At 48.8% G+C, this 143,227-nt stretch overlaps 2 protein-coding genes and 2 pseudogenes across 4 annotated transcripts; 2 read left to right on the top strand and 2 right to left on the bottom strand.

The window, feature by feature from the left end:
* The first annotated feature begins 1,302 nt into the window (after nucleotides 1–1,302).
* LOC308520739 (splicing factor 3A subunit 3-like) lies at nucleotides 1,303–2,802 on the top strand (annotated as a pseudogene). The gene has a single exon. The product of its transcript is annotated as a splicing factor 3A subunit 3-like (transcript).
* Nucleotides 2,803–36,837: 34,035 nt separating this feature from the next.
* On the bottom strand, nucleotides 36,838–90,902 carry MAPK9 (mitogen-activated protein kinase 9). The gene is made up of 12 exons (XM_081091927.1): nucleotides 90,747–90,902; nucleotides 76,519–76,685; nucleotides 64,408–64,537; nucleotides 61,767–61,825; nucleotides 59,181–59,319; nucleotides 49,766–49,931; nucleotides 48,692–48,763; nucleotides 45,197–45,379; nucleotides 43,921–44,045; nucleotides 42,557–42,620; nucleotides 41,219–41,290; nucleotides 36,838–39,884 (listed from the first exon to the last, which is right to left on the bottom strand). Exons 2-12 carry the CDS (start codon nucleotides 76,638–76,640, stop codon nucleotides 39,742–39,744), a joined length of 1,275 nt encoding a protein of 424 aa, XP_080948053.1. The 5' UTR covers nucleotides 76,641–76,685; nucleotides 90,747–90,902; the 3' UTR covers nucleotides 36,838–39,741.
* A 2,396-nt stretch (nucleotides 90,903–93,298) lies between these two features.
* LOC308519214 lies at nucleotides 93,299–96,223 on the top strand (annotated as a pseudogene). The gene is made up of 2 exons: nucleotides 93,299–93,386; nucleotides 95,078–96,223. The product of its transcript is annotated as an uncharacterized misc_RNA (transcript).
* Nucleotides 96,224–101,114: 4,891 nt separating this feature from the next.
* Nucleotides 101,115–140,370, bottom strand: GFPT2 (glutamine-fructose-6-phosphate transaminase 2). The gene is made up of 19 exons (XM_081091899.1): nucleotides 140,264–140,370; nucleotides 126,069–126,176; nucleotides 125,241–125,339; nucleotides 124,701–124,826; nucleotides 121,176–121,234; nucleotides 120,390–120,524; nucleotides 119,227–119,288; nucleotides 116,007–116,086; nucleotides 115,478–115,595; nucleotides 115,010–115,173; nucleotides 112,997–113,092; nucleotides 112,819–112,916; nucleotides 112,413–112,533; nucleotides 110,401–110,558; nucleotides 110,141–110,255; nucleotides 107,477–107,604; nucleotides 105,429–105,596; nucleotides 103,511–103,672; nucleotides 101,115–101,950 (listed from the first exon to the last, which is right to left on the bottom strand). Exons 1-19 carry the CDS (start codon nucleotides 140,268–140,270, stop codon nucleotides 101,906–101,908), a joined length of 2,049 nt encoding a protein of 682 aa, XP_080948025.1. The 5' UTR covers nucleotides 140,271–140,370; the 3' UTR covers nucleotides 101,115–101,905.
* Nucleotides 140,371–143,227: the final 2,857 nt, after the last annotated feature.

Here is a 143,227-nt window from a genome sequence, read left to right as displayed (position 1 = left end):
AATGAAGCAGGTTTGCTAATGTCAACAGGCACTGGAAAGCCGAAGGCAAGCGGATCACAGCCCTGGGCACAAAGCCAGGCGGGAGAGGACCCTCCCCCACACCTGTTCAAGGTCCCAAAGCTTCACCCTGGCCCGGGCCAGCTCCTCAGCCCCCCAGAGAGCTGCAGCGTGGTCCATGTGGTCCGTACCATGAGGCCAGGCTGTTTGTGAAGGAAGCCAGCACAACCCTTTCTCCTATCCCCAGGCCTGCAGGACAAGGAGGAACAGCCTGGCAGGAGGCAGACCTGCTATGCCCTGAGGACTGCTTTTCACAAGGTCCAACTGGGTTACTGGAGACAAGGTCTCCGATATGAAGGTGTGATTTCCCGTGAGTGCATGTCACCATTTCACTCAGGCACAGCCCATCCAGTCCCTGTCCCAGGAGGGCCTCCGCCCTTTGGGCAGACAGATGGGAAGAGAGGAGGCACCGGGCTAGGCCTCTGGGAGAGGGATCCCACTGGACACACCTCAGGGACCTGAGCCAGTCAACAGCCCCTCCCCAGAGCTCAGATCTGATGGGCGGGAATTCTAGGCCGCCCCTCCCATCAGTTAGGATACCCGGAAGCACCCCCAAGGACTCAGGGCACGGAAGCAGTTTTGGTCCAATGTGGAGCCAGGAACCCCAGCCTCCATCAGAGCACCGTGGGGGCAGTGGTCCCGGGCACAGCTAGCCTGGTGCCTCAGGGGACAGGTGTGAAGTTCCAGGTGGGGGCGGATGCCGGAAGCCGGTCCATCCTTGCTGCTTGACACAGTTGCTGCAGGGAAGAAACATCTGCACAGCATATGTTTCAAGGGACCTGGCATATATGGCAGACTGATCTTATTATCTTTGTTCCCCTTCTTGGCGCTATGTGTTTTAACCAAGGTCACCTCTCGGAGAAAGGTTGTTTTCCCAGGTAGGGATTTTTCCCTGAAGTTAGGGAGGGAATAAAACCCCTTAAGCTACATAATCTTTACTCCCTGGAATGGAGATTAGAAAAGCCCTAACCTTTGGAATAGAAATTGATAGGATTAAAATCAACTGGTATAAATACAGATGTAACAAGACAATAAAAGGCAGAATTTGGCTGGAGATCCTGGCTAGAGATCCTGGCTAGGCTGCTGATCAACTGAACGCTGTCTCCATGTCATTCCTTCTTCGCCAACTCTTTCCACACCTTTGGGAACCCCTGGACCTGCTGGGGTTTGACCCCAACAATTGGCACCCAAACAGGGACCCTTAGGTACTCAAGCAGCATCTGGAGTTTCGGCAGCAGAGAAAGGATGGAGACAATTTTGGAGCAGCAGTGGCGCTATCATGAGGAGAAGGAACGGCTCATAGACGTCATGGCCAAAGAGATGCTCACTAAGAAGTCCACGCTCTGGGACCAGATCAATTCCGACCACTGCACACAGGCCATGCAAGACAGGTATATGGAAGTCAGTGGGAACCTGAGGGATTTGTATGATGATAAGGATGGGTTATGCAAAGAGGAGCTTAATGCCATTTCAGGACCCAATGAATTTGCTGAATTCTATAATAGACTCAAGCAAATAAAAGAATTCCACCGGAAGCGCCCAAATGAGATCTGCGTGCCAATGTCAGTGGAATTTGAGGAGCTTCTGAAGGCTCGAGAGAATCCAAGTGAAGAAGCACAAAATTTGGTGGAGTTCACAGATGAAGAGGGATACGGGTGTTATCTGGATCTCCATGGCTGTTACCTCAAATACATTAACCTGAAGGCCTCTGAGAAGCTGGATTATATCACATGCCTGTCTATCTTTGACCAATTGTTTGACATTCCTAAAGAAAGGAAGAATGCAGAGGACAAGAGATACTTGGAGATGCTGCTTGAGTACCTTCAGGATTACACAGGTAGAGTGAAGTCCCTCCAAGATCAGAATGAACTTTTGGGGAAGATTCAAAATGACTTTGAGAAGAAGTGGGAGAATGGTACCTTTCCCGGATGGCCGAAAGAGACACGCAGTGCCCTGACACATGCTGGAGCCCATCTTGGCCTCTCTGCTTTCTCCTCCTGGGAGGAGTTGTCCTCCCTGGGTCTGGACAGATTGAAATCTGCACTCTTAGCTTTAGGCCTGAAGTGTGGCGGGACCCGAGAGGAGCGAGCCCAGAGGCTATTCAGCACCAAAGGGAAGTCCTTGGAGGCGCTGGACACCTTCCTGTTCGCCAAAAACCCCAAGTCAAAGGGCACCAAGTGAGACACTGAGCGGAGCAAAGACATTGCTTTCCTCGAAGCCCAGATCTACGATATGTGGAGATTCTTGGGGAACAGCGACATGTCACTCATGAAAATGCCCAACGCAAGCAGGCAAGGACAGGAGAAGAGCGAGAAGAAGAGGAAGAGCAGATCAGTGAGAGTGAAAGTGAAGATGAAGAGAACAAGATCATTTACAACCCCAAACACCTGCCCCTGGGCTGGGACGGCAAACCCATTCCCTGCTGGTTCTACAAACTCCACGGCCTGAACATCAACTACAACTGTGAGGTCTGTGGAAACTACGCCTGCCGGGGCCCCAAGGCCTTCCAGCGGCACTGTGCTGAATGGCGTCATGCTCATGGCATGAGGTGTCTGGGCATCCCGAACACAGCCCACTCGCCAAGGTGGCGCAGACTGAAGATGCTGTCTCGTGTGGGCCAAGCTGAAGCTGCAGAAGGCATCGGCACGATGGCAGCCTGACACTGAGGAAGAGTATGAAGACTCCAGTGGGAACGCTGTGAGTAAGAAGACATATGAGGATGTGAAGAGACAAGGACTGCTCTAGTGTTCAGGAGCGTGTCTCAGCTTTGGGCTTGCCCAGGCTTCCCTGAGGTCTGCTTTTTCTATGTCTCCCGACCACATGCTCCCAAAGACTCTCTGCTGCTTGGTCTTACGGTCTAGCATGCATCTTGTAGAGACAAGGCATGCGGCAGATTGTAGGGTTGAGATGTGTTTTATCTTTGTTTTATATAAAAAAACATTGTCAGAAAATCAAACCAGCCCTTGTTCTGAAAAAAAAGAGAAAAGTATGAACAATAAAATGGCAATAAATACGTATCTACCAACCATTGAATCTAAAAATCAAAATAAACAAACAAGAAATCTAATAAACAAAATAAACTGATGAATAACATAGGACCAGAGGCATGGAAACATGGAATTAGACTGATGAATCTCAGAGGGAAGAGGGGTGGGGAGCGGGAAGAGATTAATCAAAGATCATATACGCATTACCGATGGACACAGACAATAGGGTGGTGAAGGCCTCAGGTTGGGGAAGGAACTGGGTGAAGGAGGAAAATGGGGAGGGGGAAAGGGGACATCTGTAATACTCTCAACAATAAGCATTTTAAAAATAAAATAAAAATGAAAGATAGTGATAAAGCTGTCTTGATATTTATAACAAACCGCTTTTAACCAAACCTGATTTGTGTTAAGGAGGTGACTTCTGGATGCACCTAACGATAGGGACTGGTTGCCAAGTGACTAAGGGGTAGAAACTTTCAGTGCCAGCCTCCTGACCTCCAGGGAAGAGGGGTTGGAGGTTGAGCCAATCACCAATGGCTTTAATGATTTAATCAATCATGTCTATGTAACGAAGCCTTTGTAAAAACCCAGAAGGACGGAGTTCAGAGAGCCCTGGGTTGGTGGATATGTGGAGGTGCCGGGAGAGTGGCGCACCTGGGGGAGGGCATGGGAGCTCTGCACCCCTTCCCATGCCTTGTCCAATGCACCCCTTCACCTGTATCCTTTATAAGATCCTTTGCAATCAACTGGTCACGTAAGTCCATGTTTCCCTGAGTTTTGCGAACTCTAGCAAATTAACAGGATAGAGGGGAGTGTGGGAGCCTCTGATTTATAGCCAGTTGGCCAGAAGCACAGGTGACAACCTGGACTTTCTATCCGAGTCCCAAGAGGGTGGAGAACAGTCTTGTGGGAGCCCTTCACCTCATGGCCAGACAGCATACTTTGTATTAGTGTGATGTTGTTGTGATTGTTGAGTTGTATGACCCCAGATATGATCTGCCTTGCGGAATATTCCATGTGCACTTGAGAAGGATGTTGGTTCTGCTGTTGGGTGGAGTGTTGCATACATGTCCGTGAGTCCCGCTGGTCGGTGGTGGTGCTCAGTTCTCCCGTGTCCTTGCTGACTTCCGTGGATGAGTCCTGAGGGTTCATGGGAGGCGTGTCTAAGGCTCTCCCTGCAGTTGTGGATTTGGCTACTTTGCCTGTCGGTTCTGTCTGTTTTGCATCATGTATTTTGGCGCTCTGTTGGAGGTGCATCCACACTTAGGATTGTTGTGTCCTCGCCATAAATGACCTTTTATCAGGATGTAATGTCTCGCTTCCATCTTCGGTGATTTCCTGAGGTTCACTCTGACTGCTATTAATCCTGCCTCTCCAGGTTTCTTTTGATTAGTATTTTCATGCTACATCCTTGTCTGTTCTTTTTCTCCGAACCTATCTACGTCATTATAATGGAAATGAATATTTTTAGGCAACATAAACTTGGATCATTTAAAAAAATACATTCCAACAATTTCTGTCTTTTAATTGGTGAGTTTAGACTATTTCCAGTTATTGAATTAACTGATGTGTTTGGATGAAGGTTGATATTTTATTATTTTTTCAAAATAGACTTTATCTTCTAGAAGATTTCAGGTTCACAGCAACCACTTTATTTTTTATTGCCTGTTTTAAATTCTTCTGTTCCCCCTTTCTGCCTTCTTTTTAATCATTTGAACATTTGTTAGCATTCTTTTTCAATTTATCTAGTTGGTTTTTGACTATATATCTTTGTATAGTTCTTTTCAAGATTGCAGTAGGAATTACAATGTACCTAACTAACCTCAGAGTCTATTTAGATCATGTCACCCCTTCCAGTGGAATATAAAAAATCTAACCCCCACGGACAGCTTTAACCTTTCATTGATGTTGTCAGCGTCTGTGTCTTACATTTATGTTCACTGAAAAGACCGTTTGGCAATGTTATCATCTTTGGCTTCAAACACCAAAAGGGGAACAGTCTGTTATTTTATACAGACGTCGATTCTTTCTGTCTCTCTTCACTCTTGGTGAGTGTCCTTCTGGTGTCTTTCCCTTCTACCAGGGAACTTCTGTTAGCGATGCAGCAGAGCAGGTCTGTTGGCAATAAATTCTTCACCCGAGCATCGCTTACAGCATCTTGGTTCCTAAAGGATATTTTCTGCGTATATAGAACTGTGGGTCGACAGTTCTTTTCTTTCAGCACTTTAAATGTTACTCCACTTACTTCTGACTTCTATGGTTTCCACTGTAGAACCCACTGTAATTTGAATCCTTCCTTCCTTATAAGGAAAGCATAACTTTACTTGATTTTTTTTTTCTTTAGTCTTTCGTGTTCAGTACTTTGATGATGATGATGATGTGCCTGGGCATGGATTCCTTTTTGTTCTGTTCTGTTTGGGACTCGCGCTGTCTTAGGGTTCTTGAATATGTGGGTCTATGTCTTGGATTAACTTGGGAAGTTTTCAGCCACCATTTCTTCGAATACTTTTCTGCCCTGCACTCTTTCTCCTGTCCTCTGGGACCCTAGTGGCATGAATGTTAGACCTTTTGCCATTATCCCACAGATGTTTGCGGCTCAGTTCATTTTTCATTTTTCCCCATAGTTAGACGGAATACTTTCTATAGAACCATCTTCAGTGTCACTGGTCATCTTCGCTGTCCTCTCCATTCTGCCGCTGAGCCCATCCGGTCAGTTTCTAGATTTTGGTGATGGCACTTTTCGGTTCTAAGATTTCCCATTTGGTCCTTCATGCCTCTTACTTCTTTGCTGAGACTTCCTATCTGTCCATTTGCTTTAAGAACATTTACCTTCACTTGCTGGTGCATTTTTATAATAGTTGCTTTAAAGTCTGCGTCAGATCATTTGAACACCTGCTCCATGTTAGTGCTGGCATCTGTTCGTTACCTTTTCCCACAAGAGTTGACTTTCCTAGTTCTTTACATGTCAGATAATTTTGGATGGTGCTCTGGGCATTTGGGATGCTATGCTGTGGAGTTCTGGGTCTTATTTAAATCCCATGGAAAACATCTATGTTTTTGTTTTAGCAGACAGCTGACCTGAGTCGGCTTGGGCCGAATGTGCTGACGAGGCTCCTGGCGGTTGCAGTTTTCATGTTAGTTCTGTGTTTTAAAGCCACTCACTTGGCATTCAAACGCGTGTGCCAACTCCTGGACAACCCGAGGCCTGGACCGTGGTCTGCTTAGGAATTCAGTTATCATGGCCCCTGTTGCTGTTTAGGGTCAGACCCACACTCATGCAGCCTGGGAATGAGTCCTGGAGCCATAACGACGTTATTGGGTTGCTTTCCTGAGCTCCCCCTTTCTACAACCTCCAGGGCATTTCCCGGGCTCCTGGGCTCCTATTGTTGGTCTTCCAGCCAGAAACAGGGCTTTACTTACCCCGTTCTGCTGTGCGCTTCCCATGACCGTGCCGCGTCCAGGGCCACGTGGAGGACAGACAGAAAGAAGGACAGCGAGGCCGCCTGCGCGCTGTGGGCAGCTCCCCTGCCAGGGCTGTAGGCACGTGCGGGCTTGTGGGCTGGGGTGTGAAAGGGCAGAGGGAAGAGATTTTAAAATGGCTCAGTGGTTGAATGCTGACCTATGAACCAGGAGGTCACGGTTCGATTCCTGGTCAGGGCACATGCCCAGGGTTGTGGGCTTGATCCCCACTGGTGTGTGTGTGTGTGTGTGTGTGTGTGTGTGTGTGCAGGAGGCAGCTGATCAATGATTCTCTTATCATTGATGTTTCTATCTCTCTCTCCCTCTCCCTTCCTTTCTGAAATCAATAAAAATATATTTCTTAAAAAAGTGGATTTTCCTACTCTGTCTGAGCAGAAAGACCCATTCTTGCTCCTTAAGCCAGAACTTTCTCTGCGGGTGCTGATGTCCCTCCTGGGTGTCAGGCTGCCCTGGGTCAGGCCGAGCCCCTCGGAGCAGGAGGAAACGGGAGGAAACGGGCGCCCTGCTCCGTGCACTCGGCAGATGTGAAGCTGCAGTCGGTGGGCGAGGCAGTCGGTGGGCGAGGCAGTCGGTGGGCGAGGCAGAGCAGTGCACGTGTCTGTCATCCTGGAACCGGGATGCGGCACTTATGCTTTAACTTTATTCTTGTTAAAAATCAGTGTTTAGCCGAAACTGGTTTGGCTCAGTGGATAGAGCGTCGGCCTGTGGACTGAAAGGTCCCAGGTTCGATTCCGGTCAAGGGCATGTACCTGGGTTGCAGGCACATCCCCAGTAGGAGGTGTGCAGGAGGCAGCTGATCGATGTTTCTAACTCTCTATCTCTCTCCCTTCCTCTCTGTAAAAAAATCAATAAAATATATTTAAAAAAAATCAGTGTTTGTTTCATTGCATTAACTTTTATGATCGCTTTCAGATTATGAGGCATGATTTAGGTGGGAATGTAAACTGTCATTAAATATATGTTTATTTAAATGAATACATTGATTTTCCTGAAAACAGCAAGCGAGACTGCACCAGACCTGTCTGCCCGCTCGCTGAGCCCCAGCCTCGCTGCGCCCTCCCTTTCGAACCCCTTTCTCCACCCGAAGGCCCAGATGCCTTCCCCTGGGGGGGAAGACGCCTCAGAGACGCAGGCGGCCCCCAGGGCTGGGCAGAGGGTCCTCTGGGCAGCGGAGTGTTGGGGTGTAGACCGAGAGGCGAGGGCGGAGTGCGTGGGCAGACGGGAGCGGCGAGTGTGTTTTGTGGGTCTCCCTCCCCCCCAGCTTCAGCCCCTCCCGCTCCTGCACTGTAACGGTTTGGAGAGGCTGTGAGTGAGCCCCCAGCGCAGCACTGGGTCTTGGTGAGCACCATCGGCTTGTCCCACGTCAGGCCTGGCCCCTCCCAACTGGGCTCCAAGCCCAGCTCTCTGACCCGGGCCAGACCTTCCTGTGCGCGCTCCCTGCGCTCATTGCTGCCTCCCGGCTCTGTTCCTGCTGTCCTCCCCCAGGGCACGGCTCCCTCCGGCTCCGTGCCTGCTGTCCTCCCCCAGGGCACGGCTCCCTCCGGCTCCGTGCCTGCTGTCCTCCCCCAGGGCGCGGCTCCCTCCGGCTCTGTTCCTGCTGTCCTCCCCCAGGGCGCGGCTCCCTCCGGCTCTGTGCCTGCTGTCCTCCCCCAGGGCGCGGCTCCCTCCGGCTCTGTGCCTGCTGTCCTCCCACAGGGCGCGGCTCCCTCCGGCTCCGTGCCTGCTGTCCTCCCCCAGGGCGCGGCTCCCTCCGGCTCCGTGCCTGCTGTCCTCCCCCAGGGCACGGCTCCCTCCGGCTCTGTGCCTGCTGTCCTCCCCCAGGGCGCGGCTCCCTCCGGCTCTGTGCCTGCTGTCCTCCCACAGGCTTCCTCCTGCCTCGCCTCCCTGCTCCCTCTCAGCCTCCATCACAGGCCTTCCCTGCCCGCTGGGCAGTGGCACTGGCTGCCCAGCCGCTGCCCGCCCTGGACCCGGCTTTGTGTCCCTGAGGCTTAGACCTGAGTCGGTAGCTATCGTGCGTCTTGTTTACCTGCTAGTCTCCCGTGCTCCCCACGGGACCCGAGCCGCCTGGGGCACAGCTCTGTCCATCCTGCTCATGGCTGCACCGCCAGCACCCAGAACAGGGCTGTCAGCACTTGCTGGATCAGGGAGTGAGTGAGTGAGTGAGTGAGTGAATAAGTGAATGAGTGGACAGGGAGGTGAGTGGGTGCAGCAGCGGGCGGAGGAGGGTGGAGAAAGTGGTGCCTCGCTGCGGCCACAGCTGGCAGTGGTGACCAGGCTGCCCACAGGCGGCCTGCCCGGCGGCAGCTGCTGGGGAGGAGCGTGGCCTGTGTGAGGGTACGAGCCTCGTATTTACCACGGGAATGACTGTCGGACTCTGTGAGAAGCACAGTTGCTCTGAGGCAGGAGCAGGAGGACGAGGATGGAAGCACCAACTGCTCCTGGCAGCGGGGCTCTAACTGCCCGGCCCAAGCTCAGAGGCACAGCCCCGCCCCCTCCAGGCCGGGCGCTCAGCCCGCGGGCCCATCCCCATCGCCCTGGCCAGGATCCCCCTCTGTGATGCCCCAGATTCCTCCCCCGTCATATCAGTGACGGCTCCTGTGGCCCCAGCCCTCACCGCACCCCACACAGGGGCCACCTGGGCCTCCCCGCCTGGCCACCAGCCAGCTTCACCGGCACCGGCTCCCCTGTCCTCCGGGCCGTCCTCCCAGCGGGTGGCAGCTGTGGGATCTGCTCCCCGGGGCAGGGCTCCTGCTCTGGGATCCACCTCCCTCCTGCAGGTGGAGTCAGGACGCCCGCACGGTGGCCCCCACCAGCGAGGGCCTGGAGCGAAGGGCTCTCCTAAGCAGCATGAGCTACTGCAAATGGGGGCCCGTGAGTCCTGGAGAGCTGGGGACAGCCGGGGTCAGAAGGCCACAGCCCCGGTTCCAGGGCCGGGGCCACACGGGGAGACACAGGCCGTGGCCCCAGTTCCAGGCCCCCGTGACCCTCCCCCAGCCAGGAGTAGGACTCCTGACCCCCTGACCCAGCGTTCTCAACCTGTGGGTCATGACCCCTTTGGGGGTTGAACGACCCTTTCACAGGGGTCGCCTAAGACCATCGGGAAACACATATATAATTACATATTGTCTTTGTGATTCATCACTGTGCTTTAATTATGTTCAATTTGTAACAATGAAAATACATCCTGCATATCAGATATTTACATTACGATTCATAACAGTAGCAACATTACAGTTATGAAGTAGCCACGAAAATAATTTTATGGTTGGGTGTCATCACAGCATGAGGAGCTGCCTGAAAGGGCTGCAGCGTTAGGAAGGTGGAGAACCACTGGTCTAACCTCTTCAGGGAGGGAGCTCCCAACACCGCACAGGAGAGGAACCGTTCGCAGCTCTGAGCAAAGGAGCCCGGGCTTTGGGCTCTGGCTTTTGAGCACCTACAGTGCGGCCAGGGAGCCTGGAAGCAGGGGTGAGCCGCGGGGCGGGCTGCTCCCTGGAGCGCAGGGCGGGGGGGGGGGGGAAGGGGGGGGGAGGCTTGAGTTCCGACACTGCAGACGGCAGGCAGGAGGCAGTAGCCAGGACGGCCCTCGGCCTGGGGCCCAGCATCACCCCTGAGAGGACGGGCAACCCCGGAGCCGACAAGCGTCCAGCAAACTCGGAGCCTGTCCTTTGGGCCGAGGGATTTGCTTGGCAACGCTGACCGCATCGGGAGCATCTGTCAGTGCCCACCTGCACCCGCAGGCACTGCCCAGCTGCACCAGCATCGGGGCAGGCACAGCCCGTGCCCTGCAGCTGTCGCGTGTGTCACTCACACCTGCGGACAGGCACCTCTCAGGCCTCTCAAGGGCCGGGAGCAGCGGGTGAAATCCAATGCCTGTTTTCTCCCTGAGTCTGGGAGTGGTTTCAGGGTGGGCTGGGGAGCACGCCTGTGAGGCCGGGCCTGCTTTGTGGCAGGGCAGTGCGCTGCTTGCTCAGAATCTTCCCCACTGACTGGCTGTGTGACAGCCCTTCGCCTGTCTGAGCCTCAATTTCCACAGCTGTAAACTGGGCTCGTAACCGCCAGCCTGCACGTGGATCTAGTGGGGTTAGGAGCAGGGTCAGCGCTCCATCAGTGGGCCCTGCTCACCACCCGTCCTGCCCCTGCCCCTGCCCTTGCCCCTGAAGGTGGGCTGAGGGGACGAGTGGGCCACTTTCTCTGTGACAAGAGACACTCAGGCCCTGTCATGCTCAGATGGCCGGGTGGTTACCAGCCTGCTGCCCCACTGCCCCCGGGCAGGACTTGCCCCCAGCCCTCCACTGCCGCTTGTGTTGCCCTGGCCCCTCACCAAGACCAGACGCAGGACCTGGGCATGTGTGCTTGGGCTGTCCGGTCAGGGCCCGGGACCCAGGGTGGCGAGGGAAGCAGAGGACACAGGGTGCAGGGTCCCCGGCAGTCAGGGCAGTGTGGAGGCGGCACAGACGTCACTCTGGGGCTGTGTCCTTCTAGCCAGAGATGTCTGCCCAGGGTCTGGAACCCCTTAAAGGACAGAGAAAGAATTTCCTTTCTCCCTGAGTTGGGGGATTGAGTTAAAACCCGGGCAGTTTTAATGAGCGGTGATCTGTGACGGATTCACAGGTGTGGGGCCCAGACACGCGGGTGGCCCAGGAGGGGTGGCCAGGGCAGGTGGCAGGGGCGTCCCCAGCTTCCCTCCCCGGGGATGGCGGGACGCGGGCGTGGCGGTGAGCCGGCAGGGGCCTGAGTGACACCCAGCAGGGCCACTTCTCTGAGAATAGCTTCCGGAGCAGAAGCTGCCCTTACGTGCTCCTCATTCTTGCTGCCAGAGGAGGCTCTCGCAGCTGAACTTCCAACAAACTCTTCGCCGTCTTTTCTGGGAAGAGCCAGGGCTGATGAGTCACCCGTGTTACACTGAGACAAAGGAGCGCGCTGTCTTCCTCTGGCTTCTCTCAGAACAGCCAGCGCAGGAGAAAGGGCCCTTGTCAGACAGCTGGGGAGACGCGTGTTCGCGTGCGCCCGGCCCGGCGGCTCCGCCCGCAGCTCTGGGCTCAGCCTCTGGGACAGTGGGCCCTTATCCAGGCCAACACCCGGTGTGGACGCAAACATGCGACTGGGAATCTGGTTTCCTTGAGACCGGCTGAGAAGCGGTTTTGTCGTTACCTGCATTTCACAGAAGGGGAAACTGAGGCTCAGAGAGAGGGCCTGACCTGTGATAGTCCCAGTGGGGGGACAGGCCTGCTCCACCCACCCCTTTCACAGACTCAAGCTGATACTGGCAGGTTCTGACTTGAGAGGGTCTCCATGCAGAGAGCCCAGCAGTGCGTGTGGGGTACGGCCCAGGCTCCACACACCCTGCGCCCTGGAGGTCGTCCGGCGGCCCAGGGTCAACCCTCCCAAAAGCAGGGAGGAGGGGATGATGTAGGAAGCCGAGCCCTGCCTAAGAGGCCACTGGAAACTAAATCACACACTTCTAAATAACTTAGAGATGAAAGAAAAATAATTTAAAATTTTCTAAATTAAAAACGCCGAAACTGGTTTGGCTCAGTGGATAGAGCATCGGCCTGCGGACTGAAGGGTCCCAGGTTCGATTCCGGTCAAGGGAATGTACCTGGGTTGCGGGCACATCCCCAGTAGGAGATGTGCAGGAGGCAGCTGATCGGTGTTTCTCTCTCATCGATGTTTCTGACTCTGTCCCTCTCCCTTCTTCTCTGTAAAAAAATCAATAAAATATATTTTTTAAAAAATAAAAAAATAAAAAGACACAACATATCAAAATATGTGGGAGGTAGTTTAAGTGGTACTTACTGAAAATTTTATAGCAGTAAGTGCCTCATTTAGTAGAAAAAAGATAGGTGTTAAATCACTTACATCAATGACTTCTGCTTCTACCTTAAGAAACTAGAAGAAGAAGGACAAACGGAACCTAAAGTAATAATATAACAGCAAATGAGAATATTCAGAGCAGAAACCAATGAGATATACAACTCAAAAAGAGTAAAACTAAAATCTGGTTCTCTGAGAAGATAAAAAACAAACAAACCCACATAATCACCTTCTAATCAGGCTAATCAGAAAAAAGAAAGAATACACAAATTACCAACCCTATCTAATAAAGAGGGAATATGCTAATTGACTGCCATCCCCTTAAAGATGGCCCACAAGATGGCCAGCACAGGAGGGCAGTTAGGGGCAACCAGGCCAGCAGGGGAGGGCAGTTGGGGGTGACCGGGCTGGCAGGGGAGCAGTTAGGCATCAATCAGGCTGGCAGGGGAGCGGTTAGGGGGTGATCAGGCTGACAGACAGAAGCAGTTAGGGGCAATCAGGCAGCCAGGCAGGCGAGTGGTTGGGAGCCAGCAGTCCCGGATTGTGAGAGGGATGTCCGACTGCCGGTTTAGGCCCAATCCCGATCAGGCCTAAACCGGTAGTCAGACATCCCCGAAGGGGTCCCAGATTGGAGAGGGTGCAGGCTTGGCTGAGGGGACCCCCCCCCCAGTGCACAAATTTCATGCACCAGGTCTCTAGTATAAAAAATAAGAGAGGTGACATTACCACAAATTGTAAAACTATCAAGAGGATAGCATGGAAAAATTTCTTTAAAGACACAAACTATCAAATCTCATGGAAGAAGAAACAGTTAACCTATTGAATAGCCCTAAATAATAAAATAATGGGAAGAAGGACTACTATGGAATAAAAGTGACTTAAGATTTATAAAAATCAAATGCAATGTGTGGAACTTGCTTCGATCCTGATTTGAATAAGTGAGCTGCCAAAGATCCTAGTATTTTTGAAGAATTGGGGCATCTGTGATTATAAACTGGCTGTCATATTAGACAATATTAAGAAATTGTTATTAATTTCACTTGGTGTGTCAGTGTCAGTGCTTATGCTCATCAAATCCCTGAGTTTAGAGCTGCAAATCAGGGTCATTACATCACATGATGGGTGTCTTGGATTTGCTGTAAGAACCTAGCAGAGTGGAAGGAAGATAAAGGAAGATGGACAGTGGGCTGATAGGCTTGGAGTCAGGAGACGAGTTCATGGCGGTTCATGTACATCCAGTCTATTCTTCATACATTTATGGCTTTGAAAATTTCCTAAGGAAAAAAAGGGACAGTCCCACCTGGTCTGTTGCCGTCCCTGCCCCCACGCGGCCCCCGCCATCTGAACCGGGCAGAGGCTGCAGGAGGGAGGGACGGGGCTTCCTCGGTGTGCGTGGGAACGCTCTGATCACGCCATTCCATGTGTGTGCGTCTGTCGACACCTCTGCTCACGGCTGCAGCACAATAACCTGGCTTCTTCCTCCTGACACTTGTTTGCAAAACAGAAAGGCACTTTCCCTGGCAAACACTCAGAGCTGCATCGTGCAGACACTTACCGTCCGTTTCATCACACAAAGTGCTAACACAGTTCGGCTGTGTTCATGCAGAAACACCTGTCAAACTGCAGGCCCTGCCACCCCCGCCCAGAGCAGCTGTCACGCGCTCTGCCATCGCAGCCTCTTTAACCCTCCACGGCCCCGGCACAGCCACGGCGTGGGCCGTGTTTTACTCAGGGGCTCGGCAGACCAGCGGGTGTCAGGTCGCTGAGCTGGGGGAAGCCCCGGGTGCCCTCAGGACCCGAATGCCTCCGATGACTGATGGGCACCGCCCTGCATGTAGAAACACGGAACAGGGGAGTCCAACCATTTCCAGGGGAATATGTGACGAGTGGGTCACATCTCCCACCCGGGGTTCTGAAGCAGGGTTACCTTCTCCCAGGACCAGTCAGCCGCTCCCCAGCCACCTGCCCAGGGGGGTGGGGGTGGGGGGGTCTGGCTGTCTGAGTGCAAGGTGGCCGCTTCCGCCCGCAGAGCTGCCTCCCTTCTCCTGGCCCCTCTGACTGCCTCTCTTGTGCTCCGGGTCTGCTGAGGGCTGACGGGGAAACCAGAAAATGGCTGGCTAAGGAGGACCAGAGCCCTCCTGTGCGTCACATACCAGACTCCCAGCCCGCATGCAGGATGGTGGCGACAGAGTGGCTGGGTGCCTGTCCTTGAGCTGCTCACAGTGGAGGCACTGAGGACTGGCACTGAGCTGCCAGGATCCCTCGTGCCGGGGGACTGGACCTTGCGCCCCCTCCCCTCCTTCCTAACCATCCACATTTGCCTGACTCCTGTTTGACCATCCCATCCAGAGTGGCTGGGCATGGCTTTCTCCTCAGAGCTTCCCTTGACTACCTGACTCCAGCCCTCCTCAGCCCGGCGTGAGCTCAGGACGCCCTGGGCCTCCCACTAGGGCCTCTGCAGAGATGTGCCCGGGTGACCACGTGGTTTGATTAACTTAGCGGTCTCCACAGTGGGAAGTGTGTCCCCAGTGTACAGACCAATAGGAGGAGAATGGGAAGAAGCTATGGGAGCCCCTTTTAGAAGTCATCGAAAGGGACTTTGTTAGATAATATTTGCAACATAAAAAGATGACCTGTCACATGTATGTAAGTCATAATGCATGACAACAACCTAGATTGTGGGGGACCTCCACCCACCAGACAGTGCGGCGCCACCAATTCCTCCAATTCCACCTGTGCCATTGTCTCTACTCACCCCACTCCCATCATTCCCACTACCTGGAATTTTAAAAATATTTTATCTCTTAGATTCTACGCTACCTGATATGAAACTTCTAGAGGCCCAGTGCACTGATTTGTGCATCAGTGGGGTCCCTCAGCCTGGCCTGCTGAGATCAGGCCAGAACTGGCTCTCTGACATTCCCTGAGGGGTCCCAGATTGCGAGAGGGTTCAGGCCAGGCTGAGGGACCCCACCAGTGCACAATCGGGGAGGGGGAGGGGTGTGTCTGGCCCCCAGTCTCCAGCCAGACCCAAGCAGCAAGCTAACCTACCAGTTGGAGGGTCTGCCCCCTGATGGTCAGTGCGCGTCATAGCAACCAGTTGAATGGTTGGAGGGACAATTAGCATATTAGGCTTTTATATATATAGATACTACAAGGCCGTAGTAATTAAAACAGCATGGTACTGCATAAGAACAGACACATAGTTCAGTGGAGCAGAATAGAGAGCCCAGAAGTAAACCCATTCCTATAGAGTCAATTAATATTTGACAAAGGAGGCAAGAACATACAGTGAGGTAAAGACAGTCTATTCAATAAATAGTGTTGAGAATGTTGGCTAAATATATGTAAAAAAATGAAACTAGATAATTTTCATATATATAAATAAACTCAAAATGGATTGAAGACTTAAATATAAGATTTGAAACCATAAAACTCCTAATAGAAAACATATGGAGCAAAATCTCTGACATAGTTCTATGTCTTTATTAATTTTAGGGAGAGAGAGGAAGGGAGAGAGATAAATGTTGTTGTGAGAGAGAAACATCAATTGATTGCCTCCTGTACACACACTGACCAGGGATCGAGCCTGTGACTTTCTATGTGCCCTGCCTGGGAATTGAACCCACAACCTTTTGGTGTATGGGATGACGTTCCAATCAACTGAGCCACCCAGCTAGAGCTCTCTTAGCAATATTTTTCCTGATATGTCTCCTCCATAAAAGGAAATAAAATTAAAAATAAATGAGACTACATCAAACTGAAAAGTTTTTGCACAGCAAAGGAAACCATCAACAAACAAAACGACAACCTACTGAATGGGAGAAGATATTCACCAATGATACATCTGGTAAGGCGTTAATATCCAACACTTATAAAGAACTCATATAACGCAACATAAAAAATATAAACAATCCAACTAAAAAATGGGCAGAGGACCTGAATAGACATTTCTCCAAAGAGGACATACCAATGGCCAATAGACATATGAAAAGAGGCTCAACATCACCAATCATCAGAAAGATGCAAATGAAAACCACAATGAGGTATCACCTCACACCTGTCAGAAAGGCTACCATCAATCAGTCAACAAACAACAAGTGCTGGCGAGGATGTGGAGAAAAGGGAATCCTGGAGCCCTACTGGTGGGAATGCAGACTGGAGCAGCCACTATGGAAAACAGTATGGAGGTTCCTCTAAATGTTAAAAATTGAACTGCGTTATGACCCAGCAATTCTACTTCTGGGTATATATCCAAAGAAACGCAAAACACTAATTCAAAAGGATATATGCACCCCTATGTTCAATGCAGTGTTGTTTAAGTAGCCAAGGCATGGAAGCCAAGCAAGTGCACATCAACAGACAGCAGTTTCAGAGGCTGCGGCACATATATACAATGGAATATTACTTGGCCAAAAAAAAGAAGGAAATCTTAGCATTTTGACAACATGGCAGACCTAGAGGGTATTGTGCTGAGTGAAATAAGTTAGTCAGAGAAAGACAAATACCATATGATGTCACTTATATGTAGAATCTAAAGAGCAAAATAGATGAACAAACAAAATTAAAACAGACTCATACATACAGAGGACTGATGGTGGCCAGAGAGGAGGGGAGTTGGGGGATTGCGTGAAAAAGGAGAAGGGATTAGAAGTATACATTGGATGCTCTGGCCGGTGTGGCTCAATGGTAGAGTGTCAGCCCACACACTGAAGGGTCTTGGGCTCGATTCCTGGTCAAGGGCATATACCTAGGTTACAGGTTCAACTCCCAGACCCAGTGTGGGAGGGGTGTGTGTGGGAGGCAATCAATTGATGTGTCTCTCTCACATCAATGTTTTTTTCTCTCTCTCTCTCCACCTCCCTCCCTCCCTCCCACTCTTTCTAAAAAGAACCAGTGGAAAAAAATATTATTGGGTGAGGATTAACAACAACAACAAAAGAAGTACAAATTGTACAGTTGCAAAATAGTCTTGGAGATGTAAAGTATAGCATAGGGAATATAGTCAATAATATTGTAATAACTATGTCTGGTGCCAGCTGGGTATGGAAATACTGGGGGACGCTTTGTAAAGTACATGATTGTCTAATCACTATGCTGTACACCTGAAACCAATCTTCTATAATAATAAAAGGTAATATGCTAATTAGACCAGACGTCTTCTGGATGTCATTCCAGACATCCTTCCTGACGAAGCCGGGGCTGGAGGGAAGCCAGCCCGGGTCCCGGGTGCGGAGGGAAGCCGGTGCTGGCAGCCGGGGAAAGGAAGGCCTACTCTTGCATGAATTTTTGTGCCTGGGGCCTCTAATACTAAATAATATTGAACATATACTATAATTGAAAAGTATATGCATGCACTGCACAAAATAAAGTTGCAAATAAGTGAAGAGTTACATGTTCTTTTAAAAGTTAAAATGCTACATGATCATTAAAAAATATAGGTAATTATATATGTATCCTTGGAATAGATGTTTAACCAGGGAAAATACTCATGTGACATATGGTAGACTATGTTTATGAAGCAAGTGAATGAAAAATTTCATATTTATGTTAAATCAAAATTCATATTAAGTTTTAATTTTAAGTTCACTTAATGTTTATATATAAAATTTTAGTGCTAAAAATATTTTATTGCAGCCCTAACCAGTTTGGCTCAGTGGATAGAGTGTCGGCCTGTGGACTGAAGGGTCCCAGGTTCGATTCCGGTCAAGGGCATGTACCTTGGCTGCAGGCACATCCCCAGTGGGACTGTGCAGGAGGCAGCTGATCGATGTTTCTCTCTCATTGATGTTTCTAACTCTCTATCTCTCTCCCTTCCTCTCTGTAAAAAAATCAATAAAATATATTTTAAAATTTTTCTAAAAAAAGTATTTTATTGAAAAAATATGTATCTCTAAACAATACACTGTACGGTTTAGCTTGCTTTTAAGTTTTATAATCGTGGTGTCGCCTCAATGAGGCATGTGGCCCGCCAGCTGTGAGTTTGACATGCTTGCCTGTGACTTGATTTTGTTCACCTAACATGTTTCTAAGAGTCTGCTGTCAGATGGTCCATCATGTGAGTGGCCCACAACTTCTTTTCCAGCCTCCGCCAATGGAACTGGGGCTGTTCTAGTTGTTGCCACCAAGCGCAGGGTTCCAGGAGTGCGCACACACACACACACAGTTCAGCAGGGACGTCGGGCACATAACTGCTCCATCGCAGAGGATGCAACAAGTATTAGAGTAGATAAGAACAAGGAGGAAGACACAGAGATGTTTATCCAACAAAGAAAATTATCTTAAAAACTAAAAGGGGAAAAATAAATTGTATGCAAACAGGAACAGACGAAGCTAACGGTATATGAGATCGCTAACATACTTGACTAGTGCCGACTACCCACAGAAATCCTGACCCTGACCTAGTATGCTTCGGGTGGTTGTGGTTTGGATGCAGTGATTCAGAAATTACTTGGGGTGCATGCTAGGATTAAGCAAATGATTAAATATATTGATGTTTTGGGGACCCAGGTTCTCACTGTTGGAGAAAGGAGATGGATATATTAAATTTTAGTTAGAAAAGATTTCTGGCCCCGTCCACTGAGAAGGCCCGAAGGCCATGGCGCCAAGGCAACAATAAGCACATCTGAGGCCCAGATCCTGGCTGCCAATCCCACCCCCGCCTGAAAGGTGCCCAGGCCTCTTGGAGGGATGGCTGACTGTAGGCCTGGGTCAAAGCCCTGTGAGGGCTGGGACAAAGACTCATGGGAACATGTCAACAGGGCACAGAGACCAGCCGGAACGGCCATCCCAAACACCCAGCACCCCATCTTTGCAAACTCTACAAAGGCACCTCTCCCCTGCTGGGCACAGGGAGGGCGGGGAGCCCTGTAATGCAGGGAGAGCAGGGCGGGAGCCCAAACCTGGCTCCCCTGTCCATCACAGCTGACCACGGGGCCAGAAGACCCTGTCCTCCTTGCCCGCCAGGCCCTGCAGGCACAGAGGAGGCCTCTGTGTGGCCGTGGGCCCAGGGGGCGGACACACTTAGGGGCAGCCTGTGGATTCCTCCTTGAAAATCCCTGGCGGACGCCAGCAGCCTCTCCCCTGTTCTCCCTGCTCCCTCCTTTGCACCCAACTCGGGTATGTCAAAGCGAAAACATACTCAGGGGGTTCCTTTCAATTGTCAAATGTGCCACCCTCTGTCGACGCCCCCCTGCACCAGAGGAAACCCAACCCCACAGCTCCTCTGCTAGCTCTGCTGCAGCTCATCCCACCCCACCACGGCCTCGGGGTCATGCACCTGAAGGTCCCTCCGACCTGCCCAGGGGGCTCTGCCCTTCCACTGTCTCACAGCCGGGGTCACCCACTGCTCAGGGCCACTCTCTCTAATTAGGCGAAGGTGCTGCCCCCACCCGTCTCTCTCCACCCCAATTATCCTGTTTTATTGTCTCCCCAGCACTTACCCTCGCCACACCTGCTGTGAGCACTCAGGGGCCAGAGCAGAGCCTCTGGGAGCTCAGTGCCTGCAGTGGGCGAGCGCAGGGACAGCTGCAGCCTGGCCTGTCGCCGACACGGTGGCAGGCGTGTGGCTTTCGGAGCCCGTCCTGCCACGGTTGAAACCCCAGCTTTGCCCCTTCCTGGTCCTGAGACCTCCAACAAGTCCTGTCACCTCTCAGCCTCAGTTATTCCAACTGTGAGATGGGGACACGGCACCTCCCGCCGGCACTTCTTCCCAGGGCACGTCTGGCCCCTGAGCCCAGCAGCACATCTGCCGCCCCGCGCCCAGGAGGAGGAAGGGGACGGTGGGCCCCTCCAGCGCCCACACTGCCCGCCACACTGAGCAAGCCGCAGGCCGGGCGCCTCCCCACCGCCTCCCCTCCAGGCCCCCCTGCCCCCTGAGCACAGGATGAGGGGACTGGGTCACCCCCGAGCCCCGCTGACCCCCGCCCCGCGGCTCTCCATCCGGTCCCAGCTCCGCACAGCAGCGCCTCCTCCCTCAGACAGGCCCTTTCCTCCCTCACCAGCACCGGCAGGGTCAGCCCTGCTCGTCCCATTTCAGAGCCCGGGACGCTGAGGCCCAGCGGGGCCGCGGGTGAGGCTGGCTTTTCCGGCGCCGGCCAGCGCGCCTCAGGAAGGGCCGGGCTCTCCGGGCCAGCGGTTCTCAACCTTCCTCACGCCGCGACCCTTTAACACAGTTCTTCATGCTGTGGTGACCCCAATTTCATTGTTACACATGGAACATCATTAAAGCATAGTGACTCATCACAAAAACAATATGTAATCATATATGTGTTTTCCGATGGTCTTAGGCGACCCCTGTGAAAGGGTCGTTCAACCCCCAAAGGGGTCGCGACCCACAGGTTGAGAACCGCTGCTCTGGGCGGCAGCGGGGGTCCACCGCCTCCTGCCCGCAGCCCCTCCCGCCGCCGCCACCCCGGCCCGCACCTCCCCGGCCCGCAGCGCCCCCACTCACCGGCTCCCGGCGCGCCCGGACCCGGGCCCAGCACTTGGCCTGCGCGCCCGCTGGCAGCGACCCTGAGCCTCCCGGTGCCCGGCTCCCCGCCGCTCCATGGAGGGACTGCGCGCAGCGCCCCCTGGCGACCGCACGGGGAGCGCGGGGCGCGCGGATCTGGCGGGGCTTCGGCGCCCTTCCCACCGCCGTCCGCCCATTTCTCCCCGGCTCCAGGCCTCAGGGTCAAGGGGGAGCGTCCGGTGTTTAGGGCCCTGGGCTGTGGCATTCTCCCACCCCCGTGCCCTGGCCATGGCTCCTTCCTGACTTTATCCCCGATGGGCTCTCTTTCCTGGCAAACCCCTGGCACCCGAATTAATCCCCGATGGGCTCTCTTTCCTGGCAAACCCCTGGCACCCGAATTAATCCCCGATGGGCTCTCTTTCCTGGCAACCCCCTGGCACCCTGTTACCCGGTTCACCCCTTTCCTCAAGGCTGTGCCCTGGCTGCCCCTCTGGGCTCTCCTGACATGGGTACTGCACTGTGATTGCTCTGTTGTCTCTGAGTCTTGTGGGCACAAGGTGGGCATCTAGGGGGCAGGGTATACTCCACTCCATGCCCCCAGCCCAGCGCCATTGTTGGGGGGGCGGGGGGGGGGCGGGCGGCAGGCTCAGGAATTGGCCTTGACCTGGGCTCATTTACAAGACAGTTGCCCAAGACTCTGCCGAGACCTCAGACTCGGGGCTCTGGGTGGGTCCGGGAATCTGCCTCTGGCAGCCGTGGTAACATCATTACAGGTCCCCGGGTTCACCCACCTTGGACTGCAGAAAAGGCACGGGGTGTGGTTTAGGACACCCAGGTGTCTAAATGTGATGCCCGCCACCTTGATAATGTAAAGTGAAGGTAGGTGGGAGCAGCGTGGTGTGGGGACTCAAGGAGGCAGCGACAGGTGCTCACAGCTGCATCCTAGGAGGCCTATTCAGGTCGGGTGAAGGCTGGGCAGTAGCTGGACAAGAGCGGAAGCCAGGACACCCTTCGGCCACGGCACCACTGTCCCCGGGCAGGAGGACTGTTTGCAGGCAGGTGATGATAGCCGAGGGAGGAGGGACGGAGCTGAGTTACCTCTGGGGGATGAAGTCTGCAGGATTAGACCCTCCTTCACCCAGGCAACTCTGGTCCTTAGTTGTCAACGCAGCTGGACTAGTACTTAAACCTGCAACCATGGAGGGAGGTCTCCAGAGACAGGCACACGTGTCTCATTTATGACACAGGAGCATTCAGGGGCAGTTGAAAATGGGTGAAGGAATGGCATGCAGCTGGGTGAGGGCAAGAGGGAACCGAAGGGTCCTGACAGTGCGGGGGAGCATCACAGCCCAGCTGCGGGGGCTGCACAGGGCCCTCCTGGAAGGATGCGTGTGGATTTGTGCAGAGGTGGCAGCTGGCTGTTTCCAGAACAGTGGTTCTCAACCTTCCTAATGCTGCGACCCTTTAATACAGTTCCTCATGTTGTGGTGACCCCCAACCATAAAATTATTTTCATTGCTACTTCATAACTGTAATTTTGCTACTGTAAACAATATTTAATTATATATGTGTTTTCTGATGGCCTTAGGCGACCCCTGTGAAAGGGTCTTTCAACCCCAAAGGGGTCGCGACCCACAGGTTGAGAACCGCTGTTCTAGAATGACTGGCAGGCCAACCGGATGCACACTCCGAGCCTCATCCTAGCTGCCGGGCCCCACTCAGCAGGGCGCAGCCTCCACCCAGGCCTCAGCGGATGAGCCCCTGTCCTCTCCTTGCATGAAGCCAACAACAAAAAGAGGTTATTTATGGAAATAGTTGTGCTGAGTCACCTTTGCATTTTGAAATAAACGATACAATGTTGGGTTCAGTTAGCATCCATCTCCACCTGTATTTGCTCAATTTTGGAATAAAAATGATAGTAGCCTCCTAAACTGGGTTGGGTGGTTTGACAACCTTGGGTAGTATAGGGTTTGTCCATTTCTTACAAGTTTCGTGAAAACTGACCTGTAAGATGAATGTGCCCTGGGGAGTGTCTGGGGCGCCCTTCCTCTGATAGTCGCGCTCCATTCAGGTTTGCTGGAGGCCATCGAGCACACTTAGCAGCCAAGAGCTGGGGCTGGGCACCAGCCTCAGGCCTCAGGCCTTGCCTCACACACATGGCCGTGGGAACTCCTCTTCTCTTCCTGCCTCGTCTCCCCAGCGTCTCCATAAAGGTGCTGCCGACCTCAGAGGAGCTGCTGAGAGGAGTAAAGTTCATATGCAGGATGTGCTGAGTGTCACCATTCTTTCTGAGATCATTTCAGTGCTTGGTACAGACATCTATCTGCTCCTTGCAGATTGCCACATTAGAATTCTGTAAATTTTCTGTTTGCAGTTCTTTGCTTTTCCACTTTGCATGTTACATGCATACTTTTTTTTCCTTGATCAGTATATCCAGAGATTTATTTACCTTGTTAAACCTTTGGTTTTGCTAATTTTTTCTCTCATTGTTATTTTCTATTTCCTTGTCCCTGCACTTTTCTCCCCCCCGCCCCCCACTTTATGAACTTATTGAGGTGACACAGATGAACAGAATTATCCAGGTTTCAGGTGCACAATTCCACAGCACATCATCTGTGCACTGTACTGTGTTCACCATCCCCAGTCCCGTCTCCATCTATCACCATTAGCCTCCCTTACCCTCTTCTACCCACCTCCACCACTTCCCCCAGCAATCTCCAAATTTTTGCCCCTATCCATTGGTTTTCCTCCTTTTTTCTCTTTGCCCAATTCCTCCCCCCCGCCCCACCAAGCCCCCCAACCCCTGTTTTCTGACAGCTGTAAGCTTGCAGCCTATCTGTGTGTCTGTCTCTGTTTTGCCTGTTAGTTCATTTTGTTCATTAGATTCCACATATGAGTGAAACCATATGGTACTTGTCTTTCTCTGACTGGCTTATTTCATTTAACATAATGCTCTCCAGGTCCATCCATGTCGCAAAGGGTAAGAGTTCCTTCTTTTTTACTGCTGAGTAGTATTCCATGATGTAAATGTACTACAGCTTTTTTACCCACTCATCTACTGATGGGCACTTGGGCTGCTTCCAGATCTTGGCTATTGGAAATAATGCTGCAATGAACATAGGAACTAGTGTTTCATGTTTGTTATCCTCACCTGAGGACATGTATATTGATTTGAGAGATAGAAGAAGAGAAGAAGGGAGGGGGGAGGAAGGGAAGAGAGAGAGAGAGAGGAGAGAGAGAGAGAGAGAACGTGCGCCTGGACTGGGGATCGAAGCTGAAACCTTTCTGGTGTATGGGATGTTGCCTCAACCAACTGAGCCACCCAGCCAGGGCAGTGTTACCGTTTTGTGTTTTATTTTCTTTCAGGTAAGGCAGTTTCATTTTTAATTTTTTGAGGAAGCTCCATACTGCTTTCCACAGTGGCTGCACCTGTCTGCATTCCCACCAGCAGTGTGCTAGAGTTCCCTTTCTCCACATCCTCGCCAACATTTGTTGTTTGTTGATTTATTGATGACTAGAGGCTCAATGCACGAAATTCGTGCAAGGGGCTCAGCCCTCACAGCTCTGCCTGCCTCAGCGGGACCTCACAGCCCCGGCTTAGTCTGGAAGGTCGTCCAGAAGGATGTCCGGAAGGTTGTTCGGCTGTTCAGTCTAATTAGCATATTATGCTTTTATTATTATAGATAGCCATTCTGACAGGTGTGAGGTGATATCACACTGTGGATTTAATTTGCATTTCTCTGATGATTAGTGATGTTGAGCATCTTTCTATATGTCTACTAGAGGCCTGGTGCACAAATGCATGCACAGGTGGTGTCCCTCGGCCTGGCCGGGGTGTGGGTGTGTCGGGGGGGGGGGGGTGGGTGGGAAGGACTGTGAGAAGTGGGCCGGCCATGGGAGGTTGGCCGTAGGAGTGCACTGACCACCAGGGGGCAGCTACTGCATTGAATATCTGCCCCCTGGTGGTCAGTGCGCATCATAGTGACCGGTCGTTTGGTCATTTGGTCGCTTAGGCTTTTATATATATAGACTAGAGGCTTGGTGCATGAAATTTGTGCTCGGGGGGCGGTGTCCCTCAGCCCACAGGGATCGGGCCTAAACCGGCAGTTGGATATCCCTCTCACAATCTGGGACTGCTGGCTACTAACCGCTCACCTGCCTGCCTGCCTGATTGACCCTAACTGATTCTGCCTGCCAGCCTGATTGCCCCCTATCCGTTCCCCTGACGGCCTAATTGATGCCTAACTGCTCTCCCCTGCTGGCCTGGTCACACCCAACTGCCTCCCCACCCCTGCCAGCCTGGTCACCCCCAACTGCCCCCCTGCCAGCCTGGTCAGCCCACGCAGCCTGGTCGTCTCTCACTAACACCCTGCCGGCCTGGTCGCCCCAAGCAGCCAGCTGTTTGGTCGTTACTGTGACAGTGTCCCGGACAATTTGGACATTCCTCTATTATTAGTATAGATTAGCCATCAGTATGTCCTCTTTGGAGAAGTGTCTATTCAGATCCTTTGCCTGTTTTTTAATTGGATTGTTTGTTTGTTTGGTGTTGAGATTTTTTTAAAAATATTTTATTGATTTTTTTACAGAGAGGAAGGGAGAGGGATAGAGAGTTAGAAACATCGATGAGAGAGAAACATCGATCAGCTGCCTCCTGCACACCTCCTACTGGGTATGTGCCCGCAACCAAGGTACATGCCCTTGACCGGAATCGAGCCTCTGACCCCTTAGCCTGCAGGCCAACGCTCTATCCGCTGAGCCAAACTGGTTAGGGTTGGTGTTGAGATTTTTAAAGTTCTTTATAAATTTTGGATATTAACATTTATCAGATGTATTAGCGAATATGTTCTCCCATTCAGTGGATTGTCTTTTCATTATGTTGATGGTTTCCTTTGCTGTGCAAAACTTTTTAGTTTGATGTAGACCCATTTATTTATTTTTTCTTTTGTTTCCTTTGTCCGAGGAGATCAGAAAAAATATTGCTCTGAGAAATGCCCAAAATTTCACTGCCCATGTTTTCTTCCAGGGTTTTTATGGTTTCGAGTCTAACATTTAGATCTTTAACCCATTTTGAGTTTATTCTTGTGTGTGGAGTAAGAAGATGGTCTAGTTTTATTTTTCTGCATTTACCTGTCCATTTTTCCCAACACCCTCAAATGAATAGACATCTATTATATTTTTTTCTCCTTTACTTCATATTAATTGACTATGAAGGTGTGGGCTTATTTCTGGGCTCTCTATTCTGTTCCAATGATCTATAAGTCTGTTTTTATGCCAGGACCATGCTGTTTTGATTACTATGGCATTGTAGTATACTTTGATATCAGGTAGTGTGATTCCTTCAACTTTGTTCTTCCTTCTCAAAATTGCTTGTGGCTATTCAGGTTCTTTGCGGTTCCATATAAATTTTTGGAACATATGGTCTAGTTCTATGAAAAACACAGTTGGTATCTTGATAGGAAGTGCATTGAATCTGTAGATAGCCTTGGGTAGTATGGACACTTTAATGATGTCAATTCTTCCTATTCATGAACATGGTATATTCTTCCACTTATTTGTATCTTCTTCAAGTTCTTTATTCAGTGTCTGATAATGTTCTGATGTATTAGCAACATCGGAACATTATGAGTACACATCTTTTACAACATCGGTTAAATTTATTCCTAGTCATTTTATTCTTTTTGAAGCATTTGTGAATGGGATTGTTTTCTTAGTTTCCTTTTCTGATAATCCATTATTGGTGTATAAAAATGCTATCAATTTCTAGATATTTATTTTGTATCCTGCTACTTTACTGAATTCATTTATCAGTTCTAGTAGTTTTTTGTGTTGTTTTGTTTGTTTTATGTGGATTCCTTAGGGTTCTCTATATACAGTATTATGTTATCTGCAAAAAAATGACAATTTTACTTCTTCCTTTCCAATTTCGATGCCTTTTATTTTTCTTCTTGTCTGATTGATGTGGCTAGGACTTCCAGTACTGTGTTGAATAAGAATGGTGAAAGCGGACATCTCTGTCTTGTTCCCACTCTCAAGGGAAACGTTTGGAGTTTTTTCCCATTGAGTATAAGTTGGCTGTGGGTTTGTCATATATGGCCTTTATTACGTTGAGATGTTTCCTCTATTTCCACATTGCTGAGAGTTTTTCATCACAAATGTGTGCTGGATTTTATCAAATGCTTTTCTGCATCTATTGATATGATCATGTGATTTTTTTTATCTTCCATTTTGTTTTATGTGGTGTAGCACATTTATTGATTTGTGAATATTGTACCACATTGCTGGATGTGTTTGCTAATATTTTTGATCCTAAGGGATATTGGCCTATATCTTTGTGATGTTTTTATCTTATTTTGGAATTAGGACAATGCTGGCCTCATAAAATGTGCTTGGGAGTCTTCCTTTGACTTGAATTTATTGGAATAATTTGAGAAGGATAGGTGTTTGTTCTTTGAATGTTTGGTAAAATTCACCTGTGAAGTCATCTGGTCCAGGACTTTTGTTTGTTGGGAGATATTTTTTTATTGCAGCTTCAGTTTCACTAGTTGTAATCCGTCTATTCAGAATCTCTGATTCTTCTCGATTCAGTTTTGGAAGACTGTATGTTTCTAGGAATGTATCCATTTCATGCAGATTGTCCACTTTGTAAGCAAACACTTGTTCGTAATATTTTCTTGCACATCTTTGTATTTCCTTGGTGTCAGTTGTTACTTTTGTTATTTATTTCAAAGAACCAGCTCTTGGTTTCATTGATCTTTTGTGTTTTGTTTGTTTTTTTTAGACTCTATTTCATTTGTTTCTGCTCTAATCTTTATTATTTCCTTCTTTCTACTGACTTTGGGCTTTGTTCTTTTTCAAGTTCCTTGAAGTGTTAAGTTACATTGTTTATTTAATAATTTTCTTGTTTCTTGAGATAAGCCTGTAACGCTATGAATTTCTCTCTTAGTACAGCTTTTGCTGTGTAAAAATAACTTGGAAGTCATCCTTCGTCTTGAATTTTCTGGAATATTTGAGGAGGATAGGTGTTAGTTCTTCGAATGTTTGTTAAAATTTGCCTGTAAATACATTGGTCCAGGACTTTTGTTTGCTGGGATTTGCTTTATTACTTCTTCAATTTCATTTGCTCTTATTGGCCTATTCCAGTTTTCTGATTCTTCCTGATTTCATTTTGGAAGATGTTATGTTTCCAGGAATTTGTCCATTTCACTCAGATTGTACAGTGTGTTGGCATATAGTAGGTGTACCGGTTAATAATGCGGATTTTTTTTTCAATAGATGGAGTTACACATGTTGATATATATGCGATTTGATATGTATGCTGTTTTGTTGTATTGACAACAAGCTTCAAAACTTTATATATCAAATTTTCTGAAGGTGTTAACATCATCGGTATCTTTACGCTTAAAAATGTTGAATTTCGTGCCAAAAAAAGAGCACAAAGTTTTAATTCATTACTTTATTTTGAAGAAAAGTGCTGCTGAAAGTTATCATATATTTTGGGAAGCTTATGGTGAACATGCTCCATCTCAGGATACTTGTGAGCGCTGGTTTAAACGCTTTAAAATGATGATTTCGATGTGAAAGACAAAGAACATCAAGGTCCATTTGGACCACGCTTTGATCGTGAAACGACCAGAATGGGCCAGAAGACACGGCAAAGTAATTTTGCTTCATGATGACGCACCATCACACACTTCAAAACCAGTTAAAGACACGTTAAAAGATCTTGCCTGGGAAATATTAACCCACCCGCCATATTCACCAGACCTTACTCCTTCGGATTACCACTTGTTCCGATTGATGGCACACGCACTTTCTGAGCAGCATTTCAAACCATGCGAAAAAGTGGAAAATTGGATCTCTGAATGGTTTGCCTCAAAACAAGAAAAGTTCTATTGGGACGGTCTCCACAAATTACCTGAAAGATGGGGAAAATGTGTTGCTAGTGATGGACATCACTTTGAATAAAGCACTTTTGATGTTTCTCTTGAAATTATCGTGTTTTCTTTGATTACAAAATCTGCATTACTTTTTTAAATATTTTTTAAAAATACATTTCTTTATTGATTTCAGAGAGGAAGGGAGAAGGAGAGAGAGATAGAAACATCAATGATGAGAATCACCGATCGGCTGCCTCCTGCACACCCCCTACTGGGGATTGAGCCTGCAACCCAGGCATGTGCCCTTGGCCGGAATCGAACCTGGGACCCTTCAGTCCACAGGCTGATGCTCTATCCACTGAGCCAAGCCAGGTAGGGCCAAAATCCGCATTATTAACCAGTACACCTAGATGCTCACAGTATTTTCTGACAATCCTTTGTATTTCTGTGGTGTCGGTTGTTACTTTGCCTCTTTCATTTCTGATTTTATTTATTTGGGTCCTCTCTTTTTTTTCTTCATGAGTCTGGCTAAAGGTTCATCAATCTTTTTTATCTTTTTAAAAAATATGTTTTTAGAGAAGGGAAGGGAGAGATAGAAACATCAATTGGCTGCCTCCTACATGTCCCTCACCTGGGATCGAGCCACAACTTGGGCATATGGTCTGACCAGGAATTGAACTGGTTCATGGGTTGATGCTCAACCACTGAGCCACTCTGGCCTGGCACTGTTTATCTTTTTGAAGAACCAGCTGTTGGTTTCAATGATCTTTTTGATTGTTGTTTTTTTCGTCTCTATGTAATTTTCTTCTGCTCTGCTCTTTATTATTTCCTTCTACTTCCTCTGGCCTTTTCTTCTTATTCTCATTCTAATTCTTTTAGTTATAGGGTTAGGTGGTTTACCTGAGCTATTTCTTGTTTCTTGAAGTAGGCCTGTAAAGCTATGAACTTCCTTCTCAGGACTGCTTTGGCTGTGTCCTATAGATTTTGGGTGATTGTGTGTTCATTTTAATTTGTTTCCAGGAATTTTTTTTATTTCTTCCTTGATTTCATTAGTAACCCATTCATTGTTTAATAACAGACTATTTAGTTTCCATGTGTTTGGATGTTTTTGAGCGTTTCTATTGTAGTTGATTTTTAGCTTCATGCATTGTGATCTGAGAGGATGCTTGATATGATTTCAATCTTCTTGAACTAGTAGAGACTTGTTTTGTGTCCTAATATATGGTCTATCTTTGAGAATGTTCCATGTGCACTTGAGAAGAATATATACTCTACAGCGTTGGGATGAAATCCTATATAATAAAAGCCTAATATGCAAATAGACCAAACAGCAAAACGACCGGTGGAACAACCAGTCACTATGACATGCACTGACCACCAGGGGGCAAACACTCAATGCAGGAGCTGCCCCCAGGCTACAGGCCCCAGGCCAGCCAAGGCGGGTACCAGCAGGGGCCCTCCAATTGCCCACTGGTCACCTCACAGATCTGCCCTGATCGCCAGCCAGACCTAGGGACTGTACTCATGCATGAATTTTGTGCATCGGTCCTTAGTGATCTATAAATATCAATTAAATCCATCTGATCTAGTGTGTCATTTAAGGTTGCTATTTCCTTATTTATTTTTTTATTTATTTTTGTCTAGAAGATCTATCCAGTGATGTCAGTGGGGTGTTAAAGTCCCCTACTATAACTGTATTGCCGCCTACCTTTCCCTTACAGTCCTCTGGGACTATTTAGGTGCTTCTGTATTAGATGCATATATGTTTATCAGGGTTATATCCTCTTGTTGGATCAATCCTTTCAGTCGTATGTAGTGACCTTCTCTGTTTCTTTTATGGTCTTTGTTTGAAACTCTGTCTTGTCAGATATACGTATTGCTACCCCTCCTTTTCGTTTCCATTTGCTTAGAAACATTTTTCCCATCCCATTTTCAACCTGTGTGAGTCTTTTTTTCTGAGTTGGGTCTCTTGTAGACAGCATATACATGGGTCATATTTTCTTATCCATTCAGCAACCTTATGTCTTTTGATTGGAGCTTTTAATCCATTTACATTTAAGGTTATTATTGATATGTACTTATTTATTGTCATTTTTTTCTTTATGCCTATATTTTTTTCCCCTCTCTATTTCTTCTTCTTACCACAGTCCTTTTAGCATTTCTTGCAATGCTAGTTTGATGGTAATTTTTTTGGGGGGGAGAGGGGGTCTGGGAAGCTCTTTATTTCACCTTCAATTTTGAATGATAGCCTTGTTGGATAGACTAGTCTTGTTTGAAGCTTCTTGCTTTTCATTACTTTGAATACTTCATGCCATTCCCTTCTGGCCTGTAGTGTTTCTGTTGAAAAATCAGCTGACAGACTTATAGGAGCTCTCCTTGTAGGTAACTCACTGTCTTCCTTGCTGCCCTTAGTAACCTCTCTTTGTTTTTACATCTTAATATAATGTGTCTTTGTGTGGATCTCTGTGTTTCTCTGGACTGGAACTCTGTGCTTCCTTAACTTGTGTGACTTTGTCCTTCATCCATTTAGGGAAGTTTTCTGTGATTATTTCTTCAAACATGGTCTCTATCTTTCTCACTTTCTTCTCCCTCTGGTACCCATATGATGCAGATGTTTTGTTTCATGTTGGCCCAACGTTTCCTTAAACTCTCCGCATGCTTTTTGGGGGGGGGGGGGAAATATATATATATATATATATCCCATTGCAGGAAGATTCCTGCAAGAATAGGGCTTCCTTGGGCCTACTCCTGCAACAATAGGGCTTCTTGAGACCGGAGCGAAGCAGAGAAGGGTAGGCTTCGCTCCCTTCTCTGCTGCCTCACTCCCTCCCTTCTCCACTTCGCCCTCAGCTTCCTCCCTTCTCTGCTGCTTCGGCTCCCTCCCGTGTCCTCTGCCTCAGCTCCGCTCCCGTCTCTGCTACCTCCGATCCATTCCCTTCTTCACCACTTGGCTCCCTTCTGCAGTTCTTGGCTTCCTTCTACACTGTCTTCAGTCTTCGCTGGGCACCTGTGTATGCAAATTAACCGCCATCTTTGTTGGATTAATTTGCATACTCTTCTGATTGACTGGTGGGCGTAGCAAAGGTACGGTCAATTAGCATCTTTGTCTTTTATTAGTGTAGAATATATATATAGTTTATTTCAGAGAGGAAGAGGGAGAGACAGAAATAAACGATGAGAATCATCAATCGGCTGCCTCCTGCACACACCCTATTGGGGACTGAGCCCACAACCCGGGCATGTTCCCTGACTGGAAATGGAACCATGACCTCTCTGCCTTGTCTTCTAAATCACTGATTTGATCCTCTGCTTCATCAAGCCTGCTTTTAATTTCCTCCAGGTATTCTTCATTTCTGATATAGTATTCTTCATTTATGACCGGTTCTTATTTATGGTTTCTATTCCTTTTTATCCTCTACTAGAGGCCCGATGCACAAAATTCGTGCATGGGTAAGGTCCCTAGGCCTGGCAGGCAATCAGGGCTGATCTGTGGAGTGACCAGCAGTGTGAATGCGGGGTCCCTGCTGGCACCCGCCTTGGCCGACCTGGTGCCACCTGCTCACCAGCCAGCCCCACCCCCTGCCACTGTCAGTCACTTCCCTCTACAGGGCAATGGATGGGGAGATCAGGGGGCCCCTGCTGGCACCTGCCTTGGCTGACCTGGGGCCTGCAGGCTGGGGGAAGCTCCTGCATTGAGTGTCTGCCCCCTGGTGGTCAGTGTGAGTCATAGCGACTGGCCGTTGCACTGGTTTTTCTGCTGCTTGGTCAATTTGCATAGTAGGCTTTTATTGTATAGGATAGTTCCCACTAAGTTCCTTATAGTTCCCATTAAGTTCCTTATTGTTTTCACTAAGTTCCTTGAGCATCCTTTTAACCGTTACTCTGAACTCTGTTAAATTGCTTACCTCTATCTCCTTTAGGTCTTTTCCTGGAATCCTCCTTTTCTTTCCTTTGGGGGTTGTTTTTTCTCTCTCCATTGAAGTTGTCTCTTTGTGTTGTATATGTGTTACAGATATGCCTGCTGATCCCAGTCTCTGTGGGGAGGCCTTTTGTAGGAAGTGTCCCGTGGGCCCCAGTGGAGCAGTCTTCTTGAACTCCTGAGCTGGATGCTCTAGGAGTAATCCTTTTGTAGATGTTTGGACTCTCCTGTTGTAATTTGGTCTTGACTATTATCCTGTTCATGTGTGGGATCTCCTCTCAGGCTGGCTAACTGTGAGGCTCAGCCCGAACCATGTTGTGTGAGCTGTTGTACAGGTGCAAGTGAAGTTCATCTTGGCAGATTTTGATGCCTGATAGGGTTTCCCTTTGCATCCTACTATTATGTTGTCTGAGGCTGTTTTGTATGCTTATTTTGGGTCTCCTAGGAGGTACTTTTGTGCCAGCCAATGCCAGAAGCTGTCCAAGTTTGGCTCTCGACATCCTGCTTTAAGCGATCCACAGCTGTGGCCGCTTTTACTGGGCTTGTCTGCCCATGGGAAGGGCCAAGCTGAGCTCCTAGGTCAGTGGTTCTCAACCTTGGCTGCACATTAGAATCACCTGGGAATCTTTTGAAAATCCTGATTTCTGGGCCTCATCCTCCAGAAATTCCGTTTCTTTGTTATGGGGTGGGGCCACAACATTAGTAACAAAGAAACAGAATTTCCAGAGGATGAGGCCCAGAAATCAGGATTTTAAAAAGATTCCCAGGTGATTCTAATGTGCAGCCAAAGTTGAGAACCACTGTCCTAGGTTGGCTTTTTAGCAGCACAGGGCCCTAAGTCAGGTAGAGGGTGTGTACCTGTACTATTTCCCTGTCCTCAGCCAGGTGGAGACCCTTATAGGCAGGCTGTTTGGGTCTGCTGGAAGTCAGGAGCTTATATCAGCTCTCCTGTGTGAGGGAAGTGCCAGCCAGGCTCCCAGGCATGTGGAAGGAAGATCTCTAACTCACAGCCAGCCAATGACTGGCTGCTCCCTGAGGCTGCTGCCTCTTCAGCTGGGTTAGTGGTACCAGGTGGGGCCAGCTGGATTCCAGAGTGTGGGATGAGTGGGATTCCTTAGGGTGGGATGAACGCCATCCCGGCGGTGGAGCATTTGCCATTCCCTAGGCTTCACCTGTTGGGAGGGGCTTATGTCTCAGGAGAAATGGCCACTGGGATAGTGGGAGGATGACTCAGCACAGGTATCCTGGCAGCCATCCTCCCAGCACTCTCCCCAACTCCCTCCAACCCCGTCTCTCCTCAGGCAATTCCAGTCCACATGGCCCTTCCCCTGCAGAAACCGGGGTGAGTGACTGGGAACGAAAATTCTGTGCACCTGCCCTCAAAAATAGTGGCTTTGCCTCTGGGAAGCTGTTTTCTGGCTGCTAGAATCTCCAACACAGGTCGCTATGTGGGCAGCTGTTGCCGACTCTGGCTGCCAGGTTGGGGTGCCCTGCCTGGGGGTCCCAGAGGCCCCTCTCATCCCTAGGGAACCCTCCTCACCCTTGGCCTGTCGCTCCTGAGAGCTCGGCCAGCACCTCTCACAACATGCCCTTCCTACCAGTCTTGAGGTGGGTTCTGCCCTTCCTTGTTTAAACATCTCTTCAGCCAGTCCCCAGCTGGCATTTGGGAGTGAATATTCCCCAATTTAGTTCTAATTCTAGTGAATATTCCCCAATTTAGTTCTGATTCTGGGGGGTGGGGGGGTGGGGATCCACTACCATCTTCCTCCTGGCCTACATTGTACCATGCCTTTTTTACCCACTTGGCTATTGATGGGCAACCCTAATGTCTTTTGACTTAAGTATTTAACCCATTTACATTTAAAGTAATTATTGATAGGTAGGTAGTTATTACCATTTTATGATTCATATTTTTATCTCTCTTCTTCCTCCTCCTCCCCCCTCCCCCTTCCTATCCTTCTTCTTCCTCTTCTTTTTCACTAAGTTCCTTTAACATTTCCTGTAATGCTGTTTTGGTGGTAATGGAGTCCTTTAACTTTTTCTTGTCTGGGCACTAGACAAGTTTTTTTAGATTACATAGAAGTGGAGAGACTCTAGAGCAGTGGCTCTCAACCTTCTGGCCCTTTAAATACAGTTCCTCACGTTGTGACCCAACCATAAAATTATTTTCGTTGCTACTTCCTAACTGTAATGTTGCTACTGTGATGAATCGTCATGTAAATATCTGATATGCAGGATGGTCCTAGGCGACCCCTGTGAAAGGGTCGTTCAACCGCCAAAGGGGTTGCGACCCACAGGTTGAGAACCGCTGATCTAGGGCTTTTTCATGAGAGGGCTGGAAGAACTTTGAGTTTAATCTAGAGACCAGAAGATTGGAGCTTATCTTCCCAACTAACGTCTTAAAGGCTGTCTCACAAGATGGGTCCAATTCACTCTATTTCATACAAAGGAACTGTCTAGGACCCATGCGTGGAAGTTGTGGGAGCCAGATTTCAGTTCAATTTAAGAAAGAAATTTCTAACAGTCAAAACTACAAAAAAATCAGTAGGAAGGGCATTCCTGACTAAAATAATCTAAGCAGAGGCTAGGTGAGCCCTCCAGATCGATTCCTGCTCTGAGTGGAGGTGTGAACCAGAGGACGTCTCTACCTTTTCTCTCTCTATGTGACATCTAAGTATGTAAAAAAATTATTTCAAAGCACACTTATAACAATTCTAAGAAAGTACAGTGAAGTTGTAGGAGGAGGAAAGAAAATATTATTGGAGAATCAACTATTAAATTATGGACTTAAGAGTTTATTTCATAACTTGTACATAACGACTTTTATGTTTCCATGAATCTCTATCACAAGCCTCCAGCTCTACCTTTCATCATGCACTGTGTGCATTTCACTGCAGCGAAGCCCCTATGTTCTTTTTGGCACTTAATAAGAATACTGACTGGTGCTGGGGATCAGAGTGAGGGTGTCCCTATATACACCCAAAATCTGTGTGCAAAGTGTCAGAGGGAGGAAGAGCAGAAGAGCCCCCAACGCTCCTGCAGGCGCTGCTTCCCATTAAGAACGCAAAGCATCCAGCAGCTGCTTCTAGAAAGGAGCTCTTGCCACGGCATCCACCAGGATTCTCAGAAAACTTGGCAAAATCTGTGTGAGGAGAGAGTCCAAGTTCTCATCAACGTCTCAAAGGCGTTTAGGACTAAGAGTGAGATCTATCTATATTCAGGGCAAACCTGCACCCCCTCCTCAGGGGCTGCAGCCTTCTCACTGTTGACGGGAGAGGGGTTGGGAGTTAGAAAGCTGATTCTGAATGGTCTCCAACTCTAAAGCACCATGGCAGAGAAACCGTGGTTGCAAACGCCCTTGCTCACAGGATCCTGGGCCCCAAAGCCTTGATCTTTCAAACTATGAAGGAGTGTGTGGCCCTGGGCCTTGAGGATACAGTGAATGACAAGTTCCCAATGGCTTGACAGGTGCATCCCTCTTAATCATGGCCATGTGAAGACTCAAGGGGACCTGACTGGCCACTCTGTCACTGTTATTACTAATTTAGTTACCAACTTTCCTGATTAAAAAGGAAACATATAAAAACACTGCCTTAGTCAAAGATAACCTCATGCTCAAAGTCACACAAGGAGGCACAGAATGAAACTTCATGACGATATCATTATTTTGAAATATTACCCCTTCCCCTACCCAAATCCCACCCCCCACCACCACCATGTACCATTTGTCAATTAATAAAAAGCATTCCAGTACTGTCTACACTGAAAATGGGAAGGTGGTAAGATAGAGAAATGGAACCCAGACCAATATCAAGAGAAATGTCTTCCTTCTCCAGAAGCCGTTAAAAATAAGACTGACACTCATCTATCTGAAATGGCTCTAGTCCTTTTAAGCAGAGAAAAGAAAGTGAGCCTGTGAGGGCCCTTCTACTCCTGTTGTCTTAAGTTGTGAACATCTAAAGTGACTCAAAACCCAAGTGCTCATCTCGTGCACAAACCACAAGCACATGGGTGCCCTAGGGACACGATGTGATACAAGGGCAGACCAATCGGTGGGGTCTCCTGGCCACACCTTGTGAGCAATTACACCACGGCTCTGAATAATTTTGTACTACATTGTTTTGAAAACAGATCCAGGAATTTGCAGAATATTTTCAGTAAGTGATCTAACAGAAATGTTTTCTCTTTCAATTTAAAAACATTTGCTAGTATTGATTGAAATGACGACACTTCAACATCCACCTGTGTTTACGTTAAATCTGTAATCAGTGATGCTGATGTAGAAATATACAGTCAATTGTCACTTCAAAACACACAAAAATTGGACATGCTATACACTTCTCTTTTAAAATGTATCTGTATTATTTTCACCAATCAAAACACACATAATATATTTTATTACAAAACATTAGGCAATATTACTTTTGAGATATGCGATCTGAGAGGTCACACCTGTATTTACCGCCAGCATGAAACATCAGAGGCGTTACATTAGCGATCAAGCAGAAGACCTCGTAATCACCACCACAACTGACACAGCATCAAATCCGGACAAAACCAGCATCCCATTCCACCTTTCGACGAGGGGCTCTGGCTGCCGGCAAGGCCCTGCTGAAGGCTTCCTGTCAGCACCGCGGCTCTGAGTTTGCATCCCAGCGGTAAGAACAGGGCCACACTAGCATCCCCAGACCACAGCCGGTCAGCCCCGAGCAGCATGTGCTTCTAGAATGTTCTCCTACTTGGGCAGACTCTGCTCTCCGGAACCTGCACTTGAAATCAAGACCTGACAAAGGGGAGGCAGTCATTTCGGTTGTGAGTGAAAACAAACAAAACGAACCTAGATCAAATTCCAGGCTAATAACAAATTACCTGGTTTATAAAAATATGTGTCCAAAATAGTTACTTCCAGGGTTGTGTACAATACAAATTACAAAAATAAAATAGAGAAGATGAAAAATTGAGCACATTTTCAGTTCTTATCAGCATTCATCCACAGCGACCAGTGTGAAACCCTGCGCACTGCACCAGGACCTGGCACACCCCCTCGGGAGGCCCTGCAGGGGGAGGTATTCCTGTGGAGCTCTGCTGTCTACAGCCTGTGGCCTGTCCTACGTGCACTCCCTGCCACCTGGTGGAAGGTGGGCTTGGCACGACGTGGGCTCCATCGTGAACACAAGCGGAGGAGCGAGCAGGGGCCCATCTGTGGGGTGCCCGGCTAGGCGGGACTGCCCTGCACCCTCAGCACCTGGTGCTGCATTTACACAAGGCCAGGGCAGAGAATACATTTTTAAAACTTTTCTCTTTCTTTGTTTTTATTTTAAAAGATAGACTCAGTAAAGCTTTTAAAAGAATGTAGATTAGAGAAAAGGCCATTTTAAGATGCTTTTACATGTATAGTGGTAATGGTCTTCACTATACCATCAGCCTCCAAACACAAAAATCATCATCCCAAGCCCCACAAAAGGTGTTTTTGCCTCAGTCCAAGTTAGTATTTCCATCTTGTACTCAAGTGTGTCTAAATCTCACAATGTAAAACTGATTTTAGTATTAAATTTGCTCATCAAAGGTTCTACTTTCCAGTAATAATACCAATCAATAAGATACAACTGGTGCAGAGAAAATAAAATATTGTAGCTAATGTTTATAATAAACTGTCTTATCAAAGTTCCTCCTCAGAACAATTCTAGAGAATGTTGACCCAACAGCTTCCAAAATAATTAAACGTGAGACAGGAATCCGTACAGAATAAGCTCTAGGAAAAGCATTATGCTCACAGGTAGCCAAAATGTGACCATCGGTAGCTCCTTTCCGCAGTGACACTGCAGTACCCAGCATCTCAGTGAATTCTGAATGATTTCCACATGCAAAAGTCTGAAAGCATCCATTTCAGGTGAGCAGTTTAAATCAGGAAAGATGCAATAGTGAACCACGACTCTTTCCGGGTCTCCTCCACGCCCTCTGAAGAGCTTTCCCAGAACACGCACCAGGTCCCTGAGGAGAAGGTGCCAACACCACGTGGGAAGTCACCGGCAGGCGCGGGTCAGCCGGCTGCTCACACAGACCACGGAGACGCCTGTGCTTCTCTTAGGAAAGCCAGCCCGGAGCCTGCTGCGTGGGAAAGGGAACCCGCCCTGCGCAGTCACGTTCACCTTGAACGATGACGGAAGCAGGGACCCATTCGCTGTGGGCAGAGCGAGCCCTCAGGAAGTGCCTGTGACGGCCTTTAGTGGTCATTTGCAAAACCCTACTCTAAAGGCAATAATGGATTCAAGGAGCTATGTGCCGTCATATTACTGAGATGGATTGTTAGGGGGCTAATAAAGATGGTGAATTTTTAGGTAGCATTTTAAACTAATAGTAAGTTCATAAGACCAAGAAAAAAAAGAGTTAGGGTCGACAAGATTTTAAAAGTATATATGTCTAAGCAGCACAAAACACAACTTGGAACTTTGTCATGCAGTGAAGCTGAATGTGCAGCCACCAGACTAATGTGCATGTAAGTGTCGTGGTTTTAGCAGAGATAATTCTCAGCCCCAAACATGACAAATTTTTAAAAAGTTCTATTTTTTATTTATTAAATAGATGTAATTATATTCCTTCTGAAATACAAAAGATAGAATAAATCATACCATAAAAGAAGGTGAGATATGATAATATGATGGTGGCCAATTAATAAACATAAATCTATTTTTTCTGGACAGACACCAAAGTACTTAAGATTAAGAGGTAATTCTAGAAACAGCACTACCTGGAAGACTATTTGGCATTTAAATATTGATTTCCAAAGTTCTAGATGGCAAGTTGGAGCAAGCACTGTGGTCACATGCATATAAGTCCCATCAGTCTTTGAGGATGAGAAATTGTCACTACCATTACCGTACAAGTAAAGAAACAAATTCATTCATTCTAATTGCTCACCTGAAATGACCTTGAACAAAATCTCTACAAGTGTGGCTTGCACTCTGTTCTTCAGACATAACCTGCTTCACTATAATCTAGGCAGGCAATGCTATCAGGACTGAGCGGGGGCAAGGCATCATGTTTCTTACATGCAGAACATGGACTTTTTCTATTTGGTTCCATCAACTCCTGGGCATTTCAGGCCCATGGAAGCGAGAGTTCCTCACTGACAAGCTTGCTATTTCGAACTCATCATCGACAACCTTCAAGGGGTCCCGTGGAGGCATCGAGGCTGCTGTCTGTGTCTGAGGCCAGCGTCTGCTCGGTGGACATGGATGAAATGTCATTGATAGATGACGACTGAGAAGGAGTGGCGTTGCTACTTACTGCTGCATCTGTGCTGAGAAAACCAAGCATAATGCAACCTGAGGCACGACGCTGCTGCGCACCCGGCAGGGAGCCGCAGGGCGCCCCTCGCTTGTCCTCTGGTGTCCCGGCCGAACTATTAGTATAAATGAGAAGTTAGCTGACTGTACATTTTGAGCTTTTCCTAGAGTCCTCTTTAGGCCCAGAATCCCAAATATTCCTGTCTTTCTCTGAAACATTCTCCTTTTCTTCCTAGTGGCTAGGCATCATATATGTATAATCATGTTAACTACTTAAAAATGCCTGCTGGGTTAAAAAGGATATTAAAGAAAATTGCTGAATGTATCCAAAAATTATCAGTATCTCAAAAGGCTTAAGCCCAAATAGGATTCAAATGCCACCAGACATTTCAGTTATAATCGCAAACACTCGATCCAAGGACAAAAGCACCAGCTTTGAAGAATTCTTTTGCAATAAAAATACCTACTAAAATAAGGGCTGTATACAAACAAACCAGCAAGAAAGGGGGGGAAATGTGGTGTCCTCCTGTTCATTTTATTTTTGTTTTAGAAATCTCCAAAATTGACATATTAAGGCAAATGAAATTATCCTACTTGCTACTATCCATATTTTGGTCTGGTCTGAGCAAAAATAAAACATTCAGGCCCTCAGAGGTTAGTGTCTGCAGTCTTAAATGTGGGCTTAATTAAAAAGCACCTAATCTCATGCTGAAGTTACACGACCTCTAGATGACTGACCCATTTGTCTTGCTGAATATAAAATTCCATAATAAGAAGCAGTGCACACAGGCCATAGAAGCTGGGTGAGAAAATCTCTATAATGAAGAATTTCCGTGAGAAAAACAGGTAGCCTCCCACAGGCTCAGGAACAGACATGCTATGTCTCTAGTGATCACACAGTTGCCTCGCTGTTAGGCTTCTCCCATTAGGCAGGTCGAGGAGAAAACGGTGTAGCTGTATGAATAATTTTCTCAAAAGAAAACCAAACTCATCTTAATTAGATTCACATTCGTTTTCGTTTTAACTGGGTGTGGGCCAGGACAAAGTGGGTCATGCACATCGAAAAGGCTTTACATTCCGTTTCCTCATCTGGAAATGGAGCTGACAGCAGCTGCTGCAAGGCTGGGACAAGAATGTTTACAATGAGGCTCGTTCACTGCTTGGCACCTCAGTACCTCAGTGGAACGTCAGCAGCCACCCCCAGGACAAACCCAGACGGGAGACTAAGCACAGGTGGATTTTCAAATCCAGTGCTGGTCACGCTGGCACTTAACACACCACTGCCAGCTGAGAACGCTGACCAGGGAAAGAAGAAAGCGATCACTATTAAAGCGATGACTAACCTGAAGGCTGATCTTTGACAACACCGTTCTTACTTCTTTCTTCCCAGTCCATGACTTCTTTGTAAATTAGCTCTGCAAACAGAAGTGCAAGTGAAAAGGCTTCCTCAGTTTCTTGGCATCTCTAACCCTTCTTCCAAGTCAACGGGAACTACTCCAAGGGCACTGGGATGTGTTATTTTTAATTGTGATACACAGTTAATTCAGAAACACAGTCGACCTAGACCAAACTATCCATGTTTTGATAGATCACATCTTTTCAACCCAACTGTTAAGGCCACCAAAAATGTAGGTGGTTCTGGGTCCATGAGGGGATTTTAAAAAGGGGGGCAGGTAGACAGAGAGAGAGAGAGAAACAGAGAGAAAGAGAAAGTTAACAAAGTGGCTCTCACAGAACATTTTAAACTATTGGATGCTCTCACACGTGTTGGTATGTTTCTCTGTCATTACTGTGGTTCTCCAAACACGACCAGCATCCACATGTGAGCTAGAAGCACCTCCAGACTGCCCAGAAATTAATCCAAATACCTAACTTTTTTCTTGGCTTCAACTCGGTTTTCCTTGGTAAGAAAAACAATTAACTATTACACAATTTATTAGGGGGGGTTCTAAAATTTTAGGATTCTTGAAAGAAAATAAGCCTGCCTTTTGCCACAAAGCGTGGCTGTGTATAAGGCCCTGCTGTGCGTGTGTACGCAGATCACTGGCACTCCGGGCACCTGGGAAGGGGCCCAGGTCACCTATTTTGACTTGTGCTGACCATGGTTCTCAATTACTAGTGACTCTAACTTTTAATGAAAAATCATTAGTTCAGTCTCTTTATTGCTGGTTTAGTTTGTTGTGAGTTGTCTGGTTAATCTCATAGTGGAATAAAAATTTTTTGCATATTTGTGATCTGTTATTTTGGCCAAATCCTATTTTAAACCACATATACAACCACATGATTTATGAATACAGCATACATTAAAATGACCCCGCTGAAGTCCCCAAGGTCTGCTTTACGGGTTTGTAAATTGGGGCTACCCAACATTTTGCAACGTGTCATCAAGGTGTGATATAATTAGTACACTTAGTTGACAAACCAGGATTTGATAATGTAAGGTCATGTGAAAAAGCTCTTATTTTTCTCTTTTAAAGCCAATAATATACAATTCATACATGTCCCTTTTGAATTCTGTTACCTTCGAGTTCTTTTTCTCCTGGGAAGGGGGAGAGGGAGGGTAATGGCCTGCAGGGTTTCTTGTTCCTGCCCCCAAAGGCTATTAATGACAAGTGAGAAACTGCCCCTTCAAGGACTTCAAGAAATGTTGTAAGTATGGATCAAAATCAGCTCCCCGTTACCTTTCCATTCTTCAATCGCATGTTCTCTTTCTTCCAACTGGGCATCGTAAATTTGAGGTGGTGGCTAAAAATTAAGTTACACGTAAAGTCAATTAATTTACAAAATAATGAGGCATTAAGAAAAGGGTAGAATCACTTGGAGGACTTCTAATATATTTATGATATGGATGTAATTTTTTTCAAACATGGCTTATGAAAGATTTCTTCAAAAGTGTGATATTATATCAGTTTTAGAATCAAAATAATTAAGAAAAGATTAACCAATAAAATAGAGATCTTATTGTCATCTTTATAATCACATGACCTCAAAACACTTTAAAGCTATCTGCTCAAATCTATATATAAAAAAGCCTAATATGCAAGTATCCCCTTGGGAGTTCGATCACTTGCTATGACATGTGATGACCACCAGGGGGCAGCGCAGAACGAAGGAAGGCCCCAGCCAGCAGCCAGCAGCGTGGGAAGGAAGGCCCTGGCTGGCAGCTGGAAGGCCCTGATTGGCCCTGATCACTGGCGAGGCCTAGGGACCCTACCTGTGCACAAATTTTGTGCACTGGGCCTCCAGTGTAATTACAAAATGAGTCATCACAGGCTGCTTCCTAGAGACCCTCCCTGGACAAGGCACTGTGCTAGGATACAGAAGGGGGAGAATGCAGTCCAGATTGACAGTTCTTCTCGTCAGAACTCCCAAACCCATCCACCTCCACTCATCAGTGCACCGATCCAAAAACTTGCTTAAAAATCACATGCTTATATATCAGATTCTTTTCATATAAAACAATATTTAAAATGGAGGTTTTAAAAATAATAAAAAAATAAAAATAAAATGGTGGTTAAATCCAGAGGCCAAGATGTAAAAATGAGTTCCACTGCTGGCACACAATCAGCATCCACTATGCGCTTCTTTCACTCACAGCTGAGGATCGCCCCAGTGTGCTGTGGAAACATGCACATGAGCACCAGCTCAGAGTGGAGCGCCCCTAGCAGGTGTCCCTGGGAAGGATCAACAAACGTGATTTTCAGCAAGTTTCTTAGCCTGACTGGGTGCCTAAACAAGATGATGTAACCAAAGTCCAACACACACCAGGTACACATGGAGCTTAAAAGTGGCGATATGGTGACCACCCGCCAGCATCCGCATCCAAGATGAGTCTATGGCCGCAGCATAAGCACGTTCACTTCCTAAGTACTGAGCTAGAGCCCCAGGAACAAGTGCTCCAAACGGGGCTGTGACCCATCACATGGCCTCTTTGTGATCCTCTTAATGTAGGACTTGCTCCCCTTATGTAGACATTCTAGACCAGACAGAAGACCCTAGGAAATGTAAGTCCCTGAACATACGTCTTTTCACAAGAGCTGCTTACCGCTTCTGCTTCAGCAGGGTCATACCACACAGTAATGTAAGGGTGACGCAAAGCCTCGTCCACAGAGATTCGCTTGTCAGGGTCTATCACTAACATTTTTGATAACAGATCTCTGGCTTGACTTGCTAGAGTAAAAACAAATATTAGATTAGTAACTAATGCTGTTTATCTGAAAACTGCACTATGAAGAATAACTGTGACAGCACAAATAGAACAAAAATGGGTCTGGCTGGTGTGGCTCAGTTGGTTGAGTGTTATCCCATGCACCTGGGGGAGGGCGGGGTGCGGGAGGCAGCCGATCGATGCTCATCAATGTTCCTACCTCTCTGTTCTTCTCCCTCTAAAATCAATAAAAAGATTTTTTGAAATATATGAACTTTGAAAATTGTTTGATAGGTTCAAGATCAAGAGCTTTTTTCTTTAAGACTATCAGCCTCTTTCACTAGAAATCGGGCTTTGGGACGTGGTTTCAGTCTACAGGTCTGGAAGAGGAAGACAGAGTCCCAGGGAGCACCTCTGCCAGGGAGGGTGCAGAGCTGAGCGGGGGCACTGCCGTCTGTGCAGACACGAAGCACGGGTTAGCATTTATTTCTGATGTCGTTCCAAAGTGCAACTAGAAACAGACCTTATAAGCCACACAATAATCTCACACTGGCACAGGATGGGCACTTCCCAGGTGCCTCTGCTTTGCCTACCTGTATACAATGTTGTCAACATACACTTTAAAAAAATCTAGAGATTAGTAGAAGCTAAAAAAAACCAACACCTCAGTAACTTAGTTAAATGCAAGGCTCACTGAGGTTTTGACAATTAAAGTTGACATATACAGGCAAAGGAGAGATGGGGCTTTTCTGATTGAGAGAAACAAATCTCTTTTCCCTTAAATCACATTTTAGTGATGGACACAGGAAAAGGGAGGAGGAGCTTCTTTTGAACTGAACTATCATTTGGTTTCTGACTTTTCAACGGGGCTAGATCCTTATACAAGCATCCTGTGAACCTGGAAACGTTTAAAACGTCAGCTGCTGGAACTAACGCAGGAGTCTTTCTGACTGGTGGGAATAGTTTTATTTGGCCAATTTAGTTAAGTCATTTTATTGAGGACAAAACTTCTAGGTCTTGAAGCTTTCTCTCTACAATGCCTTCATTGTGGAGAAATGGCTTTACTTGAAGGTTTCAACTATTTTGTTTCCCAATGTTCACAGGTTTTAGAACACAAACATGAAAAATGAACGCTTCACCCAGATTATGAAAACAAGGAAAGAGGCTAGCTTACTTTTAATTTTGTCTCGTTCCGATTCTGATGGGAATATCCAGTCTGGAAAGAGTTCTTCAAATTTGATTCCAGGATACTTTGGTCTGTTTTCTACATAATTCCTCACAGTTGGCTGAAGTTTCTTCATGAAATCTGCAGACGGTGTTCCTAGCTGCTCAATAACTTTATTCCACTGATCAATATCTAAGGAATCTCTTGAGGAAAATACAACTGAAATGCCTTATATTTCTATTACATGAAGTGGTATCATTCAAAGAAAAACAAATTATATTTATACCTGTCAACAAGTAATTAACTAGGCCACTCTACAGGGCCAGCAGAAGCATTTTGAAATAATATTCAAATAAGGTTTGAGTTTCCAAGTTTAGGTCATTAAAAAACAAACAAACAAAAAACTCTTATACTCTTTATAAACTATGATCACAGTTTATTAAATCAATACAATGAGTTCTATGTGCCTTCCCATTCTAGATCAAAATAAAGGTATCTTATAACTGAAGAATCCCTATGACAGAAATGCTTATCTATGAAATTAGACAGTAATGACAAGGCAAACGGAAAGCAGTTTTCACACCAATGCTATGTTAGATCTAAAGCTCCCTAAGCTGGAAGACCTATGGGGCTTCTCCGTTCACAGCTGAGGAACCAGAGCCCTGTGAGGCAGGGCCCACATCTGGCATTTGCCAACATTTTCACTTGAAAAAAAAAAGGTGTCAATACTTGTTTCTCTAATTCCCAGTCTCTTGCTCTCTCTTAAACATCCTCTTGTCAGGCTTTCCCCATCACTCCATGAAATCTAGCCCACCCAGGCTGCCAGTGACCGGCCCTCACCCCAGTGGCCATTCTCACCCCTGACCTTTTTAACAGCGTCACCCAGCTTCCCCTCAGCAACTCCCCCCGGCTTCTAGAGCCTCTCCCTCCAGGAGGGGCTGTCACCTTCACAGGCTTCTCTTTTCTCTGCCACCCGAGGGGCTGGGTCCTCCTCCTCCTCCGTCCTCTCTCAGCACTCACTACCAGTACCCTGCCTTCACACAGCAGGGCAGTCTGACCATCCATCTTCGTTTCTCCATCCCAAACCCCTTCCCAAGCTCAGCTCTTGCTATCTCCAGTGTCTGACATACGTCTCAGAACCCTAACAAGGCTCGCTGAAGGGCTGACCTTCAAAACAAATACAGCGTTTCAGCCGCCTCCCCCTACCATCCTGGTGGTTTCCTTGTGATAGCCCTTGACCTTGCAGGTCTACCCTCAGCTCAGCAGTTGGGCCATCCTTTTCCACTTTAGGTCAGCGGAGAGCCTAGGAAAGGGTAGGTGCTCAATAAATAGCTACTGGGGTTATGTCTATAGACTAGAGGGATAGGCGACAGGAGGACAGTCCCAAAAGCCTGGCTGACATCCGGGGTGTGTGAAGGCACCCCCGAGCTCTCATTATACCACAGAGGAACCAAGGCTCAGAAGGGCTCTCACTCCTCAAGGATGCAGACCCCATGTGGGAGTCAGAACTGGGCCGAAGGTGGCCTGGCTAAAGCTTCCTCTCTTAGGGACCATGCTGGGACAGGAGCTCCTTTTCTACCCACGCCACAAACCTAAAGCGGATCTATAAGAACTGCAGACTGCTTTCCAGAATCCAATGTTTGAAAAACTGGCAAAACTACCTTTGAAAAATGATGTTAATCTCAGTGTGTGTTCTGAAAATGACATTAGGGAATCTTATATATACAATTATTAATTACAGACACTGTAAGATGTTAATATGTAAAGTAGGAATTTGAAATTACTTAATAATGCACCAAAAAGTACCCACATTTTTCATTTTTGTATTTTCTGAAGAAAACATTTCTTAATACAAAAAGGAAAGGCATAAAATGAAGAACTGAGACAAACTGAATGTTAGATACTTTTAAATAATTTACCTTTAGAATGTCAATTTTTCCCTTTTTAATTGACTTTATTTGTAAAATAAAGGCCCCCTTCCTTACAGTTTGAAACAAGTGAATCTAAGGTAGATTATGGGAAACTACTGGAAAATTTACTAGAACAAAATAAAATGCTGCATTTAACCTCACATAACATCTGTGATGTGGTAAATAAAATGACAGGAATAAAACCTTTTCATTCCAAGTTTGTGTTGTGAATAATTTATAATACAAAAAAACTGCCCTCATAAAATTATAAAAAACTAAAATTAACAAAATACAAACACTGACTACACAGTTTGATTTCCTTTAAAAAACACAACACATCAATTTGCCAATGAACAGAGACACTTAAAGCTTTCATAACAAAAATCAAAATCAAAGACTAATGAAAATATTAAGTGGTTAGAACACAAATGAAAAAGGGCATATGTGAAGAACCATGTTGGCGTAAAAAACATTAGAGATGGAAGAATATGAGGAATATGAGGAAAGAAAGCTATATTATCTATTTACTTTGTGCTATGTCATTAATATGATTTCCTGACCACAAGATAAGTTAATCTTTGGCATTTTATATTTTTTTTTAGACTTCCCAGTGTCTCACAAAATACCTTTAAGCAGGTTTTTAAAAAATTTCTACAAAATGTCAGCAGAGAAACAAGAAAATTTACCATATGTTGTTCCTCACCAACTTTCACTTTAATCTTTTTCACTTAGGTGTTATGTAGTGTGCTTCCGTTCTTTGGTGGAAAGTATTTTAATGCATACTAATAGCTAACAAAATAGCATATTAATTAAATTATGCAGGAATACTTACTGGCCTACTAAATTTAGACAGCAACTTGCCTAGTTAAATTAGTTGAGTGAACTAAATAAATAACATTTTCATTTATATCAGAATATATTCATCAAATAATAAATAAATTTCTAATAAGCTATTTTTTATAAAATTAAGAGCTAATATAATTAGTTTAACTTAACAAGCCTCAATAAAATCATTAGAGGTAGTCAAGTAAAAAAGAAAAGGTAAAACTGAACCGTTGGTTTGTGACACTAATTTAACAAACATAATAAAGCCCCTTACACCCGGTCTGGAACTATGGCGTTTTCCTTTTGAGCTCCGGCTGCTTGTAGTGCTTAAGGAAGCATGGCCGGGAAGGTCCCGGGAAGGATACGGTCAGTGCCTTGGAATATCACACAACCTTTCACCAGCTCGCCCATGATGCAACCCACTGACCAGATATCAACTGAAAATAAAATGAAATGATAAAATTATAAAGTGCCATGAACAAAACAAAGGTGAGGAAAAGGAATTCTAACAGTGTACTAAACACACAAATATGGAAGAACGAATTGCTAAGGGTGAGTTGAGCTTCACACAATGTGAATAGTTGCGGCCTCCAGTGTAGCCATCAGTGCACAGCAACCTGGGGCTTAAGTGGCAAAGATTCCAATACTTTACAGCTTAAAAAAGAAACAAAACCCCAGAAACAGAACTGCCTGTCCCCACACCAAGCTGTTTTAGGCCCCCCGCCCCCGCCCCCCCTGTGGCCACTGCAGGTCTCCCTGTGAAGGATACAGTCTCTTCCTGGGAACAGGACTTTATGGAGAACCATTTCTGCCATGATGCACCCGACAGACCAGATGTCCACTACCAAACACCAGGTGATTAAAACCAGCAGGAGACCCACACATCCTCCTCCAACTCCTCCCATAGAGACCAACGCAGCTGGTAACATGCGAACCCCACGCCTCCTGAGGGTCCTTTTCTAAACTGTCCCATCAGCAGGGCCCACAGAGGCAGGCTGGCTCTTCTGAGCTGCAGGGGAGGCCCTGCCAGGTGCCCTGACTTCCAGCGGCTCACCCTCTTCTGCGGGGCCAGCAGAACTCACGCCTCTGCCAGCCAGGCAGGGGGCTACCTAGTGCCCTTGCCGGAGAGGAGGCGGGGGGAGAAGGTAAGCGGGAATCTAGTTTTCTCTCCCTTCCGCAGGAAACAACAGAGCCCAGAGCGGTGTCCCGCTGGGAGCACAGGTTACGGAGCAGCTAAACAGATCTGAGGCAAAGCCCATTTCAGATGGCTGGGGCAAACTTTCAGACTTTTTTAAAACAAGTTAATGTGATTTCATTCTTTTTGGCAAATTTGTCAAAAGCTAAGTCTGAAAGAGCTCTGTTATTGTTATTGCTGGAATAAGTTTTGATGTTAAAAAAACACCAATATCAACTTTTCTATGCAAAAAAGAACATATATTATTCCATTTGTAGCACGTTCAAAAATAAGTAAAACCAATCAATGGTGCTGGAAATGAGGGTGGTAGCTTCCCTTGGGGACTAAGACCTGAAGGGCCCTGGGGAGGCCTGGGGTGGTGCTGTTATGTGGGTGTGCTCCCATTAAGTGCACACTTGAGATTTATACTCCTTTCTGTAAGTATGTTATACTTTGATAAACATTCAAAAATATTAACTTCAAAAGTGAATAATTTTAACTAATGGAAATATAAAAGTAATGATTTTTTATTTGTGGACTAGGATAATCTGTGTGTAGCACAGTCCCCACGTTAAAGTTTATATAACTCACAGGAAAGAGACAACACTGGTGATGACAAATGGCACTATTTTTAAACATCTCAGGCTCCCCGGTACCATCGGCACTCACCGTTCTCCTTATAGCCCATACCCAGGATGACTTCCGGCGCCCGGTAATACCGTGTCACCACGTAGGGAGTCATCATGAAGTTGGTGCACGCTGTGCGGGCGAGGCCGAAGTCCAGGATCTTAAGCGTGCAGTCTGACTTTACTACGATGTTGCTAGGTTTCAAATCCTAGGACAGAAATGGTTTGAATGAATAAAATGCACCAAAGCATGCTACTAGTAAATAAACCGCATGCTGGCAGAGCGGAGAGGTCAGTGACTGCTGACGTGCATGAGAGTGCTGGCGGGACAAGGAGAGTTAGAATGGAACCCTGGCATTTTGGAACAATTCTGGAAAATCCTATTCTCAAACTGAAACTAATACAAATAAGCCTAAAGAAGTCAGCTGGTTGCCCTCACCCCCATGTGGAAATGCTCATGGCCTTTACTGCAAACCTTCCGAGGGAGGGAGCTGGCCGGGCTGAGGGTCAAGGGGCTGGTGCCTGGTGTGAAGGATGGGGCTGCCACTCGTGTAGGGTCCATGCTGCCCAGGGCCCGGCCTCCACACCCTGCACCGTACTGTGCAGGCCATGGCGGGCCACCGGCTCACCAGGAGGGCAGTGAGATGGGAACCTCCTCCAGGTTCAAGACCTTGATCAGCCCATTCTGTGGAAAGTGAAGCTTAAATGGGCAACAGCAGCAGGCCCAGCAACCAGTGCCAAAATCCCACTCAAGGGAAGCACCTCGTCACGGACAAACAAGGACTTGCTGGTGGGTGGCTGCTGGGACATCCACGCCGGCACCAAGCAGGACTGCAGCACCGAGGGCACTGCGCTTCCTGCTGCCTGCAGCCCAGCGCCTCCTCCTGCAGCGTCCGCAGCAGGCGGCTGTGCGTTCCAGAACCTCTTCAGGGCTAAATACAGGCCTCATCCCAGCGCTTGCAGCACAAGAACCCCTACAGGGATCTCACAGCAAAAGAGTCCCACGGAGAAGGCCTCCTGGAAGACTTGCGCACGCGCCCCCGTCCCCGCCTTCCCCCCGCCCCCACCCCCACCACCCTCCCCCCCCCCCCCCCCCCCCCCCCCCCCCCCCCCCCCCCCGAGCACTGGCAGCCGCAGTCCGGCCTCAGCGGTCACCAGGCCCTGGGAGAGAGGTGTTGTGGGAACCTTGGCTGTGACCGCTTCTTGTGTTGTGCGCTTTGGCTTCACTCCGCGCCGGGCTTTACCAGGTGGACTGTTGTGTAACGCAGCTTGAAACACCAGCAAGTCACGTTTGAAAAAGAAGAGGCTGATGCTTTGGGCGCCTGCAACCTGGCAGGCCAAGAAACCCCAGGCCGGGCAGGAAGGCCGAGGAAGCGAGGGGCACCCGGCTGGAGCCCCTAAAGCCACTTAAGGTGGGGGCGAGTGGGCCCCAGCGCCTGTCTTAGAGAAAGGAAAGGGTCGGGCTGCACTGGAAGTTCTTGTGTGCGGGGACCCGGGCACTCGGCGCTCATCGGGACCTTCACTGTAGTTATTTATTGCATTTCTCTGTAGGGGGAAAATACCTTCCCTTGACACACTGAATATATCCAAGGAAATTCTTATTGTTTTCTCGAGTTTCATGAGTTAAGTCATCCCTTCACCCAGAGAAAATGCTGGGCCTCTTAGAATGTGCATGTTCTCTCCAGGTAGTTATTTTGGGTTTTGTTTTCACAGCATCTTCAGGAGGGGGCCCTGAACACCTTATGCTGGCATCTGAGATTGCCTAAAAACTCAAAGATACTGTTCCAGTCTAACCGATGACGAGCTTCCAGCAGCCGGCATCATGTGCTGTCAGGCTGTTTTCTAGGGGTGTCTGGGATACTTGTATGCCTGTGTGCGAGCACCATTTTAAACAGAAATTCTGACTCATTGTCCTGGAAGATTTTGTTCTCATTTCCTCCGAAGTGACTGGTCTGCTCAGCCATGGTCCAGGGGAGCCTCCTCTCCTCCCATCATGGCAACCCCACGTTAAGGGGATTCCTCATGGAGATATGTACATCTAGCCATTGGCTATAAGTGGTCATCCTTTATTACTTTCAGATGTTACAGGTACAGAAATTGGGTTTCCCTGTGGTTTGCAAAGAAGAAGAAACCCCAAGTTTCTAGCAAGGAGTGAGAGACTTAAAATTAACATGTACCCTCAGTGGCACGAGGGAATGAACGCAGGGCATGCAGCTTGCTGGTCTACATGCTCCAGGCGGGCCCCATGTTTCCAGAACAAACCCCAAAGCGTTTGGTCCTCAGATCAGACATGCCCGAGTCCCACTCTGCTCTCGGGAGCTGCACTGACACACAGCTCTTCCTGGAGCCCCTCACTGACCCCGGGACTGGGCAAGGCCCTTTTTCATGTTTTGGTTGTTCAAGTTGTTGGCCTTGGAGCCGGGCACTAGTTTTATAATCTGCTTTCACATTTTTTGCTTTCCAGTATGCTTCTGCAATAGGTGTGGTCATTTCCTTTCACTTCCTCCTATCACTTCTTACATTTATCTTCTCAAAATAGTCTGTCCCCATAACTAAGTTTCCTCAGAGGGTAAATTGTGTGTCTGGTGATTATTTTTAAATTTAGATCCCAAGAAATGTATTGTTTGCAGTGGACTTTTGGATTCTCTGTGTAGTTCCTGGTGCTTAATCAAACTTTGTATATGAAAGAAATGTGCCTGTTCAGATGTTTCACCATCTCATTATTTTCAGCAATTAGTAAAAAACCCCACAACCCTTCTGAGGGCCCTCCCTCCCTCCCTCCCTCCCTCCCTCTTTCCCTCCCTCCCTTCCTCCCTCATTCCTCCCTCCCTCCCTCTTTCCCTCCCTCCCTCCCTCCCTCACTCCTCCCTCCCTCCCTCTTTCCCTCCTCCCTTCCTCTCTCCACGCCTGGTCATCCTTCAGTTCCTAAATCTCTGGCTCTTCCCTGCTCTCCAACAGATATAATTGACATTTTCTAGTAGCCATCTTAAAGAGAGTGAATAGAAACAGGTAAAACTAATTTTAATAATACATTTTACTTAATCCAATATATCCATAATATTGAGAAAAGACTGAAGGTAGGGAATATAAAAGGAATCACTTTAACCAAGCTGCTGAAATTATTAACATTATGAAGATGGAGGCATGAGGAAGGACTCTATTCTTGTTCTACTTAAGTAGTCTGGGAACTTAAACTTTTTGAACTTTCCAGTCCTGAGCTGATGCCTGGACGTACATCTGGACAGACACCAGACTGCCAGATAACCTCCGACTTCCCCCTCCAGGTAACTCTCTGATTACCCCCCAAAGGACCCACATATCCAGGTCACCTGACATCCTCCTGACATCTGTTATCCATCGATGTGACTAGACCCCCTGGTGCCCATCCTCTAGAGCACCTGGCACCCATCGTCCAGACAGCCTGCCATCTGACTGACACCGTCTTGGACCACTCCTCGGGTTAAGAATGCAGGGCTGCCTATTCTCAAGAATGCACTTTTTACTATGGAACTCCTAACTTTTTTTATTCTTCAGAACACTTCTGGGTTTTTGCCTAGCTGTATTTCCAGTGTGCAAACTCTAAGACCCTGAATAAATCTATCATTTATTTCTAGCCAAAGCCTCCAAAATTTTTTTGAGTTTGACAGTATTACTTATCATTTCAAAATGTAACCAACATAAGAAGTATTAATGAGATAGTTTACATTCTTTTTTGGCACTGTCACATCCCATGATAGCCACACTGAGTGCTCAATAGCCTCAGGTGACTGTGGCTACCACCTGGACAGCTCAGGACCAGGTTTCCTTGCCCCGGCATCCTCCCATGGCTCCTTCTTTCTTTGGTAAGAATTCCACGGTCACCGAGCCCCACCCCCCAGCGCACAGCGTGTGCGCCTCGCCTCTCCCCACCTCCCAGTGCGGGCTCTGGGAGGGGAGGCCCTGTGCTCTCTGCTCTGAGAACCAGAAATGTCCGTCAGAAACGTCCGCCGAGCGGACACATGCCCCTCCCCACGACTCTCAATGCTTCCACAGCTTCTGTCATTTCCCTCTTAGCTCTAGGGCCTTTCTTACTGCTGATCTCCCACACTCCAGCCCCTCCTTCAGGCCACAGGAATTTGACTTTTGCCTGGGGACGCCAGCCTGCAGACTCACCCTAAAAATTGTGACTTCTGAACAATCCACAACTGCTCTATTCACAAGAATTCTCCAACATGCAGCTGCAACATCAAACTGCCCAGGCACACCACATGGAAGGACCTGGAGTGGGTAAGTGTGAAGCTCAGGTCCAGTACCTGACTTAGAACTTTCCAACTGATGTGCCGCAAATGGGCACGTGACACTGTGAAGTGTTACTTATCATTTCAAAATGTAACCAACATAAGAATTATGAATGAGGTATTTTACAATCTTTTTTTGGCACTGTCACATCCAATTATAGCCACATAGTCAGAGTGGGGGAGTGGGGCTCGGTGATCATGGAATTCTTTTACCAAAGAAAGAAAGAGCCATGGGAAGATGCCGGGGCAAGGGAATCCTGGTCCTGTGCTCTCCGGGTGGGAGCCACCAGTCACCTGAGCTATAGCATGTGGCTGTAAGTAGAGAACCCTTTAAAACTTACAACAGCTAAAGTTCCGTTTCATTACTGTTAAATACTCTCTAAACTTCCCGATTCAGGAAATCAGAAATTACAAACACATAATTTTTAAAAAATGCAGTGAAAATTCCCAACAAGCCCTATGATGATGGCCCGGCCCCAGCTGTCCCAGAGCCTGCGTGTCCCGACGCGTGTCCTTGCCGCAGCCACTGTTCCGCACAAGGTAAAGCTGGGAAGACTCAGCCAACCCACCCAGCAGCTGTCCCTGTGAGCAGGCTCATACGGTGAAGCAGCTAAAACAACACAAACCAATTGGTTTCTAGTTTCCTCTTTCAAAAATCAAAGAATATGGCAAGAACAGGCATTTCAGAATACAAATCACTAAAATAAAATAATGCTCAACGTCACGAAACAAGTATTTTTGGAGCGTTCAGTGATGAGGCAGCGTTTTTAGCCTCTCCTGTGGCAGTGAGGAGAGAAACGGCAGCAACATCCCCATCGTGGCTGACCTTTCCGGACACAGGGTGGTGGGAAAGGCAGGAGGTGCTTTCTTAGGAGGCTGATTTTTTTAAAAAATTGAATGTCTTTGTTTTACCATCCAGCAGCCCCTGCAATCCAACCTGGCCCTGAACTAAAGCAAGAGCCACATGAATGAATATGACCAGAACAGCTCCGCCGGCCTGCTCTGTGGACCTGAGTGACCTGGAAAACAGGACCACCTCCGGCCACTTCCACCAGTCAGAACTTTGTCATCTGGTACTGGTTTTTTTTCCCTTGGGTGTGTGTGTGTGTGTCTGTGTGTGTGTGTGTGTGTGTGAGAAACAACACACTTTACTGCCAACTGCTGGAGAATGATGATAAAATGAAGATGATGTGGATAGTTGGAAGGGTTTAAAGAGGCCCCAGGCCCTGGAGGGCTCCCCACATCCACAACTACCCCCCTCCCATCAGCTCCACACACCACCAGGGGCAGCTTTCCAAGACAGACTGGACTTCAGTTTCAAAGTAGCAGAATAAAGACAATTCTGCCTCTTTAAATCTTAAAAACCATCCAAAACAAGGAAAACCAGAAACATACGTCAAAATACAAATGACACCTAAACTTGGGGCCTGACCCCCAGAGTGTAGGGGGGTCTAGTGAAGCGTGGCCTCCCTGGCAGCCGCCAGGGGAGTATGAGTGGCCCACACGGGGACAATCTGGACCAACGCCCTGGAAGGACTCGGGAAGAGAGCGACAGGTCCTGGGGAGGCAGGGTGACGCAGGAAGCAAGACACTGGGAAGGGAAAAGGAGACTTCCCAGAGAGAGGCTCTGCTCCTTCCTCACGCCCACCGGCTCATTATCTAGAACAGTGACACGCGAACTCATTTTTTTGGTTGATTTTTCTTTGTTAAATGGCATTTAAATATATAAAATAAATACCAAAAATATGTCTTTGTTTTACTATGGTTGCAAATATCAAAAAAATTCTATATGTCACATGGCACCAGAGTTAAGTTAGGGTTTTTCAAAATGCTGACATGCCGAGCTCAAAAGGTTCGCCATCACTAATCTAGAAAAACAGAAACAAAGTCTCCAGACCGGGCTTCAGACTCAAGACCAACAGAACCGCTGGTGTGAGGCCCAGGGAGGGCATGGGTGAGAGGCCCAGCTTGTGAAAAGCACTGACAAGGTCACAATAACATAAAACACAATATGGACACAGATCCAAACCAAATTACATTGTAAATACTGGGCGGTGGCAGAACAGGATAGGTGAGGGTTGTGGATGGTGAAAGAGCAAAGTCAGTACCTTAAGCCCCAAATCAAAAAAGGTCATTGAGCAGAGATCTAATCATATTTTATCTAATCATATGGAAATTAACACTAAAAGAACTGAGTTTGGCCCTGACTGGTTTGGCTCAGTGGATAGAGCGTCGGCCTGTGGACTTAGGGGTCCCAGGTTCGATTCCAGTCAAGGGCATGTACCTTGGTTGCGGGCATATCCCCAGTGGGGAGTGTGCAGGAGGCAGCTGATCAATGTTTCTCTCTCATCGATGTTTCTAACTCTCTATCCCTCTCCCTTCCTCTCTATAAAGAATCAATACAAAAAAATATATTTAAAGAACTGAGTTTGCTTCTGTGCCGGGAGCCGGTCCATCCTTGCTGTTTCAAGGGACCTGGCATATATGGCATACTGTTCTTAATATGTTTGCTCACCTTCTTGGCACTATGTGTTTTAACCAAGGTCACCTCTCTGAGAAAGGTTGTTTCCCCAGGTAGGGGTTTCCCCCTGAAGTTAGGGAGGGAATAAAGCCCCTTAACTAAGTGCCAGGCAGGTAATTAATCACTTTAACTACGAACAATCATGCTTAAGCTACATAATCTTTACTCCCTGGAATGGAGATAAGAAATGCCCTAACCTTTGGAATAGAGATTGACAGGATTGGAATCAACTGGTATAAATACAGATGTAACAAGACAACAGGACACAGAACCTAGACACAGAACCTAGACACAGAACCTACACAGAACCTAAAGACAGAAGAACTTCGCTGGAGAGAACATGGCAAAAGATCCTGGACAGAAACTGGCCACACAACCTATAGACAGAACCTAGCGAGAGAACCTGGCTGAAGAACCTAGAGACAGAACCTGGCTACAGAACCTGGATAGAACATGGCAAGAGAACCTGACTAGAACCTGGTGACTGAACCTGGCTGGAGAACCTGGACAGAACCTAGAGACAGAACCTAGCAAGAGAACATGGACACAGAACCTGGCTGGAGATCCTAACCAGAACTTTGCCGGAGATCCTGACCAGAACTTGGCTAGAGATCCTGGCTAGAGATTCTGGCTAGGCTGCTGATCAACTGAACGCTGTCTCTGTGTCGTTCCTTCTTCGCCAACTCCGTCCATACCTTTGGGGACCCCAGCACTTCTGGGGAGAGAGAAATAAGACGGAGGAGTTGGAGATTCTGCTTTTTAAATAAATATCTGTAGAACTATTTGATCCCTGATTAAAATAAACAAATCAACCAGCTCATTCAGCAAGGTGCAGGACAATTATGTACGAGAGGATCTTGTTTTGAAAAACATAAGTTAAAAAGGACATAAAAATAAACAGATATGCTGGAATCAGCTTAAGCAGAAAGTCTCTGTCCGTGTAAAGTGTAGAAGAAAACACTCCAGTTGCTCGCCGGCCACCTCCAGGTGGCAGTGGAGGGCTGGGGGACTCCCATTTCTTTTAATTTTTTGAATTATATAAAGTAAAAAGTGGTGGGATTATGGGTGTTTTATTTTTAAATAATTAACATTTTATGCATAGCATAAAACTATCTTAATGAGCAAATTGTACCTGTGTGCATGATGCTGTCCACAGGCAAAAGAATAGAAAGGGTTCACAACTCAAGATTCACACACTAAGTGTTGGCTGCAGCTCTTACCACGTCCCGGGGAGAGTCATGCTTTCCTATGACTCTCCGGGCTTCAGAGGGAAGGAACAAACAAGGTAAACCATTTCCCTTTTAAAGGTCATAAAGCTTAACAGAATCTGGGCACTTACTAAAGCGCGAATGTAATATAGGATGTACTTAAGACACATTAAAGGTGCCTTAGTTTATATAAAAGTCTGTGAAAATTTTAGAAAAAGAAATAGAACGATATGTTGGGAAATCTTCCTTTTTAATTTTTAAAAAATTACGATTTTTAAAGCAAATTTGTCCACAGAATTTGTATTATTTTAACTGAACACTTGGTGGCAGCAAAGGCTGTAACAGCTCACTGGTCTGGAGCCCAGTGCTCATCAGCCAGCATGTCAGGCCAGGGAAGCCTCCCGCCTCCTGGCCTCAGGCTGCAGACCTGAGGTTCATGATAGGGGCAAGGGCTGAGCCCTTTCTGGGTTGGTGGGCTCTGTTGCCACGGAGACTTCCATTCAGCAGCTGTAATGGAATCAACCTTTCCTGGCACCTGATGGATCTGCTACCCCACTGAAAATCTATTTTTCTGTTATCAATAGGCTGCATTGTTCTTGTCTCACTATCTTCTTCTCCCTACAGATTTAGTTCCAAGAAAATAACTTATTGATGTTGAAACATAGTACCTAAAGATAGTCTGTGAACAAAATTAGTACGGTAATAATTCAGAGAATGCTATGAATGATTCCAGTAAAATTACATTATTTCTGCCTCTAATCTCACTCAACATTTTAGTTGTTTCAAAAAATTCTATCACGGTGTTCTGTTTATACAGTAGTCCAAATTAAAAAAAAACAGAAACTCATACAACTAGCTTAGAGAATTACACTGTATCTTCCCAATAGCACAGGAAACTCATTCAAATCCCAGTCCTAATCCAGTCCAGAGGCCTGTCACAGGCCATTCCAAAAGCTCTCACCAGTCGGGCCAGGATGCTGGAATGGCAGAATTTTCCAATAGAAGAAACAAATATTTAGGTTATAATTCATGCAAGATTTCTCAAACAACTAACTATATTATTTTCTACTTGGTCTCTAATTTTTCCCACCCCAAATCTAATCCCTTGATTCATTAAAAATGAGATTTCAAATATGGCAAAAATATCGACAACAGGTGAATATGGACAAATAGTATGAGGGAGCTCTTTGCTCTATTCTTCTGCGGAATCCCGCTGAGCACCTGGCTCTGGCCTGCATCCAGGGTGGCTCACACGGGCCCAGGCCAACCAGGCGTTCCACCGATGTCTTCTGATCTTAACAATGTTTGGAAACTCAACACAACCCTATAGTTTATTTGGATTTTCAACACTGACAAATTTTTAAAAAATTTAAGTACTTTTGTATCTGGAGGATTCTGGCAACAAAATTATTACAATTTTAAAAATAAAATTAATATGGCATCACTACTTACTCGATGAATGATACCAGCTGAATGAAGGTGTTTAATACCACAGAGCATCTGGTAAAGAAGATAGGACATTCTCTCATGGTCCAACTCCATATGAATAACCTGACATAAGTTAGCATCCATTAATTCCATAACTAAATACCTGAGGGGGAAAAAGATTAGCCATGTTCACATGAAAAGCATCCAAAATTCCTTTGTGGCTATTAAACCAGAATTTTTATGAAACAGTAATAACTTTCTATCTAACTCAATGTACTGGTTAAAGTAAAACACTAATTGTTTTCTCTAAACATTTTATAAAGTATCTTGAAGCAAACATATAATGGACCTTTATAAAAGTTTTTTTCCAAAAAAACAACTAACGATGTTAAAAATAAAACAATTTCTATATTATAGTAAATAGAATCTCAAACATCCAAATTCTCCTGTATCTTAAATTTTTTGCTACGGAATCATTCTTACCAGTCTAGAAGCCATGCTGTTATTTCTCTCATCTTAAGAAAACTTGATCCCCAAAGATGTAAAAGGAATATAGTCAATAAATAATATTGTAACAACTACATAGGGTGCCAGGTGGGTACTAGACTTACCAGGGTCATTCCTCATAAGGTATATAAATGTCTAATTCTATGTTATACACCTGAAACTAACATAATATTGTGTGTCATCTGTAACTGGGAATAATTTTTTAATAAAAATAACTTCACCCAACTTCCCCCAGCATCGACTGCCCCGATCTTTCTTCCCTTTGTAAGCAAACTCCCCAAAGGTGTCAATACCCACCATTTCCAATTCTTCTCCCGTTTTTTCTTATCCCACTTTGCTCAGGCTTTGGCCCTCATCTCTCTGCTGACACTGTCCTCCAGGCCCCACTGACTTCCCTGTTGCTAAGTCCCAGCTGCCAGTGCCCGCCTCCTCCCCCCAGCTTCTTACTTTTGGAGTGCTACTGCTCAGTCCTTGGCCTTCCTGTCTCTGCCACAGTCTTGGTGATCTTCTCTGCCCTCTGGTCTCAAGGTTTTTAAATACCATCTACAGACCATCAACTACAAATTCATACCTTCAACTCAGACCTCTATCCAGGCTCATTCACCCAACTTCCCACTTCACAGGTCCACTTGGGTGTCCAACAGACAACTCGAAATCATGTTCCAAAATCAGCTCCTGATCCCACGCTACCTCTGACATGTTCTCCCTGCAGCCTTCCTCATCTCATGTGAGAGCACTTTCACCCTTCAGATGATCAGGCAGAATTCCAGGTGTCACCCTCCACTCCCTTGCTCTCGTACCACACATCTTCTCTAAGAGCAAACACTGTGGTTCTACCTTCAGGACAGTTTCAGCCCCGATCTCACCCCATCCCCTCATCATTCTCCTCTGGTCTAAGTGAAGCACCATGATCTCTCACCTGAACTGGTACAACAACCTCCCCCAACTGGTCTTCTGGGTCCCCACACCTAATGGTGGATTCTCAACCCAGAAACCGGTTATTCTTTTAAAATGAAAGCCAGGTAAGCTCACTCCTCTGTTGAAAGTCTTACTGAACTGCCTTGGAATAAAAGGAAATCCTTACAATAGACTTCCTCTCTCCTCTGCTGTGTGAGCTCCAGCCACACTGGCCTCTGGCCGCTCTTGGACACCGTGCACACTCCCACTTCCACTCCTTTGTGCTGCCTGTTCCTTCCATTCAACTCAGTCTTCCCGCAGATGCCTGCCAGTCTAACCTTCTCACCCCTTCAAGCCTTTCTTCAAACATCACCAATCCCGGGAGGTCTTTCTCCAACCCCAACCACCCCACTGAAAACTGCAACCTGACTCCTATCCCCCAGCACTCCAGATCCCACACCCAGCTCCACTTCTTCCACAGCACTTGCCTCTTCCTAATGAATGACATCATCTCCTTATTTCTTACATTGATTATCTCTCTTCCCAGGCTTTCCTGCAAGCTCTAGGAAGGAGGATGCTCGCCAGCAATTCTTAAGTAATAGAAGGGATGTTTGTTTTGGTCACTAAGGTACACCAAGTCCAAGAGAGTGCTGAGCACAGGGCTAGCCATCACGTATTTGTTGAATGAATGAATACAATACATTTAGGATAAAGTTGGATATTATATCTCAATAAATTGATAAATTAATATTTCATTTCATTGTTAGTAAGAGAATTCTATTTCAGATTTTGGGAACACACAATATCTAATGACTTAACCATTTCAAATAATAATTGTAAACACCTGAACCTTATAATCCTGGCTTTCAGGGGACTGTAGAAAATGTTTTCTATTTCAGTAAAGCAAATTACTGGCATTAATGATCACTGTCTGCTCTGAAGAATTATTTCCAGTCATTTCTTATCTGTTACAGAGATGATAATTATCTAAGTATAAAAATAGTTGAATATTATTATCCATTTTCTTAATATTTCTCTTCCACAGAGAAAAGTGGCTAAGATATCATTAAAAATGTATTGTCATCCTAAGTAAAAAAAAAAAAGAATAGCAGTTACTTTCCTAAGTAAAAAACAAAACAGTTACTTTCTTTTCTAAATAGTCAGTCTTTGATGCATAGTACACTATTGAATAAAAATGATACTTACACATCTTGAAATTCTTCTAGAGTTTTTTGTGGTGTAAACACATTTAACAAACTAATTATCTGAAAAGAGAAAATTATTTGAACCTCAGAATTACAGATGACTCTAAAAATTAAGTTTAACATTAACATATCAAAAATGGGGGGGAAATCACAGCAGAGCTCAGTATTTATTATTGTTATTGTTTTTACCAAAAACATATTACATGGTATTTGAAAAAAGTTAAATGATTAGGATTCTTACCTTGAAAATAAGACGTACTTTTCATAATGTCACTTTTGTGTGTTCCTCGTAATTTATTATTAAAGAATTCTAACATTTAATGTCTAACTCTGAACATAAAAAAGTAGAAATGGGGGAAAAAAAACCCACACTAAATAAAGCAATATGTTAACTCTGAAAACTTAAATTTTATGTACAAATTTCTAAAAAAGTTTTAAAATATGAAGGCTAAGCTTGCATTTTTGGTATGATAAAGATGAAACGCCTCATAGCATTATCTATTTATTTAAAGAGAGTTCTAGAATGGACCCCACTGTAGGCTTTGGTCTTGCAGTCTAAGGCTGCTTGAGCATCAAACACACATCCTCAATCATTTCAAATGACTGAGGGAAAGAGAAATGATTCAGTATATAGACAGAAGTGGGGTGGCTGGCTAGCCAAGGAAAAAATAAAACTGGATCAACACTTCAATCTTTATTTATATCAAGATAAACTTGGAATGGAACAAATATTTAAATCTAAAACATGAAACCATAAAACATTAAAATATGGATAAACATTTATATAATCCTGGTGTAGAAAAGCCTTTCTAAGCATGACAGAAAACCGAGGAGATTTTATTCCATTAAAACCAAACCCAAAATCAACCCAACAAAAATAAAACCAGTGGAAACAACCTAAATAAGGCCAAGGGGAAAAGAAGTGAGGTTGATAGCTCTAACACACAAAAGATCTTTTGTAAATGCATAAGGAAGAGACCAATAGTTCAAGAGAAAAATAGACCAAGGACATAGAATACAAATTCTCAAGAAATAAAAATAAATGGCTAATAGAGATATGGAAAGAAATTCAACCTCACAAATAATATTTCATTTGTCATCTGTCAGACTGATAAAGTAAAACATAGGCTCAACAGCAGGGGTCCTCAAACTACGGCCCGCGGGCCACATGCAAATGCAAATATTGTATTTGTTCCTGTTTTGTTTTTTTACTTCAAAATAAGATATGTGCAGTGTGCATAGGAATTTGTTCATAGTTTTTTTTTAAACTATAGTCCGGCCCTCCAACGGTCTGAGGGACAGTGAACTGGCCCCCTGTTTAAAAAGTTTGAGGACCCCTGCTCAACAGTATGTAGTGCAGGGGAATTTTGAAACAGAGGCATTCTCAGATACTCTTAATGAAAGCATAAAACTGACAGTCTTCCTTGAGGTCAATTTGTCAGAATGTATTAAAGCCAGAAGTGTGCATACTCTTTGACCCAACAATCTTGGCCAAAAAATTCAGCTGGACAGTGTGTACAGATGCATGTAGAAGGATGTTCACTGCAGTACTGTTTATAATAGGGAAAAACTGGAGACCACCTAAGTATTCAATAATAGGTGGCTGGTCAAATAAATTACTGTGCACCTGTACTATGCAGCTATTTTAAAAATGGATTATATCCATGTTCCTAATGTGTATGAGACCTAGCAACAGTCCATGAGGGCAAAAGCAGGATGCATAACAAGCTGATCTTAAGTGTGTGTGTGTATGCTCACAAATGCATGAGGGTGCTCACCAAAATGTTAATGACAGTGATCTGTGGGTGGTGATCAAGGATTTTTGCTTTCTTGTTTACATTGTTTGAATTTTAAAAAATAATAACCATACTTTTTTATAACCTGAAAACAATTTTTTAAAAGAAGTAAGTAAAATAAAGCATGTATCGAAAAAATTAAAAACAAACTCAAAGCACAGACTCAGAAGAAACGCTATCTTAGCTGTGCATGCCAGAAAGACCCAGCATACACGTTAAAGCAAAGGCAGCCATAGAGAGTTAAGTGTCACCTTAATCACCACCTCCTAGTCCTGACAAAAAAGGTCACATGGGGGCAGCTCCCAAGGCTCTTCCAGACTTAACATTTGATGGTTTTCTAATGTGGTAAGGTTATAAAAGAATGCTCAGACACCAGTAATGGAATATAAACATTTTCTAGAGCTACCTTTTCTCCTTAAAATTTACAGTGCTTTGATTTCTGTGGCGATGCCAAGCACAGCTATCATAAATATAACATCATCTAATAACATTTATTTGAAACTGAAATGTCTGTATTATAAGGTAAAAAGTTACTTATAGAATGAAGTTTTTCTTAAAAGTATTTAGCTGTTTCTCAATTTGCTGGGTGTGTACTGATACCACCTTATAGAGCAGGGTTAATTGACATTCCTATCCCTGCTGAATGACGAAGTTCCTATGGACCGTGATGCCTCTTGCTGATTTCAATTTCCCAAATGCTGAGAAGAATTTTATCAATAAAATATAACCATTTAAATAGTTATTTTAATCATTAGGTTACCCTAGGTCTGAACTCAGTGCAACCCACAAGATTATCATGTCACTGACAACGTTCAAATATACTGAGGAAACAGAGACATAACTCACATTTTTATGATTGACACATTTCAGGAGCACGAGTTCACGATAAGCTCTCTTTGCGTGGGTTTGATTTTGAAAAGGCCGGCTTAGTTTCTTGACTGCAACATTTATCCCAAGAACTGTATCAAAAGCAGCGCTAAAATTAGGAAATAGAATAAGTGCTATAATAAGCAACCTATTAGAGTAATTTTGGAAAATATGCAATGCAGAATGTACAAAGTACAATCCTTTTAAATGAGTAACAAACAAGGGAAAACCTTCCTGCTTGTTTCCCCCTGAGGTACTTGTACCCCTGCAGAGCCAGGGGAGCTGGCTGAGGTGCAGGATGGACGGACTCCTCTGCAGAGGTGCGGACACAGCCACTGCAGGTAGGATGGGGTTTAGCAATCCCGGACATGTTGACTTATTATATTAGTTGAGATTATTATATCCAGAACCAAGTAATTTAACATAGAGCATGTAACACAGGTGAAGAAATGAAATCTTCAGTTTAAATATGCCAGTAAGTTGGGGGAAAAGTCACTGGTTATCACAGGATAAAATGTAAGTATATTTTGGAGTAACACAGGGGAGGAAATAGTTGAGCTCATGGAAGAATATAATAAATCTAATTTTTGATTGAGTGTGTTTTTCCCAGACAAAAGAATCTAAAAAGAAAACAGAAGCCAAAATCTCAGCTCATGGTAAATCCCCAAGATACAAAACCCTAATGTAAACAATTGCGATGTATAAAATTCCACTAGAAATGTCACATCATACTAGGGAGTAAGAATAGAATCTTCCAGAGCCTGTGTTTCCAGCATCTCAAGTTTCTAGTTGAAATGTATGGTTCATTTTCTTCCAGAAAATAGACAGAAAAAACTGAGTAGCCTGGCTGCACATTCTGCACTAATTTCAAACAAGTGCGAACAGTGCCATTCATGTTATTATCCTTCGGCCTCCCACCAGGGGCTCGTCGCTGCTAAGGCCGCCTGGAAACCCAGGCACTGCTTAACACACTGTTTCTGCTCCTTTATCCTATTCGGTTTATAACGTGGCTTACACTCATTTACTCCTATGAATAATGTTTTCTGCCAAACAGCCCTAACTTAATTCAACCTGTTTTTAAATTGAAGGCTGTCGATGACAGCATTTGATTAAGAATGATTAGAATCTTCATGTCACTTTGGAATTTAAATCTAGTTCCATTCACATTATGTGTACATGTTTACACATATGTAAATTCACATGTTCATATGTAAATGCACCATTCATGTAAATTATAAAATGTTAAAGAGAAATCTATTTGTGAAATGAATCATTAGTTAATGTGCTACTACATACATGTGTATTTGTACCTATGTATATTTCTGTCTAGGAATGTGAAAAACAAACATCTTTCTTGGCCTCAACAATTTTTGTCCAAATAGACCAATTCTGAGCATCTCAGCAGACACATACTTCCCCCCTCATGGTTCCCACTCTAGGAGTGACTACCTTCCTGGTTTTATTTCTTGCAATTACTTTTCAACTCCAAAGAACATACTTTTATTACTATTTCCTCATTTATCAACTTTAGAAATTATCTATTCACTCCCCATTATAAAAACTGATAATTTTGCCCTGGCCAGCTTGGCTCAGCAGATAGAGTGTCAGCCTGCGGACTGAAGGGTCCCAGGTTCGATTCCTGCCAAGGGCGCCTGCCTGGGTTGCGGGCTCGATCCCCAGTAGGGGGGGGGGGGCGGCGGGGAGTGCAGGGGGCAGCTGATCAATGATTCTCTCTCATCATTGATATTTCTATCTCCCTTCCTCTCTGAAATCAATAAAGAAATATATTTAAAAAAAACAAAAAACTGAGAATTTAGTCACTTATTGGAAACCTCAAATCCTCCCAGTTTCTTGCTCTCAGGTTAACTTTCCCTTGATTACCCATGTAACTTTAAATAACATGTCCACACTTCTGCTCCATCAACTTCCGAAGGCCCCTCTTCACTCCCCGGTAAGTAAAATGAGATTATTATATTCGTGTCCTTTTCCCTCCAGCTCTCTCCTCTCTTCCCTCCAAACGTCTGTCTTACGCGGCAAAGTCGATAACACATCTCTATGATTTCTACAACTAAGTCTTCTGTGTTTCTTACTTGGGATGTGACTAGAAGTTGAAAATCAAGCCAGAGTATGTGCATATAAGTATTACTGACTGCAGAGCTGGGATTACATTTCTTTTCTAAAGAGCACGTGACTTGCTGCTGGTCATAAAGCGTGAGGTTGCTGCCAGCACCCAGGGCAAACGGACCTCTTTTCTTATTATCCATCAACTGCGCAAACATCGTGTCCTTTTAAATGTTTTATACTCAGATCATGAACTTTTCTCCTCTAAGTTCCCAATACAGGTGTGTTTTCCTTATTAAGAAAGAAAAACATACCTTTGATAGCCTATTACCAGTACTTCCTACCTTATTACTCACATTATCTGTTGTTTGGAATCTATTCCATTCTTTCTGAAGACATTTTCTTGGAGTTTCTTTCAAGGTCTGCTGCACAGCTATCCCCCTGGGACTTCTCAATGACCTCCACTGCTTCTTGTGTTACACGCTGTGTTCTCTTTCCTAGAGAACATCCTCAAGAAATTTCCTCAGGAAACGTGTATGGGAGATAATCTTCCTCTGCCCTTATCCTTGATAGCTTGTCTTCTAAAACCAAAATCAATTTTCTCTGGCAACTCCCCTGATTTCCAACGTTAAATGCTGTTGGAGACAAGACTTATGACTGTCTGATACCATTCCTTTCCTTCCTTTTTTGTTCCTCAACTCAATGATTTACCACAAAGAGGATGTTTTGTCAGCATTCCTAAAGCCCCCCACCCCTCCTACTAATCACTGTCCCTCCTGCCCCCCTAACTGCTTTGACTTTTATGATCATCACTTCTTGTTTTTACCAGTTCAACATGCATCTTTGAGCCCCACCCCATGGTTTATTTCTGCCTGGATTTTGAAATCATCTGTGTCTGACTTCTTTCACTCAATGTTGTATTTGTGAGATTCATCCACTGCTGCTTTGCACAGCTATAATTCATTCTGTGTCATTGCTGTATATCCCTTTACATGACTATATGACATACTGCGGCTGTTTTCAGTTTGCAAGGAATTACAAAAAACAGTCATAAACATTCATACACGGCTCTGGGCCCCTATGCATGCATTTCTGATGAGTAGACAGCTAACAGTGGGACTGCATATATTTTATTTTAGTAGATAATACCAAGCTATTTTTCAAAGTGGTTCGTTCTACCAGTTTCTAGGCATTTCATTATTATTTTTCTGTATATTGATCCTGTGTCCTACAATGGAGCTAATCCCAAGAGCTCTTTAGAAGCAGTTTGTTCTGGCTGGTGAGAAGAGGGTCGGAAAGATTTGACTCTTGAGAAGGACTAGATGTGACATTGCTACCTTTAAGATGGTCACGTGAGAAGGAATGTGGGGGTCTCTAGGAGCAGGGTGGCCCCTGGCTGACAGACAGCAAGGGAATGGGGACCTTAGGCCTGCAGCTGCCACAAACTGGGTTCTGCCAATAACCTGAAAGTGCCTGGAAGCAGACCCTTCCCCAGAGCCTGCAGATTACAGCCCAGGCCAGCCGACATGTTGTTCGGCTGTGTGATGCTGAGCAGAGAACCTGGGCAAGCCCATACAGATTTCCGATCTATAGACTTATGAGATTATCAATGGGTGTTGTTTTAAACCACAAGTTTGTGGTAATTTGTTATGTAGCAATAGAAAACTAATACATCTTCTCTTATGTACTTTTCTACCCTTTTCTCTCTCCAGGCTTTACTCTATTTTTTTCTCACCTACTTTCCAGACCACTAATTCTCTCTTCCGTTATGTCTAATATGCTGTTAAGCCTAACCATTAACTTCATAATTCGATTACTATATCTTACAGTTCCTGAATTTCTATTAAGTTTTTTTAAGCTTTCAGTTTCCCACCAAAATTTTTTCATCTTACCTTTTACCATCCTGAACATAACATCATCGCTATTTTAAAGTTTGGATCCAATAACGCCAGGACACACCCCCTCCCCCCGCCCCCCGTGGATCTGGTTCTTTTCTCTGTGCTGTTGTCTAATCTCCTTGTCTGACTAGTTGTCTTTGTGTGCTGAAGCTCGCACTTAGGAAACTGTTTGCTAGATATAATTTGATATGCAGTATGATGCCATCTTCCTCCAGAGAGAATTTACATTTACTTCTGCTGGGTACCTGAGGGCACTTAGCAACTGGAGGTCACCTCAAGTTCAAGGTCACAAGTGAGATGATTTGAAGCTGAGTGGGTACCTGCAAGTGCTCTTTCTCTCTGGTTCATTCTTATTTCTAGGATGCAGCCCTTTACTGGTCCCAACTCAAAGCAAAGGAAGTTCACGGCACCCCTTTAGAGGACCCCACACTCAAATCCTGTCCCCACGCCACACCGACAGTCCAAAGCACTGCTCAATCTCTCAGCTGCCCACGGCCACATTTTCAAATGCCCTCAAGGGAAAGACAGCCCCAAATCCTGGCTCCCCTCTTTAGACCTCTGTCCTTCCACAAATCCTGGCCTCATCATTCTTCACTCACCTACACAATCTCTAGGGCAAATGCTGAACACTGGGGCTGGAGTATGTTGAGAGCCAACTGACACAACTGTTTCAGAGACGCACTTGTAATTAACACCCCTATTTCCAGCACCCGTTTCATCTTCATTCTCTGTATGTGTCACCACTATACCCACAGTCTCTTTGGTGCTCTACTACAGACAGGTTCTCCTCCTTGTTGCAAATGTCCCACCCACTTATTCTCTCTTCCTCTGCTCTGTTTTATCTGCATCAAGTTTCCAATTACTTTTCATATTTCAGAAACTTGTTAAAGGCTTTCATCCACCGATTACTGTCCTCTTGTTCTCTTTGTTTAGGTGTGCAATCCACTATCTTAAATTAGAAGTTCCAAACCACTCATTTTAGGGGTGAAATTATTAAGGCCCCAAAGGACACATTATTGACCAAGGTCATCAAAAACTACCACTATGAGGATCAGACTAGATTTAGAGCTCAAGTCTCTTGAATCACAGCCTTTCTATGCCTTATACCATACATCTTCTTTATCACAGAAATTCTATTATTGTTTTTATTTATATTAATTTATATTGTTTAAATTCTATTATAGACATCGTTTTTATTTATATTAATACAAAGAAAATAAAACAGGGTAATAAAAGGGCAACATTCCTGCTTGTACAGAACTAGAAGAAGCAAAAAAAAAAAAAAAAAAAGAGCTCTATCAACCACTCCATATTAACGTTTTAAATGCTACCAGATCTAAGATCAAACACTTTTTTAAAAAAGTTCAATACATCCAGCCAGTGTGGCTTAGTGGTTGAGTGTGACCCATGAACCAAAAGGTTGCTGGTTCGATCCCCAATCAGGGCACATGCCCGGGTTGACGGCTTGATCCCTGATAGGGGGTGTGTAGGAGGCAACCAATCGATGTTTCTCTCTCCTTGATGTTTCTATCTCTCTATTCTTCTCCCTTCTTCTCTAAAATCAATAAAAATGTATATAAAAAATGTTCAATACTTCACAGGATTATTTCCTAAAATAAATAATCTTTATTATTTTGGTTGAACAACTTGCGATTTTAGAAGGCAAATGAAAAACTGAATATATATGAAAGAAATATACACACATTTTCCCCACTAGAGCTACAAACTCTTGAAATTACTTAATTTTACTGTATAGCTTACTGATATTTATGAGTACTTGAAAATGATAAACATTTTAAAACTTATTTTCTAGTTAATTTTACTAACATTTTAATGAACAACAGAAACAATAAGTCAAAGACAATTACAAAAACAATTCAAAATTAGGACTGAAATACTTTATTCTAATTCCAGCTCTTCCACTCAATCCTGTACTGGTATCTGTACTTTGGCTTACTTGAACACTGTCCCTATGACTTTATAAAGCTTTGGTTTAAATAGATGATTAACAAGTTTTGTAAACAAGTATTATTGTTACTACTAGAGGCCCGGTGCATGAAATTCGTGCACTGGAGGAGGGTGTCCCTCAGCCCAGCCTGCACCCTCTCCAATCTGGGACCCCTTGGAGGATGTCTGACTGCCGGTTGTGGGATCGGGCCTAAACCAGCAGTCGGACATCCCTCTCACAATCTGGGACTGCTGGCTCCCAACCGCTTGCCTGCCTGCCTGCCCGCCTGATTTCCCCTAACCACTTCCGCCTGCCAGCCTGATCACCCCCTAACCACTCCCTGCCAGCCTGATTGATGCCTAACTGCTCCCCTGCTGGCCCGATTGCCCCCAACTGTCCTCCCCTGCTCACCTGGTCACCCCTAACTGCCCTCCCCTGCAGGCCTGGTCCCCCCGCCAACTGCCCTCCCCTGCTGGCCTGGTCCCCCCCAACTGCCCTCCCCTGCAGGCCTGGTCCCCCGCAACTGCCCTCCCCTGCTGGCCTGGTCGCCCCTAAATGCCCTCCCATGCAGGCCTGGTCCCCCCACAACTGCCCTCCCCTGCAGGCCTGGTCCCCCCCAACTGCCCTCCCCTGCTGGCCTGGTGACCCCTAACTGCCCTCCCCTGCCGGCCTGGTCGTCCCCAACTGCCCTCCCTTGTCAGCCATCTTTGACCACATGGGGCAGTCATCTTGTGCAAAGGTGTGACCGTCAATTTGCATATTACCTATTTATTATATAGGATATTCCTCAAAAATGTAAAAATACACATGCCCCCTGTATTACTTTCCTATTGCTGCTGTAATAGATTACCACAAATGTATTAGTTTAAAACACACATTATCTTACAGCCCTGGAGTGTGAGTGTAAGTGTGTGTGTGTTGGGGGGTGGGGGGAGGTGCACACGCATGCACACACCTCAATCAAGCATTTGGTTCAATCCAAGAGGAAACTCTATTCCAAGTGTGAGCTGAGATCACCTGGGAGGCATTTTATAGATGACATAAGTCTTGAAAGACCAGGGAAAATATCTCAATAGACCCAGGGGGTTCAGAGGAGAATCCACCAAGGAGACACAGTAGGACACAGGAAAAACCTGCCATATCTGCAGGGAAGGAATCACTAAAGAGAAAAGGTTATCTGAAAGTTAAGGCCTTTATGTCACTGATGGGGAAGACAGGGGTTTGGCTGTCACCAGTGGAGTTTCTTACTCTATCCAAACAGCAGGATGAGGTAATATAGACCTTCTTGCACCATGTACAAAATACTTTCCTTACTGGAAACTTAGCACATAATGCTGATATCCAAGATGCTGTGCAAAATAGAGCCAGGAAAAAATCCTCAGAAGACATGTGTGGGGAAGTATCATGGGAAGGGTTTCTCTCCTGTCAACCCAAGGACTACCAGTCCCAGCACTACCACTGCTGCAGCTCAGCAGCCCAGAAGGTAGACAAGGAGCAGTCACCCAGCTCCCCACAGCCAGCACAGGCTCTGGGGAAAAGGAGCAATAAAGTAATCAATCATGGAGACCAGGTCTCCAACCATCTACGACCAACTTCTGTGGTGGCATTTCATCAAAAGACCAAAAGATGAAACATCCCAGGAGTCTAAGAATAGTTTTCATAATTGTACAAACATCTCTAAAAGGAAATATCAATAATCTGAATCAAGTGAACTAACTAGCCTCTTTTCCACGTATCCAGTAAAAATAAACCAAGCAAAAACATTTTAATTTGGTAATGAGTAACTGGCTTGGGTTACAAAGTTAACTACTGACATCAATGACTTAGCTGTGCGTGGGTTCATGAAGGACTGTCTTAATCAATTCAAAGTAATAACTTCTTTCTTGAGCAGAAAAGAGCAAAACATACTTTTTGACCTTTCCTTAGAATCAAAACTCAGGCTATGGACATGCAGATTTCCAAAAGATGATATTTAGAATGGTATAAAAATTTTAATCTCTACATTTCTTTCTTTCTACCTTTCTGAATGTGAGATGAAAGTTGCTCCTACAAATACTAAAAAATTGTCATAAAATCATTTAAATAAAAATATTGAGTTAAGTGAAATTAATATTAAGATTCTGTCAATGTCTATATAACAAGCTACAATAAGAAAATTACAACGTATTTTATGCATAATATAACAAAAATATTATATGCAATACAATAGTATTAGGAGTTAAGTATCCATTAAAATGACAAATATCCTTAGTTTAAGGCACCTTCCAGGTTACTTTTATTAAAAATAATTTTTAAGGAGCTAAGATTCACAGACATAAAATTAAGCATTTTAAAGTACATTCACAATGTTGTCCAATCACCATGTCTATGTAATTTCAAAAGATGTTCATCGCCTCAAAAGAAAACCCCATGCCCATGAAGCAGTTGCTACCCATTCCTCCTTCCCCCTTGCCTGTTAACTACCAAACTGTGTCTGTCTCTATGGATTTACCTCCTTTGGATATTTCACATAAATAGACTCAAATGCTACCTTTTGTGTCTGCTTCTTTCACTTAGCATGTTTTTTCAGGATCACCCATTTGTAGCATGCACCAATGCTTCATTCCTCTTTATAAATAACATTCCATGTATGTATATTACATAATTTCTGTATCCATTCATTCATTGGAGAACATCTGAGCTTGTTCCACCTTTTGGCTATTGCAAATAGCGCTGCTATAAGCTGCTATAAACATTTGTGTACAAGTCTTCGTTTGAACATGTTTTTAGCTCTTTTGGGTATTTATCTAGGACCGTGGTCGGCAAACCGCGGCTCGCGAGCCACATGCGGCTCTTTGGCCCCTTCAGTGTGGCCACGAAGTTTCAATTGCACTGTATGTGCGCGCCTGCACGTGGTATTTTGTGGAAGAGCCACACTCAAGGGGCCGCAGTTTGCCGACTACTGATCTAGGAGTATCTGATGGGTCATATGGTAATCCTATGTTTAATCCACTGAAGAACCTCAAAATGTTTCCATAAGGGGCTGCACCATTTTACGTTCTCACCAGCAATGTACAGGGTGCCAATTTCTTCACGTCCTTGTCAACATTTATTACTTTTGGTTTTGATTATGGTCATCCCAGTGGGTGTGAGGTGGTATCTCATGTGGTTTTGATTTACATTTCCCAAATGACTAAAGTTGAGCATCATTTCATGTGCTTATTGATCATTTGTGTATCTTTTTTGGAGAAAGGTCTATTCAAATTCTTTGCCTATTTTTTTGAAATTGTATTTTTTGTTGTTGTTGAGTAGTAAAAGTTCTGTATGTATTCTGGATACTAGACTCTTATCAGCTATATTACTTGCAAATAGTCTCCCATTTCATAGGTTGTTTTTTTCTTTCACTCTTCTGATAGTATCCTTTGATGCACGATTTGATGAAGGCCAATTTTTTTCACTTTATTGCCCATACTTTTGGTGTCATTTCTAAGGATTCAAAGTCATGAAGTTTTCCCCATATGCTTTCTTCTAAGAACTTTATGGTTTTAGCTCTTATATTTAGGTCACTAACCCATTTTTTAAAAATATGTATTTTTTTATTTATTTCAGAGAGGAAGGGAGAGGGAGAGAAAGAAACATCAATGATTACTCGGCCAGCATGGCTCAGTGATCTCTCTCTCTCTCCCTCCCTCCCTCCTCCCCTCCCTCCCTCCCCCCCTTCTTCTCTAAAATAAATTTTAAAAATATATAAATTTTTAAAAAACACATCAATGATGAGAGAGAATCATTGATCGGCTGCCTTCTGCAGGCCCCACACGAGGATTAGGGTATTGAGCCTGCAACCCAGGCATGTGCCCTGACTGGAATCCTCCTGGCTCATAAGTTGACACTCACCTACTGAGCCATGCCAGCCGGGCATCACTGTCCCATTCAGAGTTACCCTAACACAATGTGAGGTAAGAGACCAGCTTCATTCTTTTGCATGTGGATATTCAGTTGTGCCAACACTATTTCTTGAAGAGACTGTTCTTTCTCCAATGAATAATCTCAGGACCCTTTTTAAAAATTGGGTCATAGAAGTATGGGTTTATTTAAAATGTTTTTATAAATTCATTAACTTCCCATCCTATAATTCTATCACTGCTTTTACCAGAGAAGGTTTAGTTTATAATGGCATATTAGAAACTCTTGTTTCAAAACTAGAATTTTTAAATAAGAAATACATATCCATAATGAACATATATAATTTCATTATTAAACATTCTTTTAAAAATAAAAATGAGAAGTAGCATATGCAAACTGAAAATCAAAACCAATCTCTGCAAAATAGTATTTTGTAAAGTAGCATGTGATTTTGTTATTGAAGTCATGTGTAATGAAATCATTAATTTTAACTGCTTACCCTTTATACAGCCTTCTGTTTTACAATTCATTACGAAGTTCTAGTCAGCCTCTTAATATAGGTATCACATTAAATGTCCTTGATATCAGTCTTGCGGAATTACCTATGTCAAATCACGGTCCAATTCCAAATAAGACATGGATTTTATAACAAAAGAATGCTTTATTGCCTGGCCGGGGTGGCTCAGTGGTTGAGCTTCGACCCATAAACCAAGAAGCCATCAGTTCAATTCCTGGTCAGGGCACATGCCCAGTCGTGGGCTTGCTCCCCAATAGGAGGCGTGCAGGAGGCAGCCGATCGATGTTTCTATCTCTATCCCTCTTCCTCCCCCTCTCTCTAAAAATCAATAAACACATATTCAAAAGAAAATAAGGTTTTATCGTCTAGAACTTTGTATTAACATCAAAGTGTCCAATAGGAGCCATCCATTGACTTTATACCTTATCTTGACACACTGGATTTAAGTACCAGCATAGCGTGTTATCACCATTATTTTAGATACAAGTTGGGCATTCCTTCCAAACCGCCTCTTCTCCCACATCAGTCTGACCAGGAAGCTCTGAACTGCCTGCCATCTCCTCTTAGCTTGCAGGGCCTCCAGCCACCTTGTCCAAAGAAAAGAACTGACTTCCTTGATCATGTCTGTACAATAGAGAATTAGTTTCAAACACTGGTGAAGATTCTCTAAACCAGTGGTTCTCAACCTTCCTAATGCCGCGACCCTTTAATACGGTTCCTCATGTTGTGGTGACCCCCAACCATAAAATTATTTTCGTTGCTACTTCATAAGTGTAATGTTGCTACTGTTATGAATTGTCATGTAAATATCTGATATGCAGGATGTATTTAGGCGACCCCTGTGAAAGGGTCATTCGACCCCCAAACGGGTCGTGACCCACAGGTTGAGAACCACTGCTCTAAACCCTAAACCTCTAAGGAAAACAAACTCCCCTACCACAATATCCAAGAGTTCTCTTTCTCTTGAACCCCCGACACCAGCTATAAACACTGGGAGCTTAGCTTCATCACAGTTTCTTTCAGATGCAAAGACAATTTTGTTTTTACTGACCAAAAAAAGAAAAAAAAAAGTTTAGCCCAGGAAACTAAGGGATAAGAAGTTTGGGAAGTGCTGATAACGGTAATCTAGAAAACATGTGAAAAACTTTACCTTGAGCTGGCCAGTGATGTCGCGGCAGCTGACTGTCTTACCATGCAACAGACTAAGGTTCAGGGTCAGACCAACGGTTCTGACGTCCTGGGCTGGACACACAGTTGAAGTGAGACACCAAGGAAGAGATGGCCAGCCCAACCCCTCACACAGCATCCCTTCCTGGTTAATCCATGAGATGATAATGACACTGACTGGCCTCATCCTGCCAATGAAGGGCAAAGCACTGCAATGATGGCGCCTAGAAATGAATAGGAGTGAATGGGAATAAAAGGGGGAGGGGGAAAGGTGGCCAGGATGAAGATATGAATAAAACTCCAAATTTCTGTTACAACTCACTGTCATACCTATTACTCTAATATCATAATGACAGGGGAATGGAAAAAAAAAAGAAAGAAAGAGAAAAACCTGCTACCTATTTAACTTATGCAGCATTCTAAGAATTTGGGTTTTTTATCCTACAATCTGACTACATATAAATAGAGCAAGAGGGGAATTCAGTTTAGCTCAAAAACCTATAGCAAAGAAAATAGTATTTTCATCATCAGCATTTCTAAAATCTGATGATTTAGTTTTATTTCATTTTTATTACAAAAACAAATCAATCCATTCTATTGAAATAGACTGTACTTACCAAACAATTCCTTGGGCTCCCGAGCCAATCGGTTTCAACTGCTGGTAACGCTTTAGGACGGTGAAAGTTGAGTCTGCCACTTGCACACTGTAAAACTGACTATCACATTTACTGTCACTCATGGTGTAGTGTCATGTAATATTCCAAAGGCTGTAGTCGTCAGATTCCTTCAAAGAAACACAGTGAATATGCATTGTTACTGAAATTACATACATAGTGTTTCAAGTTAATTGGTATACAAGACAATGTGGCTGTACGTTCATAAACTCAGTTTGAACAAGTTCTAAACTTAAGCAACACGTGAAATATGAAATGATATGACACTATTATGAAAGGAAGACAATTTGAGGCCTGCATGACCACATTTTACACGGCTGGAGTAGAAAATAACCTCCTTTGGAGAAAAGAAATTGTGCATTTTTTTCTAGCCATGAACAGATTATGTCACTACATGATTCTCATTAGTTTGCTTCCTGTGGGACCAGCTTACAGAAAGCTGTCTCCCCCAGAGAACGCTGTATTTCAGATAATCACGTCCACAATTCCTGCAGAGAAACAAATGGACCAGTCTTCCTTTAAGTCCACAAATGCAGGTTAAAGTGATGAACCAGAAAGCAAGTCCTATGTCAAAGTGAGGGAAAAGCGGGGAGTTAAAGAACGGGCTGGCAGAGGCCTGGTGACGCGGGTGTGGTCCTGCCTGGTGAGCGTGGTCCTGGAGCCAGCCGTGTCCCTGCACCCATCACTAACGGGTAATCAATGACGTGGAAGCCATGATGCTCATTCATGAGGTCTGAGTATGAGCCGGCAGCCGTGGAGCAGCCTCCCCAGGCTTTGGGCCGAGGCTGAGGCGCCCATCTGCAGGAGCCCACATAACTATACGGAAAACAAGCGCACAGAAAACCGCCAGGCAGCCACACTTAGTTACGCGGTTCCCTGGCTCTTGTTTGACGATGTTTACTGAACGTCAGCAAGATATTTAAGTTTGTCTTTAAAAAAAAAAATAAGTCAACTTTTAATCATAGAGGTATAAACATTTTATACTGTTTAATAACACATAATTTAAATTTAGTCTGCACCACCAGCAAATTCCTGCCTGTTTGTTCTATCATCTAATATTTAATGTCTATCCACTGTGTTTTTTGGAGTGATGATTTGTATTTCAACACAATGATGTCTAGGATTTCCATTAAACATGGAAATGTATTGATTACTAACAAACCTTAACAAAAAATTTAAATCAACTGAATAGTTTCTCCAACTGACCATTGCTTCATGTTTTGTACTGTTTCCAGGGCAGGGGCTGAGGCACACTGTCAGTACCACCAGCCATTGCGACTGAGAGCCATGTACCCCTCCAAGGTGTGCCTCGGGAGGCCAGCACTGCAAGGCATGAACTATCACACTGCTCATGGCGCCACACAGACGGTCAGCCCCGTGTTACACGGTGCTAAAGTGTACACGCTGCTGAGGAGGGTGCCCAATGCCGAGGCGAGGACAGGTCTGCCGTGCTCATCCTGGCACCCCACACTCATAGGACAGGAGGAGAGGGAGCGTCTGGCCCCTGGGACAACGGAGTCATTCAATAGACTTTGTTGATCTAACCCTTAATACAGCATCTAATGATTTCCTCACAATGCTTCTCCATTCTACTAACCTCTGAAAGAATATCCTTTTCTAAAGATTGATTTGTAGACAATTGTACTCAACATTTTTGGGGTGCCTTTGTCCAAGAAAGTGACAACAAATCATGTAGGCGATATAGCAGCAACTAGGAACCAGTCTTGAAGCAGCATGTGGTTCACAATTTGGGGAAGTGTGAGGAATGTACCCATTATCTCTACTGTAATACAAGTTACAATGAGGTAAGGGCCATAAGCAAAATGTAAACGAAGTCAAAAGAGATCCTACCCAGGAGCAGGAGTGCAGAAGACAAGGAAAGCTTCCTGGAGGAGGTGGCATCTGGACTGTTTTGCCAGAGACAGACAGTAGAGGCACAGAGCTCAAGCTGACTGCTCAAACATGGTGAACTGCTCAGCTGGGCGAGTGGGGTACAAATACAAGGATGAGAGTCACACTTGGCAAAGAGATGGGTAGCCACTGCAACCTGCTGTTTCTTTGCCATATGTAATACATTACAATGTAATACATTAGCTATGCTGGTCATTCATAAAGCATGTCCTGAGCACCACTGCGGGCAAGGTCCTGTGCCAGAGCAGCTGGTGTGAGAGCATATATGGTGGGCACACTCAGGAAGAGACCTGAGGCCAGGAAAGCCCTAAACCCAGAGAAGGTTTAGGGTGCAGAGAGCCGGAGGTGCCTCTGAGCATGACAAATCATTTGAGATTTAGTTTTGCTGGATAGTGGGGGAAAGACGCTGGAGAGAGAAAATGAGGCCAGATCACCACAGGCCCATTAGCCCCTGGGAGCCACCTGGGTCTGAGCTTGAGGGCTGTGGAGCCATAAAGCGCGTAAGGCATGTCTCTGGCCTGCTTTTCAGAGAGCTCATTTGGGAAGCTGAGAAAGGGTGGATTTAAGTGGGCAGGACTGGAGACGAGGAGACCCGGCAGCAATGACTGAATCATGGCAGGTGGGAAAGAGGCACGGTTTGGAGGAAGAATGTACACACTCACAGCGTCAGAGGAGACAGGAGAAATGAGGTGAAGCGTCTGGAGACCCAGGCCGCGTCAGCGAGTTTAGCTTTGAGTCTGAAGTGCCTAAGGGACAAGCAGCATCATAGGCACGGGCTCCTAATGTACCCAGGACCCTCCTTCCTTCCTTGTTTTAGTAACAGAAGCCTTCCTGTTCTGGCTGCCCAACTATAGATGACATCTGCCCACTCCCCTAGTAGCCAGGTGTGGCCAGATGACCAAGAACTTCTGGCTAATGAGATGTGAACGGAAGTAATACATGCTACCTCCAGATTTTTTTTTTTTTTTTCCAGAAAGCTGCTTGCTGTCTAATCTACCTTTCTTCCTTGTTGCTGGCTGGGGTATTAGCTGACATAGACCCAGAGATGGAAGTCACATGCTAAAGCCCCCCACCAGCCAGCATCCTGAATGATCTGGTGGCATAGAGACACCCCCCAGTCTTGTCCCCCTGCTCACAATGAGACTGGCACAAATTAATCTCAACCTTGTTGAGCAAGTTGGGGACTCTCTCTCTGCTCCAGCAGCTGTAACCTATAGTTCAGCGGTTCTCAACCTGTGGGTCGCAAGCATCAGAAAACACATATAGCATATCAGATATTTACATTACGATTCATAACAGTAGCAGAATAACGGTTATGAAGTAGCAACGAAAATAAATTTATGGTTGGGGGTCACCACAACATGAGGAACTGTATTAAAGGGTCGCGGCGCCCTAACTGGTTTGGCTCAGTGGATAGAGAATTGGCCTGTGGACTCAAGAGTCCCGGGTTCAATTCCGGTCAAGGGCATGTACCTTAGTTGCGGGCACATCCCGAGTGGGGAGTGTGCAGGAGGCAGCTGATCGATGTCTCTCTCATCGATGTTTCTAACTCTCTATCCCTCTCCCTTCCTCTCTGTAAAAAATCAATAAAATATATTTTTTAAAGGGAATTAGTGGAAATATTTTTAAAAAATAATAATAATAAATAAAAATAAAGGATCGTGGCATTAGGAAGGTTGAGAACCACTGCAAATGGTTTGACTGGTACAATATTAGGTTAGCTTATGTGAATTTGAGGAATACATTATATCATTAGGTTTAGTTATTAATATAATCTCATCTCAAGATTTATAATAAGTCATCCTGATTAGGCAGGAAAACAGCACCTAACAGAAAACCTGTCAAAGCTACCTTCTCTGTCAAGCTTGGGCCTCGAGAACAGGAGAAATAAACCCCAGGCAACCTGAGAAAACATATAATTTAGTTATTAATGAAATCAACTCTACTGTGATTATATATCAACAAAATGGATCTCAGCTGGGTGTCAGGAAAGTTTACAAATTGGGGAGTACAGGCTTCCTCATGAAACCACATCACAGCACACTGACGCTGCGGTCGCTGCCTTCGTGTCCCTCCTGGTGGGTGCTGGCTCCTCACCTTGCTCCCACAGGGAGACCTGGTGCCCACCAGGCTAGGAGCTCCTGCAAAGCAGGGAGGCCTGTCTTCCCTCTCCTACAGCTCTGCCTGATAAACTTAAGGAAATGTCTAAAGCCCATCAGTGATCCACTGAAAAAGCTCCTGGGGACACACTGCTCTGGGACTCCTCAGACCTGTGTGGTGAGTGGACGCCTAAAGGGAAGGAGTCAGCATGGGCTTTGCTAACCAAAGAGGTTAAATACCTGTAGTATCTATACCAGTGATGGCGAACCTTTTGAGCTCGGCGTGTCAGCATTTTGAAAAACCCTAACTTAACTCTGGTGCCATATCACATATAGAAATTTTTTGATATTTGCAATCATAGTAAAACAAAGATTTATATTTTTGATATTTATTTTATATATTTAAATGCCATTTAAAAAAGAAAAATCAAACAAAAGAATGAGTTTGCGTGTCACCTCTGACACTCATGTCATAGGTTCACCATCACTAATCCTATCTAATAAAAGAGAAACATGGTAATTAGCATATGACCACTACCCTTCCCATTGGCTAATCAGGGCAATATGCAAATTAACTGCCAGCCAAGATGGCGGCTGGCAGCTTGAAACTAACATGAGGCTTGCTTGCTTCAGTGACGGAGGAAACCAATGTTCCCCGCCTACCTTGCCGGCCTCTGAGTCTGCAGTTTGAAACATTGTAATAAATATAGAAGCTAAACAAAACCCCAGAAACCTGCTTTCAGCTGGCCTGGGATCTCAGAGCTGGAGTTGATACAGTGTTTCAATTACAGAACCCAAACAAACCAGATACCTGCTTTCAGTAGCAGGGGCCTCAGAGCTGGAGCCAGAGCTAAAGCTGGCCCAGAATAAAAAAAAAAAAAGAAAAAAAGGTGCAGTTGGGAGCTTCAGTCACCCACCAGCCTGAAAACAGCCCTCAGCCCCGCATCCAGACTGGCCAGGCACCCCAGTGGGGAGCCCCACCCTGAAGGGTGTGTGACCAGCTGCAAAAAGCCATCATCCCCTCATCCAGGCTGGCCAGGCACCCCATTGGGGACCCCCACCCTGGTCCAGGACACCCTTCAGGGCAAACCAGCCAGCCCCACCCATGCACCAGGCCTCTATCTTATATAGTAAAAGGGTAATATGCCTCCCAGCACCGGGATCAGCGGAGCCGCGAGGCCTCACAGCACTGGGATCAGTGGAGCCGAGAGGCCTCCCGGCACCGGGATCAGTGTGACAGGGGGCAGCGCCCAAACCCCCTGATCAGCCGGCGGCTCTGTGTGTGACAGGGGGCGGGGCCACAACCTCCCTATCCGCCCTGCTCTGTTTGTGACAGGGGAAGGCGCCCCAACCTCCTGATCAGCCCTGCTCTGTGCCTGATACGGGGGAGCTCCCCAACCCCCTGCGGCTCTGTGTGTGGCAGTGTGTGGCGCCGCAACCCCCTGATCGGCCCTGCTCTGTGGGTGATAGAGGGCGGTGCCCCAACCCCCCCCCCCCACACACACACGGGCCCTGCTCTGTGTGTGACAGGGTAAAGCCATAACCTCCCCATCGGCCCTGCCCTGAGTGTGAGAGTGGTGGCGCCCCAACCCCCTGATCGGCCCTGCTCTGTGGGTGATAGAGGGCGGCGCCCCGGCCCCCTCTCCCTCCACGGGCCCTGCTCTGTGTGTGATGCGGTAGAGCCATAACCTCCCCATCGGCCCTGCCCTGAGTGTGACAGTGGCGGCGCCCCAACCCCCTGATCGGCCCTGCTCTGTGGGTGATAGAGGGCGGTGCCCCAACCCCCTGATCTGCCCTGCTGTGTGTGACAGGTGGCAGTGCCCCAACTCCCTATCGGCCCTACTCTGTGAGTGACAGGGGGGAGCTCCCCAACCCCCTGATCGACCCTGCTCTGTGCGTGACAGGGGGGAGCTCCCCAACCCCCCTGATGGGCCCTGCTCTGTGCATGACAGGGGGGAGCTCCCCAACCCCCTGATCGACCCTGCTTTGTGCATGACAGGGTAAGGAGCCCCAACCCCCCTGATGGGCCCTGCTCTGTGCGTGACAGGGGGCAGCGCCCCAACCCCCTGATTGGCCCTGCTCTGTGCGTGACAGGGGGTGGCACCGCAACCTCCCCATCGACCCTGCCTTGAGTGTGACAGGGGGCGGTGCCCCAAGCCCCCTATCGGCCCTACCCTGAGCGTGACTGAGGGTGGCATTGCAACCTCCCAATCCACCCTGCTCTGTGCATGACAGGGGGCGGTGCCCCAACTCCCCAATCGGCCCTGCTCTGAGTCCGACCAGGGGCTGCACGTAGGGATTGGGCCTGCCCTCTGCCACCTGGGAGCAGGCCTAAGCCAGCAGGGCGTTATCTCCCGAGGGGTCCCAGACTGCGATAGGGCACCGGCCAGGCTGAGGAACCCTCCCCTTCCCTCCTGAGTGCACAAATTTTTGTGCACCGGGCCTCTAGTCTATACTAATAAAAGTGTAATATGCTAATTAGACCAGGAGACCTTCCAGACAAAGCCACTGTGGCGGGGCTGAGGCAGAGGTGGTTAGGGGTGATCAGGCCAGCAGGGGAGGGCAGTTGTGGTCAAACAGGCCAGTGGGGGGGCTGTTGGGGATGAGCAGGCCAGCAGGGGGGCTGTTGAGGGCAAGCAGGCCAGCAGGGTGGGCAGTTGGGGGCGAGCAAGCCAGCAGGGGGGAGGCAGTTGGGGGTGAGCAGGCTGGCTGGTGGGGAGGGCTGCTTGGGGCAAGCAGGCCAGCGGGGGGGTGGAGCAGTTGGGGGCGAGCAGGCCAGCGGGGGGGTGGGGGGCAGTAGGGGTGAGCAGGCCGGCGGGGGGGGGGGAAGTTGGGGGTGAGCAGGCCAGTGGGGGGGGGGGGCAGTTGGGGGCAATCAGGCTGCAGAGTGGTTAGGGGTGATCAGGCAGGCAGACAGGTGAGTGGTTAGGAGCCCGTGGTCCCGGATTGTGAGAGGGATGTCCTACTGCTGGATTAGGCCCGATCCTGCAGGGATCGGGCCTAAACCAGCAGTCGGACATCCCCCGAGGGGTCCCAGATTGGAGAGGGTGCAGGCCAGGCTGAGGGACACCTCCCACCCGCAGAAATTTCGTGCACCGGGCCACTAGTTTATTATATTAATGAAAGAAATTAAAGAAGACAAATAAATGAAAAGATAGTCCATTCTCATGTATTGGAAGACTCAGTATTGTTAAGTAATGTCCATACTACCCAAAGCAATCTACAATCATGCAAATGGAATCCCCATAAAAATTCCCATGGCAATTTTCATAGAAATAGAACAAATAATCCTAAAATTTTCATGGAACCACAAAAGGTCCTGAATAGTCAAAACAGTCTTGAGGAAGAACAGGAAGCTGGAGGCATCACATTCCCTGCTTTCAAAATATATTACAAAGCTAGAGTAATTGAAACAGTATGGTATTGGCATAAAAACAGACATATAGACCAATGGAACAGAATAGAGAGCCCAAAAATAAACCACACATGTATGGTCAATTAATTTACAACAAAGGAGCCAAGAATATACATTGGGGAAAGGCTAGCCTCTTCAACAAATGCTGTTGAGAAAACTGGGAAGCCCCATGCAAAAGAATTATACTCAATCACTATCTTATACCATATATAAAAATTAACTCAAAATGGATCAGACTTGAACATAAGACCTGAAACCACAAAACTGCTATAAGAAAACATAGGCAGTAAGCTCCCTGACATAGGTCTTGGAGATGATTTTTGAATCTGACACCAAAAGAAAAAGCAGCAAAAGCAAAAATAAACAAGTAGCACTACCTCAAATTAAAAAGCTTCTACACAGCAAAGGAAACCATCAATAAAATGAAAAGGCAATCTACTGAGTGGGAGAAAATATTTGCAAATCAAGTGTCTGATAAGTGGCTGATATCCAAAATATATAAAGAACTTATAAAATGCAACAGTAAAAAAATGCAACTGTTGTCTAGGCCTGGCTAGTGCAGATCAATGACTGAGCATCAGTCCGAGCAATGAACAGTTGTGGGTTCGATTCCTGGTCAAGTGCACATACCTGAGTTGCAGGTTTGATCCCTGCCCCAGGTAGGACGTGTGCCAGAGGCCAGAGACAGCCAATCGATGTGTCTCTCTCACATTCTCCTCTCTCTCTCTCTCTCTCTCTCTCTCTCTCTCTCTCTCTCTCTCTCCTACTCTCTCTTTCTCTCTCAAAAACAATAGAAAAATATCCCTGGATGAGGATTAGCAAAAAAAAACCAAAACACAAAAAACAACAACAGTCTGATTAAAAATGGGCCGAAGATCTGAATAGACATTTTCCCAAAGAAGATATAAAGATGACCAATAGGTACCTGAAAAGATACTCAACATCATTAATTATCAGAGAAATGCAAATCAAAACCACAATGAGACATCAGATCACACCTGTTAGAATGGCTAATATCAAAAAGACAAGAAATAACAAATGTTGGCAAGGGTGTGGAGAAAAGAGAACACTTGTGCACTGATGGTGGAAATGCCAACTGATTCAGTCACTAAGGAAAAGAATATGGAGGGTCCTCAAAAATCTAAAACAGAACTACCATATAATCCAGTAATTCCACTTCTGGGTATAAAAACACACACCAAACAAACACTAATTTAAAAAGATACATGGCCTTAGCTGTTGGCTCAGTGGATAGAGTGTCAGCACATGCCTGGGTTGCGGGCTTGACCCCCAGTGGGGGGCATGCAGGAGGCAACAGATCAATGATTCTCTCTCATCATTGATGTTTCTCTCTCTCTCTCTCCCTCTCCCTTCCTCTCTGAAATCAATAAAAACATATTAAAAATAAAATAAAAAGATATATGTACCCCCATATTCACTGCAGCATTATTTACAATAGTCAAGATATGGAAACAACCTAAATATCCACTGATGGATGAATGGATAAAGAAATTGTGGTATATACAGGGTAGGGCAAAAGTAGGTTTACAGTTGTGAGTATGTGAAACCCAGAGTTTATTCTTTTATTTTTTCAAAGTTTTTAAGTTGAATTTATTGGGGTGACAATGGTTATTACAATTATATAGGTTTAAATTGTACAGTTCTATAATACATCATCCGCACATTGTATTGTGTTCACCACCCAAAGTCAAGTTTCCTTCCATCACCAATTATCTTTCCTTTACCCTTTTTTACCTCCCTCCACACCACTTTCCCTCTTATTCTTGTATTATTATTTATTAATTATTGTATTATTTCCCATACGAACAACTGTAAACCTACTTTTGCCCCACTTTGTATACATAACGGAATATTATTCAGCCATAAAAAAAGAAGGAAGTCTTGCCATTTGTGACAACATGGACAGACTGCGAGGGTATTATGCTAAGTCAAATAAGTCAGGAACAGAAAGACAAATACCATATAATCAATATGTCTACATAAATACAAAAACAAATCAAATTAGCAAATTAAAAATATAAGCTTACAGAAACAGAAAACATTGGTGGGTCCCAGAGATGGGGGGGGGGGGGGCAGGAGGTAGGAGAAATAGATGAAGGGGATCAAAAGGTAAAAAGAAAAAAAATGTACTCCCCTCTTCTAAACTATAGCATGCAGACTTAAGACTTAGAGAGTGTATTTCTTACAATTGTCAAAATAGCTATCTAGATTAGGGTTTATGTATTTCCTATTTAAATTTTTAATTGTGGTACATAATACAATAAAAGATTCCTACATTAAAAACAAACAAGTTAGGACTCTGGAGTCGAAGGGTGGTGGGTCTGCCACTTACCTGTGACCTTGTCAAGTGGTCACACTCATCTATAAAATGGGGATAACTGCAGAACCGACCTCGGGGGCAGCTAGCACAGGCCCAGCCCAGGTCAATGTCCTGGTGTCAGCTGACATTAGGACAGATATTACTGCCCCCATTACTTGTCCCCAGACAAATGTTTCAAATCTGAAAATGTGAACTCAAACCTGGGAAGTGCAAAAGCTGATGACCTGACGAATACTGGGTAAGCACCTCTGTGAAAGGCACAACAGACAGGAGGGCGTGCACAGGATTTACTGTTCATTCCAGGGTGTGGCAGGCATGAGGTTTCAGAAAATGTTTTGAAGACATCTGCTTCACAATACATAATATGTTTCTGAGAGTACAGTTAAAAATTGGTGAAACAGATTTTGATTCCAGAACCAGAGCTAGTGGATTTATTACCTGAGCTGCACCCTTATCCCTAGATATAAAAATCAAGCTAGTAGCAGCATCAGTTGAGATATACAATATTTAAATAGGCGAATAAATTAAATCACAGTTCTATAGAAATATATAAATACATATATATGTGTATGTATATACACACATACTTTTTGTTTTAAGAAGTTATTTTAAAAGCATTTCAGTCTATTTAACATTAAAAAGTTAGTATTAATGCCTCATTTTTAAGAAAAAATGACTCTCATTTGTAATTCATTTATCCTTAGAATCTATTTTTACTATTCCTGAAATGTTTTAGAGTATGTAGTCTTTGCTTAAGAAAGATACTACGGTAAAATTAGCTGTGGGGGGCCTGCTGATGGTGGTGGAATATTTTATAGGACCAAAAAACAAACAACAAACAAAAAAAGCAAATGAATTAAATAACATAAAATTTTTGAATTTTACCTTCAAATGTTTAGTGAACTTCCTTAGCTCTAAGGAATTCCTATGTTAAAATGGTGACTACTCTCACTCAATATTTTTGTATCTACTAATTCATACCCCAACATTTTCCAAAGAGGATTTGAGGCATCAATGAAATAAAAACATTTTAAGTGTCAATTCAAAGGCCAATATAAAATTGGAGATCCACAGTTCTTTTTTTAAAAATGAGTTCTTATTCAGCAAAAGATATACAAACTTGCCTCAAAAATAATACATCCTCCTAATGACTCAATGGGTCTAGGATGTTAACATCTCAGGGAGCCAAGCAATGTTACCAGACAGGAGACCACACCTCACTTAGGAAAGCACCCTGAATCTGACTAAACCTCATCTAGATCCAATTATAGATCCAATTGTAAATTTTCAGGAAATATACAGGGAAACACATTAAATTACATTGTAGAGATGCAATCAGTAAAACCCAACTATGGAAATGCTATACAACAACCTAATCGCTTCAACAAACTACAAAGAAAACAAATAAACAAAAACCTAGAGGGGGAATCTACAGGTTGAAAGCCACCTAAAAGACCTATCAACCAATCACAAAGTATGGACCTTATCTGGATTCTGATTTCAATAGACAAAGAAACTATAAAATGCATGGACAATGAAAAATTTGAATACTGATTGGTCATTCGTTATATTAAGAAACTAGAGGCCCAGAGCACGAAATTCATGCATGGGTACAGTCCCTAGGCCTGGCCTGCAATCAGGGCCATCTTCCCCAGCTGCCTGCAGCCGTCTCCGCTCCCCACTGCCACCCACCCATGGTTCCCCATTCTCCATCGGGCCATCGGAGCCTGGCTTGGGGGGACAGGGGAGGGACCGAGAGGTGGTCAGTGTGCCTCATAGTGACTGGTCAAGTGGCCGTTCTGCTGTTAGGGTCAATTTGCATATTGCCCTTTCATTATATAAGACTAGAGGCCCAATGCACGAAATTTGTGCGAGGGCCTTGGCCCTGGCCCCCGCCCACCGCTGCCAGGGCGTCTGCGGCCTCTGCCTTGGCCCCTTGCCTGCTGCGGCTTTGTCCGGAAGGAAGGACGTCTGGAAGGATGTCCAGTCTAATTAGCATATTACACTTTTATTATTATAGACTAGTGCCCTACCAGCATGGCTCTGTGGTTGAGCATCTACCTATGAACCAGGAGGTCATGGTTCAATTCCTGGTGAGTGCACAGGTCTGGGTTACAGGCTGGATCCCCAGTGGGGGGAGTGCAGGAGGCAGCCAGTCAATGATTCTCTCTCATTATTGATGTTTCTATCTCTCTCTAGCTCTCCCTTACATGCTGAAATCAATAAAAATACATTAAAAAAAGAAAAGAAAGTATTGGTTTTCCAAGTTTAAAGGAGTCATTATCTTTTAGAGACATGTGCCAAACACTGTGCCAAAATAGGATTATTTTTAACCCCGAAGGATCCTTCTGTCAGGGATAAAAGGTTAAATGAAGAAAAGCCTTGTTTAGATCAAATATTGTTTTTCCAGAACAAGTTAAAAGCCAAGAGAACAGGTGGAGTTGAGGGACTCAGGAATGCACATTGACCAGGGGGAGACCTGGGTTCAAATTTCACCTCCCCGCTGCTGGCTGTGCAGCAGGCTGCTGAGCCCTCACAGGCTCAGTGACAATTAAATGAGCACCTGGACCAACCTGCTCCCCTGGCCTCAGGCTACCTTTCCAGCTCTTTGCACCACTTCCCTCCTTAGCTGCCTGCCCTGGAGGTCTACTATCCTGCAACCAAGCTGAATCACATCTGTATTTTGCTTGGCTCACAACAGGGTTTACTGATTTAATTAGCTACTGCCAACATTTAAAAATCCAGAGAGCGAAGTTAATAAATACAGAGTTCAGACATCTTTTTAAAACCCCAGGTGAGGTCTGGTCCTCCCGGGTTCTCACCACCCGTCTCTTACACCTGGCTCAGCAGGTTGATTCCGAACCGCACGCTGGCTAAGGTCTTGGCTTTACCCTGCCCTTTCCCACTTCTGTGCCTCTCCCTCGCGGGCCAACTTCTCACCACCCTTCAAGGCCCAACTACAGCACCAACTGTCATCTTCTGGAGGCACGGCCCCGCCACCACAGCACGCGTGGATCACCCCGTCCCAAAGCTAACCGTGGGCGCGTCTGCCTTCACTGCGGGGCTCTCAGGCCCTCCGGAGGAAGGGACCCTGTTGCTATCATATTTCTGTCCCCCAGGCTAAGCAGAAAGCCTGACCTAAATAATGCAGAGTTCAGTAAATGTCTCCTGAATGTGTGGAAGGAAATTACAGCGAAAGCGTTATTAAAAGGTAAGATTTTTATATCACAGCTTGTTCTGAGTGTTACCAAATAAAGGGGTCAAGGACATGAAGATGTTTCATAGAAGGAGAACAAGCATCCACCGGCTTCCATGTTTCACAAGTTGCTCAGAAGCCACTCAATGAGCAGGTAAAGCAGAGACAACGGGCAGGCAGGGGCAGGCATCCTCCGAGCTGGTGATTTCTAAGCACCGGGGAGGAAGCAGACAACGACCTGCATCCCAGTACCGACCTGCATCCCAGTACCGGAGACAAAAATAAGCAGGCAAATAAACAGCATCAGCGTGAATGCTGGGGGGGGGGGGGGGGGGGGGGAGGAAGGGGATTAAACATAATCACTGAAAAACTAAGGGATGAACGAGGGTAGTCGAGGAAGGCCTGGTGTTAAAGGAGACCTCTGACCAGAGGAAGCACCACCAGGGGCAGCGGTGCCAAAACCTGGAGACGCCCCATGCGCTGGAGACAGCAGGTGCCAAGGTGCAAGGTAAACAAGCGGCGGCAATCCAGCAGGTGAGAAGATGGCATGTTACACAGGCTGGTGCGCTTGGCCAGGGGTCAAGCCAGGGAGAGGACAGCAGAGCTCGGGGTGCGAGGAGGGGAGGAGGGGGGGGGGCAGGGCCCGCCCTGGCTGGCGTGGGCCCAGGGCACGGAGCGAGCGATGACAAGGCACGAGGATGGGGGCGCCGAGCGATGGAGGGGGGTTCCAGCCCAGCTCCCCTCACGTGCGCCCCGGGCTCCGGCCCCGGCGCTTCCCCACACGCTCGCCTGGAACGGCCCGGTCCCGAAGGGCAGGCATTTCCCCACTTTCCCGAGAGCAACACCGAGCCGGCGCCACGGCCCACGTCGCGGGGGCCCAGGCCGCGACTCCCGAGCATCCCCGCGCCGTGGCCCCCGCCGAGCCCTCGGCAGGTCCCGCCGAGCCGGGCCGGGCCAGGGAGCGGGCCCGCAGCGCGGGGCTCTGACAGCCGGCGGGCGGGGAGACTGCGGCAGCCGGGAGCACAGGGGCGGCGGCCGCACCGCCGGCGCCCGCACAGCCCACGGCCCGCCGAGCCCGGCCCCGCGCCCGTCACCCCCGCGGACCCCGGTCGCGCGACCCCGGCCGCGAGGCCCTCCCGTCGCCCCTCCCTGGCGGGGCGGGGCAAGGCCCGAGCAGCCCCCACCGGGCCTAGATAGCGCCGGGCTCACCTCGCCTCCCGCGCTGCGCCGGGGACAGGGAGGGCGGGCGGACTGGCGGCGCTGGCGGCTCCTGCCCGGGCTCGGCCAGCCGCCCCGCCCGCTCGGCCCCGCCGCCGCCGCCGCCGTGGGTGTGAGGGGCGCGGGGTGCTTCGACCCTTCCGGTCCGGCTCCCTTCGCCGCCGCCGCGGCGCCCGGCCTGAGCGACCCGCACGCCAACCAATCAGCGCGCAGGGACCCGGGCTGGCGCGGCCAATAGCACCAGGGGGCGGGCCGCGGGAGGGGGCGGGCGGAGCACGCGGGCTCCGGCGCTGGGTCCGCAGCTTCAGGTGCGGCGCGGGGAGCCCGCTGCTCCCCGGGGGTCCCGCGGCGCGGCCGGCGGACGCGGAGCCGGCGGAGGGCGCACCGGCGGGACGGAGAGCGGGCCTCGAGGCTGCAGGTGCAAAGTGGGAGCGGCGGGGAGGTCTGAGGGGGACGGAGCCGGCCAGTTATGGGGAAGAGCGGGCCTTGGCGCCCCGGATTCCGGCGTGTGATGGCCTCCGGGAGGCGGGGCCTTGGACTCCGCTGCTCGCTCTGAACCGGCTTCTGGGGGTGCGACCAGAAATCGGGCCTGGGAAAGGTGGTACCCTGGGGGTGGCCGAGTGCAGACGAGTGTTCCCTGTGGGTCGGTGGCGGAGGGGAACGGAGAATAGGCTGGTGCGCTTGGCCGGGGGCCCAGCCAGCCTCGGAGAAGGGCCGGGTCCTAAATGGGGGAAGGAGAGCAAGGCCGAGGGCTCCCTAGGGCCTGGGGTCGGTTACACAGACCTTTGAGGCCTCTCTCGCAGCCCTCCGGCCCCTCGGATTCCAGCAGCCTGGGTCCTATGGAAAGGTGGGGGGAAGGCCGGGTACTGGGGTTGCCGCATCTTCTGGATAAACACCGGATGGAAGAGGGGCTCGGAGGCTGGGCACGTGGCGTGAGAAGGGGGGCGAGGGTGGGGCGGAGAGGTCCTTTACTGGAGTGGGAGGACTGGGGAAGGAGCAGCCGTCACAGGACGCCCGGGCCTAGGTGGCCAAGGTGGGGGCCAACATGGGGGAAAGGAGCAGGATTCTGCCTGCGGGAGGGCAGGGGGCAGGAGGATATGGACCGTGGTGGCAGAGTTTGGGGAAGGCGGCAAGCCTGTGATCCAGAGCCAGGCTGGGGGGCACCAGAGCCTCAAAGGAGGGGTGGGGTGGAGGAGGGGATCCAGCGCGGTATCCCCCTTAGGCCACCCCCCGCCGTGGCCACCAGAGGGAGTTGCCTGAAATGGAGCACGGCCCTAGGTCCTGCTTGAAATCGCAGCTCCTACTCCTCCCCTCAGCCTCACCAGCCAGCCACCTGCTCCAGGTGCACAGCAGAAAACAGGGAAGCACAGTTTCCACCGTCAATGTGGACTGATGGGAAACGAGTGAAGTCTGGCTGCCAGAACTGTCTGTGGTTTTGCCAGGAAGCTCTTATGGGTGCTTCCTCTCAGAATAGGAAGGGACACCCATTCCCGAACACTGCAGCCCGAGTTTACAGCACTCACCCTGTGCAAAGTGGGTCCACACACACACCTGTGCCTATTTCATGTTGAGTTTTCTGAACGGATTCTGCTTTTTTGTTGTTGTTTATGAAATACAGTGACCAGAAATGAGGTGCCAAGTCGGGCACTGGCCCATGCTTGGAGGAGTGTACGGAATTTTGTTAGAGGCCAACAAATGAGAGGATCCTGCCGCAAGTGTGAGGAGAATTTGGGGAGGACACGTGAGCGAGGCTGACAGCTGATGTGGCCTGCCAGGTGGGGAGAAGCAGGTGAGGAAGGCCTCAGTCAGGAGGAAGCCCAGATGGAGCTGAAGACCCGCAGGAATGTGCCGGGCCAGTTTAGGTGGGAAGGGCTCTCAGAGCCAAAGGTTCCGAAGTGAGGACCTGCACATCACCTGCCCTTCCTGGAGACAGGAGAGTTATGAGGACCTTGAGGGGGGTGGGCAGCGCTGAGCTGGCTTCAACTCACTGAAATGGCTTGATTAGCCCAGAGAGTTGTTTTTCTTTCACTTGAAACATCTCAACTGTTGGTTTCACTTGCATAGTTGACGCTCTGGCAACATGGGGCCTGCATTCCCAGGGGCAGTGGTCAGCTGGAACTGAGCGGCAGCTGCCATGTAGGCAAAGCTCCCGGTTTACCACAGTGCCCACCGCTCCCTGTTACCCACACCGGCTGCAGCTTCACTCATCCCTTACCTGCTGGCTCTGGGGGCCCTGGCTGAGGCGGTAAAGGACAGCTGTTGATGAGTGTTAAGAAAGGAAGTGAGTGATGTGAGTTATTTTGGAGATTACTAGGCCACGTTAAGTTGCAGGGATGAGGGCTTAAGGCGACAAGACCAGTTAGGGAGCTATTGAAAGGCCTTTGTAAGAGAAGGTGAGTCTTGGCCTGGGACCATGGCAGCAGGTGTCAAGAGGAAGGGACTGATTTTAAAACAATTTAAGAGCTTAGGGAAATGCAAATCAAAATCTCAATGAGCGACCACTACACACCCACTAGGACAGCTATAATAAAAAAAGACAGACAATGTCAAGTGGCGATGATGTGGAGCAGTTGGAAGTCTCATACACTATTGGTGGCAAAGCAAAATGGTATGTCCACTTTGGAAAACAGGGTGACCATTTCTGATAACATTAAACATACACCAGTTATACCCCACAGCTATCCTATTCCTGGCTGTGTATCCGAGAGAAAACCATCCACACAAAGCACCCACAGTGCTTCCTGGTAAAACCACAGACAGTTCTGGCAGGAGGAAAGGCAGACACAGTTGGGAAAGGCAGGAGTCTGGGGTTACTTTCTGGTGATAGGAAATAGGGTGTCCGAGCCCCGGGCACAGCTGAGGGCCTGCGAGCTGTGAAAACAGGGCTGTAGGTTGGCTCTGTAAGCAGATGCTGACTTCAGTAGCTCTCAGCCTTCCCCCTCCAGGCAGCTCATGGAGCACCAGCTCTAGACCCTTAAAGCCTAAAGGAAAGGCCTCTGCCCACCTCCACAAAAAACAAACCCCTAACTCCCTCCGATGGCTCAGCAGTGAAATCTCACCATCAGTAGGCCCAACTGTGTGCTCAGAACTATCCCCCCACCTTGAATCTGCCCAGACCAAGGTGACGTGGCAAAGAAAGCTAAGACAATTGAACAGAAAACTGCATCAGGAAAGAAACAGACTATATGGCGATGAAAATTCCCAAAGGAAAAAAACATATCACTGCTGGCTCCAGAGAGAATGAAAAAGTAGTGTGTCCTTGAAAAGAGAACCAGTCGTTAAAAAATTAGCACACAAATGATGTCCTTGCCCTCTCCACTAAGATGGCCCAGAAGCAATGATACCCCAGTAGCAAAAGTGCACCTCAAGGTCTTGTCTCCAATAAAGGGAACTGGGCTGATTCCAGGGTCAGGGCAGGGGATGTATTACAAGATGAGCCTAGAGCGTCTTGTAATGCAACAAAGTAAGGGTGTGATTATAAAGGACACACACAGGCAATATGGGGGCATGTCATAAGGGACACAAGAGCCCACTGAAAGAACTGGAACGTTTTGAGCAACAAAATAACATAGTATTGGGTTATGACTCAGTATAAAATATCCATGAGTTCATAGTAACATAAATAAACGGTTTAATAAATAAATGGAGAGAGCAAAACATCTGTACTGAATTCCAAATAATTGATAGCCTCTCCTTTTAAGGAGGTGAAGCACAACTCTCTCCTCTGTCTGTGGAGCATAAGCATAGTGACTTCCTTCCAAAGAGTTAAGCATGGAAAGTGGGGGGGGGGTGGGGGGGGGGTAGAATACCTGACAAACACTACCTCAGACAGGCAGCCACTTAACATAGCAGTGATAAGACATGTTGATGGTATGTACCCTGATATAAAGTGACGAGAAGGGCACTCTATTTCGTAGTCTTCCTTCTAAAAAAAAACATGACCCTAGTCTAACCTGAGAAAAGCATCAGACAGCCAGGCTGGTGTGGCTCAATGGTTGAGCATTGACCCATGCACCAGGAGGTTGCAGGTTCAATTCCCAGTCAGGGCACATGCTCAGGTTGCAGGCTTGAACCCAAGTATGGGGTGTGCAGGAGGCAGTTGATCAATGTTTCTCTCTCATTGGTGTTTTTATCTCTCTCCATTCCTGTCTCTGAAATCAATAAAAATATATATATATTTTTTAAAGCAGCAGACAGATTTCTTCCCCCGAGCTGCTGAGTAAGGTGTGCGGTCCTATGGGGAATCTAAGGCCGCTTTGGGGTAAGGCCCTCACTTCATCCAGCAACCAGCACCATTTGCCCAGCATTCGCCCATACCGTAGCCTCCATCTCGGAGCTCACCTGCATCTACTCGGCCCTTATTCTGCACAACAATGAAGTGACAGTGATGGAGAATAAGATCATGCCCCTTTTAAAGCAGCTGGTGTAAATGTTGAACCTTTCTGGGAAGGCTTGTTTGCAAAGATTCTGGCCAATGTCAATATTGAGATGCTCATCTGCAATGTAGGGGCTGGTGGACCTGCCCCAGCAGCTGGCACTGCACCAGGAGGTCCTGCCTCCTCCACTACTGCTGCCAGAGCTGAAGAGAAGAAAGTGGAAGCAAAGAAAGAAGAATCTGAGGAGTCTGATGATGACTTGGGCTTTGGTCTTTTTTGTAACAGTCTGCTAAATCTCTTTTGTAACAGTCAATAAAAAGCTGAACTCTTAAAAAAAAAAAAGGCAGCCCTAGCTGGTTTGGCTCAGTGGATAGAGTGTTTGCCTGAGGACTGAAGGGTCTTGGGTTTGATTCCGGTCAAGGGCACATGCCCAGGTTGTGGGCTCAGTCCCCAGTAGGGGGCGTGCAGGAGGCCATGAGTCTCTCTCATTGATGTTTCTATCTCTACCTCTCCTCTCTGAAATAAATAAAAATATATTAAAAATAAAAAGCATCAAACTGCACAGTGGCAGTATCGTAGCCAATGAGGTTTATCTGAGGCAAGATTTTTGCTAATAGGAAAAAAAACAAAACCATCAAACCCAAATGTGGGGCAATCTGTAAAACAGCCACCAATAATCCTGAAAACTGTCAAGGTTATAAAAAAGCAAAGAAAGTCTGTGAAACTGACAGAGCCAAGAGAAATCCAAGGAGACATGTAATGTGGTGTCCTAGAATAGAAAAAGGGCATTTGATACAAACTAAGGAATGTGCATAAAGTATGGACACAAATATATGTATTATAAAACATATCCTATATAATGAAAACCTAATGTGCAAATTGACCGAACAGCAGAACGACTAGTTGCTATGATGTGCACTGACCACCAGGGGGGCAGACACTCAATGCAGGAGCTGCCCCCAGCCTGCAGGCCCCAGGCCAGCCAAGGCAGGTGCCAGCGGGGGCCCCCTGATTGCCCTGCTGGTTGCCCCACAGATCTGCCCTGATGGCTAGCCAGACCTAAGGACCCTACCCATGCACGAATTTCGTGCACTGGGCAAAAAAAAAAAAAAATATATATATATATATATATATATATACATATACATATATATATATATATATATATATATATATATGTATATATGATATGCAAATTGACCAGACAGCGGAATGACCGGTTGCTATGATGCGCACTGACCATCAGGGGGCAGACAGTCAATGCAGGAGCTGCCCGCAGGCCCTGATTGCCCAATGGGGAATGGAGAACCGGGGGAGGGGATGGCAGCAGACACGGGCAGCGCCAGGTCAAGGCAGGTGTGAGCAAGCAGGTCCCTGATTGCCCCACCAGTCGCCCCACACACACAGGGCACTTGGTGGTTGGGGTGGGGCGGACTGCCAGCAGCCAGGGAAGGTGGCCCTGACCACAGGCCAGGCCTAGGGACTCTACCCGTGCACAAATTTCATGTGTCAGGCCTCTAGTATTTATATATTTAGAGAATAAAAAAGGGCTCTTGGAAAGTAAATTATGGTGGCAAAAATGAAAAAAAATATATTTGTAGTGGACAGCTTGGGAGAGAAAATTGAAGGAAGCAACCTCCTACTTGATAGCGTGAAAAGACAACAAGATGCACAATAGAAAATATAAGAAATTAAAAGGGCATTCCAGCAGTTTTGAAATCTGAATAACAGTGATGCCAGAAAAACAGGAAAAGAAATCTACCAAAAAGTAATTCAGGGATTTCCCATCAAGATGGTGGCGTAGGTGAATGCTGAACTAAAATTCTTCCACAACCACATCAAAAGTACAACTAAACTACAGAACAACTTCCATTCAGAACCGCCTGAAATCTAGCTGAAGTCCTACAACTGCGGCTATAAAGAAGACACATTGAGACAAGTCCTACAACTAAGAACATAAAGAAAAGGCCACATTGAAACTGGTAGGAGGGATGGAGAGGCAGAATGGGCTAGTCCCACACTCACTTGGGTCAGATAAAAATTGGGAGGGCTATCTCAGATGCAGAGGTCCCCCAGGAGGAGCAAGGCTGGCCAGGGTTCCTGTGCCAGGAAGAGAAGTCCACATAACTTCTGGCTGTAAAAGCCAGCGTGGATTATGGCTGAGTGAGACAGAGGGCTACTGGAGCCCCAGGCCCTTTAAAGGGCCTGTGCATGGACTTAGATTCACTGGCTCTGAAATCCAGTGTTGGGGCACCAGGGACATATGGGAAGAAACTAAGTTGTCTGGTATCAGGACGAAAGCTGTAGGGGAAGCTTTCTCTCAGAAGTGCTGGCAGAGACTACTGTTCCTTTTTTCAGCTCTTCTCCCCACAGAGTCAGCAGGTGGGCACCACATCTGAGTGTTCATCAACCTGCCTAACATTGTTTTGCCCTCCCCTGGTGATTCCCTGAGTCCCTGCCCCACCCAACTTGCTGGCCCAACCCAAGCCATTTCCAGTGGCTTTTCCATAAAAACAGCTTGTCTTGGGTCATGCTTCAGCTGTTCCTAGAATCTCTCAAACAAGCAGCATCTGGCTTCAGCATGCTATGTACCTTTCACTAAGTGGCCCCAGGTCCAGCACTAGCAGCAGCTGACCTTGGTTTGCAGCTTGGCCTCTCCTGAGCACCTCCAAGCCCAAGACAAGAAGCAGCCATCTGCAGATTGCTTTGTAGCTCATGCCAGGTGGCCTGGGGCAGGGTACAGGTGGGTGGCTTTATCTTGGCCTTCACCTTCTGGGAGGCCCCAGAGCCAGCACACCCTGTGGACAGCTTCAGACTGTGTTGAAGAACTGCTCAACATCCTCCACTAGAGACACACTCATGGGGCGGATTTAGCAGGCACCAGAGCCCCCTTGAAGTAAGTCCTGCTCCATGGGATCAGCCCTGGCACAGCTGATCCTCCACAGTGGTCGCAGCCAGTTCTTCCAGCCAGTTGTCCTGGGGGGAAGTCCCTCCCATTGACGTCCCAACAGCAATCAAGGCTCACCTACAACAAGAGGATGCATACAGCCCACATGGGGTGGGGAGCAAACCTGGAGTACCCAGCTTGGGTGATTGGAGTGTGTGTGTGCCACTGGACCCTACAGGATACCTACTACATAAGACCACTCAACCAAGCCCAGGAGATGTAGCAGCTCTACCTAATACATAGAAACAAACACAGGGAGACAGCCAAAACGAGGAGACAAAGAAACATCCCAAATAGAATAAAACTCCAGAAAAAGAACTAAACAATATGGAGACAAGCAATCTATTGATGCACAGAAAGTTCAGACCACTGGCTTTAAGGATGCTCAATGAACTTAGGGATGACAATTTAATAAATTTTGTAATATCTAATCACTGGGTTGTACACCTAAAACTAATATAAAACTGTATGTCAACTGTAATTGAAAAATAAAAAATTATTTAAAGTAAAAAACATAATTCAAGAAAAATCCCCATTGTCTAGCCATATGCTGTACACCTGAAACTAATACAAAATAATACTGAATGTAAACTAATTTAAAAATTTTTTTAAAGAAAAACTTTTTTAAAAGAAAATGTCCGAGGCCTGAAGACCAGGAGTTACCAGACTGAAACCATTACTCAGTGAAAAGAGACAAGACACCTCCGTGGGATAGTTCAGAACACAGGGAACAAAAGAAAATGAAAAAGTCACCTAAAAGGCACATCGGAGAGACTTTGCACCCCTTGACTGCAACACTGCAAACAGGAGAAGGGAGCATGACCTTTACAATTCTGAAGTAAAAAAATTGTTCTGACCTTGAACTCTATATTTAGCTAAACCCTCAAGTGTGAGAAATAAAGTCATTTCCAGACATACAAGGTCTCAAAAACCTTACCTCTCAAGCACCATTATGTACTCCACCAAAACAAACAGTACAACTCAGAAGGAAGACACGAGAGACAGGAAGCGGAGACCAACGTGAGATGACAAGGGATCCTTTAGCAGATGGTGAAAGGTGATCCCAACATGACAGCCCTGCAGACTGGAGGGCAACTGACCACACTGCAGCCGTGTCACCCAGAGAGGGACTGTAACCGCCAAGAACCCCACTTCCATCGGGCTGTCTTCTTAACCTGAGGACTGATGCCCAGGAGAACCAGGCCCAGGTTCTCATCAGTAGTTAGCATACTGTGACCACATCCTGGTGAGGGTCTCTCCTGACGAGGACTCACAGGAGTCCTCCATTTTCCCTGATCGCTGGAGGTAGGCAAGATGGGCTCGGGAGCGGGGAGTGCTGAGCAGCCCACCCCCTCTAACCCCCTTCTGCAGCATGTCCAGTGCCTGGTCCACATGGCTGTCTTGCCAGGCATCCGACTGTGGAGAACCCTGTTTCCCACAACTCACTCGTAACCTTGCTCATGACGTCCCCGGAAGGGATCTCATCACCTCCCAGAGAAGCAGAAGTCAGACCATGCCCCCAAGACTGTTCCTCTGGCCTCTTCCCGGATCCTCTGTCCCGGAAGGGGTCTCATCACCTCCCAGAGAAGCAGGAGTCAGACCATGACCCCAAGACTGTTCCTCTGGCCACTTCCCAGATCCTCTGTCCCGGAAGGGGTCTCATCACCTCCCAGAGAAGCAGGAGTCAGACCATGCCCCCAAGACTGTTCCTCTGGCCTCTTCCCAGATCCTCTGTCCCGGAAGGGGTCTCATCACCTCCCAGAGAAGCAGAAGTCAGACCATGCCCCCAAGACTGTTCCTCTGGCCTCTTCCTGGATCCTCTGTCCAGCAGGGACAGTGCTGCCCTCTCCTTGCACTGCTGGTGAGCTCTTGCCCTCCACCTTCAAGACCAGGTGGCTTATTGCTTGGGGGTAGATTACACGAGGGTGGTAGGACAATAAATAAAAACTAATCCAAAAGTCAGGATGGTCATCACCTCTCGGGCATAAGGATGAAATTCATTTTTCTGGTTCTTGTCCAATAAAAATATTCTGGCTTGTTGTAAAAAGTTTTCTAACACCACGAGTCATATTGGCTGTGGTTTGGTCAGGAAGACAGAAACCAGGGCAGCCATTTCCAGCAGGAATCACACCTGGTAAATCTGGGAGAAGAGCAGGGGAATGGAGGTCAGACAGGGCCACCACAACCCTGCGTCCCTGCCAGCTCTTGAGAACTGGGATTTGGAGCTGCAGGAAACCTCTGCTGGTGGCCGCCGCTGCCTGGAGCACTGCGTGGCGGGTGAGTTGGGGGAGCACCACCATAGTGGGACCTCCTGTCTGCTGAAGCCATGCTTCTGTCTGCCTCTGCCAGAGGAGAAGCAAATGATTTCTCAATGAATAATTTCTAAACTACCTTCCAAATGTCCCAGGAGGGCCTCTCACTGGTGGAATTTAACCTGGAAATTTGGTTCCCAGGTTTACAATCCCTGTGATACAGAGGAGCACGTAGAAGAAATGGGAAAGTTCCTCAATGGCTCACAGGGAATTGAGGGCAAAGGTTGGATGAGGTACTAGAGCGCACATACTAGCTAGCTATCCTAAAGACACCATGCAAGCCCCTGGGGGAAGCACTTTCATGGAGAGTCTAAATTTTGACCCTAAAAACCTTCAGAATTGTATCTTTGGCTTTATACTTTCCTATCTGATTATACCAATAGAATCTGCGAGTAGAATATGGTTAGTGGGGGGAGGGGGAGGGAGATCCAATTTGAGAGTTTCACCCCTGTCTGCTGCCTTCAGGCTCTGGGCAACCATCTCAAGCAGCATCACATGGTCCACCCCCTCCAATTGTTGAGCAGACTTTCAGGAGAGTCTCAAGTCTCCCACATTTTGTTACATCCCGTGAAACAGCCCTCATTTTCATGCTAGAAGCATGCAGGTCAAGAGTATAGGCACCAGCAAACAGGCTGCTCCCACCGGACACCGCCGAGTCCTGTTTTGAGGAGCTCTCAAAATCCAAGTACAAAGAATGAGATTAACAAATCCAAATGCACAAGACAAAAAAGTATACTGTCTTTATTGTCTTAAAATTGCATAGTTCTTTGATTGTGCACGCTTTTAAATAGGGGACCCACTTGAAAACTACTTTCTCGCAGGGGATATTTCAAGCTTTTTTACTACGGCAAGAGCAGGGACCAAAATGCTGCCTGGGCTTAAAAAGAACCATGATCAGATGACAAAGGGAGTTGTAGAGTTAGCTGGATTTAGACAAGAAGTAACCATTGAAGGACGCTGATTCCATCCGACAGGACTTAGAGGAGGCCAGGGAAGCTGAGGGAAGAGTCACCCTGACATTGAGACTGGATTCAGGAGCAGCCGAGAGAGGGAGAGGAAGGAGAAAGGAGTCGAGAGACAGTGCCTTGTGCTCAAATCTGAGATGAATGCCCCCTGACAGGAGACTGGGTGCACTGTAGCCAGGGGCACAGTCGGCATGACCCCGGCTACAGAAAGCCACATACTAGAAAAATAACTTAAAGCTATACAATTGTCATTATAAATATTTTGTCTTTTAAGACTAACTAGTGCTGGTTTAAAAAGGTTCACAGTTACTCGAAGAGAGCCGCATATTGCACGGCGGTGGAAAAGTCCGCTCTGGTCCCCGTGTGTAAACAATGAGTCCCTTCTCCTCTGGCGGCTTCAGGACACAGAGAAACGGGATCTGCTGTAAGCAAAGCACTTGGGTACAAGGCACGTGGGAGCTGACGAGCTCTGCTGGGATTTCGGAGACGGGAATGGCGTCCCTGGGTCTTGAACCAGATTGAACGTGGTGATGGTCTCCTCGCCTTCTTCTCATTCCACAGTTACAGACTTGGCCAGGTTTCTGGGGAAGTCCACCTACAGTAACAGACAGTAGCGGCTCAGGATCCCGCAGACCTCACCAACACGCTGTGTCGGAAAACCTAGCATCAGAGAACTTGGGAAGGAGACCGGGTTCCTGGTCATGGGCTCCCCTGAGACTTGCATCCTGGAAGTGGTTCCTTACTCCAGACACTTCAGCTAACCGTATAATGTTTAGTTGACTCAATAAACACTTGTAGTGCACCTGCTGTGTTTCAAGCAGCAGCACTATTAAAAGGACGTGATTCATGCTATTAAAGACAGCCCAAATTGTATTGTGAAAGGATCCGCACTCAACCCATGAGACTTGTTAGTGTGGGGTGGGGGTTGGGAAGGAAATGTGATGGGCTGGTGGATAAAGTAGCTTCAACTTTATCTGCGATGTCTTATTTTGTTTATAATAATGTGTTGGGTTTTTTTTTTTAAGAAATATAACAAAAGGTAGCACATGTCACTTCTGAATGACGTACACCATCAGGTGTTTCTTATATGGTATTCTGTGTTATGTATTTTTTAAAGCTTCTCAAGATAAATTATAATCAAACTTCGATTCCTTTGCACAATAAATTGTGTTCTTACACTTGCTGGTGAGATCATAAATTGGTTCTTTTCTGGAACATAAGTAGACAATAGATGTTAAGGGTCCCAAAATGTTAACTCATGTGCTAGACTGAGGACAAGTCTTAAATGTGGGATGAAAATGTATGTACAAAGATGTTCACTACAAGTGTTATTTATGCAAATGTTCTGAAAAATTAGAAACACTTTAAATAGAAGATTGGCTTAGTAATTGTTAAAATCCATGTTATAAGATTGTGGTGGAAGATTATACAGGGACTAAATGTTGCTTGCAACAAGTTTGAAATGTGAGAAAATACAATATATCACAAAGGAAGATATAAAATTTCACCTTGGATATAATCTTGAAAATGTTAAAAAAAAACAAAAAAAAACCTCACATGCACAAGGCAGACTGGAATGAGATACTGAATTGCTTTAGCATTGCCTGATGATGAGCTTATGGTTAATGATACGGTCTTTACACAGCTTGCAGTTCCCAAGCTTCTTTTCAGGAGGTATAAGTTACTTTTAAAATCATTGTTTTAAAAATGAGTATATTTGTCCTATCCATATTTATTCCTGATAAAGACGAACCGGAACTTTAAGAAAATGTATCAATTGGGAGGGCCTGTGGGAGGAGCTAGGGCCTATGGCAGTTCTTGCACTCTTACATAATCATGAGAACCCTACACACAAGAACCCTACAGGGAGAACTCGGTGTTTACAATAAAACTATGGTTCTAGCTTCCCTTTCCCTTAATTTCTGTTTCCCCTTATATAAACACTCATCCATCTTGGCACACAGGCTAGAGATTGCCACGTCTGCATACAGTGTGTGGCAACCATCCCCCCCCCCCACCCCAAATAAATCCTTGGTGATGAAACACCTAGTTGATATTATTTTTTTTAGTCGACATGCCAAATAAGTATTTAAAAACAAAAAGGAATGCTAGGGTTACATTCTGCCCTTCTGGGTCAGGCAGTGCCCAGACGTACGTCATATCCCCGGAGGACGGCCAGGTGGAAGGACAGGAGCTGCAGGGGGATCACGCTGAGGATGCCCTGCAGGCAGTCCACGGTGGCGGGCAGCTCGATCATCTTGTAGGCGAACTTGGAGCTCTCGGTGTCGTCCTTGGAGCACAGTATAATCGGGCGACCCTGAAGCAGAGGAAGGGGGTCACGAAACGCAGCTCGTCCCTGAAAGAAGCACCCCTCACATGACTGTTTCTGAGCTCAACATTACTGCCAGGAGGACAGTGACCCTTTGTTTCTGCTGGAATTCCGGGTGAGGTGCTATGTATGATTCATGCAAAGGACACAGTGTTTTTGACGCTTTTTGGTGAGTTTCTTTCCCTTCCTGGGCGGGGGATGGCCCTCCTGCTTCCCTCAGCGCCCGTTTCTGTGTGGCTCCAATGTGCCTTGCAAAGGGCAGAGCACACCCACACCTTGCTCTGATGGGGCTCACAGTTGAGTGGTGGGAAACAAAACCAGACCAGAAGCCAGTAAGTAACGATGAACTTGAGGAAGGTGTCACAGAGGCGATAAAACGGGGGTGCGCTTGGGGGAGGTTGGTGAAGCCTGGGGTGGCCTCTAGAAGGGGACATTGGGCTGAGACCTGGCTGACCAGAGCCAGCTCTGAGGGTGTGGGAAGAACATGTAGGGCAGAGGGAACCGCCAACGCCAAGGCTCGGAGGCAGGAAGCAGCTGGCATGCGTGGGAAACAGGGCAGGGGCTGGATTATGCGGGCTCACGGTCACTATAGTTTTTTGGAAGCCACTGGAAGGTTTTAAGCAACGAGGCACAGTGATTGTGTCCTATAACTTCTGCCCACCATGCTGAGCTGGGAGTGGCAGCAGCTGGCTCAGGTGCCCTGTCGGATGTTACCTCCCTGTAAGTTCTAGGCCTTCCAGCATGGATGTGGGGGAGTTCCACCCTCCCACCTCTGGACAGCTGCAGTGTAATAGACTTCGGCTGATCTTTGTCCCTGGCTCCTGGGAGGGGACCTCTAAACTCTTGGGCTTTCCTGAGTGATAGAAGTGTTTGTTTCCCATGGTGGGTGTATGGGAGTTTATGCTAATGAGGTGACTCATGGTGGGCCCAAGGATAGTTTGAGGATGGAGGATGACCTTGCCGGGAAGACAGAGAATTGGGGCTTTGAGCCAAGTGATACCAGTCTGAGCTCCTGACCTCCAGGAACAGAAGAGGTGCTGGAAATTGAGTTCAGTCATGCGGCCAATGATGCAATCTACTGTGTCTACGTAATGAAACCCCAATAAAAACTGGGCCCTGGAGCTAGAAGCTCAGGCGGGCTCCCTGGCTGCAATGCTCACTGCTGTGTGGGAGGGGGAAGCAGTGGGCCCTTGCCCTGTGAGTCTCTTCCTTTGCTGACCCTGATTTGTATCCTGCATAATAAAACTGCAATAGTTACATAATGTTTTCCTGAGTTTTATGAGTCATTCTAGAGAATTAGTGACCTGAGCGGCTATCAGGAAATTCAGAAGTGGGGGTGACCTGAGAACCCCTGAACTTGCAGCTGGTGTCTGGAGTGAAGGCAGTCCGGTGAGGACAGTGCCCTCCACCTGTGACATATGACCTAACTGCAGGGGGGCAGTGCCAGGACTGCCCTCAGGACTCCCCACCAGGAGTACCTCCTCTGGTCTCTGGGCCTGGGACCCAGCACAGCTCCGGGCGCTCTGGGTCACTGGACCTCACTAACGAGCCGCTGTGGGCATGGTCGAAAGCTGGCCAGGCCCTTTCTGAATGTGTGCGCCACTCATGAGGGGACGGAGGAGAGACTCGGTGGTCATCCCTGCTCACTGGCAGGACCCAGGCATAGCTGGAATGACGGTGGCTGAGGTGGGCACGTCTGGGAGAGAGAAGGAGCAGGTGGCCCAGCCCCGCGGAATGCCCTCACCTGGCGAGCCGTGATCTGCTGCAGGGCGTTCTGGCATTTGGCAAAGCAAGGGTCCTTCATGATGACCATGATGATGGGCATCTGCTTGTCGATCAGTGCCAGGGGCCCATGCTTCAGTTCACCAGCCAGGATGCCTTCTGAGTGCATGTAGGTTATCTCTTTAATTTTCTGGGGAAAATGAGGTGGAATCAGTCACACTGGGCAGGCATGGGGCTAGAACACATCAACCAGAGGGAGAATCAGCTGGGAGGCAGGGCGTTGAGGGCCACAAGGCAGATGGACACACAGAGCATCAACAGCACAGAAGGCAACTGGCAAGGCCGGGTCCACGGGAGGTGGCCGGCAGCGATCCAGAGCATATAAAAGCCCAGCCTGCAGCTTGTGTTCCCAGACCAGCCCCTGGGCAGCCACCCCCCTCGGATGGACAAGTCAGGGTCACTCTAGCTTTCCCCAGGCCCCGTGCCCTTCCACAGTTAGGGTTTGTAATGATGGACTTGTATTCTGTCTAGATACGCCTCCATCCAATTATCTGATTAATAATCATTTCCCCAGTCCTAGACCATTAATAAACTGCAAAGGGTTGCTCCAACTGTCCAGCAAAGTCACACCCCCTGGGGCTGTTACTGGCATTTTCCTGTGTGGGGAAGACCCGTTCTATTGCGTTACACTACACCCGTCACTGGACTGGGAAGAGTGATGAAGGACACCTTTCTCACCCACTCATTCGGGTCGGGAAACGCTGTTGGAAGACTGACTCCCTCCTGAATGCCATGGACGTCTGGAGTGCCAGCCCCCCAGGGACCACAGAGGGGTCACTGACTGGGCCAGCAGCAGTGTAAACGCTCCTTTCCCCTCCAAGACTCAGCTGGCGATGCAGCTGAATGCGCATCTTCCACCAGCACACTCGGGCGCTATAGCCGAGCCCCTGATGGTAGAGGCATGGAGACAGATTGAAGCCCCTGAGAAGCAGCCTCACTGCCTTTGGCAAGGGCGGGACCCTCCAGTGGAAGGTGTGGGAGTCGGAGCACACGGGGTCAGGCTCCTTATAGGTTGCACCCTCGCCCCCCCTGCCCCCCACTTCCCCAAAAGTCTCTGAATGTTTCTTGTGAACCTACTGGGAGTCGAATTGTCTTTAAAACGGGGGAAGAGGACGTAGGAAAGAAGCAGCCGCTTGCTCCCCTGGGAAGAGGAGGGGAACCAGCTGGTCACGGGTGATGCCCTTGTCTGGGTACCAAGTGCTGCCTTAGCTGTGACAGTGTCTCCCGTTTAGCTCGGTTGAGCATGAACAGCAAGCAGATGGTGAGTCAAGGGCAAGCACGGGGCCCAGGCCCCTGGACAGCCATGTCCACCGTCTCCATAGCCCCGTGTCCGTGCCCTGCCCTGACCCACCCCATCAGCTCTCTTACACCAGCCAGTATGGATCTTTACTGCCGCAGGAGGCGAGACAGCCAGGCACTGGTTTAAACCGTGCAGGGCCTGTCAGGCTCATTCCCGCAAGATCTGCAGCCTCTCTCAGTGTGAGGGGTAACAGGGACACTCTGCAGAGGCCCCACCCCGCAATTCTGGTCTGCCCAAACCCTCCCACGCAGGCTGCTTGTGGTAGTGAGGGAAGAGCAAAGTCCACGTGCACCTGAGTTCGAATCTCAGGCTGGCCACTTCTGCTGGGTCATTTTTAGCAAGATGAATCTTTTGGAGGCTGTTTCCTCCTGGGTACAATGTGGACAATAACTGTCCATCTCTCAGAAGATGCTAGTGAGGTACAAATGGGCTAATCTAGATGGAGCCTGGCACAGGCTGACGCCCCTGGGGCTCACCCAAGGGTGTCCTACACGTTTATCCCGGGAGAATAAAGATTGGGAGCCCCTATCTTATGTCCCCAGGGCTAGAACACGTGGTAGTGGGCTGGTGCTCAATGGACACAGTGGACAACAGGCCCCCGCGCCCCTACCCTCGCTCAATGCCCTATCCTCCTTGCTGGTTCCTCTGGGTCTCCCACGCCTGCCCTCTGCAGGGGGTGGTGGTGTCAGGGTTGGGCAGAGGGTGCTCACCAGGGCTCCTTCCAGGCACGTGGCATAGTTGTAGCCCCGCCCCATGACCAGGAGCGACCTCTGTGTGTAGAGCTCCAGGGCCAGGTCATGGATCTTCTGGTCCAGCGACAATACTTCCTTGATGAGCTCTATGTCGTGCACACAGCAGAAGGGGAGAGCCAGTTATACCGACTTTAGAACAAGATTCACAATCAGAAAATATGGTGCGTAAGACAAGGTTTAGGAACTCACATCACTTAGTACATTTGGCTTCTTTGCCTTAATTAATAAAAACATTATATATATATTTAAATCAGTGAGAATAGTGGCATTATTTTTTGCAAGTCTTAATATTTGACTTTGAAATGAAAAACAGGTTCTCATATCTCCTTCCTCAATCTGTTGTGATAATCTTTCGGTTAAAGTATAGGAAAAGAATGCAATCTCACAGAACTTTGCAGTTGGACAAGGGAGGAATGTTTAAGTAGCTTTTTCAAATCATTGTGAATGTTCTCTGATACTGTACTACATGCAAGAAACAACATTTCCTAAAAGAGTACTTGCAGGTGTGGAATCTGAAATCCTATCAGCAAACTTTCCCTCCCTTTTATATTAAAACATGCATTTTGCTAAGTGGATCTTTTACACATGCATAATTCTGTACCATCATGCATTGGTACAAGCGCTGGGAATGTGGTCAGGCTATCCGTTTTTCCAAAATCTTAAGTACGGTTGAAAGCTGGAAGTTTATCATTGGTAGCAAATGCAGTCAGTGTTCTCAGCGTGTTGGGCTAACTTTGTTCGCTTTTGAGAAAATGCCTGCCACATACCCAAGTCAGCTTGCTACTCCAACAACCACTTTTCTCTTAAACGACCCTCGTGCTTCAGGGTCCAGCAGAAGGACCTAGCACGTCCTTCCCATCTGGTCACACAGCACGTTAAGAAGCACTGCACTTCATAAGACCAGTGCGGCCTCCTGTGTCATCACGGGCGTGCCTAAGTGAGGTGGGTGTGCGGTGCTGAGAGCATGGTGCCTCGGCCGGGAGGTGTGCTGAGGTGCCCGGGGTGGCCACCGCTGCCTTTCAAAGGTCCACACGGCAGAAAGCCAAACATGTCTTATTTATGATAAAGAAGGCATTGCTATGAATATAGTTTTGCAAAGCCCTAGGGCCTGTGGACCCCATCTTAGGAACTGCAGACTTAGACATCAGGGTAACGTCCTGCTTTGCCAGGGCTATTACTGCTTGAAGTGAAGAATGTCTTTCTTGGCAATAAATTTCCAGCATGTTGTGTTGGGCAGATTCAGACCTCTAGGCTTTGTATGGCCAGATGGTGGCTTTCCCTCACTGCCTCTCTCGGATTGGCCCCTGGCTCCCACGGAGGACCCATGACTGCCCCATCTCTTCAAGGGCTGCCCAGCCTCGTGGCATCCATGGGGTGAGGTATTTCCATTTTCTATTCTGGGGCCTGCACACAGCAAACCTAAGAGGTCTTTCCTTCCCTGGCGTGTAAGTGGCTGAGAGAAAGGAGCTCTGTGCACCCTGGCAGCCCCAGGATGGCCTCGGGCAAGGCGGCTGGTGCGGGGTACACGGAGTGCAGTGAGGGAGTGAGCGACTGAAACCAAAGAGTTTGCAATTTTGTGCGACAGACACCGTATCTCACCGACAGCGAAAGATGGAACCTAGCAAAGGAGGAGTTTGGTGAGACTGTAATGGAGCTGGGGCAGGAAGAGATGCAGGCCATGTGCTCTCTCGGGTGTTTCCTGCGCACCTACTGTGCGCTGGCACCTGGCTTCCAGCAGTGACTGTGACAAGGGTGACTGTGTGCTCACTGAGCTGACATGCTAGTTGGGGAGACAAGCCAGTACATAGGCGAACAGTGAATTTTGGTCACAGCATGTGCCAGACAGAAAGGAAACTGGCTGGCCTGGCTGGCGTGGCTCAGCTGGTTGAGCATCGTCCTATGCACCGAAGGGCTGCCAGTTCGATTCATGGTCGGGACACATACCTGGGTTGCAGGTTCAATCCCCGGTCAAGGTGCATACGGAAGGCAACCGATCAATGTTCCTCTCTCACACTGATGTTTCTCTCATTCTCTCTCTCTCTCTCTCCTCCCGCACTCCTCTTCTTCTCTCTAAGTATGTTCTCAGGGGAGGATTAAAAAAAAAAGAAAACCCCTTGCCTCTCAGCGCCCCCAAGAAGAAAGAAAAAAAAAGAAAAAACAAAAAAAGAAATGAAACCGCTAACATTTCGTAGAGAGCTGGGGCAGGAGGGTGGAACCCAGGGTGGCCAGGGAGAGCCCCAAGAAGTGACACGTGAGCTGAGACTTGTGATGAGAAGCCATTGGCTGCTTAGAGAGATGGAGGAAGAGGGTTTCTAAAGGAATGAGTGCAAAGGCCCTGGGGTGGAAAGAGCTTTTCACTGCTGAGGATCAGAGGTCCCGAAAGAGGGGGCTGGAGAGGGCATTCTATGAGGTCAGAGGCGGCAGGGCCCAGCATGCAGGGCTCCGAGACGGGTGAGGAGCGTGGACTTCGCTCTTGGCCCTGTGGGAGCTGCAGTGGAGAGGGGGCAGTTAGAGGGGAAGGGCGGGTGTGACTAACAGCATCACTAACAGCTGGAGAGGCAGGAAGAAAGCCAGAGCAGCCCACGGATTTGAACGTTGCGGGAAGTGTCATTTGGAACATACCAGGCAACGACTGCAGGCCACGGATGATCTCGCGCCGGCGGTCTTGCAGTGAGACGCGGTCTTCCGACATCATCAGGCCAAACATCACCAGGGAGATGAACTGACTGGTGTAAGCCTGCGGACCAGGGGCAGCGCTGACCGAGGGGGCGGATGTGCGGGTGGCCACCACGTGAGGGGGGCAGATCACCGGGCCCCTCCCGGCCTCCGCCCGCCCGCCGGCCCGGCCCAGGCCCTCCCACAGGGCTCACGCGGCTTCTCACCTTGGTGCTGGCCACCCCGACCTCCGGGCCCGCATTGATGTGGACGCCGCAGTCGGTCTCCCGAGAGATGGAGCTGCCCACAGTGTTGGTGACGCCCACGGTCAGGGCCCCGCGGTCCTTACAGTAACGCAGCGCCAGGAGGGTGTCTGCGGTCTCGCCTGCCACACAGACCCTCCTTTCAGCGCGTGTTCACGGGGGCACGGCTCTGCCCCACCCACTGGCTCCCCGCTCTTACACAAAGCTCAGTGCCCAGACACAGCCCACTGCACCCAGAAAGGAAAATGCATGCTCAGCCGTTTTGCTGGTTGGTTCTTAGACTCAAGGTTCCCCTGCTGTTTATGCGGTAAGCACCTTCTCGCCCACTGCCCACCGCCGCTCCTGGCAGTCCTGTGAGGCCACTGTCCTCACTTCCCCTGGAGGACGGGGACTCAGCAGAGGAAAGCAATGCCCGCCGCTCAAGGCCACGAGTCAGCACCAACCTGGGTGGGCCTGGGCCCAGTGCCTTTCTATAGCTCTGAGCTGTCTTGTTCAGAATGTGCCCAGATTTAACATTTAAAAAGCAAGAATGCCCCCAAATGGCATTTCTCAAATAAACCTTGTTATAAAGAGAAGCGCTTCTTGCAGCCTTGCAGGGTGGACAAAAATTATTTTTACAATAAAACTACGTAAATAGATCCACACATAAGCCAGCACCAACTCCCTAAGCTTGCAAATCCTAAAGAACTCAAACTAAATTCAGCACAACCCAGGCCATACAACCAAACCCATTCGCTGTGCACTCAACCCCTGCTCTCGGCTGCGCCCTCCCCAGCAGCTCTTCCGCAGAGCAGGCTGCAAGTCCCACCCTTTCCTCCTTTTTCCCTCCAACTCGCATCCAGCACTCTGGGCGTCACCCAGCCTTCCTCAGTGCCAGTGGGGCTCAGGGCTTGGAGGGGAGAGCAGGATGCCTCCATCTCCATCAGCCCTGCTCCCCGGTGTCTGGTACAGCACTTTTTAACTTAATGGACAGGGCTAAACAAAATGAAACTTAAAACCCTTTGGTGAAGATACTCAGGAGCTGTCCCTACATTATTTTCACATTAAATCCACCTCTGCTCTTTGGTGAGTGGCTCCCAGCAATTCATGAAACATTTTTAGATTTTGATGGGACCATAAGCCAGCAATGCTGGCAGCTGAAGTCACATGGCAGCCCCTGGGTGCCTGGTGCTCAGCTGGAGGTGGGTGTGTCTGTGTGAGTGTTTGTCATTGAAATAGGAGTAGGATTAAGATTCCAAAATGGAAGCCCTGATATCTATAGGAACTTTCAATACTGCTTCCATTTTGTGGTTAGTTTTTTTCCCCCTTTTATCCAAAAGAGATACATTCTGAAGTCCTTATGGATGAAATAGCACAACGTCTGAGACTGGCTTCCAAATAACCTGTGGGTTCGGACAACCCCAGGTCTGCTGAGCTGATCATTGCTACGGCGAGGCAATGCCTCATGGCAATCTCTACTCTGATAAAGGCCTGGGAATTTTCTATAATTAAAACGTTTTTAAAACCCTCCTGGAGCGCACAGGCACTCCCAGCATATGGCCACGGTTCACCTCTCCAACCATATGCCCAGCCCGACAGGAGCAAATAGCCAAGCTTAGTGTTGGGATGGCACCCGGCGGGGTTTGCTGAGCCAGCCCTACCCTGGAGCAGTCTCTCCAGGCCTCCCCTGCTGGCGGTGTGGGCACTGCCCAGCAACCACACAGCCTTTGAACCAGCGGAATTTTGAAGAACTTGCTCATGAAACCCAGCACACATTCATGGCGCCCTGATGGGTGGTCCCATACGCCTTGGGCTTGAAGTACCTGGAGGAGGAAGCAGCCCTGGCTGCATGGCCCTCCCCATGGGGACGGTCCCCAAAGGTGCTGAGGGTGCCATGAGCAGATGCGTGAGAGCAGCGTGCGGCTGGTGCATGAGAACTTCGGGGCGTGAAGATGAGGGGACAGAGCGAGGTGAGCGAACACAGCCCGATCCCTTACCTGACTGGCTTATGAAGAAGCAAACGTCATCCCTGAACACAGGCGTGTTCCTGTCCAGAAAATCGCTAGCAAGTTCCACCATCACGGGGAGTTCGGTAAGCTCCTCCAAAACTTGTCGCGTCTGAAGCCAACAAGAATGGGGACTCAAGTCAGTCACGACGCTACAGGGACACCAGAGACAACTACTGGGCTTCTAGAGACAACTTGCGACATGGAGCCTTCGTATCAGGTGGGGAGGGACCTTCAGGCACCCAGGGCAGAACCGCAGGAGAAAGGTGGTGCCCGCTCTCGCACTGGCTCACAGGAGCCAAATCTGGACGGCCAGACACCTGGCAGCAGGTAGGGTGCCTCTTGTCCTAGGCCGCCTCTACCTCCCTGGCCACCCAGGCCCACGAACTGCACTTACAGCCACAGCGGCATGGTAGCTGGTTCCACAGCCAATCACGATGAGCCGTCGGCACCGTCGGATCTCCTTCAAGTGGGCCTTCAGGCCGCCCAGGAGCACTGCGGGGCACACACGGGGTGTCAGCCGGAGCCCTCACAGGCACTGCGCAGGGCCTGGGCAAGGTCCGGGGAGGGATTACCTGTGCTGGTCTCAAAGTTCACCCGCCCTCTCATAGTATTGAAAACGGATTCCGGCTGTTCGAAGATCTCCTTCTGCATGAACGCACTGAAGTTACCTGCCCGATGAACAGCAATTAGAGAGGTCCCTTCCATTTAGTTTTATTTCCAGGCTTAACTTTTCATCAAGACAAAGGTGTTATGCAGTTAGTCAACACGACACAGGTAAAGACCCTGCAGGTTAGTTGCCAGGTGTTGTTCGCCTGATGCTCACGGGGACAAGTGAGAGGGCAGCAGGATTCCTACCTCAGTTTACACACCTGGCCCTTTCACAAGGGAGGGAGGAATGCCAGTAACAAATTTGGGCTGGTCTTATGGGGTCACACTCCTCTTTGCAAGGCCAGAAGAAAGTAAAAGCGCACCTACTTAGGGAAGCACAAATTAAGCCGGGCCCAGAGAAACAGACCACTTCCTTTTAAACAAATAGCCTCCGAGTTCTGTATTAAAGAAAAACCTTTCCAGTCACACATGCATTTTCAGGGCTCTGATTTGAATGGGGTTGGACGAGGTCAAAGTGACCATATGGCTGCAGTACGTTAGGGCCCAGACAGGTGCTGTGTTGATGATCGGAGGCGTCTAGACAGGTGGGGCTGTTCTCCGGGATGCACAGACATGCCATGGCAGTGTCCCTGCCTGCTACCTTCAGCAGAGGACTTGTACAAAAGGTGCCATGAAGCACCTAAGACAGGTGAGGAGCATGGGCCCTGCAGACATGGGGCAAGGGGGCTCTCTGAGGGGCTGACATTTCTGGGACATGATCAAAAGAACTGTCCTGTGAGAGGAACAGTAAATGCAATCACCTCCCTGCAGTGGGCAAGCCCAGGGCCTGTCTGAGTAACAAGGCGGCCAAGGGTGGGCAGGGCGTAGTGGGAAGGCTAGAGTGAGGTGGGGCCAGGCTGCATGTGTGTGAGGGGGTGCATTTTACTTTCAGAATAGCAGGAAGCCATTGGAGGGCATTAAGCAGCAGGACAAAGGTTCTGATGTTCTTAAAAGTTTGCCCAGGCTGCCCTGCGGAGAAGAGGGTGCAGGGAGACAGGTGCGGGTGCAGGGAGACAGGTGCGGGTGCAGGGAGACAGATGTGGGTGCAGGGAGACAGATGTGGGTTCAGGGAGACAGGTGCAGGTGCAGGGGGACAGATGCAGGTGCAGGGGGACAGATGTGGGTGCAGGGAGACAGGTGCAGGTGCAGGGAGACAGGTGCGGGTGCAGGGAGACAGAGGTAGGTGCAGGGAGACAGGTGCAGATGCAGGGGGACAGATGTGGGTGCAGGGAGACGGGTGCGGGAGCAGGGAGACAGGTGCGGGTGCAGGGAGACAGATGTGGGTGCAGGGAGATGGGTGCGGGAGCAGGGAGACAGGTGTGGGTGCAGGGAGACAGGTGCGGGTGCAGGGAGACAGGTGCGGGTGCAGGGAGACAGGTGCGGGTGCAGGGAGACAGGTGCGGGTGCAGGGAGACAGATGTGGGTGCAGGGAGATGGGTGCGGGAGCAGGGAGACAGGTGCGGGTGCAGGGAGACAGGTACAGGTGCAGGGAGACAGATGTGGGTGCAGGGAGATGGGTGCGGGAGCAGGGAGACAGGTGTGGGTGCAGGGAGACAGGTGCGGGTGCAGGGAGACAGGTGCGGGTGCAGGGAGACAGGTGCGGGTGCAGGGAGACAGAGAGGCTCTCCTCAAAAGGAGAAAGGGGTCCATAGTTTCCCGTTACCCAGGGCTTCCGCCCAGAGAAGAATGGTGCCTGGGGCATAGGCACGTGTCCCAGAGGCAGTGAAGGGAGGGGGTGGGTGGACGGTCGCAGGGAGCAGGGGACCAGCGCTGGATATACTCAGAGGCTTCCTCGCAGGAGCCAGGCAGGCTCCCCACACCCTGATATCACCTGAGCCCCTTCGTGGAGGCCCCACCGGGCAGGGCGGAGAGGCTCAGGAGCATCCCCAAGGAGCACCTGCCCCCGTGGCTGCTGCCCGGACTCTCAGGACACCTGCCTTTCATGATCTGCTGCAATTCCATCTGCAAGGTCTGGATGGCTCGAGATGGGTCATCACTGGCCGAACGCTTGACCCGGTGAATGGAGAGTTTCCCACCGGCCGCAGCGGCGATGTCGTCGTCCTCGAGGAAGATGACGCGGTTGGTGTGTTCTATGATGGCGCTGGGGCAAGGCAAGCACGGGCGTCACAGGGGGGACTGTGCTCGACGGCTGCGAGACGGCCATCATGCCCGGCCGCCCCAGCTGAGGCCACATCAGGGCACTGACTGGCATTTTAGGAGGGAAGGGGCATCACACATTGATTTGCTGCCGGAGGAAGGCCTCCAAGAACTGACATCTGACAGCACCCTGCCCCTGCTGAGCTGCGAGAAAACAGCTCACGTGGGGGGTGAATCAGAAACGGCGGTGCAGCCCGACATTCTCGATTACACAGTCCCCGGACGGGAAGGGGACGAGGCTCGGCTACCTGGCATCGGAAGCGAAGAAGAACTCCACGGCTTTGTTGCCCACGGCCTGCAGGCAGGTCGAGCTGTCCAGCCTCTGCACCCTCGGTTTCCGGATGTTATTCACGGTCTCAATGTTGCCTAGTAAATGCAGAGAGGAGTGAGCGTCCCGTTAAACCCTTTTGTTTGAAGAACATGCAGCATGGAGCCCATTTCCATCTGAATGCATGTGCGAGAAATGTGCAATTTTTAGCTTTGGCTGTGTCAGCCAAATAGCGTGAAGGATCCCCAAATAGCAAGAGCATTTAAACGGCCGCAAAGAGAACACGCCAAATCACCGCTGGAATCCGGGCAGGCTGCCTGCATGTACCGGAGCGGCACGCCATCCCCCGGGCTTGGGATAATGGTGTAAAGTATCCAGAGTAAAAAAGGTTTTGGAAAAATGGAGCCGAGGCTCAGCTGCCTGAGAACCTTCTGGATCTGGTGCCACCTGTGGGCCACCCAGACACGATGAGGGCACCACGCCTCCAGGGGCAGGGCTGCGGGACTTACATGTCATGTACAGGACGGGGACCTGTTCCGTGGAGAGCTTGTATTCGCTCCGCACTCCGATGAGCAGGGGGCTGCCTCTCCTGCAGGGACGAGAGGGGGCCGGGTTAGCCGTCACCTGACACCTGGGACGGGGCTGGCGGTCCTCTGCGCACTGAGGGCAGTCCCCACATCTCGCCTGCCCCCCGTGGCAGAGTCCTGTTGAGGGCCCACACGATGGACGCCGGCCACAGGAAGATGCTGCTCCAAGGCTGGGGCAGAGCCCAGCAGGCCAGCGTGGGTGGCAGCCCAGCTCGCTTCTGAGGTGCCACCCACCTGCCCAGTGAGACCCCACACGGTGCTGGCGTCCGAAGCCGAGTCCCTGTCAGGCCCTGGCAGCAGCAGGTGCGCCGGGGTCTCCGCCTGCCTCTGCTCCCCGCCCACCTCTAAACAGGGAGCCCAGGATCTGCACGAAGACTCTCTTTGCCCCCTTTCATCCGCTGAGGTGTCCTCCAGCCTCGGAGCATTCAGCTGACGGGCTTTGGGTCCGCTCAATCTTGTGGGCGACTTAAAGCGCTTTCTCGGGCCGTTTTGTTTCTGCCTAAGGAACACCTCGAACCTCCAACCTGCACAAGGCTGACTCCTCACAAAGAGGATGGCGATGGGCAATTCCTGCAGCTGCGCTGAGTGAGGGCCCCCAACTCAAGTCCCCTGTACCCCCACCCCAGCTCGGCCACTAGCACCAGAAGGCAGTCTTCAGCAAAGTGCTTTTGGCATTCCTTTCTGGCTCACAGCTTCTGCAGGCACTGTGTTTATCAGACATTGTTCCATGAGTTGAACGGCATCCTGCCTCCAAGACCTAATGGTTTGCTCATTCTCACACATGACAGCATGCAAGTCAAATTCCCAGTGGGTGTGCTGTGCAACACCAGTTCGCTTCCGCAACTCAGGAACTCCAGGCCGTCCAAGAACACAGCCTTTCCTCCCCTGCATGCTAGCTGGTTAATAGGAAGGAAACACTGGGAATGTGTGAATAAGGCAATTAGAGAGCGCTGTCTCCAACACACTCGTTAGAAGACAATGGGGTAATATTTTACATCAACCAGTTTCTTGCTAACTTAGATCAATGTACTCATGAATGACTTGAGTCAGCCTGAGTCCACCCCACATATATCCACTTGGCCTGCTAACCTGACTCAATACAGGCCCTAAATACTTCTTCATTAGTAATAGATCTTATTTTCCAGTACTGTTGCCTGTTTGGACCTCACTCTGATTTCTCCAAGTAGGAGGACAAAGTCTGTGTCTTTGCATAAGGTGCTGTGAGTGCCTTGAATATTTTGGACAATGTTTTATCCTATATAATAAAAGCCTAATATGCAAATTGGCCAAATGGTGGAACCACCGGTGGAATGACCAGTCGCTATGACACGCACTGACCACCAGGGGGCAGACACTCAACACAGGAGCTGCCCCCAGGTCACAAGCCCCGGGTCAGCCAAGGCAGGTGCCAGTGGGGTCCCCCCCACCACCCCCATTGCCCTGCCGATAGGCCCTGATTGACGGCCAGGCCTAGGGACCCTACCCATGCATGAATTTCATGCACTGGGCCTCTAGTTATATATAAAGCATATCAGAGACAAAGTTCTTTCTGGGTCCAATGGGAAATTAGCTTACACATTCTTTATAATAATGACGGTTAGAAAGTACCATAGTTATCTATATTTCTTGTTAAATGTCTCCCCAAAATGTTTTTTATGGGTTGAGCTCTATAGCTTCTCCAATCTTTGTGCCATATAATGCTCCAAACACATCCCAAAGATTGTCCTGCAGGTTATAGAGAAAATCTAGAAAAATAAAACTTTATTGCTTCTTCACACTGTCTTCTACATTCACTTAAAATAGTAATGTTATGATAATAGATTTTAAAAGGGGTTTCTAAATTTGATAAGGACCAACTGGTATTATAAAATTCTATAATTTGAAGGAATAAAATTCCACAGGATAAATTAATTCCTGTCTTAGAAAGAATAAAATCATAATGCATTTCCTGCCTAGACAGTTTGACAGTCTGCAAGGAAGAGCCCCACCCTCTCTGGCCCAGTCTCCCAGGGCCTGAGGGCATTTTTTTATGGCTCCTCAGTGCCTTCAGAAGGAAGCCTGCAGCCCTCAGGGCATCTGAGGCTCTGCAGAGCTGGGCCTCCGCAGGTGCTCCCACTCCCCGTCAGCCTCGAGTGTCCCCATGACCTTGCTCACTGCCGTCCCCCATGTGTGGCATACAGAAGGCATCAACAAGCACACACTGAAACTGGAAGAGCCTCGAGTCGCACCAGTACTCCCTCCCCACATCCTGGCCTAACGGGAGATCCCAGCAGTGCCATGCTTGCTCTGGGCTCCTTGCCTTTACTCACACTGGTCACTCGGCCTGCCTCTCGCGGGCAGACACCTGCTCTCCCCAAGACCTCTAGTGTATTGCCTCAGACCCCAAGCCCCCATCACAAAGTATCACCGTCTCTGCCCTGCTCTGTCCTCCTGCACAAATGTCCTGTCCTTAAGGGCAGGACCAGCTCTGATGTCCCCAGGTCCCCAGGACCCAGCACATAGTAAATGCTCAACAAATATTAGTTGGATGGATGGACGAATGGTCGGATGGATGGATGGACAGATGGACAATCAACCTTCTGAATATAAAACAACAGGATGGCATTCATACACCTGCTTGTGTACATCCGCAGTGCTGGGACCCTGGGGGGCTCTAACAGAGGGGCACACAGGCTGAAGCTGGTCCTCTCGGCTGATTCCTGGGACACCCCTGCCACGAAGGTGATGAAGTTGGGCCTGTGAGGACCCCTCTTTATTGGATTCAAACCACGTTCATTTTTGTTCCTAGTTTCATATTCATGAATTTGCATGCATTTTCTAAAGGGAGTCTCTGAAACTGTATAGGCTTTAAGCCCCATGAAAGCTGGATGTGCCTTTATACAATTTTATTTTAAATTTGAATTTTGTTGTCAACTTCTAAAAGTATGGAGATTTCAAATAAAAATCCAACTCTGTTTTTTTCTGTTAAAATGGCAGACGCTCTGGTCAAAGAGCTGGTGGGGTGCATTCTCTGTGGCTGAGCCACGGCTGTCCTTTAGACAGAGCAAGCGCCTTCCAGTGTCCAGGGCGCAGGCCCCGTGCCTCAAGCTGAGTGGCTGTGTTTTAGTTATTTGCTACTGAAATAGTCATGTGTTTGCCTTACCTTGTGGCAACGGCTTCTCCCGGGTAGTGGATGCTCTTGAAAACCAACGCGAATGCTCCTTCCTGAAGGCACAGGGAAGAGAAGTGAGGAACAGCTCACTCTGCTAAGCCAGGCTGTGGCAGCCTGACCCCCGGCGGGTCTCCCCGGGCCCCTCTCCCCTGTGAGAGGTCCTGGGGACATGCCGGCGGTGCGCACTCAGGGCACCAGATGCAGAGCAGCAGGGTGACATCAGGAGAAAGTGACATAGACGGAGCCATGCTAATTACAAAGACCAGACCTTGTGACCAACAGCAACCACACCCGCTCAGGCCCCGGCGGAACAAATCCCAGCTCTGTGATCAACTGGGCGACCTGGTGCATCAGAACCAGGGACCAGGTGAGAACCAGGGCCAGGGCTCCTGGCCTGGAACAGCATCTACTCAGGGGACACCTGTGAGGGTTAAAGGGGCCAATGCTCCATGACCCGTGCTGAGCTCACTCAGACCACCCTGCAGCTGGGCAGCACTGCAGCCTTCTTCGTGCCGCACTTTCCTCGTGGTGAATGAAAATAAGACCCGGTATGGCTTCTGTGAGCCAATGCCAGGAAGGATGCCGGGCCATTTCTCCCCTGGGACAATTCCAAGTCGACATCAACGAGATGCATCTAGGTCAGGGGTCCTCAAACTTTTTAAACAGTTCACTGTCTCTCAGACCGTTGGAGGGCCGGACTATAGTTTAAAAAAAACAACTATGAACAAATTCCTATGCTATGCACACAGCGGCGGCAAAAACACCTGGCAGGCGGGATAAATGTTTTCGGCGGGCAGCATGTGGCCCGTGGGCCATAGTTTGAGGACCCCTGATCCAGGTTATGTAACTAAAGGCACAAACGTCTCACATAAAAAGCCGGCCATGTGAACCCCCACCACCAAGGTCCTGTGTGCGACCTGCGATGGGAAGCACCCACGGTTCCGAGGCCAATCACAACTTCAGAGGCGTTAAAACGCAAGGCACTTCCATTTGGTGTTTACCACCCAGACCTCAGGACTTTTCCAAATGTTACAAGGACCTGATAGCGTAACGCCAGAGGCTGTAGGTGAGCCAGCTTGACTTCTCAGGAACTTTGCATACATTTGCCTAACGCTTATGAAAGATGGCGGGGTGAGTTAGCAGGTGTGACTCACCAACTGCTGAATGACTCTCTCGACCAGTGTTGAAAATGTGATGTCCTCAATCTCTCTGTTGTCGAACACGTATTTGATCAGCTTGGCGATAGTCTCCGTGTCTGTCTCTGACTCAAACTCATAGCCTTTGCTTTCCTGGAATATTTGGTTGGACACAGAGAGTCAGATAACGGTCATTGCGAAACGCTGGCCGGGCCAGCTCCCTCTCCTCCCTGATGACTTGCCCTCGGAGTGACTTAAGGAACTGTCGGAGTGACACGGAAAATGTGAAAGGGATGAGAAATGTTTGCCAGAATCACACAGCATAACACAGCTGAGTCATTCCGGACGCCCCGAGACTGCCCCACCTCCAAAGCTGGTCCCTGCCATGAACCTGAACATTGCAAAATAACGGCAGTCAGAGTAATCAAATGAGCTGAGTCAACTCCACCCACATCCCAGCCAACACCACAGCCTTTTCATCCTTTAGACACTGGCCATCTGCCTCTCCGCCCCACATTCCCTTTGGTGTATGAGTCGACAATTGAGTGCAAACACTTTAATAAAAGGAAATTCGTGTTCTTTTGATTCTGCGACTCTGCAGCAGCCCCTGTGCATCTACTCGAGCAAGATCTGAGGAGCCGGCTGGGCTGCAGCTGAGGTTTGTGTCCAAGGTGGTGACGTGGCCGAGAGTGGCCCTCACTCCGCTCCTGCTTTTGTTTCCGGAGGGAAATGAGCTGGTTGGAAAGTTTCTGGGGGAGGACCAAAGGCACTTGACTTAGATGTTACCCAGGGGAAGGAGCTTACCAGAAATTTCCTCAGGTCTTTGTAATTTGTGATGATCCCATTGTGAATGACAACGAATTCTGGAAGAAAAGTTTCAGGACAGAAATGTTATGAAGACGTGAGGATCAAGTCAGATGTGAAGGGAAACAATCTGGCAGCTTGAAACTACAAGCCTTGCTCCTATAGCAGTGGCTCTCAACCTTCCTAACGCCGCGACCCTTTAATACAGTTCCTCATGTTGTGGTGACCCCCAATTTCATTGTTACAAATTGAACATCATTAAAGCATAGTGATTCATCACAAAAACAATATGTAATTATATATGTGTTTTCCGATGGTCTTAGGCGACCCAAAGGGGTCGCGACCCACAGGTTGAGAACCGCTGTCCTACAGGGTGTCTGTTAAGCACATGTCATTTACCGTCACAGAACCGAGGCCGGCTATGACTACAATTTCAACCTGAGGAAACACATCTACTGATCTGACCAGGGACAGAGCTCTACTTGTGGTCTACAGGGTCACCAATTAAGTGTTGCTATTTATGTCCATGGGGTTGATTAACCCTTCATTGCCCAGAAACAATTCCAGGAATTCCCAACCGGCTCAGAGAAGTCCCGCGCTGGCGGTCCACACCCGGGCTTCTGTGTGACTACACTGAATTGTAACAAGATCTGAGCTGAAAACCTCTGAGGGTTCACTTAAAAGTCCCGGTTTTCTTCTAGGAAAACCCCACAGGTTCTGGCATCCCTGGGCTCCCCGCACTCCGGTGTGGCCACGAGCACGTCTCTTTTGCAGGGTCTGCCTGCTGTTTCCACCTCCCGCGACCCAGCAGCAACCCGCTCCCCTGGGCTGCGCCCTGTGCAGGTGAGCCAGCGGGAGGGGCGGGCAGTCCTGCGTTCCACTGCACATCCAATAAGTAGCTGAGAAACGGTCAAGGCCAATCTGAAAGTTTTCCTGGGCAAGTAACCCTCTTCCCCCTGCAGCCTAGATAATGAAAAGACTTTATTATCCTTGAGACGGAGTACTCCCAGGAGGCCGTGTCTACATTTTGGGCGTTTGTCATAAATATTGACTATTATTCAGTGAACATCTGGATCTCCAACTCAAGTTTTTTTCAGTACAGGACAGGTTTTTTTCCTGTTACATCTTTTAAAACCTTTTCCATTTTTACCATACTTCCTTCTCTATATTTTTTTACAACATATTGTATACTTTTGTGTGGTCACACAGAAAAATGAGATGTCTCGAATAAAAAAAGCCATTTTCAGCCCGACCGGTGTGGCCCGCTGGTTGAACGTCACAATTCGATTCCCGGTCAGGGCACATGCCTGGGTTGTGAGCTTGATCTCCAGCAGGGGGCATGCAAGAGGAAGCCGATGGATGATTCTCTCTCATCACTGATGTTTCTCTCTCTCTTCCTCCCTCAATCTCTCTGAAATCAGTAAAACATACTTTTAAAAAGCCACTTCAGCAGGTGTGCTAGCCCAGCGCACCTGGGTTACGTGCCTTTACTACTCCATTTGTCCAGGTCCCTCTTGGGGACACCAGCTGGACTGTTGGTCCTCTCTTGTACCAGCTGCCTCCATAGCCTTCCCCTTCTCCAACTGCTTTCATGTCTACTGTGCCACTGTTTCTCACACTATTTTCTTTCACCTCATTCTACTGTCTTCTCAGCATTAATTTGCTTCCTGGAATCTGTGTTTTCTTTGTGAAAACTCCTTTGTGTGATTTTCTTCTGCAATGTCGTTGCTAGGTGTAAGCCTTCCTCTTAAAAGCATGCTCTCCAGCTCTCACGGCTGAGTTGCTAAAGAAATGTTACGAATCTTCTCTTATTTCCCATGTTATTTTGTTTTTAATTACTCATCCTGAGTCAGGGCAGGCATTGCTCAGTTTGGGTGTGGGGGCATCTCCTGGGAGCCTCCCCGCTCTGGGGACACAGAATCATCATCGGCACTGAACTAGGGGTTCACATATCGCCTGGGGAGGCAGGGGACCCGGCTGGGTGTATCCTCGGGCACATGGGCCTGGGGCCATGTTCCCTCAGCCAACACTGCTGCTCCCGTGACCATGCTTGTGTCTGGTTTGGGGTTTGGCTGGATGTCCGTTCTAGGTCCACAGTCCTATGGGGTCTGCTGTCTCCGGCCCGGGTGTAGGGTGCCGGCCGCAGTAGTGGGACGCCCTGTGGTCCAAGGGCATGGACCAGATCCAGAGAAAAACCCTCAGCAAAACCCTCGCTACCCTCGCCTCTGACCACGTGGGCGCATGTGCAGCCTGGCCCCTGTGCTGCCTCCGCTGCTCTGATGAGAGGGGTGCCTGGGATGCTCCTGTTCCAAATCAGGCAGGGGGGCTGCCTCGGGAAACTGCAGTGCCCATGGGGCAAAGGACAGGGCGCAGGGAGGTGCCGCTCTCTTCTGCAGCCCGACTTCCAGGAGGAGGAGCTGCAGCGAGGCTGAATGCTTAGCTCAGCGCCTGCTACCAAGCACCCCAAGCCCCCCTGATGTGCCTGATCCTTACTTTGACGTGGGGCCTGCACTGTGCCCGATGTCTCGGAGCGGGGTTCTGGCTGACTCCAAAGATCCTTCTCTCTACTGGACACCCTCGCCCATCGCGCCCAGGTGTGAGTCTTCAGGGCTCCTGGCCTGACCAGGCTCAACCCCGAGTGGGGACCCACATGAGGGCCCAGATGATGTCTCAGGCCCCTGTTCGGAGCCCTGGGAGGAACCAAGGGCCATGCCTCTCCCCATCTCACATGCCTATTGTGTCTGATGACCCTGGGGCTGACCACAGAGCCCCCAAAAGCTCCCACTGGGAGCCACAGACCTAGCAGTTCACCCCCATGAAAGGGGGCGGGGTATGATTCAGGAGAACAGTCCTGGGGGTCCATGTGAGTGATGAGGCCCCATGAGCTGGGGCTGGCACATGGGGGCATTTGGGAGAACTGGGGAGCCCGCAGCCCACCAAACAGGGCCTGGTGCCCGTGGGACCGCCCTGGGCAGTGGCTGTGCCCCTGCTTTCTGACCCTGACCTGCTGTCTGTCAGTCCACTTTGTCCAGGGATGCCAGATGCTGGACTTTTCCACACCATCATTCTCATAGTTTGCAAAAGCAAAGGAGCTCAGTGGAGGGCTCTCCTGCTGGGAGGAGCTGTTGGGCTGCCAGCTGCTGAGGCCTCCTGCAAGGGCACCTCAGACGGGAACCAAGGTTGGCCCTGCTCCCCTGGCCTTGCCCAGGCCCACTCTCCTCGGGGGCAGGGTGGGCTTGGGGATGAGGAAGGAATGCCATCTTTCTCTCAAGCACCCGGCCTCCAGAGCACTTCAGCTCTTCACCCCTCACGCTGCCAAGTCCCCTCAGGCTGGTCCACACAGGAAGTGCCTCGTGTGCCTGCGGACGCCTGCGGGTCAGCACCGCCCGGAGCAGGCGGATCTGCCTCCTGTCTGGGGCCGGCACCACCAGCTTGGATCCCCAGGGGACGGGTGCGGATCAGCCTGCACAGTCAGGGCCAGGCAGAACCCCGAGACGAGACGGGGAGCAAGGCCCCGGTACCTACCGTTGCCTCTGTCTGATCGCTGCGGGTGGCTGTTGACCGCGCTCGGAGCGCCGTGGGTGGCCCAGCGCGTGTGCGCGATGCCAAAGTGGGTTTCAAACTCCACCTCTAAGTCCATGCTGTCTTGCTCTAGAGGAAAGAAAAGTGCAGTTGCCACAGTGACAAAGCAAGCACTGACCCGGCTCTGCCATGCGAGGCGGCGTCTGCAGGGAGACAGGTCAGCACACCCCGCCAGGACGGGCACGGCGCCTCCTCCGGGGTGGCTGCCAGACCCCTGCTGCTGGTTGCTCAGTGCTTACAAGTCCTAACCCACTTCCCTTTCACTTTAAAAAGAAGATTCTGTGTCACCACCACACGTGGAAAAGCAATAGCGCTTGCCAGAAAAATTAAAATACATCCCTAAGTACCAAATATTTAACAATACATTTCTTCATGTCCCCTGCACAGAAAAGTCAGCATTCTTAGTTTCAAATACCGTTGGAAGAAAAGATTTCCAAGGACCCACGCTGCACTCGCTGGCCGGCCTGGCCTGTTCCCACTTACTGTAAAGTTCTTCGTCAAGAGCCTTGACTTTCCCCCTTTTCTTGACCAGTCGGATGTGCCTTTCTTTGTCTTTGTTATTGTTCCCATCGATGGCCACACCTGCAGGTGAACACGGTTTTCTGTGCTGGACTTAAGGCGGGTCTCTCACTCTGTGCTACAGGGCACCGCGCGGGGGTGGCGGGGGGGAGTAGGGGGGAAGGGGGGAGCGCTGCATGATGTATTAGTTCTCGCTTCCCTGGCGCGTCGCCTGATTGACTTGGAAAGAGGGGGCTGTGCCTGTGGCAGCACCTAACAGCCTGCAGGGCGTGAGTGCCTGGACCCACACGGCCACGGAGGGCGCTTCGCATCCGGCTGCTTAAATGGTACCTCTACTCAGAGGCCCCCTCCATCTTCCCCGACGAGCCCTCTGCTCAGCACAGACAGGGATGTAAACGGACCTGGCTCTCCCTTTCTCCGACGGCGGCTGAGGTAAGAATGGGAACAGACGAGTGTCCACCAGCCAGGCCGGGGAGGGGGGGCTCTGAGATGCCCACCTCGTGGAGGACTGTGCAGCACTTAGACCGTTAGGAGGGAGTTGGGATGATGGGAAATGCTGACATAAGTGACAAACATATAAAAGTACAAAATGCTGTCATCATGAGTAGCTGGGACCACAAATGTCTACGCGCCCCCTTCCCCCCAGGCCCCCAGCGTGACTGGAGGAGGACACAGAGATACCAAGGGGCACTGTGGATGCAGACTGCTTTTACCCTCATTTCCTTTCGCCTTTTCTAGTTTTCAAATGTAACAAACAGCGTACGGTTCTGCGGCAGAAGCCTGCAGGCCTACCTGCCGAGTCGTAGCCTCTGTACTCGAGCCGCTGCAGGCCCTTGACGAGGGTCTCGAAAATCTCCTTCCTGGTGCGGGGCACTCTGTAGTTCATGTAGGCAAAGATTCCTGGGAAAGAGCGGACACTGCACGTTACGAAACACGCGGTTCGTGTTTAGAACACGGGCCGGCCCTGGCTGGTGTGGCTCAGTGGATAGAGCATCAGCCTGCAGACCGAAGGGTCCCAGGTTTGATTCCGGTCAAGGGTGCATGCCCGGGTTGCAGGCTGGATCCCCAGTCTGGGGCGTGCAGGAGGCAGCCAATCCATGATTCTCTCTCATCATGGATGTTTCTCTCTCTCCCCCACTTCCTCTCCCTTCCTCTCTGAAATCAATACAAATATATTAAAAAAACAACAACACGGTCTGGGCATGCGGACAGACCGCACCGCGGAGGCGTCCAGCCTGCACAGGGGAAGAGCCGCGCTGCCCCCCTGCTTCTCCATAGACATCCCTTCCCCCGTGACAAAGACGCAGGCAGCAGGAGAACACCCTCACACCTCTGGCCTTGGAGAAGTTTTCCAGGGACGTACTTGCAGGAGATGAGGCGTTCACTGCAGCAACGCCTGTAACAGCCAAGATCAGCAAACCACCCTACCAGCCACGGGCATCTGGGAGCCCCCCAACGTGGACTCCATGACGGGCACAGAAGGCAGCTGGGAAGTCACACGGAGGCCATAGCAGCCCTGCAGCAGGTGAGAACGGGCACTGCGGCCTCCGCCCACTTCCCACTCAGCTCTGCTGCCCAGATCGATAAGCACCATTTTACAACAAGAGAATCCTTATCTCTAAGGAAGGCCAGGAAGATTTTGTTTGGCTTTATTTTCTGTATTCATATTGCAAAGTAATATTTTCCCAACTAGGGAGTAACAGTTGTCATACTGGTTCTTTCCAAACCCTCCACTCCCCTGCTTGAGACTACAGACTCTTGGTCTGTCTCTGTCTTGCCCTGTGAGTGCTCCATCCAGTCATCCTTCTGTGCTTGCATCCTCCATGCCCTCCTCACAGCTCAGCTCCAATCCCTCCTCCCAGAGCAGGCTTGTCAAGGTCCCAGCTCTTCCACCCACAGGGCCACCACAGCGCTCTTACATCCTGGGGCAACTATGTCCCCTGACAGGGACACAGGCTGCTACTCCCACCTTCATATTATCACTGTATCTCAGCGACAGTCCTTGTTCAATAAATGTGGAACAGAGCAACCCCGAATCTGTACTAATCAGGGGAGCAATGGTATGGATCCTGAAAATATTCAGGCATATGCATAGCAGCTCATCTTACTGAGAACTCACCATGAGTCAGGCACTGGCCAAGCATTCCCACACAGATGCCAAGCAAAGCTCACAGCAGCCTTAGAGGCCAGACCTGCTGTCACCCAGAAGCCCGGGAGGCTGTGACTGGGCAAGAGTCAGGAGCAGAGACAAGGAGACCTGACTTCAGGACATAAATGCTCCCAGCGCTGGGCAGCGCTGCCTCGGGGAGACATAGACTTAAAAGGTTTATTTTCCCAATTTTAATTTTGGGAAAGAAGATGCCTACCGAGAGGGCTTCTGGCGGCTAACTGGGATCAAAGTAAAAATAAATAAAACAGAGCCTAGCAGCCATTTCCAAACAGGGGCCTCTCACGCAAGCTGCACTTCAGAGAGAAGCTTGCCCTGAACCACTGCCTGGCTGCACTGTGATCCTGGGAGCATGTCACCCAATAGGACTGAAACTGCCCCCCCCCCCGCCCCCCGCCAATCAAAGCTGTGCAGCCACATCCCCATCAGCACCTCCAACAACAATCAGAGCAGCTCCATTCTGACCATCAGGACGGTGCTTTTTGAGTCAATCCAACAGCAAGGCTTTGGAGTCCTCATTGGCACGAGGACCAGGCCGGGGACTTCGGTCCATGTAAGCCAGTTCCCCGCTGGCTCCGAGGGCCCACTGTCCCTTTCCACTGGAGACTGCGTTTCCCTGGCTGAAGCTTTCAGACTGGCGGGGAGCAGAGCAGGCAGAGCAGAGCTGTCTAGCCCGAGAGGGGCCTTGCCCCAGGGCGGCCATGTTTCATTATAGAGCTGCCACCATCCAGCCGCTCCACAGCTGTGCTGTATCACAGTTGAGCTGTATGCGCTGAGTGAAGTTTCCTTCTCCCCTGCACCCCAAATTGGGGATTACTGCTGGCACTGAATTGGTGACAGCGACCACGGGTTGACAATTGTCTATTTTATTATTTTTATTTTCTAACGTTTTTCTGGATGGCAGGAAAGTCTGACCACGATTGAAGACCTGCCATATATCTGCACCCATATTACAGCGTTTACAATAGCCAAGACGTAAGTGTCTACTGACGAATAAATGGATAAAGAAAACGAGGTACACATAGACAAGGGAATATTATTCAGCCACGAACAGGGGGAGTCCTGCCAATTGCGACATGGGTGGGCCTAGAGCAGCGGTTCTCAACGTGTGGGTCGCGACCCTGATGGGGGTCGAATGACCCTCTCACAGGGTTCGCCTAAGACCATTGGAAAACACATATATAATTACATATTGTTTTGTGATTGATCATTATGCTTTCATTATGTTCAATTTGTAACAATGAAATTGGGGGTCACCACAACATGAGGAACTGTATTAAAGGGTCGAGGCATTAGGGAGGTTGAGAACCACTGGCCTAGAGAGTTATGCTAAATGAAACAAGTCATTCAGAGAAAGACAAACACTATTATTTCACTTACATGTGGAATCTAATAAAAACCAAACTCCAGATACAGAGCTCAGATTGGTGATTGCCTGGGGTGGGGTGGGAGATGGGGAATTAGGTAAACGTGGTCAAAAGGTACAAACTTCCAGTTATAAGACAAATAAGTTCTGGGGATGTAACGTACAGCATGGTAACTGTAGTTAATACTTCATTATCCATTTCCAAGTTGCTCAAAGAGTAGGTCTTAAAAGTTCTCATAATAAGGAAAAAATCTTACCTATGTGAGGTGATGCCTGTTAAGTAGTCCTATTGTGTCATCATCTGTATCTATATCCATAAATCGCTATGCTGTCCACCTTAGCCTTATACCATGTTCTGTCACTAATCTATAATAATAAAAGGGTAATATGCTAATTAGACCGGATGTCCTTCTGGGCGTCATTCCGGACGTCCTTCTGGATGAAGCCAGGACCGGAGGGAAGCAGCCCGTGTCTCAGGTGCCTGCTGGCAGCTGGAGGAGGGAAGCCCGGGTCCTGGGTGTCAGAGGGAAGCCAGTGCCAGCAGCCGGGGGAAGGAAGGCCTACTCTTGCACGAATTTTCATGCATTTCGGCCTCTAGTCTCTCAATAAAACCTGAGTTTTCCCAGACATGAACCTCGGAAGGGATAAGCTGCCTGAGGATATCTGAGAGCTGAGCACGATTATACACAAAACCACCCGTAATACCCCCTGTTGTTACGTTGGTTTAATTCAATATGGTATATCTGAATGAATGATTAAATTTCAACTAAATGTGGGGTCCAATCACATGAACACTGAACTTGCTAAAATCCCATCTAGACACACTCGGTCAGAAATAGGTTACAAAATTAAACAGCACTACACTGTGTCGCCTTCTCACGCGCTGTACGGTACTGTACCCGGGCTATATTTTCACGCACATCTTAAGGTACAGAGTTTATATTCAACAGCCTGCACCCTGTGCTTTACTGCGCAGTGACAGACGCTTTCTGTTAAAAATGGCCGAGGGTAATGTTGACAGTCGCTATTTTTGCCTCCCTGGCTGCCTGGAGTCGGGTGAGAGGTGCTGAATGGAGGGGCTGTGTGTGCATCTCAGAGCCCACCCTCCTCCCTCCGCTCCAACCTGAGGGCGGCTGGGTGTGGGATGCCTTGTCACCTCACGCATAAAAAATGATAATTACCTTTCAATGCAAACATTTAAAAAATGCCATAACCAATAGACATAAGATACTGGGGGGTAGGAGAGGCCAGGGGATTGTCAAGGGCGGGGGGAAAAAAAGGAGACATATGTAATACTCTTTGTAATACTTTAAGCAATAAAATAAATAAATAAATAAATAAATAAAATGCTAACCGCTTTACTGGGATATAGGACACGTAGCCTATGGGTTTCTTATTTAAAGTCCAGAAGGCTATGGTGTTTAGCGCCTTTACAGTGTTGTACAGCTATCAGCACAATCTATGTTTAGGTGAAACTTTTCATACATTAATTTTTCTTCAAAAATTCAGGAAGTTTGCTGTGGGGACACAATCAAATCCCAGTCACGTGGAAAGCCCACCCAGCTCTGGGGGGCGGTCACATGAACTGGGGGGCAACTCAGATCGTTTCTGAAGGGTTCTAAGCTAAGAGTCTTTGCCGGCTCCTGGGAGTTGTTCTGGAGTCACACTTGCACCTCCCGAAGAGAAGCAGACCGCTGCAGGCCACAAGGCCACACCAAGCCTGGGGAGTTCAACCTGACATGCCCTGACCAGATGCTCCGGGCAACGCCCTCCTCCGCCCAACGCTACTCTGAACTCAGGAACAGGGGTTCTTCCAGGGGCTCGGCTCTTGGATCCAGAGCAGCCTCCTTGGTGGGTGGGGAGGGGCTGCCGCCCTGCCCCCCATGGGCTGGGGCAGTTACAGCTTCCTGGGTCCACCCCCAGCCAGGAGGCTCTGCAGCCAGGAGGGATTGGGAGATAACCGTGGTGAGGGGCTGCCGAGGACTGGTTTTCAAGGTCTTTGCACACGGAGGCATAAGTCTGATTTCCAACATCTAGTCAGTAAGTCCTTTAAGCACAGCCTCTCTCCCGTGCAGCTCAGCCTCCTGGCTGCCCCTGCACGCGACTGAGACGCAGTGAATCAGCCAGCATTTACTCCAGGCTTTCGCTGTTTTTAAAAATAATGAAATAAAGAAGTTGCCTCCCCAGGAATTTCTCGGTGCCATTCACAGCAGAATTCCCGGCCGGAGTCCCTTCCCTCCATGAAAAGAGCGAGATGAGAAACATGTTTTACCTCTGAGATCCCTAAAGATCGGCTGGACAGTAAATGAGGGTGAATTCGTGCACCCTCCTGGGAAGGCAATTTGCAAGCTCTCAGAACTAAAAGGTGTGCATCTGCCGACCGGAGCTCTTGTACTCCCAGGACTGTCTCCACAGAGACCTCGGCGGAGACCCCCGCTGCTCGGTGCTGGTCGTGGGCAGCCTGAGGCCCGCCAGGGGCCAGGTTAAGCGACCGTGCGCCACACGCAGGCCCCCGTGGAGCACGCGCAGGCAGCCCGCCACAGGAACCGGGGGAGTGTCCCCTCTCCCGGGAAACAGGCTGCCTCTCCAGGAAGTGTCGGGGGACACGCAGACTGTAGAACACGCGTGGGTTGTGCGGGGGGGGGGGGGGGGGGGAGATGCAGACTGTACTTCTGGAAGGGCACCAAGACACAGGGCCAGTGGCTGCCTCCAAGGAGGGCACGGGATGAAGGCAGGAACGTCCTCCCGCTGCGTGTGTGCCCTTTGTACACACGTGCCTGTGTACCCTGGTTTAGCCTATGCCGCTGGGAATTAGTGCTGGCTATAGGATGGCCATCCGGCCCGATCCGACTTCACTGGCTTCACTGGCTCCCCAGCCCCACCCCCCGGAGGACAGCCACACCCCAGGAGACAGCACAGTCTGAGTGCACCTTCCCAGCGCGTGAAAGGACAAGGCCAGGCTCCCCACCTGGGAGCCTCCTCTCTCAGGCTTCTCGCTCTCACCAGTCTGGGGCAGCAAGAAGCCCAGAGGGTAGCGACTGACACCTGCAGCCTGCGCCAAGTACCGTTTCCAGACGCCAGCTCGCCCCGCTTCCTGTGTGGCCTGCAGCAAGTCACCGAGCACCCTTGGAGCCTTTGCAGTTGGTGCTGCCGCACAGTAGGCGTCCTGGGAAGGCGCAGGCTAGGAGCTTCCCTCCTGGAGTGTGAGGGGCACCTGCAGGCCTGTGGAAGCCTCCTGGTCACCTCTGCAGAAATGACCAGACCCTGAAACCCAGGGGAAGAGAATCGTTTGCCAGTATTTCTCCTTGGCCTTCTACTTGGGGAAATGATGGTTAAACCAAATGGGTGATTCAGGCTGCAACTCGGTCAAGATTTAATTCAACCTCAAAACCTTTCTCTGGCCCATGTGCTGGAAGTTCTGAGGTGGAGGGGGCCTGGCAGGTGGGTGGAGAGAGGACATGATGCTTAGGAACCTCTTTTCCCCTCCAGAGATTTGCAGGTGAAGGGGCTGGGGCCCAGGGGCAGGAGGGGCAGGGCTCCTGGGCGGGCTCTGTGCACAGGTGGCCCCAACTCCTTCTGCAGGTGTCAGCTCACTGGTCACCCACCCACTGGGTATAATGCAAGCCTTCCCCGCTCCCCCTTTTTAAACAGCCACGTGGCCCTGTTTAATAATTGCCTACATAGCACTTGCCTCATTGTCTGTTGTCTGACTTCCCACGGGACTGTAACCTTCATAGGACGGAACACATCTGTCTGTAGGACGGAACACATCTGTCTGCTTATCTGTCTTATTCATCGCAGTATCCCTGTCCCCTGGCCCAGAGCCGGGCACATTTTAGGTGCTCTATAATTATATGTTGAAGAAATGAATGGATGGATGGATGGATGGATGGATGTAGGGTGATTAGAGAAAGTGGCCTTTGAGTTGGGCCTGAGACAGCCACGCTCAACTGTGCACAGCAGACTCCTGGTAGGGTTCAGGCCTCGACGACAGATCCTCCCCTGGCCTCTGGGAGACACCCCCCCCCCGCCCCCCCACTCACCAGCATGGGACACTTCTGCCTCTGACTCCACCTTTCTCTTCCCATCCAGCACCCCCCGGCCCCCACACCGGGCCAGCAACCACAGCAAGGCTGGCTACCACGACACCCCAGAACTACAACCCCTGGTGCCCCAAAGGACAGATAACGACAATGACCACATCAGAAGGACCCCTGGCCAGAACCAGAAGTGCTGAATGCCTGGATTCTTCTCTACAAACCCTGGAGTGCTCAAGATGCTGCAGGGGGAGGGGCCGGGGGGGACAGGTTATTTGAGGCCTGGAGGATGAGGGCAGAGGCCAAGTTCACCATGGGCTGGCTGGGGTCCGCATCCTCATTCTGTGGCTGTAGTTTTGAAGAAACTCTCCATCTCTCTGAGCATCAGCTATTAATAAAGCACTGCCCACTGTGCATGAGAGTGGACAGTCCCAGGCGGAGGGCCAGCCGGTACCACACACAGAACAGGGGTTCCACTGTGGGAGGCACGTCACCGCCCAGCAAGGCGGGCACCTCCCCAGGCAAAGGCTGCACTTTCCACCACCATCCAACGCTTCTCGGAATGGAAGGGTCGAAGCTTTTTAGTCCATGAGCCAAGTCATTTACATAATGTCCTAAGTCCCAAACGGGATTAGTCGTTGCCCGGACAGAGGACATGGCCAGAAATCCCCGAGCAGACATCTGTGTGAGTGAGTGTGAGTGTGAGAGTGAGTGTGAGAGTGTGTATATGTGTGTGGCATGTGTGGGGGGGGGCTGTCTCCTCTTCAGTGTGAGGCCCCCAGGAAGGGGCGGTCACTGGGCCAATGGCAAGGGCGGAGAGGAGGCGGTAGGCTCTCCGGATGTCCAGGCCTCACTCACATAGACGGGGGAGGCCACCTTCTTCACGAAGAGGGAGAGCAAAGGTCCCTCGGCGGGGCGGGGGGTCTCACACACTGGCTCAGGGTCAGGAGGGGGTTGGTCCCTCTGGGGACTACCTTGCACCGCCTCGTGCCCCCTTGGGACTGCAGGGGTTCCTGCTGCGCCCCCACCGGAGCCCCCGAGAGAACAGGGACTGCTTCCTGCGTGAGCAAGGGCAAGGCATTTCTGTTTTTAATAAAAAGCCCTTGGTGTCCTTGTCAGGTTAGGATTTCACCAGCACCAAAGGGCAAGCAACATACACTCTCCACTGTAAAGAGAAAATAGAAGTCCTGTTTCAACTGCCAACATTCGGTTATTTAAAAAAAACCAGGCTTTATTTTCAGGGAGAGAAATACGTCTGTTGAAAATGAGAAAGAGGCAGATGATCAAATTGCTTAACTGTTTCTGCCCTGAATTAATCTTCAGAATCTCCTCCAGTAGTGTTTATAATCTCAAGTTAATCTCCTTTTAGAAGTGAATTTTACTACATATAAAAACAATCCCTTAATTTAAAAGCGCTGTTTACTAATGCCACATCACAAAATGTCCAGAAGGTTTCTCAGAACTTGGGGAACCCCTGACAAATAAGGCTGAGCAGTGGAGGAATGGTGATGAGGGGTGAGGCGAGGGCGGCCGCCAGGCTGAGCCCCTGCCCCCGGAGTGCCCACGTGAGTCCCATCTCCGTGGTGGCACGAGGGAGCTGCCAGAACTGCTCCCCAGAACCGACTGTGCACCTCTCTTCCCAACTGCGCCCCCAGGAGCCTCATTGATGACCTGAAATTAGCCATGGTGACAGTATTTTCCCCATAGAAACTGGCAAACCGGAGAGCCGGTTGTTAAGCACTTAAATTTTTTTTTTATTGATTTCAGAAAGGAAGGGAGAGGGAGAAATAGAAACATCAATGAGAGAATCATCAATCGGCTGCCTCCTGCACGCCCCCTACTGGGGATCAAGCCCACAACCCGGGCATGTGCCCTTGACTGGAATCCAACCCGGGGCCCTTCAGTCCGAAGGCCCACTATCCGCTGAGCCAAACCAGCTAGGGACGGCTGTTAAGCATTTAGCTGCCGTCACTGGGTACTGGGCTCCTGAGGCTCCTATGGCTTCAGAGGTAACAAGCCACTCGACCTGACTCCAGTGTCTGTGCCCCATCAACTCCAGCCCCGTCCTCTGGAGACATCTGTCCACAGACTGAACTGTTACACGGAGGAAAGGAGTGTCAAATACGACAGGGCCCTGGGAGCTGGAAGATGTTTGGGACAAACGGGTGAGCGCTCCCCTGAGTCACGTCATCGCTCTGGACGGCTGCTTCCTCAGCTGAGCCCAGAAGTGCAAGCTCCCCTGAAGACCGCCATGCAAGCGAGCAGACCGTGCGTGCGTGTCCTGGCCCCTGTGGCACCCAGGCAATAGAACCTGCCTGCTTCCTGCAGGGAAGAGATGAGTGGGAAGGGTATGTACCTGTGAGAAGGGCACGATGCAGTGAGAGCCATGTTTCTATGACACAGGGACTGAACACTATTTGGTCAAACGGCAAGTTGCACCATCCAGTGAAGGGCGGGGGGTTAACGGATGCCTGGGTCCACTTTCTGACTGTGGTCCCGTCTGAGTGCTGGCCCAGGGGACTTGGGTGTGTGGGGTGGGGTGGGGTGGGGTGGGGAGGGATGCGGGCAATATCCTTGTGACCATAGCATGGGCATCTGGGACTGGCAGCGCTGGGCTATTCTTGGGGGAGGCACCTGAAAGCAAGCACCCAACTGTCTCAGGAGGATTAACAGCCTCAAACATCAGTCCTCACTGCTGGAATTTCTCTATGGAATCTTCATATGAAAAAAGGGATTTAGGCCACCATCTTGGGACACTGAGGAGGACAAGGGAATCTCAGGGAGATTAAAAATGGCAGCAGAGTAAGTGGATGCTGCTTGGACAAGATCCCAGGAACAAACTGGAATTACAACTAAAATACAAAAAAACTTCCTGAATATCAACGGAAGACTCACAGGAGAGAACCCTGATACCCGAGGACCGAGGTGGAGATGGCATGGAGACTGGTAGGAGGGGCAGAGGCGCCCACAGACGGCAACTGAAGTTCCAGAGAGATATCTCAGCTGGGGGGAGGGAAGGACGGGGGGGGGGGGGGGGGGCGGAGGGTGCCACTGAGAGCTCTGGGATCTAATCCCCAAGCTGGGCCCTCCAGCAGAGCACCAGAACTGAGGAGGGTCCCACATAACATCTAGCTGTGAAAAGCAGTGGGTGCTGTCTGCCAGGGAGTAACAACTGAAAGTTCAGGCACCCTCTTAAAGAGCCAATGCACTAAACACCTTGTGGAGCCACCCACCTTGTGCTTCAGCAGATGGAGGGTGAAGTGTACTGGAGCTGTGAGAGCAGAACCCAGGACTGGGGACTAGGAGGATAGAGTTCAGAAGGCAGACACCCCAGGTTTCCTGGGCTGGGTCATTCCCTCACGCAGCGGAACATCTTTCCCACACAGACATCTGCCTTGTCTGGGGGGATGACAGTTGACACACCCTATTGGAAAACACCTTGCTCTAAGGCCACTTAAGAGATTAAAAGTAACAATTAGCCACCAGGCAGAAGCAACTGCCCCACCCTGTTGAAAACTCTCCCCACACCTGAGGACGATTGCCTGGGGCAATTCAAATAGGAGGAAAAAGTCACACAAGTGCAGGAGGCACAGAGAACCCCAAACAAGAAGAACCCAAACAGGCCCTCTCCCAGACACATCATAATTAAAATGCCAAAAATTAAAGACAAAGAGAGAATCTTAAAGGCAGCAAGAGAAAAGAAAACTGTTACCTACAAAGGAGCTCCCATAAGGATGACACCTGATTTCTCATCAAAAAAGGTATTTAGTCCAACTGGTGTGAGTCAGTGGTTGAGCGTTGACCTATGAACCAGGAGGTCACAGTTCAATTCCCGGTCAAGGCACATGACCTGGTTGCAGGCTTGATCCCCAGTGTGGGGCATGCAGGAGGCAGCCAATCAGTGATTTTCTCATCATTAATGTTTCTCTCTCTCCCTCTCTCCCTTCCTCTCTGAAATCAATAAAAATATTTTTTTTAAATAATAAATAAGGTATTTATGTGATTAAGTTAAGTATCTTGAGATGGAAGATTATTACCCTGAATTACCCTAAATGCAGTCACCAGTATCCTTCTAAGAGGGAGATTCGCCTGGAAGAGGAGGAGGTGATGTGACCACAGAGGCAGAGATTGGCGTGAGTAACCACAAGCCGAGGAAAGCTGGCAGCCACCAGAGCGGGAAGAGGCGAGGAACAGAGTCTCCCCTGAGGCCTCCAGAGGAAGTGGGCCCTACGGAGAGCTTGACTTTGGCCCAGGAAAACTGATTTCTGAACTTCTAGTCTCCAGATCTGTGAGAGAATAAATGTATGTTGTTTGAAACCAGCAAGTCTGTGGTAATTAGTTACAGCAGCCAGAGGAAGCGAATACATTAACCGAGACAAAAGATGGTGAATTCAAGGTAAGGGCTTTACCTTTTAGCAAAAGCTAAGAATCCTCCAATTCTCTCTAAACAAGTCTTCCCCCCCCCCTCCCCCACAACCCCCCAGCAGTGAAGGAGAGGCGAGATTTAAGAATTCATGGACAGGAAGTGCAATCCTTGCAGTAAGATCCCCATGCATACATGCTGTCATGTCCTTGCATATGCGATGGCCTCAGCCTGGCATACCTCTCACCCCCTTCTCTCTGCAGAGCTCATACTTGAGGCCAGGACCTTGTGGCACTTTCCCAGGTACCCCCTCTCTTCCTGGGCCAGTCAGTACTCCCTGCCTCCACTGTGCTAGGGCCCGAAGCTCAGACTATGGGCACTAACAGCTGGGTGGGGCTGGGAAAACTGGGAAGCTTGCACCCCTCATCCTAGGGGCCACTATGCACTATTCAGAAATATGGACTCAGGGTTACTCATCTCTGAACTTTTTCAAGAAAAGTCAAAAATTTCACCTACTTATATGCAATCTCCCCAATTTTTTAATTTGGTAACTAATTTAAAGAATAGAGTTTAAATCCTATGCACCAAACAGAGAGAGGTCTGCCTGCTGGTTTGGCCTGAGGGTGCCCAGCTGAACTTGTGCCCAAGGCCTGTCCTCTGTGATGGCATTTACCTCAGGAGTGATCGGGTCCCTGGTCCCTGGTCAGGAATCTGCCTCTGGACTGCCCAACTACGGACCCTTATCCAAGGGGAGGGTCATGCCCACATGGCCCCAGGGCCGGGAAAACATGGATCTCAGCCATCCATCGTGGCTGCGTGAAGAAGGAAGGACAGAGGGAAAGGAAGGAGGAAGGGAGGGACTATAGTAGCCTATCCATTGGCAGGAAGTAAGCAAAATGCCAGCAGCTCTCAGATGTCAGTAAAACCACCCATGAGTACCGACGTGCCACCTAGCTAAGGCTTAGAGTGCACTGCAACTCTGAGCATCCGCTCACGGCGCGTGGGGTCCAGCAGGACTGGGCCCAGCTTTCTGTGCGAGAAGCAGGCCAGTCTGCCAAGGTCATCAGCATCTAAGGAAGAGAGGCCAGCGGAGGGTCCCTGCTGACCCCAGATGGCAGAGCTCAGCAGGCCGCAGCCAGCCCCGAGAAAAGACTTCAAACAACTCCTGCTCAGACACTGGTGTGCACAGACCGTTCCAGGCCTCAATTTCCCCAAATGTGAAATGAAGAGGGTCCGTAGTTCATTCCAGGTGCGTCTTGGCAATTTCTGCCACATCCTTGTACCAAATGCACAAACATTTCTTTCATGTTTTTCTGTAAAATTGACTATCTTTTTGAAAACTTAAAACGAATTCATTACAAAACAACCGTAAGAGGAAAACCTGTATCATTTGCCTTACATACGCAGACCATAATGCAAAGAAACCAGACCAGTATATTCAATTCTAGCCAGATGCCGCTGTGGCTGAGCAGGGAGCGTCTGTGCTTGGCAGGTGTCAGAGAGATGGACGACACCTGAGCACAGCGAGGCTTTCTCCTGGCTTCCGGGAAAGGAAATAACGTCCCCACGCGGGAATTCCACGGAGCTCCCTGACCTCCCTGGGGCTGCAGGGTGGGGTGTGGCAAAGGCAGTGCCCTAATGTGAGGTCACAGGTAGTCTGGACTGTCCGCTCATCCTTTCTCCAGGAGACAAAACCCGTAGCCCTTTTATAAAGCAGGACCAAACGCGTGGTTTTGAGAGTTGGAGAAGGCAGAGGACGCCCCCCAGCCCACTCTCAGAAAGCAAGCCTGGAGAAAGGCGGGTGTGATATGCACTAGGACGGAAGGCTAAGATGGCATGGGGGAGGGAGGGCATTGGAGGGAGGGTAGCCTCTGGGGGACCCTCCTAGTGCCTGGGTGTCCTTGCACTAGTTTGGCTCGAAGGCCACCAGCTGGCCATGGGCCTTGAATGCCACACTGATGGGTGTAGAACCCAATAGCTTCTGGCAAAACCGCCACCTTTGCCTCATTTCCCGCCTCAGAACTGCCTGCAGGCAGCTCTACAGATTACAAATCATTCCGGGAATCCGAAGTTTTCGCTGCTGAGGATTCAGGAATTGAAATGATGCCTGCTTGGCCTGGGGAAGGCTGCACCCCAAGGCCAGCTGCCTGCCCTGGTTGGTTGCTCCCTTTTCACTTTTTTCAGGGGAGCCTGGCCTCAGAAACAAGGTCTGTACAGACTTTGGCCAGGGCTCAGCGCTGGCACACCCCGCCCGCAGCCCTCTGCGAAGTCAGACAGAGGCCTTTCATGGCTTCAGAAGTTCCACCAGGTCCTCCAGCCGCAGGAGGCTGGAGTGGGTAACTGAATCCGACTCAAGGAAAAGAAGGCACAGTGACCTTTTGTCCCAGCAGAAGTTCCCGGCTCTCGGCTCTCCCCCGAGTCGGCGGAGGCGGCCGCGCCAGGGGGGCGAGGGGTTGCAGATGTGCCCGCGGGCCGCGGCTGCCCTCCCCAAGGCAGGGCTACCTCGCCCGACAGCGGGTCGCCGCGGTAGCCAGAAAGCCTGAAGCCGGACCCCACTCCCGGTCTGGGACCCCCCTCACTGCTGCCTCTTCCTTGCGCCTCGCCCCAGGGCTGGATCTAGCAAAGAGGCGGCCACACGGAATCAACACTCCTGGGGACCAAAGGTTCATGACGGGATGCGAGGTGGGTGCGCAGGCCTGGGGCGGGCGCCACTCGTGACACGGCCGTGGATGGGGTGGGGGGCGCAGGTGGGGTCGCGTCTCCTTGGTGGGAGCCGGTGCCGGGGACGCGCGTGGCCGCCTTTGTGGGAGACTTGGGGCAAGAAGAGAAAAGCGCCCTCACTGGGCGAGGGTGCGGACCCCACTGTGGTGCAAGCCAGGAGCGCACGCAGCCCATGCCCTCCCCTCGGTGTGGGCCCGGCTGGGTCGCCCTCACCCCGCACAAGACCGGGATTGGCACTGCCCTCCCCCACCAGCCCTGGGGGCCCAAGCCCATCGGCGCGCCCTCCCGGACGCTTCCCGGTCCGGCCGCCGCCGGCGGAGGGGCCGCACTCACCGCACATGGTGGCCGCTCTCGCGCCCCCGGGGCTCTGGGCTCGCGCTCGGCAGACACTCGCACTCCCGCGCCCGGCGCTCTCACCCGCCCCGCCGCTCCGCCGCCGGCCCTTATAGCCCCGAGCCCTCCGCCAGGGGCGGGCCTGGGGCGGGGCCGAGGTGTGGCCGGGGCAGAGTCGCCTCCCCTCCCTGCTCCCCATTGGCCTTCGGTTGTCGTGACAACGGCGGGACGGGGTCCCCTGGAATCGAGGAAGGGGGCGAGGGGCCGCTTCAGGCGCCAGTCCCGTCTGGAAAGCGGGTGGTGGGCATCGGGTCCTGGAGAGGGGCTGGGGGCTGGGGGGCTGGGGGCTGGGGGCTGGGGGCTGGGGAGGGAGGGGGCTGGGGGCCTGGGGGGGAGGGCTGTGGGGATCGGGGGCTGGGGCGGGGGCTGGAGGCTGGAGGCTGGGGGCTGGGGAGGGGTTAGGGAGGGGCATGGGGGCGAAGTCTGGGGTATGGGGGCGGGTCTCGGGTCTGGGCGGGGCTGGAGGGCTAGGGGGCTGGGGGACTGGGGGGCTGGGGGGCTGGGGGGCTGGGGGGGCGGCAGGAGCGCGGGGCTCGGGGCTCGGGCAGGTGCCTGTTTCCCAGCCTGAAAACCGGTGGCGATGGACCCACTCCGGGGCGCGGGGAGGAGTAGGACCGCGTGTGAAAGGCACAGGGCACGTCGCGCGTGACGCGGGGCCAGGCTCCTCGCTGCACCTGAGACGCAGCTCCGGTGGCCCGCCACCTGTCCCGCCACCTGTCCCGCCTTCCGCCTTCCGAGGAGAGAACCCGGCCCGGCTGGCAGAGGAGGAAACGGAGGCCCGGGGGCTGGAGAGCGGCCTTGACAAGACGGGGCCGCCGAGCCTGGCCGGGGAGCAGGTGGTGGGAGCAGTTCTTCCTGCACCGAGAGGACGCGGTTCCATCCCGGGTTGGGGCGCCTACGGGAGGTAATTGATGGATCTCTCTCTCTCTCTCTCTCTCTCTCTCTCTCTCTCTCTCTTCTTTCTCTAAAATTCAATAAAAACATATCCTCGGCTGAGGATTACATTTAAAACAAAAAACAAGCAAACAAAACAATTAGGCAGTGGCGGCGGTGGCCGAATTCCCGCCTGGTCTCCGCGGCGCAGCTGGAGCTCGGAGGCCGGGACGTCCCAGGTCCGGAGCCAAGCGGGGCCGCCCGGGGAGCCGCCCTCCCAGCGGGCCGGCCGGGCTGTGCGCGCAGCTGCCCCGCGCGCCGGGGGCTCCCGCCCGGTGACTCACAGGCCGGTGCTCCCCGCCCTGGTTCCCGGCTGTCCCCTCCCCTCCCTAGTGCGCTCCTGCCTCGGTCTCCCGTGGGAGGTCACCAGGACTGGCCCAACATTTGCGTGCTCTGAAGCCATCTGGTGTTTTTTACTTAAAAAAAAAAAAAAATCCTGAAACTCTTAACAGATCCTCCCGGTCACGGTGGAGAACAAAACGAAACTTTTTGCATCATAGCGTGCCCTGATGTAATCTCTCATTAACTCACGTTGGCTGCGCAGGCCCTGAGGGGAGGGGGTGTCTGCTGAACACATTTACCCAGTGAGGAAACTGGGGCGCAGTGACGGGAAGGGGAGTTTGGCTGGAATCGTCCTGATGGGGTGTAGCGCAGCCTCTGCATTCGCCCCTCAGCCTCCACTTGCAGGGTCACCCTCATTCCCGAGCAGCTGCCTCATGCCTGTCCTGGTGCGAGGGGTTCAATACGGAGTGGAAATAGGTCCAGCCTGGCCCTCCTGCGCTTTCAAAGTGGTGGGAGGCAGACACTTGTCCAGTGTCACACAGAGCCAGACAACTCCAGGGGGGATACCGACCAGTGCCAGGCTGTGCCAGGACTGGGCTGGGGCTGGGACTGGTGCTGGTCCCTGGAGAGCCAGGGTGGTTACCAAGGGAACAGATTCCAGGAGGGAGTCAGGAACAGGCATGTGCAAAGGTCCCAGCTGGGGGCTAGAGCTCCAGTCTGCAGGCCAGGCTGTTCTGCCCCAGACCAGCCTCCGCCCTCTGTGACTGAGGCGAGGATGGGTGATGTCAGCAGGCCCTCTGATGGTAGGGGGCCCCCGGCTTCTAGCAGGGTCCAAATCTGTCCCCCATCCTTCTCTGGGATTCACAGCTCTCCATCGTGGAGCGCATGAAGGCTAGGGCCCCTGTGGAGGCATCTGCAGCTGCTGCTCGCCCGGCATCCCGGCTGCTGGGGAGACCAGCCCCTGAGAGTTCTTTGGGAGGACAGTGGCCTGGGCTGGGCCACACAGCATCCTGATGGGGAACCAGCAGGAAAGATGAGCTTATCCCCTTTGTGGTGGTGCAGCTGGCGGCAGGGTAGACTGGTGATGCTGGGACCCTCTTGTCATTTTTGGAGGCCCTCGATTCAGCCTGTTCTGAAGCCAGGGTCTATCCCTGAACTTCTCAGTAAGTTCCTGTTTGCTTGAGGCATTCTGAAGCGACTTCTTCCATTTGCAGCCAAGTCAAGTCCTAATTACTTCAACCTGGAACTGCAGGCTGAGGTCCAAGGAAGCGGTCAGGCAGCTGGTGGCCCCAGCCCCTAAGGTCCCGCAGGCTGAAGCCTCCTCCTGCCCGGGTACAGCCCCAGCCCCGGTTTGGGGAGATTGAGCAATCTGCCCAAAGGCACACAGCTGGGAAGCAGGGGGCTGGTCTGGACAGGAGGCCGCTTGGCCCTGTCGGGGAAGGAGGATGGGGGACCCGGTGTAAATGCCTCTCTGGCCTGGCCTCGCGCTCATGCTTCCGTGAGGGTGAGCCTGAGCAGCTGGAGACAGGGGCACGCAGGACCTGCTGCTGAAACAGGAATTTAGGGGGACATAGGCAGGTTTAGGGAATTTTTAGAATTGGGGTCCATGGAAAAAAAAACCACTGGGCTACAGAGGGGGAGAAGGTATATTTCCATAACACAAGGAAGCCAGGTGCAGTGACATTTCCA

This window comes from Myotis nattereri, assembly GCF_964212035.1.
Source record: "Myotis nattereri genome assembly, chromosome: 5".
Lineage (NCBI taxonomy): Eukaryota > Metazoa > Chordata > Mammalia > Chiroptera > Vespertilionidae > Myotis > Myotis nattereri.
The sequence above is the reverse complement of the archived record's forward strand: the minus strand, read 5'-3'. Positions and strand labels throughout refer to the sequence as shown.

What these genes read in the sequence shown, in the direction of transcription:
- MAPK9 (XM_081091927.1), bottom strand. Translation starts at nt 76,640, where the DNA reads ATGAGTGACAGTAAATGTGATAGTCAGTTTTACAGTGTGCAAGTGGCA. An exon ending in TATGGGCTATAAGGAGAACG is followed by an intron (nt 48,764 to 49,765) that starts GTGAGTGCCGAT and finishes GGTGTTTGGTAG; the next exon opens with TGGACATCTGGTCTGTCGGG. An exon ending in TGCGATTGAAGAATGGAAAG is followed by an intron (nt 41,291 to 42,556) that starts GTAACGGGGAGC and finishes TTCTGTTTGCAG; the next exon opens with AGCTAATTTACAAAGAAGTC.
- GFPT2 (XM_081091899.1), bottom strand. An exon ending in AAGACCTGAGGAAATTTCTG is followed by an intron (nt 120,525 to 121,175) that starts GTAAGCTCCTTC and finishes CAAATATTCCAG; the next exon opens with GAAAGCAAAGGCTATGAGTT. An exon ending in GGAGAAGCCGTTGCCACAAG is followed by an intron (nt 116,087 to 119,226) that starts GTAAGGCAAACA and finishes TCGTCCCTGCAG; the next exon opens with GAGAGGCAGCCCCCTGCTCA.